General features: G+C 37.8%; 2 protein-coding genes across 2 annotated transcripts; both read right to left on the reverse strand.

The window, feature by feature from the left end:
• Window positions 1-3,286: 3,286 nt before the first annotated feature.
• shmt2 (serine hydroxymethyltransferase 2 (mitochondrial)) lies at window positions 3,287-21,265 on the reverse strand. Its single transcript, XM_017408950.3, has 12 exons — window positions 21,109-21,265; window positions 15,896-16,087; window positions 12,813-12,892; window positions 11,590-11,790; window positions 11,327-11,408; window positions 8,812-8,934; window positions 7,445-7,584; window positions 7,157-7,319; window positions 6,770-6,869; window positions 5,005-5,160; window positions 3,887-3,994; window positions 3,287-3,742 (listed from the first exon to the last, which is right to left on the reverse strand). Exons 1-12 carry the CDS (start codon window positions 21,139-21,141, stop codon window positions 3,615-3,617), a joined length of 1,506 nt encoding a protein of 501 aa, XP_017264439.1. The 5' UTR covers window positions 21,142-21,265; the 3' UTR covers window positions 3,287-3,614.
• Window positions 21,266-23,362: 2,097 nt separating this feature from the next.
• On the reverse strand, window positions 23,363-71,354 carry LOC108231539 (neurexophilin-2). Its single transcript, XM_017408624.3, has 2 exons — window positions 70,780-71,354; window positions 23,363-24,755 (listed from the first exon to the last, which is right to left on the reverse strand). Exons 1-2 carry the CDS (start codon window positions 70,831-70,833, stop codon window positions 23,955-23,957), a joined length of 855 nt encoding a protein of 284 aa, XP_017264113.1. The 5' UTR covers window positions 70,834-71,354; the 3' UTR covers window positions 23,363-23,954.
• Between the last annotated feature and the right edge of the window lie 66,528 nt (window positions 71,355-137,882).

The raw sequence follows: 137,882 nt of genomic DNA on the forward strand, positions 1-137,882 counted from the left end.
GGTCAAACCTGGTAAATCATGTTATGCACAATCTCACATGATGTTAAGAGATCTTATGTAATCTGTTAGAGCTCAGACTGTGTGTCAAGGATGACTCTCAGCTACTACTATATCAATTTTTAGCTCAGCTTTTGGAAAACTGGCTTCGTAATTTTTGTGTTGGCTAAGATGACTTAGCTGTGGTGGCCATCTTTAAAAGGTTGTAGATGTACATCCATTGACTTTCAGACAGTTTTCAGTAAAATCCAAATATTTTGCCAACACGACAAACAAACCTACCCACACAAAATAATAAACTTTTTAGGACAGCATTTCCCCCTTCAAAGTTTAGCCTGAATGTTTCTAATACATTATATTTTTGTTTATCATTTCTTTATTTCCAGCTAAACAAACTTTTTCTTTTGGCTGTTCCCTCTTAAGGGGGTCACCACATCAAGTTATCTTCCTCCTCCATCCAACCTAATTCTGTCTCCTGTATCCTCTGTCCTCACTCCAACTCCCTCCATGTCCTCTCTAACTGCATCCATATATGTCCTCTTTGTCTTTTTCCTGGCAGCAGCATCTCTATAATCCTTCTACCAATATACCCACTGTCCCTCCTCTGCACATGTCCAAACCATCTCAGTCTGGCCGCTCTAACTTTACCTCCCAGTCCTTCAACCTGTGCTGTACCTCTGATGACCTCATTCCTAATCCTGTCCATCTTTGTCCCTCCCAAGGAGAACCTCAACATCTTCAGCTCCGTCTCCTGTCTTTTTGTCTCCAAATCATACAACGGAGCTGGTCTCACCAGTCTTGTAAACCTTGCCGTGACCATTTTGTCACAAATCACTCAAACCTCCTTATGACAAAGGGTGAAAAAAAGAATCCACAATTAAACGTGACGTAAGTGGCTGTGCTCTTTACTGTACGCACCCAAACCAACTCTCTCACAGAAGTCTATTAAACACTGAGCTCAGCTCCAGCTTTAATTTACAAACTCAGGAGAACCAACTGGGATGTGACAGCGCTACAGTATTTAGTAAACAGATGTAAAAACATCCCATAAAAGCAGAAATGCTAGAATGTGCTAGAGCTTTAGAGCAGACAAGACTCATCCATGTAAGGATTGTGAGTGACAGACAAACTGCATTGTAAATTTTACAGGAATGTGTAAAGCAACCAAAAAAAAAAAAAAAATCTTGAAACGTTGTTTCAAAACAATATTCCTCTATTTGACATTTGGTTAACAGAGGTCCAAACTAGCTTTAAAAAACAAAATAAAACAAACAAAAAACTTCATAAAACAGTGCACACATCAGTCAGCCAGCAACCATTATGACCAACACGACAGGTACTTTTCTCATCACACCAGCAACTCTTCCAGACTAAAACAAAGCTCTCAGGTGGAATCAGGTCAGAACTTACATGTAGAAGCTTCAGTCCTCAGCGTCAGGTTGGTGAAGTCTGGATTCCTGAAAGGTGCAGAACCAAAACTGGTCCAATAATCCGTTTACAGCCATGCAGAGGCCCCTTCCCCTGCTCCTCATTTACTATCCTGCATGTTTGAGAGATTTTCCTGCTCCAGCACACCTGATTCAAATGATAAAACTACCTCCTCAGCAGCTCATCAAGTCCTGCTGAAGCCTGCTGATGATTCATTTACCTCAGGTGAAGCAGGAAACGTCTCAAACATGCAGACCAGTGAAAGAAGGGGATTTGTTTTTATATTCGAGAGTGACACTGGCTAACAAAAGAAGGAAAACTGAGGTGTTTTAAACCACATTTATCAACCTGTCTGCAGGTATATTCCTTCTGAAATGCAACATGAGCAGAAAAACCACAACGGAGTCCAGGAGCTCCAACAGGAGGAGCAGCTGATGGAGACTGGAAACCAGCGAGGAAAACCTCCCTCTTCATCAGAATTGGAACAGTTTACTAACAACAGTAAAATTATAAACTAAAGTTGAAGAGTTTTTAACTCAGGCAGAACAAAATCAAACTTGTTGCCTATCCAGCTGTATTTCTCCTGTCCTCATCTGAATTAATGTGTGCTTGTTGTGCTTTTTTCAGGACATATTAGTCCAGAACTTTACCTCCTAACATCAGTTTTATTACAGTCAACAAGTTGTGATAAATTGACTCAAAACAACAAAAATAAACAACACAACAAACCTTTTACTGCATGTCTAAACTTTATTAGGACTACTCTATTAAAATTATTTAAATCCTCTGTAAAACAGTTTAAAACCATCACAGCGTACAACAGTAGATGAGTGAACATCGTGAAAATACTGACTGGTAGATTTTGGCAAAGACTTTAAAAAAAAAAATACAGACATGGAAAATATAAATGGACTGGTTTCAGGGAGTTGCTTTGTGCAAAGTAAAAAAACAAACAAAAAACAAAACCAAAAAAAAACACCTACCATTTAAGACTTATTTCTTACAAACAAATCTTCCTTCCTCACTGATGCAGTGGCGATGACGAGCGTGAAACCAAATAAACTAAAACAACGTTTTAAATAATAAACCAATTTGTAGTTTTAATAATTAAAGACTACAATAAAAAATAAGCTATATCAGTATAAATTGTTTTTTTAAAATGATTTTTAACAAATGATCATGGTACCAAAATCTGATTTGAAATGATAGCAATTCTATAGTTATTTCCTCTAATACAATATATAAAAATTAAGTTTTTATTGTAAACAAGCTGTAAAGAAATTAAGACTTTTATCACAAGGTAACATTTACATTTTTTCATTAGAACTCTGTTGTCATAGCAAAAAACAAAGCAAATACAATCTGACATCTACAACATGCTTTGAGAAACAGCGTCAGAGGAAAATGACCCGAGGTCTGACACAATGTGATAAGATCCAATAATTCTAAATAAAATCCACTGTAAGTGAAATGTGCTTTAAAACATTTTATATGAGCATTATTTGTAGTGTTGTATTAAAGTAGGTAAAATATATTGAGTTCTCATTTTATATAATCTTATCTGTTTCATAAATGGTTTCTATTTTAAACTAGTTTCCCCAAAAAATAAAAAAACAATCTAAGTTCACATGTGGACAAAAACACCTCTGACGAAGCTGTCACTTACAGATCTTACCGGGAAAATAAAGAGGAGTGTGGCTGGTTAGGAATCTTTAGAAAAATTAAGACTGAGTGTGTCATAAAGGTAATATTTTTCACTTAGAAAGTCAGAGACTGAGAAAAAAATGTTGGTCTTTCTTTGATTTGACATGTTTTCTTTTTCTTCATGCTTGCCTTAAATGAATTGTGTGAAGACAGCTGAGAATAATCTTCACACAACACAGATAACAGGGTTCTTCTGCTCTGCAAAATCTGTCATCACTCTTTTTTTTTTTGCTGTTTGTTTATTTACCTCAAACTGAAGGTTATGATTTTACAAGAATAGACTCATGATTGACAGCAAAGAAGTAAAAAAGAAAAATGTGGTTACCTAGATCTGACTGGAAAAGTGAACTTGAGTCGTTCCAATTCTCAGGCACCATCCACATTTTACTACCATGACATTTTTTCCATTTTCACTGTGCATGCGTCTGCCCAGCCAGCTGTCTGCCACCTGGCTGTTACAGAGCCGTGACTCCACACTGGCTGGCCTAATGGCTGGGGAACCCAGGCATGGGAAACGGCCTGGCAAAAGCCTCGACCCGGTGTCGCAGATCAGAGATACGAGCCACTGTCTCCGGGTCCTGGAGAAGGAAGTTCTTAAAGTCCTGGAGCTTTCCTGAAGTTACAAACAACAGAAGACAATGACTCTGCCTCCTTTGTTTTATCACCGATGAGCATTTTCTTCCCTCTCATAAACTAATATAATTCAGCACTATTCACATACTCTGCTTTAACCAGAAAGACAAAACTTTGACCTTACCCGTCTTCTTTTTGACATCCAGAGCAATCTTGAAACCCTCATCCATGAACTCAACAACTTGGACAAACTCCTCTTCCTTGAACTGCCTGGAAGTCAGGGCTGGAGCACCTGAAAGAGGGGAAATGGATGGCATTTTCTTTCAATTCTTGCTTTTTTTTTCCAACCTAAAGGAGCTTTGAAAAAAAAAAAAAAAATCAGCTTTTAGAAGCATTAATGTACACAGACGATGTGTCAAAGCTACACAAAATCTGATGGTTGATCAGAGACGACTGTCAGGAGACTACTGTGAAGAGAAGCTCAAAACGATAAAGTAAAAACAGCAGAGAAGTCGACAGCTAACAGATCACATTATGAAAAGTGCAACTTCTGTACTTCAGAGCAGATACCTGGGTATCTGAGGTCAAAAACGGTCCTTTGACTCTTTTTTTTGCGATGGAGGGGAACCCTAGGTTGGAAAATAACTCATTAGGTAGGGTTAGGGTAAGGTGTGTGTGTGTGTGTTTACAGTGTGTGTTTCTTCCCTTTCTCCAGCTTTGAGGGGATCATTAAATGAATCATTCAATGCATTCCTATGATGGGCACCTATTGTTCTCCACTTCCAAAAGTGTTTAGATTCATATTGGGTTTTTTTTCTTCCGTCAACTTTAACGCAGCCCGAACAGAACAACGTACCCACAGAAATCATATATCAAAACTCAAAAATAGCTGCAAAGAAAACAGCTGAGAGGACAGGATATACGGGAGAGCATCGATCCTGAAATTGTGTTGGATTTTGCCCGAGGCATGTCAAAAATATTTTGACCAAAAAAAAAAAACAAAAAAACAAATGTGTGCCAATTTATCTCCTTTCAGACGAAGCTGGAATGCAGTAGTATAAATACGGGTGGTGCCTACACTTTTTTGTTGTAGATGATTAAGAATCCAAAATATATTTTAATTGATGAACTGCTCAGAGTTGAAGCTAAATATTCACAAAGAGTGAAGTGAAGCAAACATTTGAAAAATAATTGATAGTAAATTAGAATGCAGAAGATTGGTTTTGTTTCTTTATTTATGCCGTTTCTGACCGAGTCCTTCAGTAAGAGTCCAGTTTACCATTTGGTGAAACAGCTCCTTACCCAGCCTGAGGCCCCCCGGGGTCAGGGCGCTCTTGTCCCCAGGACACGTGTTCTTATTGGCAGTGATTGACACGAGCTCCAGCACCCTCTCCGCCCGAGCCCCATCGATGCCTTTAGGCCGCAGGTCCACCAGGACCAGGTGGTTGTCGGTCCCACCTGGAATACACAACATTTTTATGAAAACGTTCAGAAGGGGATTAAATCTTGTCAACGATGCTCCGCATGTTTACATTTTTCATGCACGTATATGATCATAGTTGAATCTGGACATTTTTTTCCATTTAATTTACCATTAAATGAGCAGAAGGTAATTTAGGCTGTGTGGGTCAGTAAAGTGTGAGGGTTAACAGTATCCATCCAAAGCCTTCAGATACCAACCGCTCCCACTTGATAGTAACAGCACGCTGCAAGTCACACCTACTACAAGACTCTGCACATGTTTTGATTAAAGTTAGGCTTCAGCCACACTTGTTGTGACAGATGTTACAATCCTACATGGTCTGTCATTGTCATGCAGTCTGCAGAAAGACTTATCTTACGAAGATGATAAATGGGCAGTTTATACATTTGGATTCCAAGCAGCTTCCAATACTGAGGTTGCCGCTAATCTTTCCAGGGTTTACTTCCTCCAAATAAATCATAAAAGCATACATCAACCTCGTGCGTGTGTGTTGTGGCTGCAGCAGGGAGGACAGAATTGGAAATTTATAAAAGAATGACTAATCACAGCAATCAAAACGTGACATAAAACCCCCAAGTATTTCTCACCAAATCAGATTATACTTGTGGTAGGTTGGTGATCTGAGGTCATTTTTCAAGATCCATAAACATTTTAAAAACTATTGATATAAAAAAAAGACCCATATTTGTAATAAAATCCCAAAATTTAACCATTTAAAATGTTTTATTTACGAATCTGCGCAAAAACACACATTTACCCTCATTTTTTAACACCCCCCCAAAAAAATCCCAACCTATCCTACAAATCATCATACAGATACCTGCTGAGTAGTTAAACAGTCTGTATTTGCAGACCATTTAAATGAACAGAACTCAGAATAAAGATAAAACTAATTCAGCAACCAATAGCCTTTTCCTAATTTGGTAAATAACCGTTTATCTCTCAGGTATTTGATTTAACTTCTTATAACCATGTACTTAGACAAAAACAGGCTATGGACTATTTTCAAACTGGATTTTATTCCAAATTTAGCTACAAAAACATCATTATTCTCCTTAATGATTAACTTGTCAGCCTAAGCAGGATGTTTTTAACAGTTCAAATTTGTATTTGTTTTGACAAGCTTTGAACAAGTTCTACTTTTTTATTTTTATAATCAGTGTCACACAGTCTAAGTCTCCCCCCCCCAGTCCTTTTACTAAAAGAGTATTTAAAAAGGGAGTATGTACACGCTGCAGTGTAAGCACAAACAAGTCTAGATTTTTTAAAGGGTATCAATTTAGGGCTATACATCAAAAAGCAGCTGAGGCCAGCGTATTAAATGCTAAACAAGACTCAAGTATTTGCTCGCAATCACAAAACAACCAGTTTCATCAGATTTTATTTTCTTGACTGACAAGGCAGCTGTACAAGCATTAGTCCATTTGCACATCATGAATTTAAATGCACTTTTGTTCCCCCCCCCCCACTGTGTAATTTGCATTTTGTGACAGGTGGTTTTACATGTGTTTGTTTCTTTGCTGTATAATAGATCAATGTCTTCAGTAGGAGTAAAAAAACAGCTTAACAAACAAGTTAGCTTACCTGATACTAGTGTGTAGCCCTTACTGAGAAGAGCTGCAGCCATGGCCTTGGCGTTCTTAAGTACCTGGGAAATATACTCTCTGAACATGGGTGCTTGTGCCTGGACACACCGAAACAATAGTGAAAGAGTTAGGCTACCTTTTCATTCAAAATGGCAAATAATGAGATATCAATTCAAGAAGTATTCTCTCTCTTAAATGGATTATCTTACAACAGACAGCAATATTATCAAACAAGTGAAAAACATTAAGTTAGTGTTACGATACTCATGTCTTTGTTGTAAGATTGATTTGTATAACAAAACAGGCTGATTAAACTTAATGTCACACAAATCAAGTTCTTTTGTTGTTCGGTCACACTAAAGGAGGGTATTTGTGCTGAACAGACCTGCTTGAGAGCCACAGCTACACCAGCAATGGCATGGTTGTGAGGACCGCCCTGCAGGGAGGGGAAGACTGAAAAGTTGACTTTGTCCTCCAGGTCGTACATGATTTCCTTTCCTTTCTTGTCCACTGAGCGAACACCTTTACGATAAAAGATAAGGCCAGCCCTAGACAGAACAGAACCGATGCACGACAAAGCAATTTCATATTATAAAGGAGAGTTCCACGTGTCATTCTTGGTTGTTTGATTTGTCCCCATCTTTTGCTTCTTCGGCACATCGGCCATCCTTACCTTGCTCCTCTGAGGGACTTGTGCGTGGTGGAAGTGACCAGGTCGGCATGTTCAAAGGGGGAGGGGATGGCTTTAGCTGCCACCAGACCGCTAATATGAGCCATGTCAGCCAGCATGTAGGCATTAATTTCTGTGCACAGCTGATAAAAAAAAGAAAACATGACAGGAAACTGAGTATGAGACTGAAGTGAAAATGCTGTCAGAAACTGCTTTAGTAACATCAAACTAACCCACATGGTGCAACAAGCCTTCATGACTCAGGTAAACTATTTTATTTGGCTTCATATGTTGAAATTTAAGATAAAAGATAAGCTCCTAGCCATTTTACATTTGCATTTCTTTTCTGCATGATTAAGATTTGATAACGGACTCTTCATCTGCCGGCATTACCTATTTTCTCAGAGGGAAGATATTTCACGATGTGTAATTACACTCTCATCTGCAGTCTTAAGAGGCCTGAAATATTATGGCAACATTCAATAAATCCATGCTTTCACTTGGCAGCATTTATTGAAAAAGGCAGAAACAATAAATAGCTTGCTAAAATGTAAATTACTCTCTGGAGACTGATCAGAACTGTAAACAATCTTTTGAGTGCTCCAATTAAAATGCATTATCGAAACAATCCTTTTTTCCTCTTGCATCTAAACCGGATCAGTGTATATGTATTAGAGGGGAAAAAAGGGGCGTAAAGTGGGTAAAGAACAATAACGTGTTTTGCTATGGTCAGAAGACAGCAGAGTAACAAACAGAGGGAGAAAATCGAGGTAGCATGCCAGGAAAAAGCCTGGCTACAGACTGGTTATGGTGGTTAATAAAACACAGCTCTATAATTGTGGGACGCTCCATCTGATGGTACGATCTAAAGTGGAGCTCTGCTACAAAGGGAGACAGTCATGGAGTGAATGAAGTGAATCAGCAGGTTGGTATAACAAAACAGATAAAGGGTCCTCTTGTGCACCATGAAAGAGGGCAGTGAAGTGTGCATTTAGAAGTTCTTACTGTGTGCTAAGAGAGAGTTTAGCAGGCAAAAATACTCCCTCTATGAAAACTGTTTGAGACCAAAACCATTCGTATTTGGAAATTTTATAAAATGTTTAAAAAGTAAAAGATCTGTATTTAAGAAAGGATCTCAACTGTGGCAGAGAAATGAGTGGAAACTATGTCTGGGAGAAAAAACTGACCTACCTTTAAAGGAGGTAGGTGTGCTTGACATTTCAGTGAAAGGGCTGAATTAGTTTAACATTGGAGGACAAAGCCGGTCTGACCTCACTTACACAGAGAGGAGTGAAGGAAACAGGTAGCAAGAAAGCAAGGACAGGGTGAAAACAGGGTGAGGTTGTTTGAATAAAGGGATTTCAATTCACCTTCTTGATGCGGGCATAGTCAATGAGGCGAGCATAGGCGCTGGTGCCAGCGATGATGAGCTTGGGCCGGAACAGCTTGGCTGTCATCTCCATCTGCTCGTAGTCTATGAGTCCCGTTGCAGGCTGCAAAAAAAGAAAAAAAAAAAAAGAGCGAGAGATGGGTTGAGAGGCGAGAGAAAAGGTAATGAAAGAAGAACGAATGAAGAGGAAGTGGAGGTGGAATATGAGAATATATGTAGGAGAGTAAGGGTCAGGGAAAAAAGAAACATGAGAAGATAGAAAGAAGTGAGATATCTAGAGATCAAGAGTGAGCATATCGACACGGAAAAGAGATTTTTCCATTTGAAGCTGGTGCAATTGAAGTACTTTGGCTACTTTAAAAGGGGGAAGAATCTATCTAAGGGAGACATTTACACCTATCATATTGTGGTGGAAGATGGGGCAATTGCAGTAATGCACCCGTACTTATCCTAATTCAGCCTTTTAGGGATCTGCTAAGCTGGTGTGATGAGGCTGAACAGATGAAGCTGGTTTTAAGACTCTCCCTGCTTCTTTCAATGACCTGGGATAGTTTAAAAACATGATAGTTGATCCATAAATTTGAGAATGGACTTCAGAGTCACATGAAATGATGAGTGTGTCTGGTGCCTGGATCTACAGTTTTACCCTTCTAATTTTCCTTTAAGCAGCGACAATAAAAGTCAGCTGGATTTAGCAGAAAAACAAAGTAGGAGACAGACACAATGGAGAAAAGGGGCATCAGAAACATGAAAAAAGGAGGGAAAAGAGAGGAGAGAAAGTTTTATTTAGACAACCTGATAATCTCCCATCTCCAGAGCACATCTATGGATGCCCCCTCACTCCATCAACCTGCTCATTGTGAAGACAGAGCCAGTGATGCTGGCCAGCCTGTCGATTTCCCATTATCTTTCTCACAGAGGGGTCTTGCCTGCCCATACATCAGCAGGTCTGGACATGCAGACCCTCTATGCTATCCATCAACTGTTACCAACACTATCACAGAACCATAAACTCTCAGAATAAAGCGCATTAAATATACCACGGGCTGATCAGAGCTACAGTATGTACATGCATATTGTAAAGATTTCAGCGTGAGTAAACAACCCTCTGAATGTTTTACCTAGTGTTATACTGGGACTGCATTGTTGCATTATGTAGGGTGGTCATACATCAATTTAAACACTCTCTTTCAGTAAGTAGCTGCCAGTAAGAGTCTGATGGGTTTAAATTTTCTTGGGTTAGGAGGAAAGAAGTCCCTATTCACACCGACTTGCATCATTTAAGTGTAATTAAAGAACTAAAATCATTTTTAAAAAATCTAATTTGTTTAATCTTTCAGCAAATACCCAAATACATTCTATTTAAAAAGAAAGATTTAAAGAAACAGTAAGTTATTATTCTAGGCCTTCACATATAATATATAATGTATGAAACCAACTCAAATAATAAATAAGTCGAGGCTGCAAATGTCACCCCAGGGGCTAAACAAGACTCTCTTAGGGCTCCATAACAAGGAGCCAGACAAATACCCTCAGGTCAGCCAAGACTAACTGTGCTTTCATAATATCCTAAATGGATATCTCTGTATAAACAGTTTCCTGTTGTGTAAAGTTATTTTTATAGGATACACTTTGATAAGTCTCATATGATCTGGTTATTTTGTTTATCTGTGGATCTTAATTATTCTAATTTGTTCAGCTCCTTATGGTATATATTCACAACCATATTGCCAAAAACATTTGAATTTAAACACTAACCATCTTCAGCATTTCAGAAGTGTGTGTGTTATTTGAAAAGAACTGAGGACATTGATTTGTGTCCTGTAATGTCAATCTGTTTACTCTTATTTTGTTATTGTCACAGAAATTACACATTTACGTTCAGGTGCTTGTGATTTTGCACCAGTTGGTATTGTATATAGAATATTTACTGCAACAATAATTTTACTGTTGCAGTGTGTAAATTGCACAAAAACAAGAACTGTTTCAGAGCAGGTTAGTTTACATCAAAACAGTAGATTTTAGGGATTTTTTTGGGGCAATTATCCAAGATTGGTGACCCTACAACTAAAATTAAAAGAGGTTTCAGACTGAAAGCTTCAAGATGTATGTGCTGATTCAAAATAGCCTTAAATTGCACCGTCCTGACAGTGTGACAGTGGCTACTGTGTAGCAGAAATATGAGAGAATATGAGTTATGCTTACTTAATGCAAAACTCTTAACTGTGTGATTTAGCCTTAAATTCATTTTTAGTTTAAATAATACAAAAATCTATGTAAAAACAGACAGCAACAAACATCACAGTTAAAGGAAACTACAACTGTGCAAAAACGCAAAGAACGAAATCAGTGAGGTTTTAAAAAAATAACAATCCTATTTTTATGTTTTTATGAGACCGTCACCTGTTTTGTTTTTGCTACAGACTCATTTCATCAACATCAAAGCTGACAATTCATTCTGAATATAATTAGACAAGCTGAATATGTCTGCTTACATTTAACTTGTAGGGCATGGACTCAAAATAGATTGACGTTGCAGAGATCCTCTTCACATCAGACATGTAGCCATGCGTCAAACTGAAGTGACAAAAACAAAATGTACACAGTTGTTTTCCAGCCAACAGCTTTATTTATGATTAAAATAATAATTCTGAGCTTAAGAAATTATGCAGAAATATAATAAAACAGATACAGATCTAATGAACTTAGGCAGGTTGATAAGAGGAAAAGGTAATGAAAAGAAGCAGTGGATACTGACTGTCCTCCATCAGGCAGGTCCAGGCCCATGAGACGTTCGTGAGGGTTGAGCACGGCGGTGTAGGCAGCAAAGTTAGCAGGAGAACCAGAGTACGGCTGGACGTTGACACCCCACTTTTCTGGATCCAGGTCAAAGGCCTCCAGAGCTCGTTTCTGACATAGAAGCTCAATTTGGTCAACCACCTCTGCTCCACCGTAGTACCTGCAGTCAGGGTTGAGAGGGAGAATTTTTAAATACATATATATTAAAAAAAATGAAGATGTACCAATACCGGAAACAACCTGTTGGATTTAACTTTTATTTTAATGCAATTTAAGCACACACATCACAGTTTTCCTGATTTTTTGGGGACCTCAGAATCCAGCGTTTAAAACATCCCTGAGATATCAATAACTCAACCTTATCTATCATTCATCAGGATTCATGACTGACCCCACAGGGTGAATTTTTTTTATTTGGTCCTTTAGCTTCATTTCGTTCATCATTAACTCCTGATGGAAGAAAGCTCTCTATAGATTAGTCAGTACAAAGGATATCTTTTCACATTATCATTTAATATATTTTTATTACATAGAAGATTAAAACCGCTTCATGAAAATGCTTCGGCACTCTCTAGTATTTGCCACAAACGGAGCGAATGATTAAAATAAATAAATAAAATCGACAAATGCTGATCCCAAAGTGCTACAACAGATTTAGGGAAATCAGGTGAAAAATGCTTAAAAAACATTTCAGCAAAATTGCAGATAAAGGAGCAGCACAGCTACAGCACAAACCTTTAAATCAATTAAATGATCCTTTTGTTTCATTACATTAAAGCGTAAAGCAGCAGATGAGTGGGATGTTGGGTGGGGGGATAAAAATTAAAAACACATACAGTGGGAGGGAGATTTATGAGAAGCTTGTATTCCAGGATTCAAAAGGCAACAAACGATTAGCATTCAAAGCATGCCAGCTCTCAGTTTGCTGCTGATAAATGTGAATTATCCAAAAGATACAACAGAAAACAAACAAAAAACATTCAGTTATCACTTTAGCAAGACAGAGGCTGTGGATTATTTACTATATGGTTAAGGTGTGTAATCACAGGCTCTCTAAAAGAGAAAGCATAAATTAGTATGTGTCCCTGCGTGTCTTTATTTTTGCATGTCTGTAGCAAATGTCCTCAAGCACAGAATATCAGCAGTGTTAATAAGGCGAGGTGTGGCTGAATAAACAGTTACCTTTTCCCTGGGTAGCCTTCTGAATATTTGTTGTTCAGACAGGAACCCTGAGCTTCCAGAGCTGCTCGGCTGCAGAAATTCTGGGGCGAGAACACACACAGTCAAACACACACACACACACACACACACACACACACACACACACTCAGATCAATGAAACGAGAGGATAGAAGGGACAAGGACGGCAAATTAAAGTCTGTTAAGTGATAGTGAGAAATCCCCCTCTGGCAAGAGGCAATCATTACAGTATTGAACCTGTGGACATCCATAGACTAACACTCTACACTTCACAGTGCTTATCACCAAGCTGCTGGAGGGTACAAGATAATGTAATAAATGTCTCTGTACATGTTGAGATACAATTTTCAGGACCCTTTTACAATAATTTCTCTCTTTCAGAGAAAAACAAATGTTTGTATGTTTTGCTGAAAACAGGCACAGGTCTGCAACAAGGCCATTAATTTGACCGAACATCCACGGTCAAATGCATTCCTAACTCGTTTTATTCATTTATTTTTCTGACTGGGTGGTGGTGGTGTATCATGAGCGCTTTTGCTAATGCCTCACCAAGGAGCAAAGAGGAGATCAAGGAAGATAACAGCTCCAGTAACAGCTTTCTGTTGCATCTGTCTGTCACGCCGATAACTGTGCATATATTAGCAAAGGAAGAGCACTTGCTTCGCAGCGCTTTGAGGTGTGTGTGTGTTGGGTGGGCATGTGTGTAAAAATGTATGTCTTCTGATTCAAGCAGTGTCTGCCTGTACTCGCAGAGTGAGTTAGGAAAGAAGCAGAATGAAGATATCAGCTTTATCTCACACTAGAGTGGTCAGGCTTTGTGTGGAAAAGAGGCTGATATACTCCACTGAACAACTACTGTGGCAAAGAAGAAACAAGAGGAAGGGGGAAAAAAACAACAGAAAATAAAGCTTTGTCTGGCCTTCTGAATAGTAAAATTCTCCATTTCACGCCGTCTTGCGCGGGAATGAAAACAAACATGCTGCCCAAATACTTTGCTGTAAGTACAACGTTATTCTTGCTTACAGCAAGGCCTGTTTCCTGCAGCATTTTACGACTACAGAAGCCAATTTTGAATAATTTTACTGCACAGTTTGTCAGTGGGTGACAAATGAATGTTTAGTGAGGCCGATATTCATCTGTTCTCGTCAGCTTTTACAATAAATGTTTTATCATTACCATGTTTAATAAAAATATTACTTTTTTTAAACCTTGCAGGATTAAAGAAACAGGATAATTAGTGCTATAAAATACAATTCCCAGATAATTTGGAAATTAATGAGTCACGACTTCTTTGCACTCAATAAATTTTCAATGCAATGCCCTTTTTATTTGTTGTGCTTAATGCACCATACTATATTCAATGCAATAATTCAAGAGAACTCAAGAGAACAAAAATCTCTAACAAAAACGCTTCAGTCATAATAAAACCATGATAGATGGTAACAAGTTAAACAGTCTACAAATTCACCTGTTTAGCCAAAATGTTAATCAGAGATGAAGTATTCTCAGCTACCTGAACTGCCAAAATACAAGTGAAGTGCTGCCAACTCTTACAGAGCAAAGAAGTGTTTACTCTGTATTTCTTTAAACACAATCCAACCTAATCAATGTAAGAGGGTGAGATTTTTACTAAAGTGACTGAATTCAAAAATAAAACAAGTTCAAACTGCAGCCAGAAAGTCGGAAACGTCATATTTCATGCTGAGAAGTTTACGTCACTGAAAATCAAAACGTGCCAGTTTTATTAAGCTGCTCAAGAGGGGAAATAAGATTTTTCTGAGGATATCAGGAAATGATTTAGTTATGTTTTGATTAAGTAAACATTTAGAAAAGAAGCAAGTTTATGTTAGGTTGAACAGGAATCAAGTGGAGGTTTGCAACTTCCAGGGAAAAAAAATGTAATCATCAGTCTTTAAAGATAAAAAAGCAACTATAAAACTATTTTCTTTAACAGCTGAGCATTTTACATTTTCCAAATATACATAAAGGAAAAAAAAAAATCATCTTCTCTAGACCAAGTAGAGGATTTTTACCTGGTTTATCAACAACAAACAATGACCACAACAAGAAATCTCAAAAATGAACAATAAATAAACCAATTAATAAAAGATGTGAAAATAATTTCATAATCTTTGCAAGAATAGTACAACAGACTGTGGAAAAAAGACATTTGTTGTTCTTAAAAGAAGGATAAAAAAACAAGATTACAGCTGCATAAAATAAGGAGTCATCTCATGGATTGTGAAAGATTGAACAAAAGGAAAAATCTGTGATAAATCTTTAATCTGAATTGGACAAAAAGATGTTGCTGGGACTTTTGTTTGTTGCAGGTCCAATAAAACATAAAGATGACTGCCTTCAGATAATGGGCACCTTCACACAGTCACTGAAGAGAAACATTTACATGTCTTGTAAAGGAGCAGGGAGATGACAGTCATTACCTCTGCAGGAGATGAACTGGTAGACAATTTTCTTATTCCTTCAATCCAAAGTTAGTCTGATGTTGTCATTTTTTTTAGAATGAGAAAACAAAATGTTTGCCATCGAACAAAATACACTGAAACTTAGGAAAAAAGGCGTAAACTCAGTGGTATGGCCTGTAAATGGTTTAAACGGTGGCAGAAATGAGAGAGGGCTGGGGTCTGATCAGTCAGCTGTTACTTAAAACAATCAAATATTCACATATGAAAAGCAAGTTTCTTTATTAATCCATGTTTTTTATGTTTTTTTCTATTTTTAGTCTAAACAAATCATAATTTAGCAATTTCCCTTTTACTCTGAGGTAAGTTTTATATCAAATGGTTCAGTTATTACATGTAACAGGTTTATGTCATTTTGTTTGATATACAGAATAAAACAACTGAATAAACGGCCTCTGTGAGTGGCAGTAATATATATATATATTTTGCCAGGGGTTGGATAATCATGCTTGAACATTTCCCTTTTCCTTTTCTCTGTTAACTGTTCTTTGAATCCGTCTCTAACGCAAGTTTTTCATTGCAAATCAACCAAAAACAAACAAACAAAATAAAAAGGAACCGACTTGTTGTTAAAAGTTGAAGTACCTCAGATGCAATTAGCTCCAAACCGCGACACTGTCTGTCCTTCTCCTTCTGCAGCAGAGCCCACATTTCAGGATCATCCTCAGCCAGGCTCTCCCGACCAGTCCAGGGGCGATCTTCATCTGCTGCACGGGTGGCTGCGTGGGACTGCTGGAGACGCACACCGAAACGAACGGGGGCCCGCTGGCACAGTGGCTGGAGGTGGGGGAGGGGGGTACGGGACGAGAAGGAGGAAATTTGGAGTGTATGAGAGAAGAAAGATAACGAAACCAGAAGGGTTAAAGTGAAGTATGTCTGAAACAGGACTGACTGACTGACACAAGCTGCCCAAACACTGGGAGGAAAAATGAACACAAATTAAAAGTTGTCGAGCACTTAAAGGGCTCAGAGCAAGTTACACAGAACATGTAAAGCATACTTGATAACTTCACATTTTTAAAGTGGCAGCCTGATTTGTTCGATAAGGAGTCCTCTGAAGTCCTTTCCTCCACTTTTTCCCCCCTCTTTCACCCTAATATGAAGCCTGGCACAATTAAAAGCTTGTGTGTTTGTGCGATATCAATAATCAGCATGGTTATTCAATTATGCCTCTATCAGCACTTCTGCAAACTGAGGGACTGACTTTTACAGCCTCAGTGTACCAAAAGGAGGCAGAAAGAGAACAGATTCAGCACTTCCTGCTTATCTAATCTGGACTGGGGCTGGCAAGTTCTACTGCTGCCACTGCAACGCCAGATCATATCAGAGAGAAGAGACCAAAATTTAAACAGGCTCTTTAAAAAAAAAAAATTGAGTCCTTTACTGAATGAAACTCCGCTTCTATTTTTCTGGATTTGCTCTACATAGTGCTTCAGCTGTCAAAAAACCTTTTATATAGTTAAAAAAAAAGCTTTTACCCATGGATAAAAGATATAATAATTCTTAATCAAAAGGAAGAAAAAAAGCCCTTTGTTGAAGAACGCTTGGAGGTTAAATAAAATCCTCGACAGGTTGATTGCATTCGGAACACACTGGCTCCTTGATGACATTTAATCAACAATATGATGATGACTCTGTGCTTAGATCGATCGCCCCACATCTAACCTATAGTTATCATCTGTACAGGTGTGCTGGGGTGTGAGGGACAGCCTCCCTTTAATAGCACCATTAAAAAGCAATTAACACAATGCTTGGGACTAGATAAAGACATCCATATTAAAAAGCCATTATGCTCTTCCAAGTCCTATTAAAACTTTTTGGGGAATTACATTTTTTTAAGTAACCTATTTAAACTAAAAAAAAAAAACAAAAACTGAAAACCAAAATTTTTGAACCAAAGAAACAGAAAAGATTTCCTTATTGTTCAGCATTGTAATTGTTGTTTGGCTCATTCTAAAGCCACAGCCTCTTCCGGTGCTTGCTGGTCTGTCTGAGGGGACAGTGATGACACACCAGGGTAAGGACAGCATACTGATGAACAGTTTCTACCCTGGCCCTCTGTCACAGGTGGTAGTAGAGTTTTTGGAAAAGCTGAGAGTCCCCTTTCAAAATTTTGGAAGACATTAGGGCAAAGAAAGACAAGTTGAGCTGCATCTGAGAATGTGTTTCTCACCCAGAAATCACATGGGTCATTAAATCCTGACAGGAACTATCCTTTGGACTCTGCTGGAGCAAACCATGGCCAGGGAAAGAAGCGGCTAAAACCCCAGCACAAGTCAACAATATATCTCCTAACAACTACACAATGGACAAAAGAGCCTCCCTGCTCCTCACCTCCGCGCTTTCCTTCTACCCACCCTGATGTCCCCATCCTGTCACCTGGTTCTGCTAGGCTAACTCAGCCATGTAAAACTCATATGGCATCTTTATTTGGCATCCACATGGAACATCTTCAGCAAACACACAGGTTAGTCCCTGTGATCTGTCTCTCTTCTGTTCTGCTTCATTTATCAGCCCTGATCATTACGGAAGATTAATTAATAAACACAAGATAAAGAGATACAAAAAAAAAAGTGAGAACCACGATGCAAGCACCAAATATGTCACAGAGAGACTATTTTTAGGCAACAGATTACACTGTCGTTTGAAGGTGAACTTCAAGAAAATTCAGCTGTGAGAAAAGGGGCAGAAGAGACCACATTAACCTGGGTGCTGAGCGCCAAACAATGCACTACATCTTTGTGACAATGATGAGATAATTGTTGGCACTTTGCTTTTCTTGTCAAGCATCTGTACACAAAGAAAAAAAAACCCAACAGACAATGAAAATAGAAGAAAAAAAATCATTTCATTAATCCTACTTCTGTATTATTTTTGCCCATTTCTTGAACCAGTTCCCGAGGCGAGTCAATTTTACAGATGACTGCTGTCCTTCAGTGGCTATACCAAACAACAATCAACCCTGTAACACAAGGAAAACAAGCACAATGATTGTAGAGAAACGCTGAAAAAAAAGGTTATAAAAGAAAGCAGAGAAGTGCCAACAGGGCAGCAGCATCCGTCAGCCTGACACGTAGTTGCCCCTTCCTCTGTCACTGACTAATAGCAGGAGTGTCTGTTACAAATTGCCCTGTGATTCACTCTGGATGACACCAGACTGAGAAATCTGGATTGAGTGGAGAGGCACAAAGGGACGGAGGTGCAGTCCAGGGCGACTTTATCAGGATCAAAGGTCTGTCATGGTGACAGAGACTTAAGAGATGCAGGTAATAAAGCCAATCTTCAGGAGGTATAGGTAGTGGAATGAAACATTTATGCTTTAATCGATCCACAATAGTTAGGTCTTTTTTTTTTTTTTTAACCAAAGAAGAAGATGGTTTAGGAGCATTTCACGTTACAGCCTGGTGCCCCAGATGCAACCACTGGGCTGCTGGATAAGGCCTGGCTCCTGACCTTTATTGCACTATTAACATCAAAAAATGATGTTCAGTGCTTTAGCCTGAAGTAATACTATTAAATCAACTTCTAACAACAATTCTGAACAACCTACATCTAAACAATAAACTTTTTTTTTGAGCTCCTCTTTTCCTTTAGTCATCAGGATGCACACAATATTTTGCATTAAGATATCAGCCACATGCATCTAAATCAGGTAGGAACATCTCAGCGCTGAGCAAAATATATTATTGGCATGGCATAAACTACAATTTACTATAATCTATGCCGTACTTTGTAGTATTCATATTGTGCATGCTGATACTGCAATCATAAGTTTTTCTATATATTATGTAGCCTTATGATCTTTAAAACTATCTCCATGACAGCAAAGATTTTTTGAAGCTCAATCCTATACCTAAAAAACTTAAGGTCAACAGCAACACAAACAAAAAATGCCCAGCACAAGAACTGAAAAAGTTTCTCCAGGACACACACAAAAATTGGAATGTACAAACATGCCCTGAGAATAATCTGTCTTGTGAGAATACTGCAGCATACTAAATCAATTAGTACCAATAAAAAAAGCATGTGAACAGTGTTAGGTCTTCAATGGGAGACGTCAAACACACTGAAAAGTTGTAAAAGTAGGTCTGAGTACACGCCACAGAAAAAGATTGACCCAAACTTGTCACAAACTTCCTATTTAAAGGAAGAAAAAAGAATGTGTTCAATTCATAAAATGTCTAAGTAGGTTACTTGATCAGGTCCAAAAATAGCACTGATGCTTCAACTAATGAACTTGCTGTAAACTAAAATCATGAGATACTCATGATTGATTCAAAGAAGCAGTGATAGTCACTTAATTTCCTTAAAACCCAAAGAAATATAATCAATATTTAAACATTTGCAAAATATAATTCAGTGTAGAGACAGACCACTTAAAATAGGCCAACATTGGCCACTTAAAAAAAGAAGAAAAATCACAAACTTAATCAATTAGCTACTACAACCAGCTCATTTAGTCCACGATCTAGTTCTTTAGGCAAGAATGCTCTGCATAATAAATTGACAGCTCAGAAGAAAATTATATATCTACAGTACATCTGCAAACATATTTATACTCCTCAATATTCAGATATACTCTCCACTCCAGAAGACTAATAATAGTTCAGAAACTCGTGACTAAATTAAAACATTACATATTAGTTCCAAAGGTGGACAAAAATAGACTTTTATCTGTTGCACAACTATCTTAAGAAGGAAGTTTGAAAGTTAATATTTGCTACTCACTTTAAACACTATTAGTACAGAACTTAGTTTTAGCTTCATCTCTAAATGTGGTCTTCTTACATTATCTGGATAAAGTCAATCCTTTGTTAAAACCAGTAAGTTTAGTGCTAATTGCATTTTTAAAAGTGAAAAATCAACAAAGACAAAGTGACGTAATGAAACGCTAATCCACAGTTTCCATACGTCATTCAATCATACATGTAAGTTTGAAAAAACAAAAAAAGGAAAATATTTGCATCTGACACAAGGCAGACAGACAAAATAAAAGCTGTCAAACTCAAACATCAGAACAAAAAGTGTATCATACAAAGTGTTTATTCAGGATTTAGTTTTTAAGACTCTTCCTGAGCTTTGGATTGTCTACCCTTCCAAAATAAGAGGAAAAAAAACTGAAATAATAATAAAAACTGTGGTTCAACTTTTATTGTTTTATCTCTTAACAGAAGACAGAAACGTCCCTGACTTATCTTCCCTTAGTCTGCTCCAACTCATAGATAACACACAGACTGGGAGGAAACATAATGCCAACTCCCAAAGTTTGAGTCAGCTTTAATTTTAAGATAAAAGGTTTAAATAAACAACAGTGTCATATACTTTTATTTACCCTAAGTAAAAAACTGTGAGTTTTTCAACGAACACCTTTATATTATGTTATGTGATGTAGCCTAATGGCCTGGTTTTGCCCTCATGGTGATGAAACTGAGCAGTGACTGTTGCATCATATCACTACATGCTCGCAGCTGCAGCGGCTTTTTAACAACACACCGACGTGTCGCTGCCGCTGCTAGCCCACCAACTAGCTAACAGGCGCAAACATTACACAAACACAACCCGAGAGGACCGCAAAGTGCAGCTAGCTGAGTATTTGGTGCCACCAGTAAAGTAGCTGCAAACACTGCCGAAACTATAGGTGGTCAACTTCAATCCTCCCAACTACAAGTTAGTAAGAACCCACGCAGAAAAGCTAGCTAATAGTTCACCTGTGCAGAAACGCGATTTGCTTACACAACCGAAAACGCACCGGAGAAAAAGAATTACACAAAAAAATCTGAACCAGGTGCTACAATTACCCTTGTGAGTTGCTTGAGAGCGAATGACAGCATGTTTTTAGTTGTTAGTCCAGAGGAAGAAGCACCAGCGCCGCTACAGACAGAGCAACACACCGCTGACAGGCTGGACAGGCGGCTTGAAGTTGGAGGATCCAGCCGGCTTCCGTCGTTCCGCCGAAAGGGTCGATGGGAGTTGTAGGCTGTTTGAAATTTCATACACCAGCACTGTGGATAGATCATACTAAACTCTGAGACCCATCCGATGATCTTATTTACCTGATATGACTTTTTAATTTGTGAAGTTTGTGAGGAAGCGGTTTTTCAAAGTTTGGATCCCACTGTAAATCACAAAACACTAAGTTTGGGGTCCTGAGATGATCTTTAGAGATCACATAAAAATGTAAAGACAATCATAAAAGAAACAATAATCAGAAATTGGGAAAAAGTAGAATGAGATTCTACTTGTGTTGTCATTACACCCTTGATCATTTTACTTTTTTAGCAAGGTTTGTTTTGTGTAGTTTGATCAAGGATATTTGGAGTCACATTGTTATTTTGAGGGTTAAAAGCTGAAAAGGTTGGAACCCCTGCTCTAAGGCAGTGATTCACAAACTTTTCAGCTTCTGACCAACAAAATAACAGTGACAGAGGCTTGTGACCCCAAATTAGGCCATCTTAAGTACACAAACCAGAATAAATAAGGACTTATTAACAACACAAATAGTCTTAACAATTATGATGCCATTTTTTAAAATATAATTTTATGGATAATGTGTTTATTCATCAAAACAGCAATGGTGAAAATATGTCATTTATATGTTATTTGAGTTCTGGAGATTATTTGAGGACACTCACTTGGTCTTTCACGACGTATGCAGTTAACCATCGGAACTGTCAGATTTGTAAGCTTATCTTGATTATTTAGACCTGATTATTTAGAATTTTTCCCATACTTGGTTCAAAAAATCAGATAGAGCACTGATATTCAATACCTATTACTGCTTGATATAAATGTTTTTAACTCACTTGTTCATTTTCTTTATAGATGCAGTTTATACAACAGATTTGTTGTGTTCCTTTGTTTATGTAAGCGTTACAGTCCAACTTTTGAAAGTTTTGTTGAGCTGTGCTGTTCTACAGCCTTTCAGATTTTCCAATCATTCATGATTTTAATTTGTTATACTTACTTTGTCTTGTGGTCACAGGTGAGCTGGTGGAGAGGTATAGACTGAATGGTTTCTCAGATCCAACACAGAGACACACAAATTAAGATCCACAAAGTTTACCGTGAACTTAATATGTTGTGTGATGTCATTTTGAAAACCTTTTATTTGATATTTTTCTTTCAAACTGAGGAACATACAGGAGGAAATCAGCAGAATCGTTCTCATAAAAATCCCACTCGACAAGTAGAAGTAGGCCTATTGTTATCTGAAGCATGAATTATATGTGCAGTGATTTGTTTCTGTTTGGAACACTGTCTATAACCAGATGTAGAATATATGAACAATACCAGAAAATATATTTTTTTAAAAGAAAAATAATACCTATTAGATGTATTTTTTTAAAAAGTAAGTACACCTTTAGATCCTGAAGGAATGCATTTTTGCATCATTGTGGACACGTCTGTAAAATCAGCCTTTTAATTTTGTTGAGAGCTTTTACATCCTAAACTCTTAAATTTGCACAGTGTTTGAAGGTTTTTCTTTATATGTACTGGCAGTTTCATCTGCACTCAAACACAAATGTAGGTTCTAATTGAGAATCTGAAACAGGAAACTTGTTTGGTGATTCTTCACTGAAGTTCTGCAGACATTCTGTGGAACAAAGAGGAAAACACTTACCAGCCCTCAGCCCTGAGCCGCTGACATACCAAAATATTCATTTAGCTCCACACTGCTGATTATGATTATTGAACAAGCAAAAACAAAGTGTGGATTAAATTTAAGGTGCAGGTGCAAACCTGACTGACTGAATGTGTGACTATTTATGTAAAAATAAGGTTCTTTTAAAAAAGAGAAACATTATAATTATAATCTTGAGAATATTTCACGGTTGGTTTTTATGTTAAAATTTAATCCATAATGAGCTTTCCAATATATTTTTAGGGAAATTGAATTTGTACAGTATATCTTCACTGAAAGACTGAATTTCTAATCAAGAAAAAATGTGGCTTAAATCATCAGCGTCCTCGCTTTGTTAGATAACATGACTGGTGCACAGCTTGTGCCCTGCAATCCTGCTTTAAGCTACAAATGAACACCAGTGAAAGACAGACAGTTAAAGAGATTTTAATGTGCTTGTTCATACAGTATATTGTATGCATATCCAGCATAGCATTTCTCATACATATAACTCTCTTATATCCATGGTTTGAAATGTAGAGCTGAGAGGATGATTAACAGTCAGTCTACCATAACATTATGTCTGCCACACAGCAATGGCATAGCACAGCTGCCTAACAGGCTCAGTCTGTACTCAGAGGGTATAATAATACCCATTCGGGTTGTTTTTAACTGAATTTTCCAACCGCAGAAAGTAATAACACCGAAAAACATATATCTAAAAACAATAAAGTCTGCTGGGGATGAGTACATTATTTACAGAAAAGAAAACATAAAAACAGAGGTTAACAAATACAAAGTTTGGAAAATATGTCAGAGAAATTCACCAGACCCTAATCATCCGTAACTCTGATTATACATTATTTAGATCCACAATTCACAGCAGTTCAGAGGAAAAATAAAATCGTCCCGCGCCTTTTCACTTGTTATCAATATGAGCATCATTTCCATCGTCATCATTATACTCATTGTTGTGATAGTTAACATTGTCTTTGTCTTTTTGTTCACTTGAGTCTCTTCTACTTATCCGAAATAAGGGCGCTCACTTTGGAAGTTGTAGTCCGGACACACCTTTTGAACAAGCTTGTAATCAATGCTTAAAAAAGAGATGAAGATGCAGATCACCTTGAAGGGTTTGGCACAGAGCCAGGCAGCATGGGACTGAGTGTGCTCTGTGAAGCAGGTCTGAGACGGATCGTACAGGCAGGGTTTTGATTTCTTTGATCTGTCGGTTTTCTCATACTCGACCCTACAGTTAAGGGTCTTTCCCTCTTTGGGGTCGATGGTGGACTGCTGCGTGTCCTGGATCTGGATGTCCTGCTGGGTGTGAGGGTGCAGCTGCTGAAGAACCTCAAACTCCACCACTTTAGACGGTGGCACGATGCTCACCGACACATTCCCCAGGCTGGACGAGTTGTGGCGAAAGTAAACGGTGAACGTTCCGTTGATGTGGTCCACAATCTTCCCTGTCACCAACAAGCTAAACTTCACGGTCTTAACGCTGAAATAGAAGTCTCCCCAACCGAAGATCTTTTTGGTCTTCATGTTTGTTTTTAGGGAGGGCTTGCGCTTGGAGCGGTAGCCAGTCTGATCGAGTAGCAGGGACTGGTTCCGGCCTGAGTCGTATGGATTATAGAAACTATAGGTGGGTGGCTTGGACTTCAAGGGTGTCTGGTCGATGGATGTGGAGAATATGCGGGTTTGATACGGTGGCTTAACAACTCCTCCCGCTGAGCCTCCACCCATGCCATATGGAAGAGTCTTCATCACCGACCCAACAGGGCCCAAATCCGAGAAGTCCACTTGCTTCTCCAACCCTTGGACCTAAAGGAAATAAAGAAAAAAACAAGATAAAAGTTATGAATATTTAATATTTAATACGTTTTGGCACAAGTTATGCTTTCGCACCAACCTAACATATCAGGTGTTTCTATATTAGGCAAAACACTCCACTGTCAATATGTTTTTACAAGTTGACATGATTTCCTGTGGTCTTTGATAGGCTACAGTCAAAATATACCATTTTTACAAAAAAGAGACAAGGTTCGGTGTGTTTGAGATGGTAATGACTTCAAATACCCCAATATACGCTATCAAAAACAAAAAAAGTTTTGTGTTTTATAACATGTCCCTTTTAAATGACAAATCCATCTAAAACTTATTGTTAAAAACACTTTTTTTGCATCATACTCAAAGGTAGATTAAATAAAAGGCACCATTTCAAGCTTTTTTTTCATGCTCAGGTAAAAGCAGAACAACAATGAACACTTGGAGTAAAACAAACAACCTTCAACCAGTGTTTTCTCAGACTTTATCGCTTTTCTTTGAAATAATTCATTTCAGTCTCATTCTATAAAGCCAAACATACATCATGTTAAATAATTCTGTTGTGACCCGTTTTATTTTACACAATTTCCTACATTCTTAAAAGTTACAAAGGTCACTTCTCTGTTCTCTTCTTTCTTTCTTTCACACAACTTTTATGTCCTCAAGCATCCTCGCTGTTAGATGTTGCTACGTTTCATCTCCTGAAATAAAGAAAACAAAACCATCTATTTTTGTTAACACACTTTAATTTTGTTGTCAGAGTTGCTCGAGAGAGGAAAAACAACTCTGTGCATAAGGTAATGGATGTGGGTCTTTGTTCAGACAGCGTTCTGCCTTTAATCCACAGCCTCGGTGGTTATTCACGGGGCTGATTGACTGGAAATTTTGGTCTGCTCTCTTTCATGTCTCATCTATCACATCACTGCCATCCCTACGCTTATATGCACACACACAATCAACAACACAGTATTTGCACAAATGCAAACTTCTAGCTTGAAGCCGTCGTGAAGTGACAGTGAGAATTATTACAACTATTGAGAGGGGTTTCATTCGCTTCCCCAGAGGGCGCATTTGGATGGAGTTTAAAACTATTCTCCTAGTGGAAAAAACAACCTCATACCCCAAGACAAAAGCAACATTTCGGCACTACAGGATTACATCTCTGTATGTACTCATGCAAGGACAGTTTCTGTATTCCATCACTCCTGTGCAAGGCACTGAAAGCCGACAGGTTTGTGCAAGCCTCATTTTCATCAATCATGGAGCCTAATAACACCCACATATTGCTATTCATAGAAGTAAAAGTACAGCAGTCAATACAGCTCCTAATGTATTCAGTCATTCAATTAAACTATCTCTATTTCTGCTCGCCATTCATTAACATGGTTGCAGAGCGGATTTCTAAGTAGATTGATTGGAAGGAAAATAACAGAAAGCTTATTGACCGCTGGAGGAATGAATTGCCAACAAAGAAAGGTTTTGATAAATGACAAGTGACTGGGATAATGTCTACTGCAGATTTTTAACACACCCCTATTCCCTTTTGTGCCATGACAGAAGGCGTATGCCGGGGCCTTGCAATTTTAAGCTGGCGAATTTGTGATGTGAGCTGATTTTGGCATTGACGGGTAGAAATACGTTTTGGTTGATGGCAGAAAAAAAACATGAGAATATATACAGCAACAAACAGTGAGCACAGTGCAAGCAATACGGGGACTTCCTGTGAACGCGCTGTCAGCAGTGCTGTCAGCTATCTCCATGTGTTGCCATCTGTCAGGCTAACACTCTGCTGGTGCAGTCCTAATCATTTCTCAAGTGTACGGCACAGAGCTCAAAGTAGCATAATCATCATAATCCTTAACCATCCTCGGAGGCAACATCAAAACATGAACCTCGATCTAACCTTCAGGGTCAACAGTGTGAAGCTAAAAATGTGGGGTCCGAGGTTGGTCGTAAGTCCGACTAAAGCAGCTGTTCCCAGTCAGCAACTTTAGCAAACATCAATAGATGGGTAAAAGATGAGTGTGCAGGAAGGGCCTCTTCATTTGAGGCAGGAAAATAATAAAATGCCAACAAAAACCAATAAACAGATGGACTTTCCATTAGCATAAATATGAAATTTTTTTTGCTTGACAGTAAATCCATTTAAAGGGTGAGGGTTTGTTAGAAGAAATATCAGATGTTTTTCCTTGACGTGAAATCCATAAGTTATGGACTTTTTGAAACAGCGAATGCTTGCTATAAGGTCATATCAGGCTACTGCATCTGTGAAAGACTGACAGTTTGAGAAATAAAGCTCCATGCTTTTTTGCATCCTGAGATGTTATTCACTTAAGTTACAATAAATGAGAGGTAACTTTGAGAGTGATAGCCAGAGGGGTACCGCCTGAGTGATAAAGAGCCGATTAAGTACTCTTGCAGTGATACACACACACACCCACAAATAAACAGCAGGCACTGTACTAACAGACACACTGAGGCTTACAGCTTACATTTGAGAAATGAATAGCATGCACAAGTTTGGTTAAATCAAAACAAAGTATATTTTTGTTGATGTTTGAGGTTAAAAAAGACATTACAGAAAAGTGCATGCTTCATCATGAAAAAAACAAAACAAAACAAAATTACATACACTTTTTCTCAAAGTGACAAGATATGCTGCAATCTATGTAAGAATGAATGGTGCTGTTTGTTTTGGCATTTTGTTGCATATTATATATTAGAACGTCATGTTTTTGAACAATGAAACATTTTTCACAAATTGTTAAAACACTATAAGGAAAAGAGAAAACCTATAAAAAGCAAAAAAATAAAATGTTTTTGCAACTTTCTTAGGATATTTTCCTTACAGGATGACTGCTGCTAGAAGCACAGTACAGTGTGGATCTTAAACAAACGCACAAAATATAACTAGAGAAATTTAAACCTAGGAGCTCATTGTGTTGAGCTGTGGCACCAGAAGGCTGGTCTGTATGATACATTCTCAAGCTCATACTAAAACTGTGCTGGCATTAAACATATTAAACAGGTATAGAGTTCATATGGTTTGCAAACATCAAATATAATGTAATAGTCAAAGTTCTTAGATGCCGTGGCATGGTGAGACTGGATGTAAATCTTTAAATTGGCATTAAATGCACAATTGTTTTTAGATAGTGCTCCACTCCCCTAAAACCCCACCTGAAAACTCGCTGCTGAAAAAGGCAGCTGAATCAAATTTAAGAGGGTTGTAGTTCTTTGTTTCTGTAGTGTTTTGAGCAAAACACGTCACAGACATTTCACAAAGACCTCTGCAAAGTGTGCCAACTTTTGAAAGAAGTTGACTAAACAAACAATTTTTTTAACGGTTTCAAAACATTTTTTTTATCTTACCTGCAGAGGTTTGTGTGATTTAAACTGTTTTTATTGATTGGTCATTGTGTAGTGACTAACACTCCCCCTTCCTTGGTGAATGTGAGCTGTCAGTCAGCTGTGTATGATGGCTGAAGTAGAGGAAACCCCTTGAAATGTACTCCTCATTGAAAAGACAAATTCAGCTGTTTCTGATAATAAACACCAGATCACCATTTTATGGTTATTAGACTAGTTAATTTTACATTTCCTGGAGCACCAATCATCACTCCTTTTTTAAGAAAAAAAAAGGTAAGAGAGATTCACAACACATATTCTGAGAGTTAACAGATGGCTTAATATCTCAGTTTAAAATGTTGTCCTTAACTATTTGCAGTCAACCCTGTCTGTTATCAAAATATCCAATGAACCACAGGATTGATTTTAATGATACTTTCAAGTAATATTCATTGGATGGACACTCACAGCAGATCAGCTTTTGGATTCAACACAATTTAAAATAGCTGACACAGCAAACTGACCTTAGAAAACTCAAAAATGGCTATTATTCAGTCAGCTTTACAGATGTTGACCTATAATTTGGTGTAGTTGTAGCTGAGAGTCACAACACATACTACAAGTGCTACTCATTACACTAAATGTTTGCTTGAAATGTTAGCAATAACTTTAGGATTAAAACTTGTTTGTCTTTTAACAAAATAACTCAAAATACTAAAAGTTGTCATACAATCAGAATTTCTGACCGCCCTGTGCTCAGTCCCTTCTTACGACTTTCTGCCGAGCTCATCACAGTGCCAACCTTACATGTGTTTATCATAGTATTATTGTGGATATTCTTGTTTGGTTGGATACTGGAGGAAGAAAAAAAAAGAAGCAGAAGGTGAAATAAGTATTGTGGTGGACTTATACATATGTATGATACAGGCAACTCAATAACAGCACAATCATTGAAGGAACAATCAGATTACAGAGCTTGGGAGATAGAACGATACAGTGAAGAAAATGTTATTAGTGAAGAAGAAAGAGAAGGAGAAGAGGGAGTAAGGAGATCTTGTACATTCTCCAGGAAAGGGGAACATGAATCATCTTTTAACTTCATTTGGAGCTTCATATGAGCAAAAAGCATACTTAGTTGCAGCCTAGATGGAGGCCTATAACCTACTTGGAAGTACATGCAAGAATAAAATGTTTGAATTGTTCAATAAGGAGGCTGCAAGTACAGATAAGATAGTTAGTCACAAGTAACAAGACTCACCTTACTGCAAATATAGATGAGTTAAGGGAGGAAAGAGATACTAACTAATTAAATAAGGTCAAATGAGCTCCACAATTGACTGCTGAAACCTGATATATCACGTCATCACAATTAAGATGTCTTTTCATCATTAGGAATGCTTTGGATCAATTGTTACACCACTCTCGCTTTCTTCCATGCTCTCTCTATCAGCTATCTGCTCCTCTGTCTGCAGTTTGCTCACTCTTACATTCATCTATAACTTCCACACCTCTCTGATGGCAAAAACATTCAGAGGAAATGAACAAGGTTCACCGGCTCCCCCAGCCCACATCCGACTCCCGCCCTCTTTGAGGACTGATGTGAAGATGAGAGCTGCTCATCTCCGAGGCTTGTTCCTTTGTTTAATTGGAGTTTTATTGGTGGCAATCAATTCATTTCTATCTGTGCTCCAGGGCGCATTGATCTACTGTCACACAGAGGAGTCAAATGTACTGCTCCACTCCCACCACACTACAAACCACAGGCTCTCATCTCACTGACTGTTTTCTGTTTCAAAAGTTTTACTACAATTTACAGCAGCCTGAAGACACCAACTGGGTACAAGATGTGCAACCAAATACACTTTCATTATAGCATGAAGTTAAGTTTAATGATTCTTCACCAATTCTCAAAAAGGTAAATAACATAAATTATATATATAAAACTGTGCAGGTGTAATTAAAGTATTCCAAAATAAAGACAATTGTTTTATTGCTATGAACCCTGAGATGATACTGCACGTGTCTGTGTGTGCTCATTTGTCTGTCTGTTAGCAAAATATCTCTAGAACCACTGGACAGATTTTCATGAAAGAAATCAATGGATGAATATCTACAAGTAGTGAACCTTTGGATCCAATCCAATTCAAGATGGTTGCCACAGCTCAACCAGTTTGACAGATATTGAGCTACAATTTGGTGTGGTAGGAGCTGAGACTGGTACCCATTTTATACACTGAGAGCTAACTGATTGCACAAACTCTGTTCCTTAAACCTAACTGAGTCAGCTCTGTTAGCAAAATTCCTCATGAAGCACAGGGCGAATTTTAATGAAACTTTCCAGAATAAATAACTGGATGTCCATCTTAAAGCTATTAATCTTTAGAGTCAATCCAATTTAAGAAGCCCACCATAGCTAATAGATCTTAACCAGTACAGAAATTGCTACAACTCAGTGAAATTTACAGATATTGGGCTAAAATTTGATGTAATACAAGAGTTGTCCTCAACATATACTTTCAGGTCTAACAGATTTTGCAGGATCTTGCAATATTGTATGAAATTGCACATAACATTGTTTACAAGATTTGACCGATATGACTAAAACTTCATTTCTTCCTAAGTAGATCTTAGTTAATCTGGTATAAAAAGGTAGAAGGCAATATGATTCCTTTAAGGAATGCTAGACCTTTAATCTTAAATGATCTTGGTTCAAATTGAATGAAATAAAATGCCTTTAAAATGTATTTCTAAGGAATTTAAATGATTATAGTTTTTTTTTTATATTTCTATTTTAAAGTTTTCACAGGAAGCAACATGTTTAAACAGCTCACTGGATAACAGGAAGGAAAGCTGGCAAAAAAACAATTTGCCAACATGAATCATAAATTAATCAGCTGATTTATATCACTTTACCATAAGTGACAATTAAAAATGTGTTCTATTAAATTAACAGTGTGAATGCCTGTTTTTAAAGAATGTGATAAACTTACATGTTCAGTTGCAACTAATCTTTGCAAGAAATAAAAATACTATAATAGTTTAACAGGGATGTATAGTGGAGCAGGTAGTACTGTTGTCTTGTAGCAAGAAGATCCCAGGAGACTTTTCTGCGAGGACTTTGCATGATTTTTTTTATTTGTTTTTCCCCCCACTGATACTAAAATTTCCTCCCATATTACCAAAAACATGCGAGTTCATTGCTGTTTGTCCCTGTTTGGTCCTGCGATGGACTAGTGACCTGTCCAGGGTGTACCCGCCTTTGCTTGTTGACTGCTGGAGATAAGCACCAGCTCCCGCAGCCCTGAACAGGATCTACCACCTACAGAAAATGTATGAAGGGATGGGAAGCAGTTCTTATCAATAGGTGTGCCAACTGCAGTTATAATCTTTTGTCATCCATCTGCAATACTTGAAACCCAGATTTGAACCTGAGGTTAGGCCCCAAATAAAAAAAGCAAAGTCTGAAAGCCAAAATGTCTAAGCAGCAGGGATATCCAAGGGTGTTGTAGTGACCAGAAACAGGCAGCAAGGTTAGAGTAAAAAATGTAATTACATGTATGTAGTGAAAGCTTGAAAGTCAGAACGGCAGAAAGACTATAGGTGTTATGTTAAGTTAAAACAGGTGTGAACTAAAAGCACAAGAACAAACCCACTTTCAGACTAAAATGGGAGGTGTATGTAAAAACAAAACGACAGAGTTTTTCAAATTTTTTACTCAGTGCCTCAGCATCTCTTCTTCTTCTTTTATGAATCTTCTCACATTCTAGTTTCATCATTACTGGATGAGTTAGTAATTGGAAGATGCCATATAGCCAAATTGATAACTGATTTCCATCTCCATTGTGCTGATTAACTGCTCTGTGTGAAGTCGTATTCACAAGCTCCTCAGCTCCAGGTTGCAGCCACAGCAGCCGGCTCATCACAGCGGCACTCGTACTCCTCTTTTCAGACACGTCTGTATTTCCACAGCAGTCCTGCCATGTTCATAACAGACAAAGTTTGAAATCCCTGTAAAAATACTCCTGCACATGCACTGCGGTGCTACAGGTTATATTGGTACCTACTGAAATTGCCTAAGGCACCTTCACTGATCCGTTTTATTGGAAGAATTTGGGCTTTTGACTGCTCCAAATAGCTTCTGGATTTCTGAGGTCTTCACTTTGCTTATTGAAGCGAGACCTGAAACGTCCCACAGGGGCTGGTTTTTATCAAGTCAAATTTGCTCAGATTAATGTAATGTACATGAGACGGTTTCTCATATTTAAGGCCATTCTGATGACTTGTGAGGCTGTCTGGTGGGAGGCTGGTTAAATGACCTTAAGACCTGAACTACATTTTCATGGCAGTACGCAGTAACACCCTTTGACACCACAGTGATGTATAGTTACATTCTTTACGAAAATTCATTGAGAAAAATTGATATTTTCAGAAATTTATCAAAGATAAAAGATTTGATTGAAATAAATCATTAATGCGAAGTTGTAGTTTATTCAGTCATGTTACATAGTTTACAAAAAGTCCAAGATTATTCAAACTATGTGGCAAAGTTGCCCCATATACGATAGTAAAAGAGTGTATACTGGCCTTGGCATGCATTTTGTGCATCTGCCATAAGAAAACTGAACCATATGAATTATTTTTCTTGCTTTCTAGTACTTTATGAGATCAGCACATTAAGGCACAGAATTTAAAGTTTAGGAGCAATCCAGCAGAAATAGTTTGATTGTGCACCCTTTTTATTCAGCAGCTTGTTATTAGCCTTAGGACAGACGTCTATGTTTCCATTTCCGTAATCCTGCTTGCCTAAAGTACTAACATATCATTTTCAAACATGTTTGCTTGATTTTATAACCCAGTGTTATGCTTGCTTCTTGCAGATCTTGCAGGAAAGGCCATTTTCACTTGACAGTTCTGCATCTTCTGTCTAGACAAACGTCTCAATCATTAAGAACTACATGAGTGATTTTAGTCCTTTACAGCCAGAGTTGCATGAGATCTATTTGCTTAAAAATTGAAGAAGGAAAATCTGATTTTCAGATGTGACAAAGACTTGTTTTTGGCAGCACATAGAAAAGCACAAGAAATGGGCTAATTGTTTCTTGATTATGACAAAGAATTTGAGTTGGAGACTTACAAAAATAAAAAAAATATTTAAAAAAAATCTGAAATGCTTTCTGTTGAACGTCGAAAAAAAAAGCTTCAAGTAAATCTCCTAAAATCTCATCAACTGTTCCACCTATTATTTTAGTTATTGCCTGTCATCAAAGATAAAAAAAAGTGTTTTTTGTGTTTGTTTGTCAGTTTAGCAAATATGTCATTTAATGAAACTCTGCAAAAGTGTTCATTGGATGTACATCTACAACTGATTACCTTTTGAAGTCAAACATATTCAAGTTGGCTGCCACAGCTAAGGTATTTTACCAAACAAACAAACAAAAGAAAAGTCAAACTCAGGCAGTTTTACAGATATTGAGCTAATATTTGGTGTGGTGGTAACTGAGACACACCTCAAACACATACTCTAAGTGCTACACATTGTGCAAGATTTTTGCTTAAAACTTTGACATTAAATGTTGGCGTCAACACTGTTTGTTAGTAAAATAGTCCATAAGCCACTGGATGACTTTTAATAAAACTTGCAGAAAGTAATTATTTGAGTAGATCTACAACTCATTAACTAAATTGCTTTAGGCAACACCAAAATGGCTATAGCTCTCTAATATAAATAGTAAAAAATGTATAAATTCCCAAAACTTTGATTTGTCTTGGATATTTGCCACATCCAAACTTTGATGCAAAGTATTTTTACTCAATCTGATCTCACAGCAGGACAGTGAGTTCATTCTGTCTGAACAATAATCATGTATTACATTAAAAAAGAAAACTTTGTTAACTTTTAACACTTTATAATCTCTCCAAAAAAGGAAAAACCGGGAGTACTGACAATGGTTTTTAATTACAAAAGGCACAATAAAGCCAGGAGGAAAAAAGATAAACCAGACTAGTGGGGGAAATGGAGTAAAAGAAAGCAAGCGAGAAAGAAAGAAGATGATGAGAGAGGGGGGCAAGGAGAAAAAAGAGGCAGTAAAAGCGATTTCGCAGTCCAGTGGTGTCTCTGGATTATCATGAAAATGAAAGCTACTGAGTCAGGGAGTATCAGGGAGCAAGGAAATGGAGCTGAGGCAGATAACACAGCAAGGGAGAAAAAGAGAACGAATATAAGAAAGAGTCTATGGAAAAAAGGGAGGTATGTAAGACAATATCAGGCGAAAGTGCAAAGAAAGAGAAAAAAGGTAAAAAGACAATATATATACGACACAGAGTGAGATTATGAGTGCAATAAGACAAAAATGAGACTCACTTCAGCCCAAAGAGAATAATCAGGGGTTTCTTGAGAAGTAATATCTCTAATATTGTTTCAAGAAGACCAGTGCAGTTCTGAAATAATTTAAGTTTGGATGAAGCCCCTTTTTCAAATTTAAGCCTAAATTTAATAAGCATTTTTTGTGAGCGCAAAAGAAAGTTTCACGTTTTTAAACAAGAAAGAGCGAAAAAAGCAAAAACAGAAGAACGATGCAATACTTTAATCTGGCATCTGATGTCAACAAAGAATAGATATGAAAATATTGCGCGTTGAAATAAGTGTAATATGCTGACATTATTAGAAAATTAAGTTGGGATGGAGAGCGAGAGATTTACAAATCCTCAGCACATTGTTTGAAAACGGCAAGAAAACTCAAATGTGTTTGGACATTTTTTTCATTTGTGTTTCTCCTTTGGTTCCACAAATCAACTGTTTCAGTCTCTGCAGAGGTTTTCTCTTTATTTAGTGGCAAAGGGAGCTAGCAGCAGGTCACAGTGGAAGGTGTTTAAAGCAAGTTCTCTCCTTCACAGTGCATCACATCCTTCTGTTCCGTTGGCTTTACAGTCAGAAGCAAGTCTAAAATTACTAAAACCCAACTCAGGGCTGAATTTCAGCACACAGGAATTATAGCTGCAAAATAAGAAGAACTGGTAATAAAAGACTCATCTGGGCACAGCTCAGTGCACCTGCATTACTCAGGACAGTATATGTAAAACATGCTGTTATTGTGGTTTAGCTGTTTTGATCTTTCTCCTTCTTGCATGATTTAGATTTATGGATATTTGCTCTTTTTCATGTCTGTTTTTTGTAAGTTGGTTTTACTTTCTGCTCCCCTCCTGCCCGGTCTCAGCTCCAAAATAGCACACCTTCCCTTTGTTAACCTTCAGCACCAACACTATGTTTAGTTCAGGTTTTCAGCTGTTCTTTGTCATATCATTGTTTCTTCCTGGTTTTGTCGTTGTCAGTTTAATTTTTCATGTACTGCTCTCTGCTTTATCTTTTTGATTTACTGCTGTAGCAGCACCTTTGTGTTCAGTTTATTTATTAAAGTCATTCTGTTTCACATTGGCCCTCATCATACTGTAAGCCTGGATTTGAGGCTTTCACTCTTGCAATTTATGATACATAATAGTTCGGTGTAGATTCCTGCACACTGATTAATTTTTTTTTTAAAACATCTGAGATAATTTGGGAGCATTTTAAATATTTTTTAGATTTAAAGGCCTAGCATTCCTTGAATAAATGCATATCACCTACTGTCTTATATGCCAGATTTTTAAGCTAAAATCATCGTATAAAGAAAAGGGACAGAGTTCTAGCTGTCAAACCTTATAAATCGTACTATTGTCAGCCTCATGCAAGGTCTGGCACAATGTGTCAGCCCTCAAGGTATTTGTTCAGAATGACTCTCAGCTGCTACCACACCAATTTTTATCTCAGTGTCTGCAAAGCTGGCTCAGTTACAGGCATTTAAGTGTTTGGTAAGGGTGATTAGCTTTGGCAGAAACATTAAATTAAGGTGACTCCAAAAGTTAATCAGTTGTAGATGAACATCCAATGATTATTTCCTGAAGGGTTCATTAAATTCCATCCAGTGGCTTTTGAGATATTTTGCTAACAGACAAACAGAGCTGACTTCAATAGCTAATGGCAAAGTTTTATGAATAGATATCACACGATCAGTTTGCATTTGGGTTGTGTATTGGGAATGACCACACACCAAATTGTAGCTCAGTTACTGTAAAACTGACTTGTCTAGTTGTTTATTAGATGTTTTGGCAATATACAACACCTCCAAACACAAACACACACATACAGCAAGGCAAAAACACTATTGCCCTTCTGCCTATGGCCACAGCTGATAGTAAAGGTAGAAGAAAGAAGCAATAAATGTAGAAAAAGAGGGAAAAGGAAAATGCAGCAAATGGCCCAAACCATGAATGAGCTGCTAAATGACCCCACAGATTGTAGTTTTTAACTAAATACCTAAACTACCAAGCTGCTGTAGGTGAGATTGGCTGAAAAATTTGCAATTATTGTCCAAATTGGAAAATAAAGGTTCTAACCTTATCAAAACCACCACGGGTTAATCCAACATATGTGTCTGCAGCAGAAATCGAGTGGTAAAAGAGAGGTCGGAAAAGGTCAGATTGATGTGGGCAAAAAAGAAAATAAAATCTAAGCTATGTATCTGACCAATCTATCTGTTCAAACTGTATATTTGCAATAAGACAAACAAATAACTGAGGTTGGTTAATCCAAACAAGAGAAGCAGATCCAGCTTGAGTTATATTTGCAGTCAGTTTCCAGGACATATCTGCAGTTTTATGTTTATCTGATGAGTCAATGACTTATCATTAGTCAAGTATTATTTTAAAAGTCAAATCAGCAGCACAAATAAAATGCAGCTTAAACATTTTGAAACAAACACACTTATTAATTAAATATTTTTTCATGTAAAAATGATTTTTTTAAAATATATTATATTACTATTATACTATTTTATGTATTATTCTATAATCATGTATATGAGTAAAACTATCAAAGCTGTCATCTGAATATGGGGCAAAAGCCATTTTATAATCTCAGATTCATGCTGTTAAATTTTACTCCAAAAGGTGCTTCTGTTTTTGCATTGTAACCTAAACTGTTCCCATCTGTCGCCCTTTGCTGTAACCTTCCTGGCATATGTTGTGACTTAAATATTTAAAAAGAAACAGGAATGACTGAATAAATAAATAAATGAGTAAACAAACTTCATCATAAAACAAAATAAACAGTTCCCCCCCCCCCATCTTCTGCACTAACTCAACAACATACGGCTCATGTTAACGCCTTCTTCTGTGAAAGGCTGAGAAATAATGAAAATGTTTAAGATCTTTTCCCAGTAGACTGCATTTCACCAGTGCCAAATAAACACACAATGTTAACGCCATATTGGACCTCAACAATTTATGTGGTAGTTTTGCTGCTAAGGCCAAATCACTGAAAAAAAATTCTATTTTTTACTCAGTATTTCTGCTCAAATCTCTGTTGTGATCATTGTTTCTTGTTTTCGAAGCTTTTGGCCTTTTTGAGTTTGGACTCCTGACCTGTAGCACCTTTTGTTTCAATTATGTTGAATAAATATTAAAGGATTTTTATTTATTTATATTTATTTATTCATTCATTCATTTTTGGTTCTTCACCTAGCAGGCTAGTACCCACAGGTCTGTGTTTGGATGCTAAACTAAATAAACTGCAATAATAATAATACATGAAAATGAGGATGACTTTCTTTTATTAAGGCTTTTGCATCTTTTAAAAATGTATCTGTGGTTATGTGACTATTTTAGCAAAAACACTAAAATGTATAGAATACAATACAATTTCAATTGTATTGTATTTAATAAACTGATAAAAGATAATTCATTGTACTAAATAAATTTATTTGTAAATAACTAATGTAAAAATTAAACTGCATGATATATAAAGCTCTCCTCAACTAAAATCTTGCAACTAACACTAAGCAAACACCAAAAAGTTGTTCCTTGTGCTGCAGACATCTTCATTTCTTCACTCAGTTTGCTGAAAAGTAGCCCAAACAAAATGTTAAAACTAACCTTTAAGCTTTATCTACAAAGCCTTTAGTGGGTTTTCCTCTTAGGAGCCAGACTTTGGAGGCCATAGATCAACTGTTTGCAGTAATCCTCCCTTCATCCTTGTTCTGATCACATCAGATCAGCATGCGGGCGTGTTTTTGTCTGCTTTGCTGGGTGGGCAGACTTCCCACATGTCTCCAGTGATGCCACAGAAGCACCTGATCAATCACTAAGGAAGGTCTTTTGGGATACATATGAAATGAAGGGAGGGACTGTGGAGGAAGCGTGTCCTGTTTGCATGCAGAATGGCAGGCAATGCATCAAAAGATGACAGCTTGCCCATTCTTCCTTAAATAAGAATGGTGAGACTCTCGCTGGCTGTGCCTTAACTTTAATCATTCATCTAAATAACTGTTGCAGAAGTCTGCTACAGAAAGGAGGCCTGTGGTGGGGGTGGGCTGCTGAGCCCGGGCATCCAGAATATGAGATCTGACACCGTGCTCCTGGATTTCTCAATTGTGAATGTGTAAACATATATTTGACTCAGATTGCAAAAGCACAGAAGTACTTGTCCTCATCCAACACTCCTCCCTTTTCTCTCACTTGTTCCTCGTCTCGCAGATTTATGTATTGAAGGAGTTGAAAATGCATCGAAGTTAAACTAAGCAGTAAAAGGATTGGAGGACGGCTCTGTCTGCAGCTGACATGTTGAGCAGCTAAGTGACAGTGATTGATGCCCTCTGTGTTTCACAACTTATCAAGCGCATATACGCGCTCGCTCTGCAAACAGATAAACAGCAGCAACATTTGAGATAAATAAAGAATCAAATAAACATGCAGGACTGGCACAGAAAAAAAAAAAATCCCGATCTGCATAATGAATAGGAGGAGACGGAGACGGGCGGGAGAGATTCCCAGCGGGTGAAACTGAGCCTGGGAGACGTCAGCTGGGGAGGGATGCAGGGACACAGGCTTGTGACGACTCAGACAAGTCACCCAGGCGGCAAAATAAAGCCCAGCTTCCTCAGATTTGTTTCCAGCGCTCATCAGTAGGAGAGCTGGGTGACGGATGGACTGGCACTGGGCGCAACGCGACTGTGTCAAAGTTACTCACTATAATAAAGACCTGTTCTTTTTCATTCACTTCCATTTTTTTCCCTAACCACCTGCAGTTCTGCTGCCGACAACTACTTTCATTTCATCTCAACATGCATTCACTTGGGTCTTGTCCTGTTTGCTTTTTCTTTGATTTTTTAAATCTTTGTTTTTGAAAAGATTTTTTTTTTCTCACATTTGTTCTACATTTTGTGCATTTAATTCTGCTCTTCTTCTTTCTTTCTTATGAAGTCTAAATGGATCCAGGGTGCCTCTGCCATAAAGTGTTTTAGGAGATTATGTTGTTGGTTGGTTTGTCTATTTATTAGCAACATTCGTTAAAAAGAATGCCTTAAAATTTGGTTTTGATTTGGCATTAAATTAATACAGATTCTAGTATCCTAAATAAGGTTGTGCATCTTTGGTCTGTAGATTCGATTCATTAAAGAGACATGGTCACCAAAAACTGATATGATGCAGGACAATTTTTTGCCTTTAATTGCGATGCAACCCAATTCAATATGAGTTTCGATTCACCATATTGAGTTTCAATACAATATACTACAACAAAGCAAAGGAATGGTCCAGTGTCAGTTGTTGAGACTAATTATTGATTGCCTAAAAAACAAACAAAGAAAAAAAAAACCACTTTGACCAACCATGACTCACAATTAATAAATAATATAGAAAAAAATGCGTCTCTGTGCAAAATGAATAAACCTGCCAGCAGCAGACGTGTTTAGTAATTTTTTCAGGAACTCAGAAGTGAGCAGCAAAATGTATTATCTGCATTATAAAGAATAAAACATAAGTTAATCTTTTTTTTCCTGGAGTGTTTGTTGATTCGTATTGCTTTGAGAACATTTTTAGTATTTGTTTCTGTTACTGCTGCAGTTCTGCTTTCTGACCTGTGGGTGTCGCAAAACAGAAAACAAGACAGCTAAACAGCAGGAAGGGGAGCCGGAAGAAGAGCCGTCCACTCTAAGAGTTGAAGAGAGGAAATTTGTTTTTCACACAAACATAACTGTACTTTAGGTTTTTTGTCTGTTTTTTTTATAGTGAACGTCTGTGTGTAAAAACAAACCTGCTGCTGACTTTTAGTTATTAAACAGATCAGATCTTATTGGCACAAAAAGCAAATAAATCAATACATCTAGATTTAATTTCAAAACTGCCTCAGTTCAAGGCTGTTCTACCAATGAGGTTGCATCGTGTACGTGTACATCCGGGAATCAGTACAAATTGGTTATTCTTCACATCCTTAGTCTTACAGCGAACAGCTTCTCTAACGCCTAACATGCCAACCTTGAAAATGTAACCAGCAGCGTTGCAGAGCATAACCACAGTGATTGGTCCCCTTTGTGTTTTTACTGGGCATACTTCCTTACTTAAAGGCAGTAAAGGCCCCTGTGGAACATAATTGTAAAGTGTAACAAGCTGTGGGTATATTAAGTTTGTTCATAATGCTCACACAATCTCTGCCAAGTCAATGTGTTCACTTTATTCAATGGTCCTTAATGGTTTTTCCCTCTTTTTTGTTTTGCAATTCAGCAAAGGTTGTGAGCTTCTTATATTGTCATAGCAAAGTTTTATCCGGAAGTTTGTTAGAGATATGTGGCCCAAAAATAATTTAAATATTGTACAATGTGTCATGCTCTAAGTATGTGTTGGGGGTGATGCTCAGCTAATACCACACCAAATTTTAGTTCAATATCTGTAAGATTCGCTGTCTTGTAGCCATTTATGTGTTTTCCCAGGTCATCTGAAATTGGGTTGGCTTCAATAATTAATCAGTTTTAAGTACACACAGTGATTATGCATCTGTCCTTTTTCTTGACCTGCTTTTTTCATGAAGGGTCTCTGGGAAGGTGTTGCCTATCTCCAGCAGTCATTGTGTTAAAGGTGGGGTACACCCTGGACAAGTACTAAATTATTTCTTGGTAATTTCAATAAAATCCGCTCAGTAGTTCATGAAGTAAATTGGAAACGGACCGACAGAGTTTACTAAAATATATATTTTTAAAAGATCTTGCCTAATCAATTAGTGCTCAGGAAATGTGTTGGTGGTGAGTCTCAACTGCTACCACTCCAAATTTTAGCTCAGTATCTGTAAAACTGGTTATTGCTATTTTTGTGTTTGATAAGGTTACTTAGCTGTGGCGGCAGTCTTGATGGAGATTGACACAAAAAGTTAATTAGTTGTAGCTATACAATACATCCAATGTGTTATTTTTGAGAGTTTCATTCAAATCTGTTGTTATTTATATATATATATATATATATATATATATCAGTCTTGATGAAGTCATGCTGTCTTGGAGTGCTCATGATCCATTTTTCTTTTCAGTGTCATTGTTTTCCCATCTTCTCTTTTTCTTGCTTCCTTGACATAAATTTTGCTCCACACACTGCCCTCATCTCTGATCCCTTCTTTCCTAATTTCCTCAGTGTCTTCTGTCATCCATACATTCCTCCATCACCTTTGTGTTCATCCATTTTTCTTCCTTCCTTTCTCTTTTGTTGTGTTAGTTTTACTTTCTCCGTCCTTAACTAGAATTAGATTTGGTTCCTGTTGCCTTTTTCTTTCCCCCGTCCTTAATTCCTTCAGTCTTTGATCTTTCCACTTCCCCACTTCCCTCCAATCTTCCTTCCAGTATTTCCTTCTCTCTTGCATTTTTCTATTTTAGTATTTATGATACGTAGCACTTGGGTTTCAGAGACAGTCATAGCACAGAAATGGCTCTAATTAAAGTCAGCAACGACCTCAAGATCAACAACAACTGCACAGAGCTTCGATTTTAGTTAGACTCAGTGCTGCCTTCAGTTCTGTTGATGATAAGATTCTAACTTAAAGGTTTCATAAGTGTGTTGTTAAAACCACCAGTGTTCCTTTAGCCAGTTTTAAACATTTAGGATGGGATTTCACAATAGGTATGAAATATTCTGATAACTGAAAAAAAATCCTCTCTAAGGCTCAACAACAAATTAGGAGTTTTTGCAATGTATGATTAAAAGTAGAACATGTTTGTTTTTACTTTACCAAAATACTTCAATAACTAACCTTAACCAAGTGTTTGTAGTGCATGAACCAGAAGTATTAAGAACAAGAAAACGGTAAGAAATGACATTTCAAAGGGAAATTACTATAACAGATCAGTGGAGAGGACAAAATCTGACTTTTATAAATCATACCAAGACCTTCCACTTGTTGTTTTACAACCCACGGTCAGTGGGTTATCGAACTCAACTTGGGAACCATTTTATTTGTTCATTCTCAAACAGTATTATTGTTTCTAATGAGTGGATGTTTGCAAGCCCACATGATTAGGAAGAGATTCAATTTATTAAACATCAAATAACAATTGTTTTTGGGTGTGTTTCACTTTAATTTAAAGGTTTTAATGTCAATACAGTACTACTAGTTTTACTAAATGCCATTAGTCTGTGTAAGTCTAAGCCATAATGGTTTGAAAATATTTATTTTGGCTGATTAATTAATTAATAATTAACTAATTAATGGTTCAACTGTGACAGATCTTCCTCATAATTTCAGATGGCAGGTCTGTAGTTTTTTTAATGCTTCAGATTTTAGGTATTACATTAAAGATAAGAGCAGTTCTACTCTGTGTGACTATAAACCGTGAAATTAACATGAACATACCAAATATTGTAACTTGTATGCCTTAAAAACAAAAATGTCAACAGGGCCACAAAAGTAGCTCCACCCCAGGGGTCCACACCCTCTACAACCTGGCCCTGACCAACAGTTGTGACTCAGCACACAAAAGAGAGGTGGAGCAATTGATAACTTGGAGCACAACATATAATCTGGCTCTCAACACACTAAAAGCAAGGAGGTGGTAACAGACTTTGGAAAGGCTGCTCAACAGCACTACCTTCTACTGAACATCAGTAACTCAGAGGGGGCATGGGTTCACAGCACCAGGTTCCTGAGGAGCCATCTGACCATCCAGAGGCAGCACACAGCTGTCATTAAAAAGTAAAACACTGCCTTGAACTTCCTTCATTGACTGAAGAAGATGATTCTCCTGTTTGAGCTGTGACAATGTTCTAAAGAGGCACCTCTGAGAGCATTCTCACAAACTGTGCCTCATCTTGGTTTGGAACCAGCATTGGAGGAAAAAAATGGTATCATCTGGAGGGCATCTATTCAGAGTACTGTGTGCACAGAACAGGCCACATTTTCTAAGACATTATACACTCCTCTCATGGTATGTTCGGTATCATGAAGGCAAGGAGGACTCCATTTTTCAACAGCTTGAACTAAAAAATGTGTAGATTAAATAAAATGTTTTATGTCTTTAGACAAACTAAGTTGAATGTATTTCAATCTTTTGCATTTTTTAAAAATTTTCCCATTTTTTTAGGTATTTTATAAATATTTATTGCTACTTTTTGTGTGCATTAAATAGTGAATTTAATTTTGTCTTTATGTGATAAATAAAAATGACAAACACTAAATGAACTGAATGAATAAAAGAAACATCTTTCCTCTATTATTTCCTCATTCCTTCATTCTTTCCCACTTTTTTTTTTTTTTAGCTCTTTTATTCCTCAGTTTTCTTTCATGTGACTGCCAGGGCCAACAGCTTTCCTGCCTCTGCTCCCTGATCTGGGAATCAATTGACTTTTAGGATGTAATAGGATAAAAAGATGAAAAGACTATGTGTTTCCATGTCTGGTACTTCCCCGCTGTGAAGGATGCTCTGTGTGTGTGTGTGTGTGTGTGTGTGTGTGTGTGCGTTGGGGGGGGAGGGCTGAGTGGGGGCAAATCTCAAGCCCACGAGGGGGGAAACATGCCTCTCCAGTGTGGGGCCTACAGTTTTTACCACGACCACTGATGGAGTTAATTGGAGAGGAAACAGTGGGAGGCGCCAGAGAATGAAACCCCTAAGAGATGCTGGCAGCTGGATACTGCAACGTTCCCCTGTTCACTTCAAGGTTATGCACACACAGAACTACACATCTGCTGCTGAGGTGGAGGCTACATCGCCTGTATATTATAAGAACAAGATTAGCTCCAGAGTGACTCTAATCTGCACAGATAATTTAATTTTAAAATCCAAAATTACTCATGATAGAAAGCATAAAATAAGACATGATGCAGTAACAATATTTATTTAAGCGTACAACACATGTAAGCGTTTTCTTTTTTTTTTTTTTTTCCTCGACTGCCTTTCAAATGCCTTTGCCAGCATATAAATCACCTGACTTCAAGGACGCACCATCGAGACCCCATACTGGGATCCTTCATATCTACCATCTGGATGCAGAAAAGCAGAGTGCTGACCAGCGGCCCTGCTCTCATTCTGTTCCTCAGAATGAACTGTGACATGTGGGGAAGGTGTCGAGCATATACAGTGGATACAAATCTAATCAATCCAACAACTGGTTGGTTTGACTGGACTCCACGTAGAGGCGTGTAATGACATTTAAACAGTGGAAAAAAGTTCAAGATAGACAAGAATGAACAGATAGGAGCTGTGAGCATCTTTGCTCATCCAGAACAGTTTATCCACATGCCCCCCACCCCTTCTCTTTCTCTCCTCTTCGTTCAGCCTCCTCCAGAGATCGTAGTCTTCCATCATTCGACTTGGTTTCACACTCCAAGGCTCAATACAGAGAAGAGAAACACTGTATTGTCTTTTCACAGACAGTTCTGTCCACTGCAGTTATTTGTGTCATGCTTTCTAATAGTGGAAGTAAGCCTATATCTCTTTGGGCTGCTTGGCTACCGTCTTTCCATCAGGCCAGAAATATTGCAGCCATGCCGCTCTCTCTCTCACAGCAGACAGAACAATCTGGTTCACGTCAGGTCACCTCACCTGCTGGGCGGTGTGCAGCTGCTCATTATTTGGTCACTGTTGAAATGTAAACAAAAACGTGACCACAGATGCAAACACAAATTTATTATTCACTCAGGGGAATGCAAATATGCCTGGTATGGACAGAAATATGCAAATGTATTACAAAAAGCCTAAACTAAAAGTCAAACCATCCGGCTCTAATTTTTATATTATTATTATTATTATTATTATTATTATTATTATTATTATTATTGATGTAAAAATCCTCTTCAATCACAACATAAGTAAACTTCATTGAGTTAAATCATGACAAAATCTTTAAATTACAAGACTAATTGTTTTTTTTTATTTTTTATTTCATTGGGGTTTTTTATTTGTTTGTTTGTTTGTTTTAAAAAAAAACATTGTATTCCCTTTGTATACCCTTTATAAAGGATTTAACAATATTTTATTAATTCTTAACATTGCAAAAACTTTATAAGCATATTAGGCATAATTATCATAATTATCATTTATAAAACAGTCATAAAATTTATTCAAGTTATTTATTCAGGTTAATGTAATTTTTTGTTGTTAGTTACTCTGCATATATATGTCTGTGTGTGTGAGAACGGCGCGTACAGGTGAACGTTGGCTCAGTGTTTGAAAAGAAACCATTCAGTATTGATTTGTTTACAGATTACCTGCATTCCTACCTATTTATTAGCAATTAATTTGAATAAGCTTTTTGTAAAAGATTTCTAGATGGTGGTGGGAGTATCAGGATTTGCTCACGTCCCCTTTTCCTTTTTACACAACAAGCGTTACACAACAAGCATTACACAAAACAAACATCAAACAAATTTTTAGTTACAACAAAAAATGGTTCTTTTGAATTTCAGACATGCTGACAGAGTACTACAGCAACCCAAAGCACAGATATTTTTCCAACAGATTTGCACGTGAGTGAATGAATGAATGCATAAATGAATGAAGGGGTACTTTATTCACCCCCTGAGGGGAAATTATTCACATTTTTTTTGTTATTCAATGTCAGCACTAAACCTTCAGTGTCTCCCACTCTATGTTTTGGAAATTTACTTTATTTCTCATCAAATTCATAAAAAATGTGCTTTCTGAATGTATTTGTGAGGATTGCAACATTTAATGACTACTCTCTTTTTTTCTTGCTCCTGGGTGAGTTTCACTTGATTTCCATTGCAATGAATTGGAAAGTAACCTTGATGTACATTTTAATTTAAATGTTGCAGCATCGTGTGAACAAACTAAATGAGCCAAATATTCTTATCTTGTCCTCCACCTCCACAGAAAACCTTCACAAGTTGTTTTTTTTTTTTTTATCTGTTGGAAAGAAACTGAAGTGCAAAATTTGTGCGGAGAAAAATGTGTCATCGCCATCTCTGAGAGCTACATTTGTATTACCGACCAGTTCCCATTCGCACAGATTGTGTTGATTCAACAACGATAAAAGGTTCTGGACAGAGCAAGACATGTGACTAATAGTCTGGCAGGATCTGTGGTTCAATTACAGAGAGGACCAGCTCGCCTCTGTCCCTGGGCTAGACGTTTCGCAGGAATAACTAACACACACACACACAGAGAAAAACACCCCTAAGCTTACAAACACACAGCCTTTAATAAATGTGATGTCACCGACCAAAGGATAGCAACACTGATACATTTTTCTGGTTTCTTCCTTAAAGATATGTCCAAAAGAAACACATTGGAAAATTGGATATTGGCACTATCTAAATGAATGTTTTCAGGCCCTGAGGAGGCAAAATGCTCACTGCATGGTATGGGTCTTTAAAAATCAGGGGACAGCTGATGAAAAGCTTGGTTGAAGAGGTTTATCCACAATGAGTGGGGAAACACAGGAAATGAACAATGACCTATGCAGGCAATTTCAGCTCTCTCACAGGATTGAGAGGGACGTAAATTTATTCTTTTACTCAGCTGGGAAGTGGTAAGTTTAAACCCAAGGACTCTTAATATTCTTTATCTTTAACAAACAAACTTAATTAACTAAAAGATGTCAGTGTTCTGCGTTCAGTTTTAAATAATATCTGCTCAACAGGCAAAACAGCACAGAATTGTTGTTCGGCCTTGAGATTCACAGCAGTAAAAATGATGGATACTACCAAACTTCTTTTTTTGTCACTCCCTCCTGGTCAAATCTGTCCAATGATACCAAAACTGAAGTAACTGAAATGCACACACACAAACACCCGCGTGGTGTAAACAGAAGACAGGTCTAAAGATCTGGCATCTTTCCAGAGCAGATGGGTGGGTGGAGTAGTGGAGTAGAGTGGGCCTGATGTGTGGATAGGAAAAGGGGGGTGAAGGAGAGCGTCAATCTGTCATTTCTAACAAGCCAGGAGACTTAGAGCTCGGGCAGGTCAAAGACACACACACTCACACACACACACGCCCGTCGTTCTTATGCAGGCGTCACATTTCAACTGTGGCATTCCTGCTAATTAGAACACAAATTAATGATCCAAGCAAGTGAGACAGGCTGACTCTCCCTTCTTCCAGTCAACATTTAGCCTTCCCCACAGTTCCATCCTCCACCACGTTGGCTCTCGCTTTAGATTTTACACAGCTTCGTATTGTCTCTCTTTGCGCTTTTTCACTTCTTCAAGACAGGCAAGAGAAACACTCCACTAACAGTGTGCAAACAAAACCTGTTTCTAAGCTATCAATAGCATTACTAATAAAAAAGAAGCTGGCATCATCTGCATATTCATGCTCTGACACTGTCAGATTCAAGACAATTAAATGGCAGTGTCACATTTCTTGTTAACCTGTGAAATGTAAGGTTTATTTATCAGTTTAATTATTTGTACTGCAGAGAAATGTGTTCAGGGGATCCAGAACTTACTGAAAATACATTCATAAAACTACATTAAACTAAAAATAACATTAAATTTCAAACCAAATTTTGTCCAGACCTAACTGACTGAGCTGGTAGAAATAAGGAGGTACAGATCAGATCTTTTGAAGTGGGTTTCTGTGTGAGCAGTATCTAACCTGCAGCAGATAGCTCTCTCTGAACAACCTCCGTTTCCAAAATCAAAGACTAGTTTGGACTGAACAGTTTAGTGAGCACTTAATCTGAGTGGGGCTAGTTCCAACAGAAATTATTGTCCTAAAACAATTCAAGTTTTAAACATTTCATGTGAAAGCTACAATACAAACTTTTACACCAGTCATTTTTGTTTTGGACAGTTAATTATATGGTGATCTATGGTTATTTATACCAAACACTGTGTCATCTGCTGTTCATTCTTGCAAACCAGAACGTGTCAAGTGAGACTTGGCAGAGAGGTAATCTGATACAAGAGTAACACAAACAAATAAACAAACAAAAAAAAAACTGGAGAGGTTTAAGCAAATGCAATTTTATTGATTTTTATTTATTTTACAAATTATTTTTTTTAAGCTTTTAAATTTGGAATTCTATGCCCAATTTTATTCAAAGAGATATTTTTAATTGCATCATTAATCTCTGATTAAATCCATCTGAGGTCTCAAAGCAAACTGCATACAAGCTTGTGGGGTCAAGATTACGTTATTGTTCTTCAGGCCAGCTGAAGCAAATTGTAACTAAGTGTTAACATGTAGAATAGTAAAATCCATGTCTCCTTAACCAGGACTCAACCCTCAGCATGTTTTTGGTGTGAGTTATTGGTTCGTCTATCAACAAAGTGGCTCAAAAGCTGGCCTTCGGATTTGCACAACACTTACTTGAATGATCTGTGAGTTTCCCTGCAGTTTTGCACCAGTGGTAGTGAAAAATAATCAATGCATGAATTGAAGAACCGTAACAAATCACGTGAACAACTCGCAGGACAAGTGCTGCTGGTTTCTTCAGAAGCTGCACTGCTGGATGAATTACTTGTTCTCTGATTGTATCTTTTTGTATTCCTTCAGGTGGAACAGTGATAAATTCTGTGGCAAAGTCACAGAAAACAACACGGGCAACAACCTCAATGCGGCATTGCTTTTACGTGTCCAGGACACCTTGTCCGTGATACATCAGTAGAGGGCTGACCTTGACTGCTTGGTATTAAGGTGAGAACAAATTATTAGTCCCATTTCCTCACTGTGAGGCTTAGAATAGGAACACAAAGACAATCTCCCACTCATCATCTCCATATATTTTAGTTTTTTGGAGTTGTTTCATTTTTATTCATCACTTCTGCTAAGGGTTTGCTTGAGAGACCCAGACTATTAATAACTGTAGCAAATTGTGATCAAGTGGAATGAGATGCAGGCAAGAGAACAAACACTTCTCACTTAAGTATAATTAAAGTATTAACATTATTTCTGCGACTAAATCAAATTGGATTCATGTATTTTCTTTAATTCTTAAACAAAAAAAAACAACATTTTTCTTGCTTTCTCAGGCTGCTTTTTCTAGACAGATGTATTTTTTATTTGTTATGTTTTACATCCTCCATGCACCTACTCTTGCTGTTAGATTGTATTTACATGCCAGGTCTTGTTAGACAAAATCTTCCAGGGATAGATTTTAAGGGAGTGAAACACGACTGTTATGATTTATTCAAATACATAAATGCACTCTCCTCGTTCGGTTAAAACGCTGAAAAATAACACCTTACATGACAAGGGGGAAAAAAACATGTTTTTGTTTTTTTTTTAGTTTTTTTTTTTTTTGCAACAAATACAAATCACCTGCCATTAACAGCCCACACCTCCCATCTCTGCTTCCTTTAGTCCCAGTTGGTTCACCGGCTCACAATCAATACCTTTCACAGCTAAGCCGATCTGCAATAATAAAAGCATTACAGACAGGAAAGAAAAAAAAAACATTAAATCTTATTAAATATGGGAGATGGTCTCCTCTCTTCCATGTCTTCCTGTCTGTTGTTGCCAAGGTGATGAGGAAACAGCTCCATTTGGACAGATCATAGCCGCTGGCGTGATCCCTAAATGTTCAGGGGTGATCAACAGGCTCAGGATCGGGGCACGCATTGTGGGTTACAGGTAGAAAACAGAGCTTAGCATTCTGCTCAGCTCTCCTACCAACCATGTATATTTCACAGGATTGTCTTTTTAAATTCAGTCTGCGGCTCACTGGAGTGCTCATCTTTTTTTCATTTTGTGGCATTTTTTAAATTTTAGCTGATTTTTTTTTCTCTCTTTCCTCCCTCCCCTCCTTTTCCTTCCCTCGAACCTTCCTGACAAACCCCTCTGCCGAATGAATCAGTAATGATATCATGTGTTTTGCACTCTGAAGCTTTTAGCAAAGCAAACACTAATGTCTGGCAATTGGATATGCTGTTACTGAGCCAACCCTGGAAAGAAGGAGAGACTTACATCGTACAGTAGATATTCATATGTGTTCATCACAGGCTTTGTTAATAAGATTGTAGTTGGTTTAAATTAAAAGTTCAAGCCAATCAAGGAGGATGTTTTGTAACATGCATTTTTTAAAGAAAAGGTCTCATTTGGTTTTTAGAAGCAGATTTTGTTTAATTAGATGGATTATTTTCTGATAAAAAAAATACAACAAGTGTTTCAAATCAAAATCAAATGGGAAAATGTTTCATTTAAAAATTGGTGAGTAAATATAAAAACAGCTACAGTGTAACCATATTTCTTAATGATTAATGCAAGAAATATTGTATGTAAGTGAGACTGACACTGATTTAATTAATTTAACTAACATAAAAGCAATTTACCTGCTTATGATATTGTATTTATTTTATTAGTTTAGCATAGGTTTTCAAAAATCTAACTTAAAATTGCAAATGTTGAATAAAAGCAGTTGAATGAAAAGTTGATTTTGAGTGTAGTGAAACAAAGAGAAGCAAAATCATAAAATATGTAAGTATCTCAGAAAAAGTACTTCAGTAAAATGAGAAGGTGATGACAACACTTCTCTTCTCCTAAAACTGACTCAACATATTCCAGATTTTATTTTATATTTCAGTCATCTTGTTTTTTTTTTGTTTTGTTTTGTCCCCCCCAAAGTGTCAGCCAGGAATAATATTATACAGTTCTCATCTTTCCTCCATTCCAGCCTTTAAGCAATTGCAATTTTCAGATCATCTCATCAAGTTTAGTTTGTTGGCAACAGAGCAATTAACACATAAACAAACCAATCTAACACACTGTGTTAGATTTGCCAATATCTGAGTCAATACAGCCAGCAGCCCACACTTTTATTTATTTACACATTTGTTCCTGGTTTTGTTGAAGCTGCTCACATTGTTGGTGGAACATTCAGAGTCAGGAGAAATCGGAAAGTAAACTGAACACGAGACCAAAGTGTAAGAACAACTTCAGTCCAAGTCAGTTTACCATAAAGTGAAGTACATTTAAAATGATGGGAGAACGTGTTTAAGTTGTTGCACCGATCATCAAAAAATAGAGATTTGACAATGGGGATAAATAATCTTTAAAAAGAAGTGAAATTCTGATTCCTGACTGCTTTTTGAAAAAGTTACAGAAGACGTTTTCTGAGCATTTAACAAACACTAACATTTATGAGACAATGATCAACATTTTTATTGTTATTGTTGGTTCTGCCTATCCTACTATGTTAATGACACAGTCAAAGGGCGTATGGTCCATCAACCAAACATCAAACAGAAAAAAGGATTACAAGGATCATCATGTTATTCATAAATGTACAAAGCTATGAACTTGTGTAGATTAAAAAAACGAACTGCCACGGATCATTTTCTCCATAACTATACATGCATCAGTGAGACTTCACAGAAAGCAGTGAATTAATTTGAGGTATCTTTATCATCCCCTGGGCAGCAATTTAATACACAAGTTTATATCTGCATGAGGGTGTTGTGGTTAGCACTATGAGCTCATAGCAAGAACGTCTCTGGTTTGTTGCCTGAGGCCTTTCTGTGTGGGGTTCGCATGTTCTCCCCAACCGGTGCAAGTTTTCTCCAAGTACTATAGTGTCATCCTACAGTCTAAGAACATATGTTAGGTTAATTATCGTCTGCCACTAAAGGCAAAGTGTTAATAATATTTTTGCCTGTGTCTTTGTGTTGCTTTGTCTGTCGTGCAAGCAAAATGTCTCATAGACCACGGGACAAATTAGAATGAAACTTTTAGAAATTAATCATTGAACATGTGTAAAATGGGTTAGGGTTTATTGTGGCGGTGGTTTCTGGTCAGGGCTGCACTGAATCATGAAACACGAAGAGGAGGGTTTTCAAATGATCTCTAGAAATTAAATTAAATTTGCAAAATAACTGCTAATGGCATATTTCCACCATAGCAGAAAAACAGTAGCCATGAACTGATATATATCAGCACACTGGTTGTCTGCTGTCGTTTAATTGATTATTAGCAATGTTTTTAGACTTAAACCAGCAATAGTTGCGGCCACAAGTCTTTATCGTTGTTATTGTGGGTTAGAAGAGGAGAAGTTTGGGAACAACTGATCCACGGTGTACCTCATCTCTAGCACAATAACAGCTGTAATGTTTGACGGAATAAATGTTTTTGTAACACAGACACATTTTCAGCTAATATCATGTTTCTACAAAGTGATATTTAACACTTCAGTGTCCTTTGCTCTTATCCAACACAGAATTTATAACACTAAAGTTGTTAATTTCGCATTTTATTTATCTGTTTAACTTCAACGTTGCACACAGTCAAAAACAGCTGGAGCTTAAAGTGATACCTCTTTATCCAACATTCCTGACACCCAGTCCGATCTATTAAAAAAAGTATAATATCATTGGACGTGTGAATGGAAAGGTGACAGTGGGGTCTGATATCTCCATGAGGAACAAGAATGAAACCATTATCTAAACCATTTGGCAACTCAATCTAATCTGTGCTATATTAGATGTGGTAAATGAAAATGGGAGGGTGGGTTGATATCTCAACAGAGGACATTTGTTATCACAGATAGAAAATCAATTCTTGCCAAAATAGAAATCATTGTGTGCATAAAGAACCAGAGGTGTTTTGGTGCAGCAGCATGGTTTACAACACACATTGTTAAGGAACACACATTAAATTGTAAATCCTTTTGTAACGTAAGCTCTTTACAAAAATAATAGCTGAACATAGCTGTATTTATGATAATAAAAGTGTTAGAACAAAATCAAATGAGATGGGTGATGTGTGTGTTGGGGGGGCTGTTCATAGGAAGGACTGGCCTTGTGGATTAAAATTTACAGAACATTTATCAGCAACATTCATTTGTAAATCTCATTTGTAAATCTCATTTTAATCTCGATTTAGTGGATGTGGCAATCTCTGCATAAAGCACATCCGGTTAACAGAAATTGCTTTGCCTGATGAGATTCTGTTGGATGTGATAAACCTTGAGGCACACAATTATGGTGGAGCAAAATTTGTGGACTCGTCATTTTTGATATTACTTTAAGGTTAAGCCCTCAAGTCGATCACAAGAATGATGTTCAGTCGAGGCATAAATTCTGAACACATGTCGCTCCGGAAGTCAGGGTTTACTCGTTCAAGGTCTCACACGAGCATGTTCAATACCCGACTCCTACATACACGTGTACACAAACTGTAGTATGTTTTTGAGCCATTCTTTTTCTTCTTCTTTTTTTTTTTTTTCACAAGGTAACAGAGTAGTCAATCTCTCACGAATATCTTTTTAATCTCTTTTTTTCTGTCCTTGTCTGTACATGTGTTTGATTTATGCAGCTCAGCAAGCCACAGGGACAGAAAGCTGGCCTCTCAATACTCTGCTGCTTGATGTAGCAAGACACAAGTTCACCCTGGCCTCCTTATCTAGACTGCACAAAAATATCCTACCACACACAGTGACAGAGAAAAATATCAAGGAAATGAATACCTAGAAAACAGAAAAAGGTGGACTAGTGCAGGAGAGTAGAGAAGGCATTCACACATATGTTCAAAAATATTTTTAAAAACTAGAAGTATTTTCCTTCATGAGATACTGGAGACAAACAAAGTGGACAAACATTTACTGTATCGGGGGTTCTCAACCTTGGGGTTCTGACTCCCCTAAGGTGGGGGTACTAGAGAGCTCAGGGGAGACGCGAGACTTGACTGTCAAAAAGTTTTGCAAATAAAATAACACACTAAAATGAATATTAGAAGTCTAAACAAACAATTAATATAATCAAACACTGTTATTACACAGATGTATTTTGCAAGTGGTTGTATGGTTATGGAACTGGAATAATTAAAAACACAATAAAATACATTTGTTTGCCACTTGAACTCATGCATATTTGACTAAAAGGCCTTTTCTTTGCTGACATCCCTTTTTTCAAAGATCTCAACACACACGGCATCCTGAGTTTATCTGGAAACTAGGGTACAGAGTTAGGAAAATGTCAACAAAGCTACAAGTCATCCATCCAACCGACCATTTTCTTTCTCCGCTTTTCTGTTCAGGGTTGTGGGAGTGGTGCTCATCTCCAGCAGTCATTGTGTAAAAAGGCGGGGGACACCCTGGACAGATCATAAGTCCATCACAGAGCCACATAGGGACAAAGAAGACAAACAACCATTCACTTTCTAACTCACACCTAGTGACAATTTACAGTTACCAATTAATGCAATATGCATATTTTCATTCAGTGAGAAGAAACCAGACCCAAACATGCGCATTGAGAACATACAAGCTCCACGTAGAAAGGCCTCAGGCGGGAGGCGATCCTGTAACCTTCTTGCTGTGAGGCGACAGCTCTACCCACTGCTCGCCATGCTGCAGATTGAAATGACCCAAAGGTATTAATTGTCAAGCGGTCCTCTGGTCCATGTGGCTCAAGAGCTGGTATCCTTTTATCAATGCTAAAAAGAAGCTTCATTGCTTTATTAGTTCAATGACAGGAAGAAGTTTCTTGTTGTCCCAGCTTGATATTAATTGGACTAAATAGAAAAAAATGAATTGCATGTAATTGAATTTTAATCGGACCCGTTTGCTGTTTTGTACAGTGACTTGAGATCATTTTGTGAGTTGTTGTTGTACAAATAAACTGAACTGTACTTTCACAGCAAAGCTGGATTATTTTCAGATAGTCATACTAACCGGGATTTCTTTAAACAAAAATATGAGGATAAGAGAGCAGATCTGAGCAGTGTGTGGCAAAAAACATTTGTTACTTTTATGTCTTGCTTTTTTGCCAACATTGATACTGAAGTAATATTGTGTATTGTTTATACCTTCATGATATATCCTTCATTACACAACACGGTGAGGTTACATTAGATTAAATATTTATGCCACTGTTTCCAGAGACTTTTCCTGAACAGTTGTAGTTTCAGTGCTGCAGACCCACCTCGTGACTTTTTGCATCGGAACTGTCTTTTCCTAAATCCTTACAAATTTCTCCTACAATCTTTTTTTTAACCTGACAATGTTTAGTTCAAGGAAAAGAGCCAGGGCAAAGATGATAGGAGGTCATTTTTGTGACAATTTGATCATAGCCCTGTCACCTGACACCCCTGCCCTGAGGATATGCAGGAAAAGGTGTTCTTTCAGTGAGAGACATTGCATATGACAGTGCTGCACAGTTAGATTACTGTGTGTTCTGAAAGTTTCTAGATTTTCCTTCAGATTTCCAGATTTATGTTAGCTGTTGAGTAAGCAGGTGTTGATAATATGATGGAAACAGGTTTTTGTACTTTATAAACTTTAAGCAAATCACGTTTAATCACCAAATAGCACTGAATGGAGATGGGATTTGGGGATTGATTATATAAAAAAAGAATGCTTTTGTCTAATTAGCTATGTGGCTTTTACACACTTCTGTTGTTCACCAACTTCAGGTCTGTCACACGTTTCTATGTTTGTGGGGAGGATTATTGGCTCATTTTCAAAAGAGATTTTCTTGTTTTGTTCATAGATAATCCTTTTCACTCTGCAATTTACCAAGTAGGGAATTACATGTTTTATTCTTACTTTTCTATTAAGTGATAAGCCGGTTGTTGTTCATTATGATATTATACTGTGTGCAGATTATTTTAGTAACTTTCCTGTGAAATGCCTGATGGAGGTCAACTAGTCAGTAAATAAAAAAAGCCTCTTGGGCTCACAAATTTTGCTCAGTGTTAGAATATGATACATATTAATTGTTTCATTGTGTAAATATAAACTCTTGCATGTAAAAAATATGTATTTATGAATATAGATAAATCATTATCATCACTATCTAAATTGATCAAATATACCATCCAAAAACCAAAATGTAATAAAACTAATTTCTACTTTAAAAAGCAACGAAAGCTTAGATTTAGATTTCTTAAGCTGACATTTCTTCTTTTGTCCTCTACTTATCTTCTTCTCCCATTTTTTAAGCACACATGGCAAAATATACTGTCATGGTCTTGAACAAAGACTGGACAGACAACAAGTGAAAAAGTCCAAAGAAAGCCTTTAAAACACCTTCAGAGATCCTATCGAACTATCGATATAGACGACTTTAAAAATGACAAGAACATCTGGCTGCTTGGAAGCTTAGAAATAAAAAAATAGGGATGCTTTGAAACTTTTGTGCTTCTCAGCAGTGTTCAATCAGCTTTCTTGCTTTTGAATTAAAAAGACAGAAAGAATACTTTGAAAAGCAATCTCTTGGTTTATCATTCAGCGGTTGCCCTCCTTGTAGAAGCTGCATCACATTGTTCACACCTCCTTCAGCTGAACATATTGAAGCTCAGCCTGAGTGGTGTTCCCTCACTGGTGGCACATATGCAGCTGATTTTACATTTCTCTCCTTATCTATCACCTCCCATCCCTCATTCTCTGTCTGACTGGTCCTTTAGGTGCCACATTATGTCACTGTCACTGACTGGTCCAGTCGCGACATGCAGGTTGAGGGCTGCTTGCAGAGTTTGCTGAGGGGAGGGTGACATCTGCTGAGCAGTTGTTTGACCAGGAAACTCAGGGAAAATGTTTTGTTCTTTTCTCGAAACTTACGAGTGGATGTGGTGCAGATGTGACCCCACTGACAAGTAAACTAAAGGTGTTGTGTTGTTGTTTGTCGTTAGTGATCTCTTGTAGTTTTGATTTAAATAAATAATTTTTTTTAAAAAGACAAGTTTTGTAGGTTACAAATAAATTTTATCAAACATCACCAAGGAGTGTCAGGGCCAAGCTTTGACATGTCAAATTTATTTACTTTCATTTCTGCAGTGACACCTAGAACCTCTTGGTTCTTTTATTTCTCAAAATGTTAATAAATATTCCCACTTTTTTTAGAATTGAGAAGTTTTGATTTCAACTTTCCTAATAAATCATTGTAGGTTAAATGTGAAAAAAAAAGAGAGAAAAGAAATAAAATAAAAAAAACTTCAAATAGATGGCAAATGCTAAATAAAATAATTTACAATTATTTAAATAAATTTCTAACATAAACAAAATTGAGGGTTGACAATAATATGTAAAGACAAGCTCCTCGGGCTAAATACAAGACTTCCCCTGGGCTCCATTAAACACAAACATGAAGCAGTAATTTTGAGCTCTAACACATCTGCAGCATACTCCTGCTCCACTCATAAAAAACTTGTGATTTTATAGCTTATTACTGTTTGGCTTATTGACACTTGCTTTGGTAGCATCAGGTCCAATCATTTGAACCTTAGCGACTTCTGGTGCATTTTTTTTTTTTTTCAAGATTCAGCTAAAGCAGTTGTTTTAGAAGTAGGGGTTCAGAAACTCACTGTGGGTTGCAAAACAAGATCCCCAGAAATCACATGATTTGTAAAAATGATTGTTAATGCTTAATTGTTTCAAAAAATAGAAACAGTAGTTAAAAATGGATAAAAATGTATTAATTTGGGTACGTCTTTTCCAGGTTTCTTGGGTTTTTTGAGGTGGAGTGGTAAGGGGTTAATAGTTGATATTCTTTCTTAAATGTCTTATGTCTTCAAACAGCAAACGACAAGTTCATAAGTTTCCGTGACTTTTTTTTTGGGTCCAACGCTGAAAAGTTCGAGAATGACTTGGTCATGGTACTGCTATCAGTATTGAAAGTGGCGGGGCAGTGGTTAGAGCTGAAGGTTGCAGGTCTGACTCCTGCCTGGGAATTCTCCCCGTTCAATTGTGGGTTTTCTCCAGGTACTCTGGTTTCCTTTCACAGACCAAAAACACGCACGTTAGCTTAATTGGTAACTCTAAGTGTCACTAATTGTGAGTGAAAGTGTGAATGTTTGTCTGTCTCGTTTGTCTCCACGTGTCCCTGCGATGGACTTGTGACCTGTCCAGGGTGTCCCCCGTCTCTCGCACAGTGACCGCTAGATATCACCAGCTCCCCTGCAACCCTGCACAGAAAAGTGGGTGAAGAAAATGGATGGGTGGACAATATTCTATTTTACAATATCCTTTACTAACCTTAGACAATAAAAAGTAAGGAGGTAAGCTCTAAACCCATCTTTATTAGCAGGAAAAACACTGAAAGGATGTTCAGCAGTTGAAAAACAAGGTGTTATATGACACCACAGGGCCACCGCCAGAGAGGAGAAGGTGTGGAAATTAACAACAGGATTTGGAGGATTAGAAGATGAATGAAAGATATTTAAGAATAATGTGATTTTGCACAGTTGAGTGTGACCTGTACAGTCAGGAGTGCTGTGATCCTGAAAAGCTTGACTTAAAACTCACGTTAAGCTATCCATAAAGAATAAAAAGTTAATAAGAGCGTATTTAAGATGTCAGATGATTTTCTGATAATATCCTCTGTCCACACAGCCTAAAGTTTTCTTTGCTGTGGACTTCTCTCCTTGCACAGCCCTGACCTAGTCCCCCTTCCCAGCAGCCTCCTTTGGGCCAACTTGGACCAAGTTAAAGGAGGAAAAGTCTACCCTCGCCTCCTCCACACACTCACACGCCATGTCTTCCCCTTTGCCATCATTCTACCCACCCCCCCTGTTTCGTCTTTGCTTGAGCTAATTAACTAAAAACCAAGCAGAGATTTTATATAATTCAGCAGTAAGAAGTGCCACGTCGTGATTCAGAAACACCCAGAGAGAAACATGGTAACAGAAGCCAGAAGCCACCGGGAGAGGAACTGGAAAAAATAAAAATTTTGTCTCCACTGTGCAAACTTTAAGAACATAAAGAGCTAAGAACTGAAAGTATAAAATTCTCGCTAGACTTTGCTTTTCTCCTGGAACTACATTTTAATCAGAGGCACTGGCAAAGTAGAGCTGGGCATAACCAGTATCGGGGTACAAAAGCTTGCAGGATGAGAAATGGGGCGATGGACTGAAAGATAGAAGCTCAATTGTGAAGGTTTTGACAAGCAGGTGGCAGGTGGGAGAGGTGTAAGATGAAAGCCAAAGAGAAAGACCGAGGGGAAAAGACTGAGAGATGTGCAAGGGATCTGTGACCGTATGGTTCTGCTGAGTGCACGGATCTTTGCTGAAATCTCCACTCCACTCTCCATTAGGCCTGTATTCAGGAAACAATATATAAAGAAAGTTTTGACTTGGGAAGACCCATCTACAGTAAACAACTTAAAAAAGACAGCATGTGCAGGCATATTGTCTTGCTTTTATCTTAATAATGCATCCAATGTAACCCTCAAAATCCTGCTCGAACTAAACAGAAATGCAAACAAGAGTCTTATATTACGTCTTCTTAAAAACACAACAACATCAAATCCCTGAGATTTTGTGTTCAGTGGATTTATGCGGAATCTTTTATTTATTAGGATAGTGTGTTTCCTTGCTTCAGTGCATATTAAGGCTTACCAAAGAGGTCACCAATCTAGCTGGGTTACAATTTCTTTTTTTTCCTTTCATTCTGCCTCAGTTTTTCCAATAAATTCAATGCTCATCTGAATTAATGCATTACAAGCCATCCTTGAGATATTAAAAACTGATAAAAAAAAAATGTAATCCCTCCTCGACACTCCCATGCAGGGTAGGGTCCTCACACGGAGCTGACCCTGAGCATTCTCTGCCATCTGCACCATGAGTTATATATTAGGTGTCGCTTGGATTACACTTTAATATTTCATTACATGTACAAAATCCTGTTCTATATCTCCCCAAGGTGTGTCACTATTAATCATGAAATGTTGTCTAAACCCAAGGCCTAATCCTTCTTAACTACAATAGGTGAGCAATACATAAACGTGTTCATGTGTAGAAAAAGAATTTATGACTATGTTAATGAACACTAACTATTTTATAACTTTTCTTATTTGCAAGAGAGCTGCTGAATTGAATGCTATAGGATGAGAAAAGTATTGGTCTTTGGTGACGGTGTATTTTCATATAAAACCACCACACATTTTCAGACTCAAATAACACAAACATTCATCCTTTTATAGGATTTCTGACAATTTAGGACAACGTGTGAGCTGGTGTTCAGTCCAAACGCATGTTTCTCACATCAGCAAACACACCAACACTCAAATCAAACAGCAAAAGTATGAAGCACAATATTTGCTTCCTCTTGGGGGAAACTGAGAATTCAGCAACACATAGACCATGGTATGCCACAAAACTGGTGCCCCCCCTCTGAGAGCTGAGCTACTCATCATGCATGTATGAAACAAACACAGTGCCCGTGATCGAGAGCCAAGTGTCCCCTCTGATGTGATCTATTTCCAAAGCTTGACTGTGCTCCTTGCAGCCAGGAAAAAGAGAGGGGAGAGACAGATTAACACCCTGCTCACATCATAAAGATGACTGGGGACCTCTCAAAGTGGAGCAACACGAGTAGACCAATCCAAAGTAGGGCTGACCACTTTACCCACAACCTCCCCCTGCTGCTTTATTTTATTAAATAATGCAAAAGAGGACAATGACAACAAAACTCTGGTAAAGAATTGGGCAAAACAACAGCAGAATGCATTACCAAGAATAAACAAACAAAAAAAAAACATTCCTTTCAATAAAAACTAAAGAAAATTTTATAGAACACGAGATAGGTGATGCTAATGCTAGTATGCTAGCAAACAGAAGCCAATTTTATTGGCACTGATTTTCTTATAGTATTTATACTTGTTATAAATATTTTTACTGTGTTATCAAAATGTCAGCCAATTGTGTTGTCAATTTAGCTAAAATCCCAACTTTTTGTATTTGAATTGAGTCAAAGCTTCCTAGTCTAAAGTCATGCACTATAATTGTAAAAGACACTAAAGCAGTGACTTGCATATAACTTAATATCATCATCTGAAATGAGAAACAGAAAGAGTTGGCTGCTTTTGAAACTATCACAATGTATGGCTACGTTTGGTGCGCAAAAATCACAGCAAAGGCAATATTAACAGGACCCGTTCTAGAAAGGTTTGGTTGATTGTGTCTTATTGTTTTTATCAATCAATCAATCAATCAATCAATCAAATTTTATTTGTATAGCACATTTCAGCAGCAAGGCATTTCAAGGTGCTTTACATAATTAAAAAACAAAATAAAAACAGCATGTGACAATGAATAAACAGTAAGAAAGAGACAAACATCAAAAACCCGCACTCTAACCCTAATTTAGCCATAAGCAACTCTAAACAGGTGGGTTTTAAGTTGAGATTTAAAGGCACCCAGTGTTTCAGCTGTTTTACAGTTTTCTGGAAGTTTGTTCCAAATTTGTGGTGCATAGAAACTGAAAGCTGCTTCTCCTCGTTTGGTTCTGGTTCTGGGGATGCAGAGCAGTCCAGAAGCAGCATTATAAATGATGTAAGAAAAAAAAAACATAGTAATGTTTTTTGTTGGTTTCCTTGACTACACAGTTCATGGGGCCACAGTAAGAGCCTCGCCCCACCTCTAAAAAATAAAACCAGTAAAAAAATTAAAACAGAAATAAATATATAATTAAACTTGTTTCAGCAGCTTTTCAGCAGCTGAACTTGCTTATTTGGTATGTTTAGCATTTATGGAATGACAGCATGTTAAGACTTTGGTTGTAAATCTAAATACAAAATTAACTAAATAAATTACAGTTTAAAGATCACTGTGGGAAATAATATTTGATGATAATGATTTGTTAAAGATAAACAAAACAGAAATATAATCTTGCTTGAAAGGACATAAATAAACACATATTTAATCATTCAGTCATTCAGTAATCATTCAAGAGTTGACGCATTGCACTAGAACAACAAATGCCAGCCTGGTGACAGTAAATGAAGGTCAAGGAATGGAAATCTTTAGTATGCATCCAATAAGGACCACAAATGTCTCTATAAAATATCATGGAAATCCATCTAATAGCTGCTAATATGTGCTGATCTGTCATATTATGATCTGCTGCCCATATTGCGTAGATCTTCCTTTTTGAAGTGAAATTCAACCGAGGCCAAGCTACTTTTTCTAGCCTCAGAGTGATTCATATAAGGTAAAAGGTGTCATGGGGATTTGAAGTCAACTCATTGCTCTTACTTTTTGAGCTGGCAAGGAGGAAGTCACAAAGCTGAGGTGGAGAACTGTCACTCACTGTTTTTTTATGCTGGCTTTATTTGTATAAGCACACTTTGTCAAAGGTACGTATATTTTCCAACAGTTTGTTGCATTGTAACAGGATGCACAGGAAGTTACCTCTCAGTTATCATAATTGTATTGCTGATTATGATCTTACAAACTACAGATTTTTAATCAGGAACTCTACAATAATTAACTGAAGTAACACTACTGACTAGACTTTTAATGTAACTGTTATTATTACTCAGTAAGAAAGTGTTTTGCTAAATAAAGGAAGCGAGTTGATTTTAAACAATGATTGAAGTCAGCATTAATAAAAGAAGATGAAGAATGGTGAAGGCTCCCCTGCCCTCTCTTCAGGACTGTTTCAGTGATTGATGTTTGTCCTCCTGTTAGACTGTACAGAGCCATGACATCCACATCTGTAGGGTTATTCAGCCTGATAACTCCTAATCTCTCGTCCCTGACTCAACACCTAATTGTTAAAAAAGTAAGTTTCTTGTCTCAGGCATCTTGGTCGTGACTTCAGAAAACAATAAGGAAGCTACTCGAAGGATGTATTTCTGTTTTTTAATCTCAGCCATTAGTTTCTGTGTCTGTCTGGGAACGATTCGTGTCATTATAGATAGCGTACACAGTCTATACATCCACGAGTGTATCACATATTATCACAAACACATCAGAAATAACTGATTTCTGCTCTAGTGTTGCAGACTCCCCAGACCTTCTCTATTTCAACCCCCACCAACTCGTCTCAGGGAGCAATTTTCCTCAGTGATTATCTAAGACCTGGTGATTCATACATAGTACAACTGTAGTGATGGCAGCCCATTCATTGAGGAAGGCAGGGACGCATTAAAATGCTGTGTGAGTGCGAGTTCTGCAGTGAGGGTCGAGTTCGGTTCAAGAAAGATCAGGTGTGGTTATCATGACCTGGACCTCCATATGTGGTTTGCCCTTATCGTCCTTTTCTTTGGTTAGGAAGTGAGGACAGCAGAAGAAAGAACGGAAGAAGCAGAATGTATATCAGTACATGGTGTCCAGGGGGGAAAGAAGGAAAAACAGTAAAGCTAAGAAAAAGGGCACAAGGAACTTAAATAATAATCTTGTTGTTTTTTTTTCTACAACAAATTGAACCTCACCAAAAATCTTTATCATGAGCAATTGTGCTGCTCTGTGTTCTGCTTCACATTTTCTCTAAAGCTCATAAAGCTTCACAAAACGTGTCAGGAATATACATGCATTAAAGCTTGAAATGGGAAATGACTTTTTGAGTAACACCTGCCTTGTTGTGCTCAGCTTAACTTTATTTGAAAAAATTAAAAATGATTTAATCACTTGGATCATAGGAAATTTCAGTTGTGGGTCAGATAAACAGTAAAATTGTTTTAGGAGTGAATTTAGATGGGGATGCTGCTTCACGGCGGTTATAATCATCCGGTGTGCTTCTGTCTTTTGTACTGTCACTTGAATTTTCAGGTTTTCTTCCTGATTGATTCTAAACAATGTTCTTCAGAAGTGAGGCATGAGCAGCGTAAGGTGTTTTCTATACTTCAAAGAACACAGGTCTGCTCGAAAGCAAGATGACTGTCTTTGCAATTTAACCCTTTAAAAGACGCTCCGTATTTCACAGCGCCAATAAAAGATGAACAAACCTCTTCAAAGTTGTCTGACTCTCTCCGGGAGTCCCAGTTTCTCTGTGTTGCTTTGTCCAAATGACACCATCATTAAACATTTTACCCCAACATCTCTGTTTTCCTCACTTTATTAAACAGCCTTTGTTTGTAGAAGCTACTTGGTGTCCTGTTTCGTATGCAATTTTTATTTGTCTTGCTGCCTAACAAACACATACACAGATTATATAATGTGGTAAAACAGGTATTACACCCTAACGGAGAAACAGACAGTAAATAAAGTTAAAATTTTCTGATGCAGCAGTTTGTTAATGTTTAATTTTGAGTTTTTCACCTGCTGACTAGCCCCCTCTGTGGTCCTGAAGAGCATGAAGCAGATACAGTAAATGGGTGGATAGCTGTTGGATGCTGCCTTCTGATTTTATTTACTTTTTCTATGGATATTTCTTTATATGTGTTAAAACATCAGACACAGCTCCAGTGTATAACATTGGCAAATCCAAAATGCAGCACAGGCAGACTTGTTTTGACGGGTCAGTAGGCCTGGATCTTAGTTTAAAAATGCTTAGTGACCCGACCCTAAAATTATCTTCAAACACAGCTGCCCCGTTTTCTCTGAGTCTTTCTGTTCTGCTCAAAGAAGTGTGATATGCGCCTGCATTTAAACCTGACACACATCTGCTTCCGACTGGCTGGAGAGAAGCTGGCTGGAGAGAAGTAAATGAGGTAACAAGTCTGACACATTTATCTCTCCTTTTTCTCTTCCTTGTCCTCACAAAAAGCTCACCTACTTGTTACTGTCACATTTATGTGAAATCTGTTCTTTGTAAAAGCACCATTACACACAAGCTCTGGGAATAAACAACTGGAACTCAACACTGCAATGTTTCTTCTTTTTTCTCTGAGCAAAAATTGCAGGCTATGTACAGTGAGGGTGAACAGAAACAAAATGATGGGGGTGAATAAGCTCAGAATAAGACAAAGTAAATCTAATGCATCCTACACATGTCTGACGTCATTGTTTTTATGCACTGGAAGTGACAGAAAATGTAGAACTGTGCTTAATTAGGAAAGAGAATTGTGGGGTTACACAGCGTGAATGCAGATCCCCTTTTTGTTAAGATGACATCTCATAAAACAATAAGAAAATAAGACTTAAAAAGTGTCGCTGTTAGGTAAAGCCAACTACTGTAGCTCATTAACTGTGGCAGCTATACCAGAGTTAAAATAACAAGTGGCATTTACTGTAAGCTAAATTTAAAATGCATGGAAATGTTGCACCTCTCACTACCTAAAATTTATTTTGAAACCTTTTTCACAAGATACATGCCGAAGCATTATGTGATAAATAAACCAATTATTAATTGATTGATTAATAATCACTAGATGTACATCTATAACTAATTAACTTCTGGAGTCAGCTCAATTCAAGATGGCTGCCACAGATAATCAGACTTAGTCAACATAAAACTGGCAGTAACTCTCTCTATATAAAGAGCTAATTTTAGTGTGGTAGTAGCTGAGAGTCATCTGCAACATATTATAACACATCTGCATTCCTTACATTTGTATTCCTTCAATGAATGCCAGGCCTTTATATGTTGCTGTTGTTGCTTTTAAAGGTAAGCATCACTGCTGTGGTCTTTTCCACAGTGACACTCCTCCCACCCAAGGAATCCAATGAAAGGTTTAATGGGTCTAAAAATGAAGTGAATCATATGCTGTGGCCTTCACGGTCCCCAGATCTCAACTAAGAGAGATTTTGGATCGATGTTTTCAACAACACCAACATCTTAACAACAAATGGTCCATCCTTGTAGAATCATTACAGCAGCATGTTGGAGCAACACCTTACTATGGTTTTCCTTTGTCACATGTGTGAAACTGCGATGTTTTATCCCTCACTGGACTAATGTCTATACTCCTTTGACATATTTCATTTACATTAAAAATTGTTTTGCATGTGGATGATACAAAGCCTGATATTCTCTACACCAAGCTAGTTATGGTTTATTTCACAATAGTTTATCACAAGGAGGGAAGAAAACAAATCAAATAAATAAATAAAATCCTTTAGTTTAACCAAACTGTGGCGGAATTCATTAAAATACTGAGTCCATGCCAGTTTTTTTTTTTTTTTTTTTAGGTTAGAGAAGTATTTGATCTGTGGGACCAATTTCAGAGACAACAGATATGGCAGTAATGTGATTGCTTCTGTCATCATGATTCAACAGATTACACATCTAATCAGGGAAGAGAGAATATAATTTCCACAGATTACAGAGCAGTGGAGCCTGGTGCTGGTTGAAAAGAGGCTGTTTTACAGTTCAGATGATTCACAGACGGACAGATGGAAGGACAAAAAGACAGAGAGTGGGAGGAAAAAAAGAACCAACCACCTGGTTTAATCTATGATAGGAAAATAAAAACATCTGATCTGACTGTATGCTGATAACTCAGATTTTTTTCCTATACAATGGGGCAAAAGATGCATAAAATGTGTGCATAAAAACACTCGGTTGTGTTTCTAATGCACATTTCACCATACAGACTACTGGAATGCAAGGCTATGCAGAATATATGAGACATGATTGCAAAGGAAGTGGGGCTATATACAATGAAATTAAAGAGAGTCAGTTGCAGTATTATCCCTGGGGTATACAGCTAGTTGTTTTATGGGGGGAGATAAGAGGATTTCGTCAGTTTGAGATGCTGGCTAATGCTATTGTTTCTCCTGGGAGCATAAAAGAGCAAAGAAGCTTTTCACACATCTTTTCTTCTTCTGTAGTGCTGTTACTGTAGATATGATTTCAAAAGCACAAGGTGAAAAAATTAGAATACTGCATTATCTGCAGGAACTGTTTTATTACTTTCTTCGTGAAATAAAAAATATGAGAAACCGTGAATCCATTTTGAAAGACATTTGGAAAATAAACTGTCAGTTTTACATTTTAAATGCGTCTCAATCTTGGCCTGCCTTTGATTCGTGCCTTTTCTTGCAAACACCCACTTATGCACTTACACATGCACATAAAAATGCTTCTAAGATTTTCCTAAATGATCTCTAAGAGGTGGTTTAGTTGAAAGATGTGAACAAATTAGTTTAAAGGGCTGCCTGACGCTGCCTTCTCTCTATTTCATTTTTTCACCTGCTTTCACTTTTACACTTTTTACCTCTACCTGCTCCTCAAGCTAATGGTGCTCCCAAGGATGCAACTTGTCGTATTATCTTTTTTTCTTTTTTGCAAAAACAATCAATTGTTTGCCCTTTATTGTCCTTCGAAAAATAGTCACAATTTTACCCAAAACGTTAGAAAAGCTTTGCTGATACAATCTATTACAGAGTCAATCCCAACACTTGAACCTAAGTTGCTCTTTCACTAAGATGAGGCACAGCATTTGCATCTTTAAAAGAAGCTTATGTGTTTTTACTTGTCACATAACAACATATTCACTCCAATATGTGAACACCTGACAGCACCACAAACAAAACTCAGCAGGTATTTTTTGCATACATTTTAAGGCTTATTGTCTCTTAATTTTTCTCAGATCATTGAAAATCCCACATGTCATGATAAATGATCTCTTATTGATCTTTTTATTAGCAATATGCCACACAGATATTCAGCAACAAGTCTCTTCTCTAATGACTTAAGCAATCACAAAAATCTCCCGTTTTTAACATCTTCCAGTCAGGAGACTTATGAAGCACTTTAGTGATCAGGCCTTCGTTCACGATCTATTTTATTTTAACTGGAGTTGTATTTTATTGATGGCTGATGTTAATCTTGCCTGGACCTACTTTTATAATAATTTTAATCATTTTATTGATAAACGTGCTCCTTTTCGCCAGAGAAGAGTAAAGGGTCAAGTTAGTCCTTGGTTTACCACTGACTTAGCAAACTTCTTACACGAAAGACACAAGCTTTGTGCATTTGTAAGAAAATCTGTCTCTGAGACTGATTGGTTGGATTTTTGACATTTGCAAAGTCAGTGTACAGCAATTATTAGAAAAGCTAAACGAGACTTTTACTTATCTCAAACAACAAATTGCCTTGATGACCCAAACAGATTTTGGCGCGCTGTTAAACATTTTTCAGGAAATTTTCATTCACCCGAACCACCCCATCACTTAACTGTCAACTCCAGGACATTGTCCAACAAGTCAGAGATGCTCAACTGTCTCAACAGAGACTTTGTTGCCTCTGGATCCTTGTTTTTTAATATGGCCTCTCAGGATCAGCCTTCTGTTACACTAACAATCATTCCTACACCAGCCACACTTTCTCATTCTCTAACATATCTACCAGTGAAGTTTGTAAGGCGCTGAAGGGACTTGATCCTAAAAAAATTCACAGGCCCTGATAACCTTTCTCCTCACTGTCTTCTCCTGGCAGCTGACATCATAGCAGAACCAGTGTCACACATTTTTAATCTTTCACTACAAACTAATGTCAACCCAGATGTGTGGAAGACAACTTTTGTTCTTCCCCTTGATCCAGTTGTTCTAAAAATGTATCATCCCTTTCTATAGCTAAGGTCCTGGAAAGATTAGGTAATGACTAACTAAAAGATTACTTGATTTGATCAAACATTTTATCTTGTCATCAGTCTGGTTTTAGGAAACAACACAGCACTGTAACAGCCTACTAAAGTGTTAAATGATATTGTGGAAGCCCTGGGGGCCAAAGCTTACTGTGCTGCCCTTTTCATTGACTTGTCTGAGGCTTTTGATGCTGCAGATGACTCCATCCTCTGTCAGAAGTTTTTAGAGATCGCTCTTTCACAGCAAACAGTCAAATGGTTTTCAAACTATTTGTCTGGTCGTCAACAATGTGTACAACACAGCGGTCTGTCTTCAGATTATTTAAAAATCACGAAAGGTGTCCCACAAGGCTCTATTCTGCGTCCAATACTGTTTTCAGTTTATGTTCGTCAAAATGGTACTGATGGCAGTATGCATTTTCATTCTGATGACACAGTGTCTGTGACATTGATTCTTAAGTGTCTGCAGTCTGTGTTTATAAATATGATGGAATTGTTAAGGCTCTCCTTCAAGTGTCACATTGACCACATTTAAAAGAAAACTAAAGATAAAACTAAGATTTTGTTTTAAGAAATAATTAATGCTTCCCTTTTGTGGCTCATAAACATCTCGTGTCTGCAACCTTCCTAACATTGCTGGACTATGGTGATGTTGTTTAGATGAATGCCCCGGCCCTGGGTGTCGCTCATCATGGAGCCTTATGATTTATAACAAAATGTAAACCTCTCACACACCTCTGTACCCTATACTATTTGGTAAACTGGCAATCATTATCTACCTTCTACACTGATATACCTTTATTTACAAATCCATCCTCTTATCTATAATCTAAGATGTCTCCAAGACAGTACCAGTCACAACCTGCGCCCTCAGGATTTTATTCCTTTCAGTGTCCCCTCACTTTGCACAGAACTTGGAAAAAAGGCCTTCTCCTATTCTATTCCATCTTCCTAAAATGCACTTCAGCACGAATTCAGATTGTCCAGTTTGATCTCTTTTATACATATTTTAAACACATTTAAATGAAAACAGAAAAACCACAATCTCAAACCTGTTCCCTTTTAAATGTCAACATAACCTTTTATGATTGTTGTGCTGTTATTTTTATGTAACTGATGTTCTGTGTTACAGGTCTCCCTTGTAAATGAGATTACCTGTCTAAATAAAAGTAAAAAAATAAAAACTTTTAATTATTTTTAAGAGAATGATTTCTGTGTGTTCCTTCAAGCAAATTGTTGGTGCCAAAGGATCTGCACCCATCAGTGCTCTTAGCTAGTTAGTGTTTGACACGTCGCTTTGTCACTTGAATCAAGTGACATTACTCTGTTACTAAGACTTGTTTTAAACACCAGGGCAGCTGTTAAAGCCTGTTTTAAAAATATCAGATTAAAAAGTCAGTGAAATTTTATTTTTACCTCAACACAGCAGGTGGATTATAAAAACTAAGTGGTGGTGATCAAATTGATAGAGATGTGAAGAAGCATAAAACAAAGAGGGAATTTATGAAGTTAGAGGTGAGAATGCAGAAGAAGTGGAGATTTCTAGTGACATATTTGCTTTTATTTCGCAGAGGCAAAGGGACACTGATCACACACAGTGGATGTGTGTTTCTGCTAGGAGAGTCAGCTTTTTACTATTCTCTTCTCAGCTTTATTCTGCCATGTTTGGGTCCGGATAGCACGAGTGCATAGTAGGCTTAACTATCAAGGTAAGATCTTGAGGGGGAAAAAAAAGAAACTTTAACATACCGCCAAAAGACGCACACATGAACGCACACACGCGCACCAGCAGCTTCAGCAGTCACAGGCGCGCAAACTGTTTACCATGAAAACGATGGCGAGATAATAAAACAAGCCACGGGCGAGATCAACTTCTGAAGAAAAAATTAGAGGAAGTTGCTGGAAGGGCAAATAGATAAATGGATAAGGAGAGCTGCTTAACTGGGAGTGAAAAGGAAGCGCTCAGGCAGCACAAATCTGCGCTTTGGAAGGGGGGGGACGCTCTTTTTCTCTTTTATCCCGCTAGACTAAAAAGGAAAAAAGCCACAACACCACGCCTATAGTGGTTTATTTTGTGTCTTAAAAGCTGTTGTTGATATAAATCAACTTTAAATCAAGTTTAAAGGGGCTCTGTAAAAATAAATGTATTCATGCTGATTGTATGAAATATTTAAAGCCAATAACTGCAAGGCAATTGATTTCTAAATATACCGTTTTGGGGGGTTTTATTTATGAGAAACTCACCTTGTGCAGGATCCACTGGCAGAAGAGGACTATGGTCCAGCCGAGAACCTGCATGTCACCTTCCTGAGAGCGGACCACCCCGAAAATCTACGCGTCTCCTCGGCTGAACATAAAAAAGACACGCCGCGGGGTCCAAGCAATCCTAAGTCGACGAGCTCAAAGTGTCAGAGAAGCAGGAAACAAAGTTTTCTTCTCTTTCTTTCTTTTGTTTTTAAATCTGCTTTTGTCACAGCGTCTCTGCGAGGAAACTTTAACGCGCGGAGGTGTCAGTTTCTCTGCTCCGCCTCATGCGGCGCGTCCGCGGGGCTTTCCTCCGCTGGGCATGGCGCTGGAGCGTCTGCAGGAAGTTACTTTGCGCGCAGCCGGAGCAGGTCGGGCTCACGGGTTGGAGATTTGAAGATTATAGGAGCGCTTCTTGTTGACTGCTTGATTTTGAGAGCTGTGATGTGTCGCACCTCCGCTCTTTCTTTCTGCCTCTCCTGCCCTCCCTCTCTGCTCTCTCAGCTGCTCTCCCCTTACTGGAAACCACATTAACCACAACTGCATGTAGATGATGAAGTCCAGCTTGTGATCTGAGGGAGAGGTGATTATTCACTCCCCTCCACGTGTAATCAAACAGAATGTGAGTGATGGAGATCTTTGACATTGTTGCTTTAAAGCATTTATTCCTGAATGTGCCAATATGATAGACAGGACGAAACACTTTGACTATACTGTCCTTGCCTAGAAATGTTATCACAGTTTTTAATAATAATCACCATTTTCTCTAATTTAATGACCGCCTCTTGAGTTTGAAGGCTACATCTGATTGACTATTGCAGTTTGCAGTTTATTAAATTGAAGAAAAATCTAAATGTGTGATAAAGTTTTGGTGTTGGATTTACCAATGACTTTTGGTGTTACTGCAAGAAAATGAGCTCTTTTCAAGACAAAACTAACGAGACAATCAGGAAGGCATAACAGAGTTTACAGAGACCTTAAACCAGGGGTCTCCAATCCTGGTCCTCAAGGGCCACTATCCTGCATGTTTTCCTTGTTTCCCTGCTCCAACACACCTGAATCAGTGGTTAAATCACCTCTTCATGTTCTGCAGAAGCCTGTTAATCACCCATTGATTCAAATCAGGTGTGCTGGAACAGAGAAACAAGTAAAACCTGCAGGATAGTGGCCCTCCAGGACCAGGATTGAAAACCACATGTAACACAAACATTTCCTTCTAGATTTTGATGCAAATAAGAAACTTTGTGCAGAAAGCTAATGATAAACGAAACAGAAAAAAGCCAAACTTTTTAGATAAATTAGGATTATTGTCTGGTCTGAGCGAACCAAAATATTTTATTTTATTTGCAACAACATTTAAAAAACCCACATTGGTTTAATTTAATAGATAGTAATAGATAATAATTTTAACATGGTGGTGCACTAAAATAAGTGCTTTAATGTCCAAAACTCTAAAAATATTTCTGGCACTGTATGTTGTTGCAGGACACTGTTCGCCTTTGGGATGAATCAAACTTTTAGAAAGAACTGTTTTAGAGGAGATGAATGGTTACTAAAACTTTTTACAGCACAATATATTATCCTGCAGATAGAAAACAACTAACCTGTTACAGTAAAAAGTTCTGCTTTACAAACAGTGAGGGCAAATTCTTGAAGGTGGGGCAGATCCCAGAAAAACAAAACCTGTAATAGCTGCCAAAAGGTTCTGAAGAAAGTATTAGTGAAGATGTCAAATAATCTCACACAGTTATTATTATAAAACATTTATATTATTTTTTTGCTTTTCAGTACCCTTTGAGATTTTATTAAAAAGAATACAATAAGACACATTTGGCTCATTGACATCAATTCTGAGATTATTCAGAATCCCAAACTGTAAATTAGAGGGTCCCAAAAAGTCTGAGAAAAACCTATTTGTCTCTGTATTTTAATTCATTTGTTAGATAAAAACTCAAAAAATGAACTGGTAAAGAAATCACTTGACTGTGTGTGATGGAGGACGTCGCTGCAAAAACCGTAAATTCCCATAAAAACAGTTTTTAAATATTTATGTTGCCTGGATATATTGGGGCAGTGTCCCTCATGGCGAGTCCCAGCTGCTGACTGTTGGATCACACCTCCTTTAAAAGTCACCAAAGTGGGGCGAACAGTATCTTCTTGCCTATCCTGCATGTTTGTTTGAAAATCAGTGACCTTCTATGAAACATTTTACAATGCTGCCAGTGACTTAGTGTTTATAGGTTTGACTGCTCGTGTATGTCCCCAACTGTGAAATGTCTCTTTAAACATCCATCTGTCTCATTGTTTTCCTGTCTGCTCCTCTGTCTCTGGTGTTTCCAGCGACGACATCAAAATATTTAAGTTCCCAACTTCTCTTGCTTCTTGTGTCTCTCCTGACTAAACCTTCAGCACTGTGGCTTCAGTCTGTAGAAAACAGGCTCTTTGCGATGATTCAGTGGCTCTCATCAGAGTGTGAACAGCCCAGCACTGCCTCCCTGCGAGCCAAAGAGTCACTGCACACCAACAAAAGCACAGAGAGGACTCAAGCACAGAGCTCTTTCACTAGGGAGGGACGGAGTGAGACAGATTAAGATGGATCAGGATGGTTTCAACAGGACACGCCAGCACATTTCTGGATGTCCAAGAAGAAACTGTTGAGCTGTTATTTCCAATGATGGATATGTCAGAGTCAAATTCATAACAATCTTGTTTAAGCTAAATAAATTGTAAATAAACTGGCAAGAAAATTCAGCATCTCACAACAGACCCTACATCTTCTCTACAGGAAGCGACACCTGAAAATTAAAATGTGCTGATGCGCAGTGAAATATCACATTTACATTCCTCAAATAATGGGAGTGTTAGTACTCAGGAGAGTAAAGCAGAAAATAAACCTTCTACAGGGTTGACATTTATACATTTTTTATTGGTAATGCCGTGTATACTACAAACTATATGCATTCCATAAAAAAAAAAGTTTTCACATTGTTTATATTGTTGATATCAGAAAATATTTATTGTCATCAGTTTTTTAACACTATTCTAATGTGACTGCATTGAAAGTTTGGTTGATGGGAAAATGAATGCCTAAAATTTGTCAAAACATAGCATTATATAGCATTACCACAAACATACAAATGACTGAGGATGTAAACTTCAACGTCATGTTCAAAATACATGAACTCAGACTCAGGCTGTGAAGGCACTCAGGTGTTTGGGAAACTAACAACATTTTGGCAGAATGTGCTACACTGGGAAAAAAAATCCATACATCTAACAATGTTAAGCAGGACTAAAACAAAAATTCTCATGTGAGAGACACACAAGAATAAAGATGAGGATCGGACAAAAGAAACCTAGATGATAATAAACAAACTGAGATAATAGCTAATAAGATACAGGTGTGGTAGTTAGAAAATATAAGCAGGTGTGTGGACAGAGCTGAAAACAAGATTGGTGAACGCAGGGTTTTCTGAGTCACAAAGCTTGGATGTGTCACCATGGCAACTTGTGCTGGGAATCTAGCAGGTGATTGTGATTGGTTATCTGATGCCAAGTCTGCCCATTTTACAGAAACACAGACACCCAGAGGCGGCCAATCTGGGTCGGCTTACTGAGTTTCTAACTTGAGTCAAGGTTCTGCTACAGTTCAGTGTTTATCAGTGAGCTGGATATATTAAACCTGCTTTTAGAGCAGGTTCATGGTGAAGCCTAGGAAAACACAATAATAAATAAATAAAAAAAACAAGTTAACAACAATATATAAGCAAATCATTTAATAAAACCTATAATTTTAAAAGAAAAACAACTCAAAACTCAAAAACAGTTTTTCAGTTTGACCAATCCAGCATCCAGAGTGAACATTTTTTATTCTAAAGCAAACCTACACACAACACATTTGTTTTGTTTTTAACCACACAATGCACTCGGCTAATTAAATATATAATAAGTCTGATTATCTGGTCACCAGAATCAAATTCTGGCATTTCATTTTTATTCAAAACATTGCTAAGATTAACATCAGAGCTTCTCAAGCAAAAGGCCTCAGTTTTAACTTATCAAATATGATTTTTTTAAAGAACTTCTGGAGATGAAAAAAACTGTAATCTAATGTGTTTTTTCCCTATACCTAACAAAGTTGTTTTTAAGTATTTTTTTTGCTTCTATATATTCAGATCAGTCACTTCATTGTGTCCATATTACACATCAGATTAAGTTTGTCTTTTGGCTCGAGTAAACCTTGCAGCTGCTGTAAATCAGTGTGTTACATCCATTTCTTCATCTTTAGCAGAGCATGAAACTCCGTCTATCAAACACAGCAGGTCTCAAAGAATGTGACTCTTTCCCATTTCTGTCACTGTCACCTCCATTCAATCTACTGTCTGTGATTTATACGGCGACAACACGCTCCGTCCTACTCTTTCTCCTAATTTTCCCCCCCACTCCTGGAGAGAGGTTGCTGGTGTGAGTGCAATTTCTGATCCACATTGGAAGTGGCAGGTGAATTTCGCCCAGCTGCTCCCCGTCTCTGTTCCACTTAGCAGCTACACTCCTATTCCGAGTCGCTCAGTCGCTGCATGGTTATAGTAAATGAATGAACATGCTCTGAGCAGGAGCCGAGTGCATCTACTTTCACAAATATCATCCTCATATCATTATTCCTCCTTTGCCTCCCAAAATGCCAGGAGAAAGTTTCATCATTTCCAAAACTGCACGCCTAAAGGCTGTTCGCATTTATCATCTTGGTGTTTGCAAACAAATGAACAGGTATGTGCCATTAAAGACAATAAATTACACTGAAGACTAAGCGTGTACACATTTTAGTATTAATGCTCCATGATGGACTGAGCTAAAATCATGTGGAGGAAGAAGACAAAGTGCTGAAGAAGGATAAGTGAAGAGAACAATCAAGTGAATTTGATGGAGGAGGAAAAAGCTGCAAAAACGGGATTAGAAGTAAAGGGAGGAGAAACGGAAGTATCTCCAAAAGAAGAGAAGGTGGTAAAAGATGGAGGCATGGTGGAGATGAACCAAGAGGGTGGAGGAGGAGCTCTGTGGGGTTAAATGAAATAAAGAGGAGCTGATGAAAAAAAAAAAAAAACTCAAGTCATATTTCATTTCTTTATATTTTGCGTTCAAGGAGCCTGACTTTGCTATAATTTTTTGAAGTTATTCTGCTGTCATGAATTTTGAGATGTGATGAAAGGTAGTTTGCATGAGACAAAGTATGTTGTTTTTATCCCTAAAAGTTAAACCACAGAGGATCGGACTGCCAAGCATTCGGAGTAGTCAGTCAAGTTGCTTTTATTATTGCACCAAACCATGCTATCTCTGCAGCTGGATGAGGTGGGATTTTTGCAGAAGTCTAGTCTCTAAAAGTTTGGTATAATCTTTGATGAAGCTTTGTCCCTCAAGCATCACTTAAAAATGTTAATAAGAAACTACTTTTTTCATCTGAGGAGCATCTCAAAACACAGATCAGTGGTGTCAACGAGTGAACTTGAGATGGTAATTCATGCTTTTACCTCTACACGATTGGACTCTTGTAATGGTCTGTTCATGTGTCCCAGTAAGAAAGGGCTAGCTCACCTTTAGGTACTCCAGAGTTTTTCTGCAAGACTTCTGACTCACTGAAACAGAAAAAACACGTTTAACCCCTGTTCTACAACCACCACACTGACTACCAGTCAGTTTTAGTATTACTTTAAAATTTTGCTCTAAACTTTCAGAGACAGGCTTCTTCTTATATTGCTGATTTGATTCAGCCATATGTCTCCTCTCCCAATGTGACGTCATTTAATCAGAGCCTGTTCCATAAAGTCGCTTCAGGACTCGAGGAGACCGATATTTTCAAGCTTTAGCACCCAGACTGGGGAACACATTGACTTAATTTTTATGGAGTCTGGACTCTGTGGAAACTTTTAAAAAGCAGCTTAAGACATTTTTTATCCTATAGGTGTTTAGTTAGACTTGGGCTTCTATGACTGTTTTGTATTTTGCTTTTATATAATGTAGGTTGCTGTTCATTTTACTGGCTTGTTTCTGTGTGAAGCATTTTGTCTTCTTTGTGAAAAGTACCATATAAAAAAAACTTTTACTTGCTTACTGTATTTACTGCTAATTGCCGTACTACAAAACAACTGACTGTAAATGAGACAAATGTAACAATTTTTGAATGAAATGTTTCTTTTAATTTAGTTTGATGAATAGAAGTGGGGCCTTGGGTTGCTGCATGTGCTAGTCTAAGCTAAAGGTAGGTTTTATAAGCGTTCACCTACAGTAGTAACATGCACAAAACATTAGTGGGTGTAGTTTGTGTCTAACTTTAAATTTGCTCTGTAGTACAAAGTTGGTTACAGATTTTAAAAAGACAGAGAGGAGTGGCTGTTATGGTCTCATTTTACACTTTACAACCCACTGCAATACAAAGAGCTAAAGAGACATGGATGGAAGAGTGCATTCATCCTGCAATCAGGTTTTGTTTCATTCAAACAAAGCATCTCACTGACACTTTTTTAGGATATTAGGTAACTGTGTCAATTTGTGGGCAAATGCTTGGTTCCTACAAGAATAATCCTGAGTAATTCTAAGTATCTTTCAGTGTAAAAAAAAAAAGTAAACTGTAAAAACCATGCAAGCCTGACACTTTTTAATAGCTGGAAGGTTAAACTCCAAAAATAGGAGGCTGTGGAGTCATTACAAACATGACAGCAGGAAAAAAAAATCATCAGGATGAATGACAGGATAAATTCCTCACCACTGTATGACTGGCTTGAGTAAAGACACAATTACACTGCTCAGTCACGCATACACACACACACTCCCACTCACACACACGTGCTGCCACACATGGTGAAGCGCAAATCCTGAGGTGTCTAACTCAGAGGTTAAGGAACACAATGACAAGAGGTCACCCAGCAGTAATGGAGCCTTTTGTGTGTGGAAATAGTCATTTCCCTGTGTAGTCTCGGGATATCACAGCTGAGATATGAAACCCTGTCATTTTGTTTTCCTTTCTGTCAATGATAGAAAGAAGAACGCGTGGGAAGGAGCGAGGGTGAGAAAGGCACAGAGGAAGAGCATGAGCAGTGAGCCTGTTGCGGGTGTTATGACTGCGCCATTGTCATTCAAATGTTTTGTTGCAGGATGGGAATTTGAGTGGAGAATGGGAGATGAACACTAATGGGAATCAAATGGAGGAGTGGAATAATTGGATTTGATTACGTCTGTCAGAACTGGACAGGATTTAAAATGTGGCTGAAATCATTTTGACAGTGTTACAATGTGCACAACTCCTCCAGCTGTAGGAGAACTTTTGAAATGAGGATTGTCTTGAGAGATTTTTAGCCCCACGAGCATCATTTTTATCAAAGTCTGTCTGTTGGTGGGTCCACAGACGATGGCATTGTAGCCACTGTTAGACTCACCGTTGTGTCTACACCAGACTCATCATAAAATTGTAAAATTTGAATTGCTAAGATGGGGGTCATTCATTGTCAATATTTATCGCTCACTGTTGTAGGCAAAGCAGTAAATAGCAAAATATCTCATGAACCAGTGGACAGATTTGAATGAAACACTCAGAAAGTAATCGCTGGACGGACATCTACAACTGGTTAACTTTTGGAGTCAGTCACATTTAAGACCACCAAAGCTTAGCCAATTTAGAAAACACAAAAATGGCTATAATTCAGCCAATTTTTACAGATACTGAGCTAAATATTAGTGTGGCATTAGCTGAGAATCATACCCAACACACTCCCAGTGCTACTTATTGGCCATCATCTTTGCTTAAAACTTTGCCATAAATTGTTAGACTCAACACTGCTTGTCTGCTGGCAAAAGATCTCATAAACCACCGGACAAATTTTACTAAAATACTTGGAAAATAGTCACTACCAGCACATCCGCAAGTAAACCCAATTCAAGATAGCTGATACAGCTAACTGACATTGTCCCACAAAAATTGCTCTAACTGTAAATTTTAAAGATATTGAGCAAAATTTTGTGTAGTAGTAGCAGATAGTCATGCCCATGATGTTCTTGGAGCGTGTCGTGTATGGTTAGTGGTCGTCTTCGAGGTGCTGATGCTTCAGGAATACAGACTCTGCTGACACGGCTTCAGTTGAACAGCAAAGGATTTTATTCAGCACTGTCGCTCATGTCACAACCAAATCGTGGGGAATTTGCGGCCCAATCTTAGAAGAATCTCTTGAGCTCAGAACACAACATCTTATATCTACCTCTGGCCACACCTGCTAGGTTATTTCCATCATTTTAAGCCAGGGTTTTCCATACGTTCTTTTGCTAAAAAAGGCCTTCATGACTTTTGTCTCCCAAAACTATGATGAAATTCCACATGTTCTTGTCAGTCCCAGGAGAAACATCCTTTTTGGGAAGCTTTGCTGCAGGCCTCAGACTTTCAGACACCACAAGCACTAACACAGATCTTACAATATTGCATGAGATTGTGCATAAGGTCATTTACAAGGTTAGACCAAAAAGGCTACAACATTTTCTTCTCAGCATAAGATGAGATTAGTTTAAAACTCTAGTATAAAAGGCAGCGGGTGATAAGTATCCCTTTAAGGAATGCTAGGCTATTATTTATACTCTCCTTTTAGAAGGAGCTTTTAGAGAATTCAACTTGAAAATATAGAATAACTGGAGAACAACTCATCAGTACTTAAAAAAGTATATCATATTGAAAACAATGGTAAAAAAAACATTTTTGCTAAAGGAGGTGGTTGGGGTACTGAGGAAGTCTGTGGGGCTGCAATGAAACAGTTGATGTCAATCAAAGATGAGCGCAGGGCTTTGATGCGTACAACACAGAACAGCATTTCCAAATAAACAAATCAATTTTCATAAACTCAGGAGGTGATATTATTTGGCCTCTGTGTTCACATGAACCACAATATATTTTCAGCTCATTGTTTATCTAGCAGCACCGTGGCACAAAGACTCATTTCTATGAGAGAGAGCGTTCCTATCCTCAGTGCTCCCATCAACACAAAAACAAACACATGACCACACAAATGCATAAAATACACACACACACACACACACACAAAAAGGCACAGGCACACAACTAAGCAGAGACACAGTCTGACGGAGTAAGTTTCATTGCCGATGTTGAAGTGTTGCCGCATTTGTAACAGTTGGAAATAAAAGCTCCTTTAAGCAACAATGGTTATAAATTACCAAAAATAATCCAGCAGCCAGGAAGCATAGAAGGCCTGTCAGCGCTCTGCAGCTCTCCATCTGTCACACACACAGGAACACACACATACTGCAACAGCAGCAACAGCAGCATGCTTTTATTCCCATCTCCTCTGCCACAAACCACCACCACCCTCGTCCTCACCTTATTAGGATTCATATCCCCAAAAGGTGACTTCTTAGTTGGGCACAGTGTCAACTCCCTCCCACCCCTCACCATCCTGCCCCACAAGCTGCCTGGAGGTATAAGCACAGTGACAGGTAGCACTTCACTCTCCTGGGAAGAGATGTGTGTGTGTGTGGGTGTGTGTTAGCGGGTAGAGGTTTCAGGGTGATGTGGGTGACGAAGAGTAGGATTATCAAGTCAAAGATGCCCCCTGTAGATAAGAGGTCTCCGGGGATGAGTCCCTGTCAGGGAGCTCTGAGAACTGAAGCCTCTCTTTTCCCTCCTGCTTGTCCTCTTCCTACTTATATTGCTTTTAGTCTGCCTGTTTTTTTTTTCTCCCTCTTTCCAGGTTTATCTACCTCTCACCTCCTACAGTTTGCCATCCTTTTTATCCTCTGATACTCATTCCCACTCGTCCTCTCCTGTAGCACTCCTAACTTTGAGCACTCCCTCCACTCTCCAACAAATTAATCCAGCCACTTGACTCCTGATTCACCAAATACGGCAAACACACAACTACCCAGAGGAGCCACGGGGGAGGTTGTTGGGTTTCAATTGCACTTATCTGTTTCTTCCCGTAGACAGTATTATTTATTAAGAGGTTGAAAGTTGCCTTTTTTGTTTTCCACAAGAGCTTATCTGCCATTGTATTTGCTCTCTCCTGTCCACTAACAAAATGTGAAACAGTTAATCATAAAAAACTCAGATACTTCCAGAAGCAGAACATTTTGTCCACCATACAGTGTCTGATAAATACCAAAGAAAAACACTTAAAGCCAAAACTAACAGAAAATGGATTGTGCAAGTTGAGAATTTCTTTATGTATTTTAAATTTGCTTAGCTATCACAGTCTTGATTGATCACATTAAATGCATGATGTTCATGAAATGTTCATCTTAGTGACATGTCTATAATAATCCCTCTCCTTTTCTGTTGGTGGTACTGTACATAGGTTGGTCTACTAACTGTATTCCTTTGGTTATAAATGGTGAAATGTTCCTTTTGTTTTTAAGATGACAAACACCGGCTTTCTTTTCATTTTTTGTAAGCTGTCTGCTTCTCCTTGCCTGCAGATTTAGTGAGTTTTTTGAGTTGTACAGGAGACTTGGGGAGGATAACGGAGAGACAAAAGAGAAAAAAAAGCCATAGTTAATAAAAAAAAGTTTAATATAAAGTTTAATTCTTACATTTAAGAGAATTAATGTTCTTTTCATAAGAAGTCCTCGTACCAAGCTTTTGACAGCCCAGTTAATTAAAAATTGAAACATTAATTACACATTTTATAACTTTTTTAGTCTTTCTTTGCAAGACTTTACACTAATCAGGTCGGAAATTATCACAAAAACCATTTCCAAAAAAAAAAAATATCTCTTAAGGCTTTGAACTCAAACAGTCCACAGTCAGAGTTTGTCCAGTCAGAAGTACAATCGAGAGCATTGCTTTCCTTCTCATTAGTGGTCAGCCAACAAAGACCACGTCAAGAGCGAGGCATGTAACTGTACTCCAGGTCAGAAAAGAATGCAGGGTATCTTATTAATATTAATTTTATGAGTGGAGTATCAGGACAACACAGCAGTGGTTGCCTGGCAGGGATGCAAGGACAAACAGAGTGCTTTTTAAATGAACAGTTCTGCCCCTCTGCAGCTTGTTAAAGATCATGTTGCCAAATCAGGAGGCTTTTGAAAAATCAGCTTTTTTAGGATGAGACAAGAATAGATTTTTTTTCTTTTTTTATAATAATCAAAACCATTACATTTAGATAAAAAGAACCATGGGGGAGGCTGTGGCTTAGAGGTCGTCGACCATTTGGAGAGTTGATGGATTGATCCCGGCTTCCACTGCCACATGCTGAAGTGCCCTTGGGCAAGACATTGAACCTCAGGTTTCTCCTAATCTGGAAAATGTTATATAAATGCAGTCCATCCCATTATTACTGCACCAGAACTTAATTTCATCAGAAAAACATGGTGGTGGCAGAATTATGATGGCATGGACTTGTTTTGCTACATTTATCCAGAAAATATATCATCACTGATGAAACAGTGAGTACTAAATCATAACAAAAATTCCTAAAAGAAAACCCCAGGTCATCTGTTTATGAACTTAACAAAACTAGATTTTAAGGCAAGACAACAACACCGAAGATGGTTTTCCCAAATAATTATTAAGGAAGAATAAATTCAGTGTTTTAAAATGGTTTTAAGCTAAAGTCCTGACCTTGATCTGATGAAGTTCTATGGAGGACCTGAAGCAAACAGCTTGTGTCAGGAAACAACACTGTGTCTGAGCAGGAGCTGTGAGATGGACGAGCTAAAATTTCTGCATGCTGTCAAAAACTGTTGTTGCTGTTGTTGGTACACAGCACAGCTGTATTAGATAATGAAAGCAAAGGTTCCCATACATACAGTACACACACAATCTAAGTTGGATTTGTTTTGGATTTTCCAAAATAAAGGTGGAATCAAAAAACGTACATAGGAGAACTGTCTTCTGTAGCAGTTTAATACAATGCTAGTCTAAGTCTAAGGAAGTTGCAGTGGACGTCAAATGAAAACAAGGTGTATAAAACCACATGGGGGCTTGTTAATAGTGCATGCTCGAACCCTAAGAGCCAATCAGCTTTACTGGAAAAAAATGGTTCATTTGTTTCTATTTTGGGGGTTTCTTATGAGGAGGGTGCCATGGTCTACTGATGACATCTCAATTTAATCTTTTTAGCAGTCGCATTAGTTCGGTCAATGAGTTTGTGAACATTTTACTGACAATTACCTAACTCCAGTCCATCATTTTTATTTGATTCAATGCAGTTTTTCATTACAGATGCAGGTTTAATGTGTCAGTTTGGCAGGTGTAAATAGACAGTATCTGAACAAAGATGTGGGGACTTCTATTAAATCATTGATGGTTAAACCTTAAGTCTCATTATGACCCTTGAGAGCACAGATCTGTGAACACTGAATATAAATCTGAATATAAATCTACAGCTATAGGGGCTTCTTTCCATTGCAAACACTTTAGGCAGGCAAACTGCTGAATGGTGAATCCAGAAAAGAAGAATGGAAAGTTGAGAGACTTGAGCTAAGGTTTTGGTTGGAGGTACCCATCAAGTGAGGTGTTTAATGAGGCAGTTCAAGCACACAGCCAAGGCTAATACCTTCACACCAGGCTGATTAGTGTGAACTTCCCCTACAGGCAATGTGCTGCCAGCTAGAACAAGTCTGGGTGCCACCCTGGTCCTCATTATTACTCCTCAGAGAAAAAGAAGAGACTTTTATTTTATTTTAGTTCCCCACAATCTAAATGTATTACTTATCTGCATCACCTTTTCTTATCTATTCTTAACAGAGGCAGGAATTTTGATTAAATTCCAAATGCTTACTTTGACAATATATACTGTGGAAAAATGACACAAGAGAATGATATAAAACAGGAAAACTACTCAGAATTATTTGTTTTTCATTAGAAGATTGAAAAAAGCATGAAGTTGCTATTCTTTGAAGTGTTAAATGTGTAAGGAGATGTCAAAACATCAGCTAAAAGTTAAAATCTGTGGTACATACAATATTTTGCATTGCAGTTCAATGCTGCTCTTTTCTGCTCAAGGTTTAGATTTTTTGAAATGCAAAAGTAGTATCAATATGAACAACTAAGACAAGCACAGTCTCAGAGCAAACATTAGTTATGATGCTTCTTTATGGTGCCTCAATGACGCTCCTGTAAAACTGAAATCAGATGCATCGAAATGATGTCAAAAAATGGTAAAATATCATTTAACATAAAAGAAATGTATGCATTAATTTGGATGTTACCTTAAAACTAAAATCATACAAGCTGAGTGCAGTAATAGTTTGGTATTTAAACATTTCAATGAAAATGCATGTTTTTCTAATATGACCGACAAGTGGCATCTTTATCAAACCTAAACACCCTCTCAGCTGCACCTCTCCTCCAATATTGGTGCATGCAAAACAATAAATAAAAACAAAACAGTGTCAGAGAAGCACAGGCCCAGATGGCATAAAAATAACTTGCATACAGTCTGTGTTTGCTCTGATAATGGCTTTATGTCTGCAGAAACACAGATTAAGTGTCAAAATTCAATTGCACTAATTTTAACCACAATCACTGCTGACCAAAGTGTATAAATATTATGTATCATCACTGTTAATGGGATAATGGGAAATAAGAACAAACTGGTATTTAAGCTGATAGTGCATTCCACAATAGCAGAAACAAACTTCAGAGATCTGTTTAATAACTATTGTTAAAAAAAAGCACCTCCAGTTGCCCGATATTTTGTAATTTTGTAGACAAGAGGAGAAACACTTTTGCACACTTTTGCACACTAATGTGTGTTTCTAATGTAAAATACAGTTAATAATTGTTCAGTGTTTCCTCTTCAAATTTTACAACAAAGGCTTTGAGCCCTTTGACACACACAATTATATGTGTTTGGAAGCTTAAAGTGGAAACAAAACCTCTGAATGGGATTTTTTTCCCCAACACGAACTGTGGATGATGTCCAAAGCAAAAAAAAAAAAAATCCTAGGAAATTTTTAAAATAATGTCATTGTTTTTTATTTATCTCTAATAAGACAAAAAAGATAAAATCCAGTTTTTGTTCTGCTGTTGACTGCTGATGGCAGCTGTCTGCTCCCACCACAGCCACATCAGTGCTCCTGTTATTGTCAGAGCTTCACGTTGCACGGACCATAAATTTATCATGTTTTACCGGAGAAGGAAACAAACTCAAAATGCTAACCATGGAAAATACTGCATTCCACCAAGCGAGCAATTGCACACAGACTTCACCAACAAAGATTCAGTCTTTGCTCAGAGCTTCATTGTCATGCTCTGTTCAAAGAGGGGTGCAAAGATTATGTTCTGTTCCTCATTTAGAGATGTGGATGGATCAGGACAGGGCAGGTTAGCAAGGATGGGCTGCGGCTCATAATGAGCTCCTTTGTGTTTTCTCATCATTGATAGAAAGCATTCCTCGTACATCCAGGGAGCTTATTAAGAGACATTTCTATTAAAACAATCATCTAACAGCAATCTACCCCATTTTCTATATGTCTCTACATTTAAAAAATATTAAAAGCCTTTTGCTGCTCCCTGCCTTGGTCATCTCACATCAGCCTCTTTCTTACCAGAGTCAAATGGAGGTAGAAGTGCCTTCCCTGAAGAACAGATGCACAACATAACATATTTAAGAGTGATCGAATGACAGGAAGTAGGCAAAAATTAGGAGTCGGCTACAATGCAGCAAAATGTACACGCAATACCTCTGAAAAGTGATGGGAGACGGAAAAAGGAAAAAGATGGCATATGCAACGATGATGCACTTGAAACTAAAGTTGAGAATTAATGTTTGGAAAACTTTTTCACCCCCAAACAACTATTTTTACATCAGAACAAATTGTGCAAATATAGTATATAAGTAATGTAAGTAGATCACATTAAAAATAATCCTTATGAAGCATCTGCACTTATTTACTGTTACACAGTCTGAAATGCAGGTGAAGAATTTAGATTAGCTTTAGAATTTTTGGCTGGTATAATAGATGAAGACAAAGTTAAAATATAGGCATTAAGTATCTTTAAAATATCATTACCGACGCACATGCACTAACACAATCAAAACTATTGAGCTCTCTGTGATTATTTTAAGTATTTTAAGTCAGAAACTTTGATCTGTAGAAAAACAAAGTATGGCAGTTGGAAAAAAAAAGTTGATAGTTTCTCTTTTTATTAAGCAAAAGAAAAAAAAAACTTTTTGTACTTTTGCCTTTTGTTGTTCAGGGGTAGGCTGGCTAACAAAGCTGTGTCATCACTTCAGTGGGATGTGTGAGGATCTATTGCAGAAAGGGAGAAAAAAAGAAGAAGGACCATTAACAAGTTTTGTTAAAAGTGTTAATGCAGATCAGCTTCTCTGTTTGACTTTAAAAGAGCATCCAAACACAATTAATCTGAAAGTGTGGGGATAAAATAAGGCAAATAACAAAGTTTCTTCTCTGTCTGATACAAATAAAAAACAATCTTCTTACACTGTCAAGCAAGTTTTACCTCTGAGTACATATGATGAGACATTTAAACATGTTCTTCAAAGTAAGAATTACGCACCCCTTTTTTGAGCAACTTTTTGCTCTCATCATTTCTTTTAACATCCATCTGTTTTGTTGACATAAAAAAACTCATATTTTTTTTAACTCATACTAAGCTTGGGAATAAATTTCTACACATAATCACAGCAGTACTTGTCCAAACAGCCACTCCCTACCCATAGGATAAATTTAACAAACGAGGATCGCTGCAAGGGTTGCCTATTTTTTTTTTTATTTGTAGACAAACGGCTATAATGAGCTGTGTTTTGGTGCTTGGCTGTGGGTTTCGGTGGAGTGGCCTGACAGATTGTAACGCAGCCGACAGTGGAGAGTTGTAGCTAGAGAGAAGACACAATCCACTCACACCCTCAGGCATTTCTATTATCACACACTTTCTGGATCATATAACTCGGAGCTGCATGTATTTGTGTGTATGAAGTTTACCTCTGATTGCTTATATGTGTACAGCTTTTTTTCTGCTTTGCTTTTTCTCTAAAAAATTTTTTTGTTTGTTTGTTTTGCTTTGTTTTTTAGTGTTTATATCTGAACATGTTTCATATTAATTACAGCAGAGCCTCAGGTCCTGAGCTCTGAATGGAATGGGGCAAACAAAAGCACAAGAGGAAGAGGATCTGCTCCTTCTTTGTGTGACCCTACACACTCAAATGCTACAGCTGGTTCTCATTTTACTCTGCAAACCTAAAGTTATAGGAGCAAAAGAGGAGAAACATACAGACTGGCATTTTGAATTCAAAATATTTCCGCTATATTACTTGAGGAAGCAGTTAGATGCAGAAAAATGTACGGGAAGAAGCTATAAACAAGAAAACAATAATATGAATGCTAACTCAGCATTCGCACTATAAAAATGAACAGCTTTGATTTTTGAAGAAGATATTATCATTTGCATTGGGCTCCACCAGTGCACCTGCCTCATACCATCATATATACTGTTTATTTTTTACATACATGCAGCTTGATGCCCTGAACAGTTGTCTGTGCCACTGTTTTCCCTCCCCCACTGCAGTCAAACCCCATATATTCTCCGTGTGTTTTGACTGACACCCCGTGTCAGCGCCTGTGCCCTGGGTCAGTCTACGCCTTCTCTCTCTAACCCACCACACAGCGTTGTGACTGTCTGCAGCCTCACAAAGCAATGAAGTAATGAGTCCCATGGCAGTCCAGTGGAATAGGCTCTGAATAGGTAATGACGGAGTCTGAAGGTGCTGGAAACACCAGCGGTGTCTGATCGGGGGTTATAATGTAGTCTTGGAACATTCCTTTCTCTGCCTGTCAGTGAGAGTTGTTCTGGCACCATACATGCTATCTAAAATTTATTGTTCAGTGCTGACTGCCCGTGTTGGATTTGTGCTCCCTATACACTCCACATCAAATCTTATTCCTACCCCTGTTCCTGATTAATGGTCCATACATACAGTATGTGTATGCTAGCCCTGATGCTGAGATCATAATACTCAGCAACACTGTGCTTTATATTCAGTGTTGGTGGAGTGCAAACAACACATGACTCACTAGCTGGATTTAGGAACCTCAGTTGCAGATTTGGAACTACATTCAAATAATTTGGGTTAATGTGCTACTCTCTGCACCTCATTCTGTTTCTTTGTGTGTGCAAAAGTTGCATGACAATATTTGTCTTTCTGTACACCTGTCTGTGTGTTTATGTTTTCTTTTGCATGTATTTATGCTCAGAGAGCTACAGCTTAGTAGTGCCTGAGGCATAATTAAAGCCCAAGAGTCAAAGCAGGAGAAAAGTCCTGGAAGGTGAATGAAAAAGCGTAGACACTGATAAACAGGATTGGACAGTCATTTCTGTATTTTACATCTTCTAAAGGGAAGTGGGGGGTGTACCATCATATCATCTGCACTAGACAGAAAGATAGGCTTTATATTCCAATTTATGGCTTATATCATCATCAGCTACCGTCTCATTTTACTGCCCTTGAGTCACCCTTGTCATCCAACTGGTAATGAAAGTTTGGAGAATTGCATTTATTACTGTACAAATGTGATGGGTATGATTAGCTTCTCAGTATCACTGCAGTAAAATCTGGGTTTGCTCTTTTCCTTCAGGTGAAAGGAATCCAAAGTAATCCAAAGTAATCCAAAGTTGGTGTTACATTCGGATAACTTTTCTCCATTCAGTCTATCAACATTTACTGCACCTATTGATTATGTGAAAAAGAGCACTTCATTATAACATGAAAACTGAAATGTCACAGCGCTGATGAATTCACAGGGGTGAGACAAAAGGAAAAACACAATTAGAGAAGATGTATTTGTACTTAAATCATGAATTTTCTTTGAAGTCAAGCAGTTTTTTTCTGCTTCTTCAGTCTGTCAGCTCAAACACAACTTATTTCTTTTGAAGATTATGTAAAAGTTGATTATCATTAGATTATTATATACATATATCAGTATGGTCACTTCTGGGCAATCAGATCAATATTCTGAGTTGTTTTTTGTGTCACTCAGTAAAAGTCTTGACAGTGATAATGTCAATCAAGAGCAACAGCAGTGCTGAGTGGAATCAGCGTAATAAGAGGTAGATTACTGTGGAAGACAGCTCTTGAGATAAACCATCTGATTGCACGTCTGTAGGGGATTTATCAGCTGATTATTGTAAAGTTGCACCACTAGCTATTTTTTTAAAAATAATATTGTCACCATGGCAACTTATGCAGAAAGATTTGTGATGACCAACAAAAAAAAAACAAAAACATCACCATTACTCATTTTTAGAAGCTACTGTTACAACAGGACAAGGGCTGGCAGTCATGTTAACAACTGAAAAACTCCAGTGTGCAGATCCCCAAGGTAACAGGAGCATAAACAACTTAAAATGATGTGAAACAATGCATTGTTGCCTTTAACCTTAAATATCTACTTCACGTATCATGGGTTGTGAAGGGAGGACACAAATGCAGGTATGCAGAAGCACATCAAGCAGATTCCAGTGAAGCAAAGGGAATTCTGTTCCTTTTTTGGGATCCAAATCATTTGACTTGGCTCATCAAAAAAATGTCTTTTTCAGGTCCCAAACAGTTTCTCCTTGCAGTGAAGGGTCTTTTGAGATCCAAAAGGGATTGTTATTGCTGATGAGCTGAGCTAAATAATCCAGATCCCAGAAAAGAGCCAGAAATCCCATCACAAATTCCAAAGACTCTATTAGTAAAACTGAAACTATATGGCCTATACGGATAAATAAATAAATCCAGGTACACAACAAGAAAGAACAAATCATCTGGCAAAGATTAACCAGGGCTACATAAATTAGGAGGTGTGCTTTTGGAGTGTGGCTGGGAATGAGGAATGAAAAACAATTAGTGATAATAAAAATAATTGGAGATAATTAAAGACAAGACTAAAGTTACTGAGGATATCTAGCAGCAATGGCAATAACTAGAAGATTAAATGGATAAATTCACGAATAAAGTTCATTCAAACCAAAATAAAAACAACAACAGCAGAATAACCAAACCTAAGACAAACTGGATGCTTTCCTTTTAAGTCACCTGGGTATAAATGATGACAAGCATAGAAGAGAGGAGCCTCCTCTCAAAATGAAAAGCAAAGTATTTGCCAGTGGGAGGAGGTGTCACCTTAAATCAGGGAGGACCAATCAGAGCAATATATGTTTAAGGCGTCATTTAACAGCTAATAACATCAATGTGCAAAATACCAGAAATCACCTGTTTATTACAGAGCTTGTAATTGATCAATTTCAGCTAATTCACTGACTTTATTCATCACATTTGGATCTTGTTTTGTTTAAATCAGTCATGTGGTTTAGCCGGTTTAACCATTGGATCTGAGTGCTGCAACTGGGGTGCAGCCAGTGAAAACAAAACATGAACACAAAAGGCCATAAAACTCAGAAAACATACACTATTTATAACACTGAAGACTGAAACTGAGCTGTATTTAAACTCACATTATCTAATTGTTATTCCTGGATGTTAGTTTGCCGTCACACCTCGAACCTCAGGAGGATCCTCAAAGCTCGATTTGAAAAGGGTGTCCTATATATTGTTTCAGAAACACTCACTTGGGTCATATCTGACACGAAGGCTATGAAATACTAGTTTGTAAATAACACCATGTTCTTAAGGTCAGATAAAAAAAACTACCACACACACACTGAAAACTCCCACTTTTAAAAGTAGTTTTTAGAGTTTTGATCCCAAAGACAGATGCAGAACCTTGCAACTTTCTTTTCGAAACATCTGCACAGTTATAAAAGTATGAATAATCTGACATTTATATATCTCTGCATCATGTCTTTAATCAAGGTCTCAGGCGTTTTTTTAATTGAATCATGTTTCTCGCACAGTAACATGCTGTTCTTTAATGCTCATCATGTGTACGAACACCTGCTGTAGCTGGCAATGCTGGGCGGTGATGGTGGGTAGATGAATCAAGCAGGTAATCATCAACCTGAAATAATCAGCCCTGTGCCTCCTTCTAAAGTCACTACCTCTCTTTTATCTTTCCGTCAGAATTAAACACATCATTACTCTGATGCATCCTGCGTACTTCTCTCTGCGGAGGTCACAAGCGTCTCATGAAGGAGGCTTGAATCAGGTCACCAACAACACAGAGCGGTGAGAGAGACCTGAATGCCTCGGTGAGGCTTTTCAGCTTACGTCAGCATAATCAACAAAAAGTATGGCAGGGAGAGTAAAGACGAAGAGGAGAAAAATAGCAAGGGAATGCATAAAAAGACTTACTCAGAACCTGTCAGCCATAAATCATGAAACTTCTTCCCAAATTGAACGACTGCAGAATAGCTTTAGGAGGGTTACCTTTTCCTCTCAATCTTTTAAAAGTCTGTGTGTGAGAGAGGACAGGTGTGCATTTCTATGTGTGTCTGAGAGCATAAAGATGAATACACACATGCAAGTCCAGATTCTTTTTTATTGTCTGTGGTGGGGGCTGGAAATGCCAGCTGGTCTGGTAATGAATACAACGTGCAGGGACCCATTCCACCACTGATCACGTATAACAGATGCAGGAAGCTCACTAACTGAACATTTTGCCGGATTTTACCGTAAGCAGCTGTACATAGTTTATTCAGCATGGTTATAAACTCATGCATACACAGGGAGGATCATTATCTGCTGTTGCCACTCCTCTGAAGCTATTTTGATTTTTCTTTTTCATACTTAACCACACACACACACACCGGCCACACAAGCACCTCAGTGGGAACTTGAGTATGTCGACATTTTTCATTGTCAGGAATTGGTATGCTCTGCTGATTTCAGCAGGATTGGGATTTAAACATCATACCTGCATGGTATTGTTAGTCAGAAAGCCTCTTTACCTGCTTAATAAAGCCATCCTTAAAAATGTAATCATTCTTTTTTTCTGGGTAACCGACGCTCGGCTGTAGTGGAGGACAGTGAAGCTGGAATCCCTACAGGGTTTTTCACTGAGTGGGGATGCAGCACATTGACCCCATTACATTAGCAGATAAGACTTGGGTCAAACCAAGCAACAACCACCACAACTGAATGCACAAGTCAGTAGAAACATCCATTAAGATACTTCTTTATCAAGGCTTGATACCAGAACTCAGAAATGTGGGGTGTTTCATATTGCATATCTCTGCTGCTGTTGATTGTCAGATAAAGTAATACACATTTTTTATGTATTAATATACATAAAATTCACATATGAATGCAGGCATTAAATAATTAAAGCTTTCAGCTACCACTGATTAGCAAAAACTTAAATGTAATTTAAAACAGCATGACGTATGTCAACTTTAAGGTTTAAGCTGTGACTGCTGGTTGAGCTAGAAAATTATACTGTGGAAGCACTGAATTAGATAAAAACCTCTTTAAATGTCAAAAAAGAGTTATGACTGCGAGTAGTGAAAACTAAGTTTAATAATAAACTGTAAAGATGGCTAAGTGAAACAGAAGAAGTTTCAGCCAATAATGTACAAAAACACACAGTAACTTGGAATGACAAACACAGCTGCTATTTGACTTTTCTAGGAGGTCAAAGTTGCTATAATAGTTGTTCAAAGGCCTAGTTTTCTATTGTTAAGGGTCTTCTCTGTCCCCAGCCCTAATATCATGGTGGTTTGGATTTAAAGCTTTGACTTTAATGATATAGTGTGTGAAACTGTTGTATCTTTCGTTACAGTTCTGACCAAAGCATTGGTGCCACCAATGACTTATTTCAATTAGCCAACTGTATACAAATGCATAATAGTGGATGGAAACATGTACGTGTGTAATATTAAACACTTTAAAAAGAAATCAGTGATTTTTTCTTTTCTTGGTGGTCCACTTCTGATTTGCAAAGCCAGTGTGTTCCCTGATCAACCTGTTTGTTTATCTCCAGTTAAAAGCACAGAAGCCGGTGCTCTGTGAGTTATTCTCTGCAAAGTTTTACTACTTGAAGTTTTCTTCTTCACCATGAGGAAAAAAAAAAGGAAAACTCTGAACAATAACTTACACATGCCCTTTCCTGGGCTATTGTCTGAAGAGAGTTTTGTTTAGTAACCTTTACCCAGTGATATATGAGCTTAGAGGAGTGGCTGTAGGCCTGTGCATCCATAATGTCAGAGAGAAGTCACTGACATCACAGAGGGGGTGCAAGGAAGCCATAAACAGGACTGTTATCTTTCTAATTGGCTTTAAATAATTAAAAACTCCACTTCCAACTTATCTGGCTTCTCTGCTCGGAAAAGTTTCCCTTCTTTCTGTTTCACATATTATTTTACATTTACTTTCTCAGATGTTTTTAGTGCTGGCTGGAAAAAAAAAGGTAAAGCTGACTTAAAGCCATTTTTGTGTTGGCTAGTGTCAATTAGCTGTAGAAGCCAAGGCCAAAAATGAATGTTTTCTGAAAGTTTCATTAAAATCCATTTAATGATTCATGAGATATTTCACTAATGCTGAAGATAAACAGACACACACAAGCGGGAAAAAAATATTATCGCCTTCACCTTTGGCATTGGGTGATAATTATACAGTGAACAGACATTTGAAGTCATACAAAAATTGTGCAACAAAATCTGTCCTTGTGGAGGTTAAACAGGTCAGTTTCTGCTTAGATAAACTAATACATGAGGTCAATAGTTTGTGATGATTTGGAATTAAATCATGTTGCCAACTTAAATTATGTACCAGTTAGGAGAAACATCCCTGTGAAATGCTAAAAACTGAATACCTTGGCTGTCATAAAGATGTACCGGTTGACTTGTGTGTTTGGTTTATTTGTTTTAACTTAACACCGCACCATTCTTCATGTTAACTTCTTGTCATGAGACTTCCCACAGAGTACAAACTATTTAATGTTTGTTTTGTCATAAAGATACATTCACAGATACCATCACAAAAAAAAAAAAAAAAGCTCACCTACCAGGCAAGCATGCAGCCACGGCTATAATAGAAGCTTATCATTCTGAGGCAATTTCACACCATTCTGCCCCTAATTGAACAGTCTGTTTGTAACACTTCTATTTTCCCCTCTCCGCCCTCTCGGCGCGCCCGTGGGACAGGCCTGAGAAATGACACTCTTTGCGTCTCATTGAGCATCCTCGAGCTCAAACAAAGCTCACGGAGCTGCGCACAAGAGCCATGCACAGCCGCTTTGACTCATTGCTTCTCTTCTGTCTGTTTACAGAGGATCTCAGCTGAGAAAGGCAGCGACAAGAAGAGGGAAGGTTTAGATAGACCCGGTGTTGATGCATGGGAAACTTGGTGTTCAAAAAAAAAAAAGACTTGTGTGACCAATTTCTGTATTATGATGTCTCACTACAGACAGATGCTTGAAAAAGTGTAAAAGCAAAAACAGCCCCACCCAATCCTTTTTTCCTAATTAATATCCAACTAATTAGGAGACGGGTGAAGGTTCATCAGCATGAAAGGAGAAAGGCGGGAAGTCACAAAAATGCCTAATTGGTCAACTGATTGGCCAGCACTAATTGAAGGCAAGAGAATGCTGTGAAAAAGTGGGGGAAAGCAGAGCACACAAAGGCACAAAGAGAATCAGAGGTTCTGCTGCTGACGGGTTGGGAACGACACATCTGTATAATGTGAGATGTTGTTCCAATTAAAGGCACAGAGTCTTTCTGTTTACCTCTCCCTCTCTCCGTGTCTTTCTGCTTGTTAATTACAGCTGGAGTTTTTGACCATCTGCTTCTGAAAACAAAGTGCCTGCAATGTTCTTTAAAAAAATGCAAAAAAGATTGTGGAAGACACACTTCTTGTGGCTTTGGAGAGGAAAAGGACAGAAAATGACAAAAATGTGTGCAACAAAAAGAAAGAAAAATCTATCTTACTCCCACTGAAAAAAGGTGCTGCTACTGAGAGGTGATGGTTATGATTATACTGATGACACACTCCAAGTTTTTACTCACAACAAAAGAAACATACATTTCTGTATGTTTCTCTCAGTCACAGTTTTTGTTTTCTTATATGCAAAACAGTAAAAATAAAAATGCATTCTGGTTAGCAATTTTCAATAAAAAAGGTTGGATTAGGTTGCACAGAAACGTCATTTGTATTTATTTTTTTAGCAACAACACTACATCTAACCTTATGCAAATAATAAATATAGCAACTTTCATAAAAAATGCCTTATAATATCACTGAACAAAGAAATCTACTCATCTAAAATTCTGATTTTAAGATTTCTCAAATAAATTCTAATTCCACAAACACTCATAAAACCCTAGCAAAAAAACAGCAATTCTAGGAGTTTATTTTTAAGTCCTTTAGCAGTACCCCATCATTAATCATCACCACCATCTGTTGATGGCGTGAAGATGATGCCAGTTATACAGAAGTCACTGATGTCACAAAAAGGTGATGAAGACAAAAATTAGACTTTAAGATTTGCTCAGCTAGACTGCAACCCACAAGCAGAGGCAAAAGTATGTTCTTTTAATATTTGGCACTTGTTTTCTTTAAATTTTATTGTTTTTCTTTAATGTTCACAGGCGACATGAAGACATCCTGCCAACCTTCTCCAGTCCTTCTCAACGTATCACAAAAGACCATTCAGCTGGTTGTTTCCGACAATAATCCAGGCAGTTTCCTCTCCCCTGTCCTCTCTCATGTGCAGCCACCCAAATTTTGACCTCAACCATCTCTTTCTATCCCCTCCTTCCGTCTCTTCTCTCTTTCCGTTTAGCATCCTCCTCCCCTCGTTCCAGCAGCTGTCTGGTGTATGATGAAGTGCACACATTGAGAGACACTGGTTCCCATCTTCATTTTCCTTTATCTCGCGCTCTTATAGAGTGTCAGTGTTATTAATGCAGGCCCAGGGTCCATAAAAGGGAGAAAGAAAATGGCGCTGAAAACGAAAGAAGTGGAGGAACTAAAGAGAGAGAAAGAGAGATGCCACATGGACTTCCAGCATCAGTAAATACACAAGAAGGAGCAGGAGAGAAGGACGAGGTGTGTCATGGTGTGATTTATTTCATAGGTTTCATTTAGCGGCAAACAAAAGGTCAGAGAACTTTAAGAGGGGTCCTGGCAAATGATAAATGCAAAGAGTCATAAGTATTCTTAGTTACAATTAACCTTTTCCTTCTCCAAAGGTTTTTTCTTCTTTTCCTGTCCTTTCAGTCCTGCAGTTTTCACTGAGCTGTCAGCAGCTGCTGCTAACGGCTGTAATTTTGCAGTTTTTGATCTCTTTTTCTCCTTTCAGATTTTTTATTTTTCCTCCATTTGCTTTATCGTTATGCTGCAACTCAAACTTTGTGGGCAGACTTTTTCACTTGCTAATTAAAAGCAAATCAGAATGTGTGCACTTGTTTTTGAAAGAACACAACACCACTTTCACAACTCCTGGAAACTGGGTTGTGAAGTTCAACTGGTTCATGTGGCACATTCTTACACTATTACTCTGTGTTCTTGGTGTGTTTCCATTCAAATGTGAGATTTTCTAATTTTTTCCAGAAATATATTCATCTCAGTTCTGTTGCACAGAGAATAACTTCGTGTTTCTATAGTCGTGTGTTCTTGGAGCAACACTGACATGAAAATATTAAAATTGTGCATTTTAATTTGATATTTTGTATCCTAACTTAATGAGCTAATTTCTTTCCTGTTCACATGAATAGAAACACATTTATTAGCACAAATTGTAAGTGTCTCATTAAAAAACACATTATTCACACATTATTATACTCTAAATATAACTTTGGTAAATGGCTCAACACTTATTTGTTTTTAAGGCAAATGCACATACCCTTTACCAGAACTTTACTTAAATTTAAACTTTAAAAAATAATAATTGTCATTTGAGCAATATTATTTTAAAACAGTGGCGTACAGCCCTGGTCCTCCTGACCACTATCCTGCATGTTTTAGATGTTTCCCTGCTCTTCAGGAGGTCTTCAAGTTCTGCAGCAGCCTGTTAATCCCTTCAGTCAGACAAATCAAGTGAATCAAAGCAGAGAAACCTCTAAAACATGCAGGATAGTGGCCCTCAGGACTAGGATATAAGCTTGCTGATTCTTGGTTTTTACTTGATTTTGTCTTTGATTGAACTCGAACTAAACCAAAAATTATTACCAAGACCTTCAGCTGTTTTCCCACATTATCTCTGCCTTTCCAGATGTCAGGTAACAAGTTAATGGTCCTGAACAGATCAACTGTAAAAGTTAAATGCTTAAAAGAAAGAAAAAAAAGCAGTAGCTGAGTGGAAAACCACAGGGCTGGTAAAGGCTGGGAGGTGTGTGCTGCCATTCAGGTGTCACACTATCACATGCAAGAACAGTCGTGACGGAACATCACAACTGTTTTATGTACATGTAGAATAAAATAAATAAATAAGAAAACATTTTATTTTAGTAAGTTTGGGCTTTTCTTTCTTTTATGCTAACAGGACATATGGTGAGGGCAGCACAGTTTATGGATCGTTATGACAGCGAGAAGCAATTGAGTGTTTCTGCCAAAGCTGTGAAAGTGGTGATGATGGAACCAGATAATGTGTCCATGAATTTAAAGTAGACCAAATGTTCAAATAATAATGAATATGTTGTTTTTTCCTCCAGAGATTAGAGATTTTTACATCTTAATAAAAATCACACTGATTATTGTGTCTCTGTGTACATATTTTACTATTTATGCAATATCTCTTGTAGCTGTGAAAGATTCTGAATAGACATTGGGAATCATGTAGAAAATACTCCGTGACCATAACAATTTGTGGGAATTCTCTGCTCTGAACAAATGAATTTGTTAGATTTTTTGGGGGTGAGGCATTTTCCAGTGACAGAATTTATTAAGTTTAAACTCAAAAGCTACTTCTCATAATATGTAAGCCTTAGTTAGCATTTTTGACATTAAAGTTAATATCAGTATAATCTCATAAATGTCATCAAATAAATGTGCTACTTAAATGTTTTGTATGCATTTCGTACAGTTTTCTGAGTCATTCCTGGTACTTTTTTTCCCACCTTATTTGATAACGTGTGAGCTAATCAGTAATGTCTACACTCACTGATTTGGAGCAAAAGTGATGTTGTAAGTGCTATATAAAACCTGTCAAAGCTACATTACCCTTGACACCATTTACTGCTATTGTGAATAATTAATGGTGCTAATTGGAACTGCATTTCAGACGTATTGATCAGTTTCTGAATAACATTATAAATTGTTGATGCAAATTACCAGACAGCTGTGGTATAAATCAAAGAGTATGAAACAAAGCTATCTATCATGAAAATATAAATAAAAAAGTCAAACTCAAAAATGAATGTATGCATTTAAGAATGATCTAAGATGACATGTTCAAATTGTATACTGGATAAAAGTTCGGTGCATTCTACACTTCCAGTCTATCATACAAAAACTAAAACCCCCAAAATTTAAATTTCAACTTCAAATTAGTAAGGAGCATTTGGGGGTTGTTTTTGAGTTTTGAAACTAACAAAAACACAACAAACCCTTCAGCCAAAACTGGAACTGTATAATATATGAAAAGCTGACCATAAAAAACAGTCCCATGTATGTGTTCAGTGGTACAGGTTTCCAGATGATCTACAGCCAGCCAATCCTTAAACTGAGTCTGTTGGTCTCCAAGCTGCAGAAAGTGTGCAGCTTTATTTTGTTATTGATGATCTCAGGTGTCCTGCTGTGAGGCTCTTCTCTGCAAGCATCTGCTGAGGTAACCGCTAACTGGACGCTTAGATGAACATTTGTGCAAAGCAGCCTCTAAAGCAATGTGCTGAAATCATAACACCACCTGTTCTCTCCAGATCCTAAAGACACAGGGCATCACACTCTCCTCCACATATAACTCACCTCTGTGACTCACTGAACACTTGATTTCCTTCAGTTCACTCTGTGATATTTTGTCTCACGTGTGATTTTTATGTGTGTGAATTTGAGTGAGGCATGTTTTTCTTTTGAACAATGACCAAATAAATAATAATGCTGGCAGGAAGTGGAAGAATACACCTCTAATTGTTAAATACAAGTTTCCAGTCATGTGGTTTCTGTTTTGATTGTAAATTATACTGTACTTACCATTCAGCAAACTGAACAATCAAAACCTCATACCCTGTTTCTAATTCTTACCCTGATCAGCACCAAGTTGTGAACCTGCTTGACAGTAATGTAAAGCAGAAAAAACTTAAGAAACATACACATAGTACACCACTGAAAGAAAGATCTTAAAGAAAAAACTAGATGTACCTGTTCTTTATATATATATATATATATATATATATATATATATATATATATATATATATATAAATGGTATATTAAAATGGTTTGTAGAGTCCAGGTTTGAGGTGAACATCTTAGGTTATACAGAAAAACAAGAAGCTGAACCACAATTTGTACGTGAAAAATAAGCAGCTAAAGGAGGAAAAGTTAAACTGTTTTAAACTGATCAGCAGTGAACCATGACTTAAACATTTTAAAAAGAATATAAAAAGAAATCCCAACTAACTGTGCCTGCTATCAGTCTGCTCTCATCACTAATTCCTCACACTGTATGTCAATTTTAAACCTAACAGGAAGAAACAGCACGTATGTACAGCTATATGTGCTAACAAAACACATTTGATTAACCTTTAGTGTGAGTTATTCAGAAATAAAACACCTGTACGTACTGTAACTAAAGAAGTTAGTGCTGATGAGCTAAGTTTTTGAGAACTTAGGGCTCAGCAGCTCTGTTTCAGAGGTGAGCCCATTTCAGGCAAATTACCATACTTTCAGGAAATAAAATTGTTGTTTTTGTTGTCATACTATACCGAACAAGATGATAAGCAAAACTGCAACACACAACAGATACTGTCAGGTAATACAGCAACCCTGCCCCCAAAGACATGTTGTAGTGAGTGATTTTTTCAGCATTAAAGATGGTTTTATATCATATGAGGAGCGGAATATTTAATCCCTTTGTGCTTTCAAATAGTGATATGTCAAAGTTACCAGTTAACTTAGGTTAATAGAAAAGGACATTTTTCACCTTAGATCAGGGGTCTCAAACTTGTGACATGTACAATATACATTTCACTATAGTTTCAGTGTGTAAGCTGTACCTCACAGAAATTAAAAGTATGTCAGCTTAAGTGTTGTAAAAATAGTTTTCTTTAATTTTAAAAACTGAGTGTTATAAAAATGAGAATTTGTGGACTGTCCTGTGTAAAAAGAATACGTGCTGGCGGTAGCTGCACTGCAGCAGCTCTGCAACAGAAAAGTCAGCATTGTGAAGACAAACACACAGCTGTAACATCAGCAGTTCAGCAGTGTACACGCCACACAGCGGGTATGAAGCAAGCTTAGCGTGTTGCACGAGAGGCTAAACTGGCTCGAGAAGACCATGCGGTGATCAGACCTTTTTAGGAAGGAGAGTTGAAGGCACATCTTCTGAGTCAGTCTGTTTGAATAACAGATCATTTATTTGCCTTAAAGCCACTTCACCTGGGTTTTCTGCTGAAGTTCCAGGAAAAAGAAACAGAAGAAAATGTTTTTTACCTGTGCAGGAGGTACCGGTTGACTTTTAGGATAAAACTCGGTTTTAACTTAAAAACAAAATTTACAGATCTGAGTGTGGAATCCCCCACTCTGTAAGTGATAACACTGTGTAGCTACACCTGGGATTAACTAATTGGTTGTTTCTATTTATTTCCAGGACTTCCTTGAAAAAGAGGTTCTTAATCTCAATGTGACTTTCCTGGTTAAAAATAAATACATTTAAAAAATTGTTCCTATTGCCAAAGAGAAGCATTCAGTCTGTGTTATTCCAGTTTAAAAGGTGTGTATCATTAGTATTATAGTTTAATCTTTTACAATTTGTTTTGTCAGATAAAGCAGCATTATTTTCTTCACCACTGACTGTAAACTTCACCAGAATGGCTTTATACAGTTGTTGTTTAAAACTAACTAGTGTAAAATCTTCTTTGCATATCTGATCCTATTTGTGTCAGCGACGACTCATCACCAAAAGGGCAACAGATGGGAGTGTGTCCATCCGCCTTCCTGTAAATGCACCATTGGTGTGAGTGTGGTATGTGTGTGTGTGTGTTTGAAGCAATGCAATGAATAGCTAGGTGACCTTTCAGGTGGTGTAGAGGTGGCATCACTGTGACAGTGTGACAGAGCGAGGCCTCAGCCTTCCTGTAATGGATGATCACTCTCAAGGTGAACACCTCACTTTTTTTTTTCTCCCTCCCCTTTCATCCCACTGTGTCCTCTTTTCCACTGAGACTTGCAGTGTGTGGCTAGTCTCCTTTGGTTGTTTTTGACCTAGTATGAGGGATGTTTTTCTGTTTCCTGTTATTCAGCGCCAGGTTTTGTCTTCTTACACTGCTTGGTTGAGCTGCTGTACAGCTATGCATCATATAAAATGACAAAAACAAATCTTACCCAGAAAACCTGCACACCATATTTGAAGATGTGCTTAAAGTTTGCACTAAATGACCTAATTATTAAATTAAAAAAAAGACCATTAAAGGTTTCAGTAATACATCTTCTTACATTCACTCAAGGCTTTCATGTTATCGGAATCTTTATAGGGTTCCAGCTATTTAGAGGTCACTTTTCTTTCTAATAGCTTTGTATGATGATAATGTTTAAAAGTTACACATTAATCCTTTAGAAGGTGGAAGTAAAGATGGGTGTTTTACAGCGAGTGTACAATCTGTTCGTGTTATTGATCTAAGCAGAAGGGACACGCATGGTAGGCCAGAGCAACACGATATTGATGGTTGGCCGAGCAGCCGGCCCACATCTCTGAGAAATGTAACCTGTTATTTGTCCTTAAGACTCTGCATGCTGCAGGAGACAGGGACTCTCCGAGATAAGAGACGCCACCTTCGACAGTGGGTCATTTTCACAAAGATTTACAATGATTAAAAGTACAGCCTAACACCTCATGCTAATGTTAGTAAATTTAATGTTAATAGATGTCGGTATAGATTTGCAGTCATCCAGAAAATGACAATCCTAAGTGCCTTAAAAGAACTGAACAAGAATTAGTGCAGCTATCTTCTATTTAGGCATTTAAGACTTGCATATTTATTTATTTTATCATTTAACGATATGAAACATTTAAAATGATAAACTTTATGTAAAAAATATTTCAACTGACTAATTTTGGAAACATGTGGGTGAGTGTGTGTTTTTTTTTTCCTGTGCTTTAACACAGAATGATATAACTCACTCACTTGTTTAATCCTGTTCAGGGTCACAGGGGGGCCGAAGCTTATCCCAGCAGTCAACGGGCGAGAAGCAGGTAACACCAATAACCCCTGGCTGAGGAATGAAGAAAGAACAGGATTGAATATGAGCAGGGCTATCGGTGGGGGGCATCCAATGGGTGGAGAGGGATCGAGCTGCAGACCATGAGGAGAATCTTCAGTGGAAACATGTAATGTCCATTCATCATCACAGGAACCCACCTCTAACAAAGGTATGGTATTATAGGCTGATATTGTGATTATAATTATAGATAAAATCTACCTTTTAGTTAAACTTATGCTGTTCATTTGGAAAATTATCTGCACAGGAAGTTCATTCTTCATACAAAAGAATGACTAAAGTGTTTCATCTAAGTAGTTTTTGAAGTTTGGAAAATATCTGCAATGATCGGACCTTCTTTTGTTTAGTCATACCGATGGCTGTAGAAACAAACTTGCTCACAGATTCTGTCCTGCTGATTTGTCATTTGTAATCTGCCACTCTGTTAGCTTGCAACAAGTTACATAAACTGTGATGTGCACGACAAGCCAAAACACCACAACACCTCAACTCTTCTCCTCACCACCACCCAAACTGAAGTGCTGTGACATCAGTTTTGTCGAGCACTGCCGATAACTCTGAGCACAAACCATGTTTAAGACAAATCTGGACATGAAGAATAATTAATTCAAAAGCGTGTCAGGCTACAGATTTTTTTATGCGCCCGTATGCTCATGAGGCCCCAGTGCCTGACCTGACCTGAGTCATCCATCTACTTCCTTCACCAGCTTGATCTTAGTCAGGATCTCCAGCAGTCAGAGGATGAGAGGTGGGGTAAACCCTAGACAGGTCATCAGTCCAACAGGACTGACAGAGACACAAAAGTCAGACAACTATCCACACACTCACTCATACCTATCGTCAATTTAGAATAACCATTTACCTCACATTGAAGGTTTTGGTAGGGATGAATTAACCTTGAGACATATCCACAACAAGAAGATGCAAACTCCTAAGACCTTATAGCTGTGAGGTGACAGTACAGCATCCCCACCCCAACATAAAAACTTCATGTCACTTTAGCTCCACAGCTTTAACAAATCACTTAAACATAATTGAATAAGCAGCGGCTTTGTCTTAATTGTCCAATATATTACTGTAAATGTCTCATAAGATTAACATTTACACAACTGATATGAGGAATTAGTTACACATATGTGCTCTGAAGTCATTGAGCTAATTGTCAGATCATTAAATGTTAATGACACGATTAGGGCGCCGCTCTAGCTGGTTCAGCTCACCACACAAACTCTTGCCCCGAACTGGGAAACCGCAGAGCGATTCAAAGAAGATTGCATTTGTGACAAACACTATTCCCGACTCATCCATCATGCTTGCCAAACTTACACATTCATTATAAAGTTTGCCGATGGATGCAGCCCGTTCTGCTCGACCATTCATTTTTTTAGACCCTCTCCTGCTTTCTCTCCTTCCAACCCCCCTCTCTAATTCCATCTTTTTTCCCCCTGCTTTGCGTTCTGTTTGTGCTTTGTGAGTTTCTTTTCGTTTCTTCTCTCCAACTGCAGACTGAAAGATGCTGAGCAGGAGTGTAACGAAGGAGGCAGTGCATTAATTAAATACAGCAATTTGCTTTCCTCTCCTTTTTGTTGTGGGGACAGGGCTGCTAAGATTGATGAGGCTCTGTCTGATACACAAGAAACCCACTACATCTACATCTTGGGCTGATTGTGATGGAACACCTATTAAACAGCCAGTATGTATTAGGATGTCAACTTTTATATTAAAAACTCTGTTGGTCTGTTTATTCATATTTACTTTAATTTATTAATCTTTTTTTTTTCATTGGATGCAAGCATTTTTTTACTTCTGTCAAGCAACATTTAATCTGGTTCTGGATATTCCTGGAGGTAATAGTTAAAAAGAGAAAAATAAAAAGAAAGATGAGTGAAAATTAGATGGACAAAAGAAAGAAGAAAACAGTAAAAAGTGCAGTTTTGACAAATAAAAAATTATGACAATCCCTCTTCTAAAATGTAACCCTGCTCCTGTGTCTATGTGATGCTGCTGTCTTGTGTATGTGCGTTATTAAACACTTTCAGTGCATCTCTGCATGATGTAATTTTGCAAACTCATGAACTGTAACTACAGCTATCACCTTTTAGCTGTACGTCATCACCACCCAGTCATACTGCAGCTTCTGTCCATGTTTGTCAGTTTTACAAAGTAGAGTTTTAGGTTAAATAAAGAATATATATTTATGTTGCTGTTATTTTGTATAAAAAGTTTACTTTTAATGACTATTATTGTGTTACACTGACATTTGCTGATGTTCAAGGGGATCCCACACATTTTGCTTCCAACACATAAAAAACAAGTGGCAGAGACTCGAACAATCTGGTTAAATTATAGAAAAATATCAACATAACAACAACAACATAAACAATCTAACCAACCAAAATACTATTTTCATCCATTCACTACTTCTGCTTTTGTTGTTTTACATTCACAGCAAAACTAAGCTTTCAGTAATCATTTCCAAATTTAAATTGAGCTCCTAAAATATTTTTAGTCCTCCCACTTGGAGTTTATGCTGCTTTCCATGTACTTCAGAAATCAGAATTCTGATTTGTGAATAACATCACAAGGTAACAGTAATTTAGTTGCAAGTTGGAAACCCAAACAAACCCTCCTGCAACCTAAAACTCATTTGCAGTAAGCCAAATAAATCTTTTTTTATTTTATTTTTTTTACAAAGAAAATAAAAAATTATTAACTAATGTTATATAATCCGTTTAGGTAATAAAAATATGCACTTTAGACTCAAGTAGCAAACTGAGAAAATAACAATAGCACTGTTTTTTATTGTTTGCTTGGATCCTGCTGCCTGTAGACTACAGTGATTTGCTGAAATGTTCATTTTTAAAAGGAAATAGTTACTGATGTAAAAATGAACAAAACAAAACAAAAAAATCTGTAATTGTTCGGCAAAACTCAGCCATTATTAATAATGCTGCTTACTGGCCTGGCTTTGATATTTCAACAGTCATTTGTATATTTTCTATTTCTACAGAGATCTTTTATTTCACACTGAAGGTCAATATTTCTGTTTTTTTAGATTTATATAATTTACAGCAGTGTAGTCTTTAGAAACTACTGAAGACTGAGTTAAAAATAGCAATCTATTAATTTGAGTCCCTTGTTTTAGACACCTATTTTAAGAAAATGCATACATAATATTATATAATATTCTGCTGCCAACAGCATAAGCTAAATCATTTCAAATATATTTGGTCTCCCACCCTTCCAAATAATCATGTTTCACAGCTATAAAGGTGCTAATTTATTACAGAACTTTAATAAGACAATTTTGATCATTTTTTAGTGTTAATTTATTAACTTATTTTTAAATATTTATGATTAAAATGTTGATCTACAATGGGGTTTTCACCTTGAACCCGAAATCCACCTTTCTGACGAAGGAAAAAAAAAAGCAAAACAACTTGATTCAACAACTTTAGCTGTCAGTGAATGTCATGATGTTTGTCATGCCTTTAAAATAAGACAATCTTGATGTTTTGTTTTATTGTATTAATGTTTCTGAAGTTTGTTCCAAAAGACCTGTTTGTTAATAATCCATTCATGTTTGAAACTCTACTCCACAGTTTTATAAAGTCACATACTTTAGCTGTACCTGAACACCACAGTTGTTTTTCAGCAGCACCATGCCTTGTTCCTTCACTTGTTCTGCTTCTTTTGTGTTAATTTCTAACCTCTGGCCTTCCTTTGGTGCCACAGCGTCTCGCCTCCTCACTCTAATTGATAGAAACAGAGTTAGTTACGATGTCACCTGAACACATCTGCAGCGCTCAGGCAAGGCAGCAGCCCACGCCGTGCCACACATGGACTTACTGACGGCTAAATTGGTGTTGCAGAGAGGTCAGGAGTGCCTGCAGGCCCCAGGGAACGTTTGACCCTTCCTGTCACACAAAAGCTTGCACAAACTCTCCACATTTTGGCCGGTAAAGCCAGAGCTCCACAATCCATTTACACTCACGGCAGCTCAATTAACACATACAGAAAGTTGTACTGGTACTACAAGCTTTCAAGTATGCACATAATGCGCTGTGATTGGTAATTGCTTCCATAGTCCTGACCCAGCTGTCATGATCAATGGCTGGGCAGTGGTGATTAGACGAGACAAGCACCGAAAGCCATTGATTAGAGATGTCCATTCCATAGGATATAGATTTATGAGCCCCTCCGCTGCACAATGAGTCAACCCAATGGGATTTCTTGTGTAAAGGTTACAAAAGGGTAGAGAATCTCTTCCTAAAGGATTTTTATTTCTAACAGGATAGAAGTGACCTTTTCAAGAAACTTAGTCAGAATAGTGAGGGATTCAGCGCATCGCAGAGAATGCATCATTAAGATACGACAGTGTGGATTCACTTGTTTTGACCACAAGAACTGCCACAAACATCCTGCTGTCTTTGAAAAAGAAAAAAAAAAAATGTAATTATCTAATCCCTTCAGAAGACTCAACCAATGTTTCTGCTCTTTAAAATATGTTTTAAAAGTTATACCGCAATAATGAAGCATTAAAAGATGGTGTTGAATAAATAAAGGCATCTCTGTGTGAGTGTTTCTCTAATAAATGCACAGCGTATAAGTTTGGTGTTAAACTCTTGAATTTGCTGTTCTTGGAAGAGACAACTTTTAAGCTGAGCGAGACCCCAAGTAATGCATTTCAAATAATGTAAACTGAATTAACCAAAATCAATACTCAGCAGCTGTTATTGCTGCATTGAGCAAATCAATAGACTGTAATACAGTAGAACTGCTTCAGTTGTGTTTAGATGATACTGTAGCTGGAGGTTCATATGAGTGTGTTTATATGTGCGCGTACAACGTGTACAGCAGGTTCTGAAAAGAATCATTTCATCAACTGCTGGAAGACAAATGTATAATAAAAATGCATGGATGTGCCTAAAATATAATATGTTTAAACTTAATGCATTGTAGAGCTTATCTAAGGTATTCAACAAGTAGACGTATTTATAAAAAATGTTCCAAAGTAACATATGGGGCTGGGGTTTGAATCTTAATTATAATTTGACTAAATATAAAACAATTTACATTTTCTGTTTCTACATAGGATGTTTTGCTTTTTCAGATTTAAACATTTAAAGATGTCAACTATCTATTTTCACCAACAAATAAAAAGTGCCTTCAGCAAGCCTCATGTGGATTTGCAAAAGAATAAATAAGTGAAAGGGGGGAGGTTTCAGAAAACAGGAGCTGGAAGAGTTTTAGGTTCATTCTAAGAGACAAGTAGGAAAAGGAGCTTCTCACTGATCCTACGGCTGTGCATCCCAACATTATTTCTGTGGATGAAAACTGGCCGTTGGCCTGGCCTGCTGTGCCAGTGTAAACAAAAAAGCAAGCCTGAGCATCTCCCCCCTGCAGTTCCTGGTGATCAGCAAAAGTGTATCTCCAGAAAGTTGCTGTCAGGCAGAATGGATTGTACTTAATTTCCAATAAGGTGCTTAAGAGCGATCCCTAATCATGCCTTTAATTAGAATCTCTTGGTCATTAAGGGGAGATAATTCAGTGAAAAATACCACTGCTCTCTGTGGGAGCAGCAGAGCAGCAGTCGGACAGACGGTCTGCTCTGAACCCGAGCTGGTTCCTCTCATCTGTAAAAACAGAAGTCCAGCTACGCGGATTAAAAATTAGGTTCAAGGCCTTTGTCTTTAATATGACATTTAGTCCAAAATTGCCTAATTGTCTAGTTTTATTGCTCAACAAGGAGTCTTTCACAGGTTTTACTTTGATTCTGGCTTTAACCTTCAGAAAATAGCAAAGCTCAAACTACAGAGAAACAGTAAACCAGCATATAACCACCACAGCAAAAAGCCAAATCTTTGGCATGTTGTTCTCACACTTAAAAACTAACAAACACAGTGTTAAGCAAGCAAAGAAACCAGTTTTCCACCGAGGGTTGAGTGTCAGTCCAAAAGATACCTGGTTATACTTTGTGTTTTTATTAGTAATTTTGTCTAATATCATTTTTGTGTCATTTCTCTTTTATATCTGATGAATTACATGTGTTTTGTCTTGTTGTGTGTTCTGAGATTAAATCTGTGCTTTGTGTTTGTGTGTGAGTGTGTATACCAGTGTTTGGTTAATAATCTCTTGACCGTTTCATTACAGTAATCAGGACTGGGATCAGCGACGGTGGCAGGATGACTTAGAGCTCAGGTCCTTGCCTCATTAACTCTCTGTGACCAGCGAGCGACACCCTCACGACAAATTGGAATTGCCTCAGAACCCTGATTCTTCTCTTTTTCGGGTTCCTCTGTAGCGACTCCAGTAAACGTTAGGATTATATCCTTTCCTCTCTTATCTCCTGTCTGACAATCAAACCAGACAACGTGTCCCAAACCCTTCGTTCCCTGTCATTTGCTTCTTTGGTCAGGAAGCCTTTTGTATGGTTTGATGTAGGATGTGTAACATATCTCAATAAAACTGTACCATTGCAACTGATTTATCAGTAATTAAAAAAAATAGACCACGTTTCACACAGCTAAGATTAGCATTAGTGCCTTTAAAAGATTAAAAACAGAGAAAACAAACAACATTTCATTTGTCTTAAGATACTTTGCATCTGTCAGGATATCTGGCCCCTGTTGGATTGCATACTGAAGCCATCAGGCTCAGAGTCATGCTGGCACTTTGAGGCTTGACCCATGTTTAGTTCAAAGGTTCAACAAAAATTCAAAGGTACACAAGGAAAAAAAAGACAAGTTAAGTGCACCTCATATGATCAGTTAGTGTATATTTATTCTTTCTGTTTATGAATTATGTTCTCTCTCCTGGCGCGTTCTTTGTGCACAACCTCACATGGTTTTAAATTCAAACATTTTTAAAAATCCAGACAGACTGCCCAAGGCTTAAATAACAACCTGCTGTCATTTCCATGCCCTCTGAGTACCTTTCTTAATCAGCCCCCTGCATGTGCAGTCATACAATTTAATTAGCTTCTCACCAATGTTATCATTAAAATTAATCACAGACATCCTACCAGACACTGATCACACCCCAGTGCTCATTTTATTTTTGTTTGACTAAAGCGGTAGCTTCAGAGTCGATGAATGCTTATTTAGGATTTTAAACTAAATAGTTGGATGTTATTTAATACAAAGACGCATCACTAAGCGACATTATGTTAAGCTGCCCCTTATGTAAGGGTGCACAAAAAGTGGAAATCTTTTATGAGTTATCATCAAAGCTTCTTTCCTGGAAGTGTTCGACGTCCTCAGAGCAGGGAGCCTCTTAACCACGACAGTTCAATGTTAAGATCCTGGCTCCGGGTCCCTCTGTTGGAGCTAAATAACCTCCATATTTCCCCGCGTGGCTGACACTAATGGGAACCACGCTGCGTCTCACAACTCACCGCGCTGCCTGCCTGCACTCACCGATGCTCATTCCCTTGATTGGGGTGGTGACTGAGGTCATCTTTTCTCTACTGACCACAAGTTGCAGAGAAAAACTTCAATTACCTGCTGGGTGAATGCAATTAGTACCCAACAACCATATCACTTAGACAAGCTTTGAGTGCTGCCTGGAGGGAAGGGGCCTTGTTTGACTCTGTGCGAAACAATGAGGTCTTCTTAAGGAGGGAGATAAGAAAAGAAGCGGGCAGGAGTAATGTTATGATGCAGCCTCCGAGTTATCAACAAAGAAAGGTGAAATATGTACTTTCAACTTGATATGGGATCTTATCTCGCACGATTCATGGTCCACTATCAGACCTCTCTGATAATATGAGCAAAAGATGAACAGTACACACATATGAAATGTTCACACTGCCACCAGATATGCCAAAAATAAGTGTTTTTCCTGTCATACAACCATAACAGACTGATAAAGAGATTAAACTGTTCCTGTTTAAGATAATACTTCTTGTTGCAGTCATTCACTTGTGGAAAAATTATACATTTATTGTAACATAGCCAGATGCCAGAAAACCTTACACAGAAGTTATTTCAATGAGTGCAACAAAATGCTGCTTTGACTAAAATATATAAAAAGTTCATTTAAAAGTTCTAATTGTATCAGTATCTGGAAATATAAAAATATATTGCGTCTTGGTTTTAGCGAGATACATATGCATCTAATTAATTTGTTCTGTGATGATTTTCTTGTTTCTCATTATCTCTTTCTGTATCCAACTGCAGTTCACAGTGGTGATTATGAATTTTACTATTTAATGAAAAAAAAAAGAAAGAAAACTCTGCTTTAACTGATGAAAATCTCGGTACACTCAGTGTGTATAGAGTCTCCTCTCCTTGTGGTTTGACCTTCCACCTGATCTCAATCAGCACCAGATGTAATTAATGAGGTGATTAATTGCTGAATTGATCCGCTGATCAATCAAATGGTCCAAAAGGGAAGAAATTGGAATCCTCTGTAATTAAGGAGATTATTAGGAATTTACTTGGGTCAAACATGTGAGGATACATTTGTATTAATAAAAACATGACTAACCCTAACCCATGCAAATTAATGTTTTTTGTTTAACATGGCTCCACAATATACTTTAATACACATTAGGTAAGCATTTGGACAAACAAGTTGTTTGTCATTTTTAAAACAGCTTTCAGAAACATTCAATAAGGTTTTCTGAAACAAAATGTGTCTGTAAAATGGTTAGGTTACAGGACTGGACTTAAAAGAAGTAAAGAAAGCAGCTAACGACCTTCAGAAAGTCTTGGCAAATTAAATTCAAGATGGCAGCAGCTGCTGCTCCCGAGCCCAGTGGAGATATTTTTAATATTCCCAACTGATTTTGAATTTGGGTATTCACCACTTATTTATTTTTTACTTTGGTGTCATACACACATCCTTTTTTTCCACATTTTACAGTTATTTTTAGCCCTGTCTATGTATTATTATTATTATTATTATTATTATTATTATTATTATTATTATTATTATTATTATTATTATTATTATTATTATAAAACACAATGAAATTTAAAACATACCTCTGACATTTAAAAAAAGACATGCACAAAATAAATTAAAGACCAAGCATTCCTTGAAGGAAAGCATATCGCATATATCTCTCATTTTTTAATGCCAAAGTTTTAAACTTAAAATCATCTTATGATGAACAAAAATACGTTTTGTGCATTGTCATGTGATGATGAGAGCTCTCATGTGAGCTGTTAGGACTTGAAGAACGTGTGAATGACTCAGCTACTAACACCAAATTTAAGCTCACTGTCTGTAACACTGACTGGGTCATCTTTGTTTGCAAGCGTCCAATAGCTGTGGTGGCCATCTTGAATCTAGTTGACGCAAACAGTTAATGAGATGTCGATGTACATCAGTGAACGATAAGAAGAGGCAGCACTCTTTCAGTAACATGGACGTGTTTATAACTCTGTGCACACTGACATGTACACAAACTACATAATTAAATGAATAATTCAAGTTGCAAGGTTTACTAAAGCAAAAACAGAAGTGCTTCTTAAAAAAATACTTTTAAAATACCACAATGACAATTCAATTATTTGAGCTATTATGAAATATGAAGTGTGTGAAAGTGAAGACGTGATCCGAGCATGAGAGGAGAGAACAAAAGGGGAGAAGTGCTGCAGCTGACAGGGAGGTTTGGAGCAGGAGAAGGTGACCCTGAGAGCCAGGCAGGGCTGTTCATTTAGGCAGGTAAGGAGCAGAGCAGTGACAGCCAGCACCTGAGCAGCCCTGAACCCCTGGAGAGAAGCACTGTGGCAGATGGAATCCAAGAATTTAGATTAAACAATGCTATGCTGCACAAAGTCACTGTGTTGATCCTGTTTTCTTATTAGAGGTGATGTTAGAGTCTAAAAATATGAAGGAACCGCACATGAAAAAATTAATTAGGTGAAAAGTGCACCTAATTCATTATTTCCTCATTCAGTGTTATTGATGATGTAAAATTGTGCTCAAGTACTAGAAGTTTAAATAACCTCTAATTTGTTCAAACTTACATTAAGTTGATTGTTCCCTATTATATAATTAAAATGCAGGGTTTTTTACACTATAATTGACACAAAAACAAGAGAACATATAAATATGAAAATATTCAATAGTTATTCAGAAAATTTGTCAGCCAATATCAGCTTTCAGAAACTAGGCCTGACATCATGAATGCCTTCAATCTAAAGTAGGGGTTGAACGACTACATATTTTTAAGGTCGACTACATCATGATAATAGTCGAGTCGATGTCGACTAGTCGCGGTGACGTCATAGTGACGTAAGCGCAAAAACTCTTCACAACTACTTGGAGGCTTTATTAGCTATTTTCACGGCAAATATTGACCCCTAGCTAGGTTCGAAAAACTGTAGCAAATCTCTAAATCCTTCTCCGTGGACAGCAGCTAGTGGTCTCATGTCTTTGACAATGAAATTCACAAGCAAATTTGTGATTTGCTGCCGCCGGTGTCCTGTCACAGCTGGGCGTTTCATGAATGAAGTTACTGACAACTGACTGGATCGAGCCGGTTGTTCAGGAGCTAGCATTAGCGGATGCCTTTTCAAATGACTGTGCATCGCGGTCGTACTTTTGTTGTACTTCAGCACAGCTTTGCAGATTTTGCATGTTACGGTAGTTAAACCAGAAGAGTCATCTTTAGTGAAATATTTCCACACTGTTGACGAATTTCTACCTGTTTGACAAGATGCAGGCTTGTCCTCGATCTGTTTTGAAGACGCCATTTTGTAGCCAGTGTTCTGTCAGATCTGCTGTCAGACTGTCATACACTTCTGACAGCTGATCTGATGACACTTCTAAGCACGAAGTGTCATTCTTAGCACGAACTCACGGCTATATATATGTCAGACAAGTATACACTGTCATTACCAACTACAGGCTTTTATTTAATCAGCAGCTGTCATTACCACAGATCTTTATTTAATCAGCAACATAACATCATAATGTATTAGTTAGATCGTCGTGACAAAGACACTCGCGAGCCGGCTAAGTGACATCCTTAGCGGGAAGGGGGCGAGTTTTAGACGGCTCGTATTTTGTAGTTGACTGCAGCTGCAACTCCATCTCCTTTTAAAAACACTGTAAAACCACAAATATGCATCCATCTACATATCATTTAAACTAATGTATTAACTTATTTTTCTTGTGTCTTGTGACGTATACTGTGCTGTCAGATCAGCACAGGCTGTCACCACCGGCAATCACATGACTGCGACTAGTCGACATGAAATGTAAAAACTCGCGAGACGTCCTAGAGTCGACTAGTCGACTAGTCGACTAATTGGTTCAACCCCTAATCTAAAGTAGAACAAGTTGCCCATTCTTTATTTTTTTCACCAGTAAAGTTATAGAAGGTTTTACGGAACGACCACATGTGGAATCCAATCTGATCTTCAAAAACTGGTGGAGCATAAAAAGAAGATTGAGCTCAGGGTGAAGACAGGGACGACAAAATTCATCTTGACTGGGTGCTTGATTTGAAAATTTTCCACCTTAGCCTCGTTCTTCATTTTGAGGACACATTGGCTGCTGAGAGTGTTATGACTGTGGTTATGGTAGTGAAGCTCTTTCCATTGGAGCTGTTCGGCCAGCGGCCCGATGTATTATATCTTCTGATTACCACCCACTACACACCACTGATAAGATCCCAGCTGGAGCAGGACAGGGACTCCACGTGCCAACACTCAATCTGAATGCCATTTCCAAATCAGTACAAGCCCGGGTTTACTTTGGAGCGTGTTTCTGTAGCCACTCTTATACCAGCACACATGAATGCATCTGTGAAGACCAGTGTCAACACTTCACATCTGGGAGGTGAAGAAATTCAAGGGAAGAGAGAAAAACATCCAAAAATACTTGTAAACCCTTTGTCGTATAAAATTAATTAGTTTGTCAACTCAGGATCAGAAATGTTTTTATTTCTAGGCATGCTAGGAATCTTGATTTTTGAACACTCTAGTTACACATACACACACATCACAGAACAAATTGAGAACAACAGGATGTAACAAATGGAAAGCTTGGAGATAATGTCCAAGAGTGCAAATAAAACATACCGGTCAGCTGCATTGTAGGCAGTATGTGGCAAATGTCCAGTTGGGTTTTGTTTGAACTGACCTGGTAAACAAATAAATGGGCAGCATTATTGGTTAGCACTGTTGCCTCACAGCAACAAGGTCATGGGTTCAAGCCCTGAGTTGAACCCGGTCTGTGTGGAGTTTGCATGTTCTCCTCATGTTTGCATGGGTTTAATTCCGGGTGTTCCGGTTTCTTCCCACAGGCTAAAAACTTGTATGTTAGGCTGCCTTCAGGCCTCTCCTTTGAAAAAGAGATCTGTGATCTCAGTGGGACTTGTCTGCTTAAATAAATAAATATGCAGAAATGTAAAATATGTCTTACTGCCTGTGTTGTAGTTTCAGATTTGTGTAACTTCAGCTGCGTTAATGAGTCCATGCTAAATCTTACAATAGTTAAGACAATTGTTCATAACCAACTCATTTTTAAAAATCTGAACTCTCAGTTTTAGGTTTTTCATTGCCGTTGACTTCCAGCTGTCTGGTGCTACGTCTATAATTACTCTTTATCAAAGTCATTGGTATGCAATTGTCCAACTAAATGAATTGTAATGCATTTTGAAAAATATTGAAACAAACACAGAAACAGAGCTGTGATGACGTCACTAGTGTGTATGTTAGAAAAAAACCAGATGGTCTTCTTATAATCTGATTGTTTGCGGTTGTTGCATTTGTTGCATCTTGCCAGGCTGTGGAGATCATTTTGCTTTATTATCACCATCCCTGTGCTGTTTTTTTTTTTTTATGACAGTGCCATTTCTCACCAGGAAACTCGCTTCTAACTAATTCATTTTCCATGGACAGAATTTATCTTCCATTTTTGTGCACAAACAGAAACACAATCAGATATATTTTTAACTGAAAATAAAGAGAAAAGCTTTTCTTGCAGAGGAATGTCTTGTGTTTTTTTATGGCTGATTCTTGATCACCTTTGCACTTCTAAGTGTAAATGATCTGAATTTATAATGTGACACAGTGAATGCATTAATTATCTTGGCGACTTGTCTAATTCCGCGTTATCCAAGACTTTCCTTCTCACTAACGTTACCCCCCACCTCCCTCCCTACACAAAGGAATAAATACTGTAGCCTCAGAAAAATTCAACAGATGGATGTTCATCTTTCTGCTCCCTCTGCTGTTGATGACACTTGTCTTTCTGTCACTCGGCGATATTCTGCCTTTTTCCCCCAGGGGAGTGTGTACAGCATGTGATGGCTGATGGTGTACACACAGTTGCAGAGAAGCACACACACCTACACAATCATGCATGTATACATTTGTGCACATTTATGCATTTTAAGATGGATTTTTAAACTCTACAGCTTCTAGCCGTCGGCTCACCTTTTCCTCTTCTCTGTCATCTCTCACCTTCTCTTTCAGGCCCTTCTCCTTTTTCTATCTTCATCTCCTCCAGAGGGTTCCTCCTGATTTATCATTTGCTGTCAACGCATGTCTCCTGAGGCCCGTCGGGCCCTGGAGCCCCTTCTTTAACTTCACTTCAGCTGGTAAATGGGTAAACATCCCATCTTCTAAACAGGTGAATCCTGATTGTGTTTGCAATTAATTTTTTTAGCAGGTAAGAGGTGTTTTCTAGTGCAGTTTTATGTATCATTTACACATTTCTAGATTTTTTTTTTTTATTAGTTTGTTTTGACTGTGCTGTTTCAACTATATGAAGGCTTTGATTGTTCTGAAAGATGCCCACAAATAAAATTCTTTTTTTTTCTGCAAATTGCTGAAAAAGTATTCTAAGTCGAATGAGTGCCAGCTCAATGTTGTCACAGGTAAATGAGTGAAATAAAGTCACAAAAGACTCACCATTCTCTGACACGGTTTCTAAAAATGCCATGACCGAGTCCTGCCCTCCTTCCCTCTGCTGGTCAGAGCCTATAAATCGAGTCTATTTAGTCTAGCTGGGTCTGAATTTTGTCATTAGCCATTCAGCACTGAGAAGTCTGCACCTCCTCATAGTACCAAGTAGCTTCTAAGAACCGAACTGAAAGTGGGTAGAACCACTCTATGAAACGACTCTGAACCCGACTCAGCCAAGGCCATGGGAAAAGGCCATTATTCTCTCTTTTTTTGGACTGTAAATTAGTAAATTAATGGACACAATTCACAGTTATGATTTATTGCATGAACACGCTTGTTTAGCTGGACTGTTTGACAGCATTATATAAATAAACAAATAAATAGGGATCCAGAGAGCATCTGTATATGTGTGAAAAGCCTGCGACAACTAATGATCTGTGGCTTTTACATGATATGTTTTATCTACCAAGAATAAATCAATTCAAAGGGGCAAGGTGATGCTGAAAAACAAGGTGTTGGACTTGATGTACAAAATAAAATTAAAAAAATACAAGTACCTGCTAATGCTGTTTGTTGGTAGCCCTAACATATATTTATCTATATTATGTTTTATTAACTTGACCACAGTGGGTACCTGTAATCTGTGCTCGTCTTTGGGTTTTTAGGAGGAGAGGGAAAGAGAGAAGAGATGAGCAGTGATTTATTAAGTGTTGGTCAGCCGAACAGTATATATTGTGACCCGGTTGAGCAAGGTTATAAAAGGGGAAGGTCACAGCTGAAAAATACTGACATAGCACACCAAGACTTAACTGATGTGTAAAAAACAGAAGATGAGATACTCATTTATCAGTTTTATAGTTTTTTATCTTACTTTTACATCATACAAACATTACAGGAATATTTTTGAGTAAATGTTAATATTTCATAACCAAAGACATTTTGGAAGTGCAGCTATGTGTGAATTGTGATGTAATTAGTGTTAATGTTGTTTTTGGCCTTTATGAGTTTTTGTCACTTGTCACAGATTTATATAAATTCACTTGAAACCTTTAACTGTAATGTTAGAAAGAGAGAGAGAGAGAGAGAAAAGACACCAGTGGTGCCAATATGAACAGTCAGTGTAAACTAATGTGAAGGCATTTTATTCTGTGGGTACAGCAGGTTAATGCATTTATTATAGATGTGACGTTTCTGACTTCTGTCTTCCTGCAGATCAGATTTAATCTGATTTGTTCTGAATTAACTCTTTAACACCGGTGTTAAGGACATAATCATCTCTCTCAAGGTTAGTTAAACTGTGAGGACTGCATAAACACAGCTTGACCAACGGTTTGGTTTGATCAGGTTTGGGGTATAATACAAACAGAGGCAGAAAATCCACTAAATGAAGTAACAGGAAGGCAGCCAGCCAGGATTTTCACTCAAAGAGCTGCCAACATTTTCCTTCCAACCACAAACCAATGCCAATACAGACGGAGCTGTCTCTGTTCCTCGCTACAGAGAGAAAAAACTGCTTTGACTTGGTTTTTTTGTGTAAATAATAGATTTTGTTTTCTAACCCTCCGTTTCATGTTTTACACCATGCTTGGACATTTAACGTCATTATGTCATTTCACATTTTGGGGGAGCAGATTTCCATGGCTTTAATCATGTAGCAAAGTTAGTTTGGGTGTAATGTTTGTGACTTTTTGGGACTCGTCCCTACAAGGTTACCTTATTTCTAACTTGTTTTCTGCCCATCAGAGTGTCTTCATTTACACAACTTTAGCTTATAAAAGAAGTTTTTCTGCTACTGAGAGCCAAGACACCTGTTATGTTGAAATCATAGAACTTACACATTAAAATAATATAAGCAAAATTAAACTCCAGGTGCAGTTCTTCACCTTAACGCAGCTGATATCAAGGCGAGGCTTTGTGTTACTGTTACCTTTTGGGTTAATGTTACGTCCAAATAAAGAATCAGACGGTAAGAAAATTATACTTCCACCTGCCTTAGACATAATCATAATTTCTCCTTGTTGGGAATTGGTTTCTGGATCAAATATACGACTAAATTTGCCCAATGAGGGACTGCCTTTACAGAGAGGGGTTTGTTGAGTCATTGACAAACTTCATCAACTGCAGGCGAAAAATGTGTGCAAGACCAAGTCAGAACACTGATAGATCCCAATTTACACAAAGAACAAAAAGCTGTAAACATGTCAAGATGGTTTTGTATGGTAAACTATTTTTTAGGAGCACAGATGAGAATGTTTTGCACTGTATCACCATCACCTGTGTTATTAACAAAGTACCAGATGTGTGACAGCTAATTAATCTGCAGCCATGTGTTCGTACAGATGGAAGTAAAGACAGAAGTTTCAGCAAGTTCTTTCCTTTTAGAACTTCTAGTTGGTTTTATTTATTAAAGTTATAGTAATGCAAAACATACTGGGGGTCATTTTGTCTGTGGTGGCTGGTTGTGGTATTTCAGATAAGAACTGTTCTTGTCATAAACACTGGAAAACTAAACCTTTCAATCCCAATCATAACAATAAAAAAAGCTAAAACAGATATCTTTTTAAAAAATGAAAAGAAGAAAACAGATCAAAGTTTCTCTGTGCATTGTGAGAAAACTGTTGTGTTAATGAATTCCCACGCCTTTTTACACACCAGCTATTAAACTTCAGTTTGTCATTGATGCCTCTGTTTTTAAAACTCATGTGACAAAGCGTTAGGAACTCAAAAAATGTTTTTACACTTTTCACTTCAAACCGATGTAGTTTTATAGGCATTTGCAATTTCTTTAAGAACTCAGTTAAGTAATTAAATTCTTAAAGTTCTTGTATGTTGGATTGAAGCTTAGAGGCAGAACTATATCACCTAGATATGTTTTAACTAATAAAGCAGAAATATGACATTTAGTGTTTACCAATAAATCTATGTAAAAAGCAACGTTTAAATCCAGGTCTAATCCTCTCTTCACTTCTGTCATTCTAGCATAAACTACACTTCAAAATACTAACAGAACATTGCAAAGTTTCCTGAGTTCTACTTAGTTGGAAACTGATTATTTTGATGCGTCCAGGTAATGTCAGGCTGCAAAACCTACATAAACTTCTTTAATCTCAGCAAGTATTTTTAATAAACCATCAACATTTAAAGAACAATTCTGTGAATACTGAACCAGTTTTCATACAACCCCTTCATCAGGTTTAATGTTACATTTAATCAAAACCAGTTTTAGGAGATCTAATGTATTCCAACGAGTATTTTCTGTTCACTGGCACCATTCTGTCAGCCAGCAATACAGCAATATAATCCTGACAACAACAACTCTAAGACAGAATACAGTCAGCGCCCATCAGTCTCTGTCGTTCTTAGTCTTTTTTGTTTTTTTCAAAAGCATGTACCCCACTGTCACCACTTCAAATATTCAGACAGCCTTCCACCTAAGAAGCCAGCACATACAGTTGCACTTATTTCACTAAAGGTCTTGTAAAAACTGGAATAAAGAACTGAAACTCTGTCTACATATTTTGCTACAAAAGCAAAACTTGAAAAATGATGACATTGTGTTTGCAGAAATATAACCGGACCAGTAATCATTACTGCTTCCCAGTGGTTTGAATGACAGGGAGTTTGTTTTTTTTTTTATGTTTCTGAAAGACACCACAAAAGTTTTCCTGAATTTCTCCCAAGAGAGAAAAAAAGTGCTTACATTTTATCGATTTTTCTTCTTTATTCCTCTTTGCCATTCTGCAGACTCGTCACTTCTGCCTGCCCATCTGGATGTCCTGCATTTTCTACCTGCAGATAACAGTTATCAGCACAATTATTTGTAGCGATGCAGTGATCAATACAGCTAATATAAAATGGTTTAGGATCAGACAGCCTGATCCCTAAAACACATCAACATAAGTGGGTCTGAGTCCAAAAGTCACCAGGATGAGTATTAAAGGAGATGGGAGTGAAAGACAAGGAAATCTATTCTGAGTGTGCAGCTGGTGGCGTTATCACAGCCATCGTCACCTATCAATACACAACACAAACACACACACACTTCAATATGAAGACAAAAATTACAAAGAAAAAGGAAAAAATGAGAAAGTAATATGGTGCTGCCTTAAGCAAAAAGGAACCTTTGTACACTTCTTTTTTTTTTTTTTTACATGTCCAGACATCAGAGTGTGTCCTGCTGACAGAGGAGGTGAAAATGAGAGGAGAAGAGGAGAGATGAAAGAATGACAGTCATGTGTTACAGATGTTTATTGTTGTGTTCGATCAGTGACACACAGTTTTATACACAGAACACACTCATTTTGATCCACCTTGTGACATTTTTACACATTCTACATGTATAAATATGAAAATAGTGCTTCTTGAAATTGACGCCACATCGGCGTTGTTTCAAATCACAAAAATGTTGCATCAGGTCATGCTCATATTAAACCAAACTTCTCCACACATTCAAGAAAAAAAAAACTACTGTTTTCCTGTGAAAGAACAATGTTTCTCACTGAGTACCTAGATTACTTAAAAACCCTTTTATGTTGCTTTTCAGATGAAGCAGACACTTAACAGGACTCCAGCAGTTAGGGGTTTTAAAGTTAATGATCACAAGGTAAAAATAACAACTACAGGACAGACTGTTGGTAGAATTTGCTGTGGTAACATGCTTTCCTCCAAATTCTCTAGTTTGCAGGAAAAATTCCAGCTGTTTTAGCTGTAAAAATATGAAAGAAACATTTAGCTGGAATCCAGGTACTTTTGAATTATCTTGGCAGCTAGTTTTGTTACCTTGAGTCTGCCTCTGCTCTGTGTTTTCTCAATGTTAAGGAGTGAAGGACTCAGATTCAGAGCAGCTGGGAGGCAAAGGGTTAGGTCCAAGCTAAGGATGTTTATCGTTCCTTTGGTGAAGGATGAGCAAAAACAGAAGCAGACTGAAACTCCAGGAGACTGGCATGATTCAGCAGAAATAACCAGCTAACAAGAACAAAGGAAAGCAGGCAGATTACACACTGAGGGAAACTAACAAAGAGCAAACAACAGCTGAGTGGCAATTAGCAAATATAAACCAGGTGTGGCAGGAAAAAAAAGTGACCAAAGCTATGGGATCTACCAAAATAAAACAGGAAGTGAAGCCAATAGAACAGGCTCCCGGCCCTGATGTTTTTAGGTGTGATTTAAAAACGTACTTTTACTCCCTTGCCTTCAAACCAGATTGAGAAGATTGTAATCTTATTGTGCTTTTATTTATTTATCTATTCATTTTAAGTGTTTTTAGTTCTTTTTAACTTCTGTAGCTTTATGTATTCTCTATGCTGGGCTTGTTTGTTTTATCATGCAGCACTTTGGTTGGCCTTGTTGCTGTTGTTGAGTGCTTTACAAATAAAATGGTATGGTATGGAACCAAACAAAGAAACCGGATCAGCCACTGAATCCACAGAACAAAAGAAACCAAGACTGAACTATTTAAGAAAAGAAAATGATTACACAAAACCAAATAAGCCCATAACTTTGTGAGAAGGCCCTAACTCTGGTATCAGTACCAGAAGATTGTTTAATTTTCAGTGCATTGATCTGGATCTACAAACTGAAGACTCTAAACTGAAAACAGACCATCTTGTTTTTGTTTGTTTGTTTGTTTTCTGAGATCCGCAACCCTTCAGCATAAGAGACCTGATCTACTTCACATCTGTTCTGCAAATCATCCACATTTGTTTCACATTCGGTATAACCACAAGCTCAGTCGGATAAACTAAACTATTACAGATCTCTTTTGATAGAGATGTTCTGATAGAGTAATTGACATTTTTTAGCTTTTCTTGTTCGTAATTTGTCGTTTAATAAAAGTCAATATAAAAGCATGTTTCCAGGAGAAATTCAACATGAGAGGAAAATGAAGTGGAGAAAATGGCATTTGGCTGTGTGGGTTTAAACAAAACATGATCTACTTTTTTTTTTTTTTTTACTCTCATCTGTTTGAGCTTGTTTCCACTTTCAAGCAGCCCCTCAAACAAAACCAAATGGAGTGACTGGTACTTGGCAAATGTTCTAACTGAGGGTGTAAAGAGGGAGAGGGGGTGTGCTGAGAGGGTTGAAGGGAGAGGGAGAAAGAAAAAGACGGAAATAGAGTTGTTTGTGAGTTTATTTTGAGCTCCATTACCCCTATTACAGATGAGTATCTGCTCTCCACCCTTCTCTAAATGTTGAGGATGCAGGTGGCCCACTGAGGAAAGCACCTATCAATCTCTCTGTGGCCATCTACCTATCTGTCTGCCCATTTATTCATCAGCTCATCTAATGACAATCCACCCAGTCCGTTCCACTCTTCTTCTGCCTCTCCTCCATCTTTCAGATAATCAGTCCATCAGCAGATCCATCTGTGCACCCATCCAGCAATTCATCTACCCCTCCATTTATCTCGCCGTCATTCATCCATTTGTCTATCATCCATCCATCCATCCATCCATCCTCACAGGGGCTCGAGTCCGTATGTTTCAAGCGGCGCCTTCAAATCTGCACCTCAGTTGTTTGGAGTGTCTCATGCAAACACAACAGGGTGTGATTTTTAGACTTCCAAACAGATAAACGCAATACGGACAAGCTTTTCAATCAATATTTGGAAGAATCTGCACTGTGACTCAATAGTCCTGTGAAAATACAAAAAGAGAAAGCAAGAAAAAAAAAAAAATTAAAGGCTTGTAGTAAATAATGAGCAGGCATTTGAAGAAGTGGGTGATGGAGTTGATTAACAGGAGGGATAGATCCTGTAATTAATATGGATTGGTGTTCAACAGTATTTTGCCTTTTACAGAAGGACAGTGATTTAGTGAAACCGATTAGATTCAGAGCTTTTGAGATCCAAAACTCCAAAATATTCCTTAAGACTTTGAGAAATATCTTAAATTATAATTCTAATAATGTGCAATTTTGAGAGGAATGGCATCTAATTATTTATTAACAGTTGTGTCGACTGATATAAAACTATGTTTTTGTTACCTTTTCAACATAATTCTTTTTCGATTATTTACACCAGAGACTGGATGTAGGATGACCTCATGAGACTCATGAGGATTTAAAGACAAAGAGGCAACAAAACAATAATATCTTTCCCTGTTCTTTAAGCCACTGAAGATGCAAATAGCATCAACTTCAGGTAAAAAAAAAATACAGAGTATCCTAATTTTAAAGTTTAGAAAAAACAACAACAAATCATTTAATCGTTTTAGATTTGTTCTTTCTTCTTTTTATGGAAAAAGGTTTCCAATTCACTGAGAGGCAAAATCCAGCAGATAATGTTGAGAAGAGACAAATGCAGAGGGAAGAGCTTAGCTGCACGTGTCATTCTCTGACACCCCTCCAGGCCAACCATTAGCAAGCAAGAGGCAATCACCATTTCATCAACGTTCACCACACGGCCTCGCCCCCTCTCCTTTTTTATTTATGTCCTCTTTCTTTCCACTTGTTTTTCTCCAACTCTCATTTTTATTCCGATTTCATCACTGTTCTTGTTCTCGGAGCTCCTCTCTCCTCCCTTTTGGTCAACCATGGTGGCTTATACATCCTCTCATCAGCCGCTGTATGAACTGATAAATGCTGATTTGAGTGAAGAAGACAAACCTGCTGTGAGAGGGTTTATGTGCCTACCTCAGGTACATGTGTGTGTGTGTGTGTGTGTGATGTATACACAGCCACATTGATGGCAGTAGTAGTTGCAGAAGAGCGTGGGGCCCAGCAGCAGTGCTGCTGTGGGATAATTCACGGCATGTCCCTCATTTGTCTCATTATAGGTCTCACATAAACGTCTTACAGATCTCTGTCCTCTCACACAAACACACACATGTCCACCTGTCACTTCTCTCCTTCTCTGAGAGGCTTCAGTCACCAGCTTATCGGCCTAAACCAGCTATGACAGTACTGGCCCTGCTTGTACACGCCTTGTCTGGGGGGGAGGGGGGAGGGGACTCCGGGCACAGCACATTATGAAACAATTACTCGTCTAATTGACAGTTAATTAATCTAAAGTCAATTTGACCTTGCCAGACTTACCTTGTGATTGAAAGCTGAGGAAGGGACGACACTGAGACAAAGGTTCAATGGTGGGGATGGAGGGAGGAGAGGAAGAAGAGGCAGGAAAGGATGNGGGGGGTGATGGACCATATCTCTACACCAGCAGGAATCACCTGCTTTATCTCCTTGTCAGAGTGAAGATATATAGACCTCCTGAGTGTGGGATATGTGGCTGTGTTGTGGCCTGCTGGATGCTCAACATTACACCTTATCAGACAATTAACAGCTTTTTCTGCTGAGTTGATCGCTTCGGTGTTAATTATGCCTCTCATCTGAAATCTCTGCCGAGAAATCTTGGCCACAGTTTGCGTTTGTTTGTGCGTGCGTGTCTTGTATGTTCAATTTCACACAAAAAAAAAATTCTTATTACCTTCTTTTGCTGTCAAATGTTATTGAATAAAACATATAAATCTGATGCAATAAAGCTTTTATGCAATAAAAAAAACTCATGTAAGCTGATTAAAATGAGCACATTGGGAGTTTTTTTTAATCAAATATAATCAGATTATTTTTTATCATCTGTAATGGAATGAAATCAAAAATGCAAAAACTTTCACATTGATGAGTCTTGTGATGTTTCTCTCCGAGGCATTTATTAATCTATATTGTTGAGTTGTTGTTGATGGTGCTGCAGAACTCAACATGAGGAGGAGGAAAATAAGAACCAGTTCTTCATCATTTTAACCCACCTGTAGAGAAGATTGTTGAAACTACTGAACTCATCTCAATTACAAATTATAAATCAGTAATTTATATCAATTCAAACTACAGTAATTGGGTATAATAGTGCAGTGAATAAAATGGCATTACTTGACTTTGAAATAAAGCAGGTTTAAAGTTATTCTCACTTCACCAACTCATATCAATCTAGAAACCAGTTAACTATAATCCATTGCATTCCTATAAATAACAGTCATCTGAGATTTCAGCGTCACCTGTAGATATTCCTATGATAGATATCCGGGTCAAAAGTTCTTGTGTTGTGCACTGACTGCTGTCTGATTGCAGCTGTGTTTTTGTAGGCTCAAATAAAATTGTCCCTTTTAGAAAAGGTGACAATTTAGAAATGCCATTTCTGCCAACTCATTCCTAAAGCCTGTTTAAGTGTCGGAAACCAAAACCATCTCAGCCAAAGTTGACAAAGTTTTCAGTCATTCTTTTCTTTTTTTCGCCTATGAATTATGTATGTGTTCATATCTGAGTGCGTACAGAAAAAAAATGTTCAAGGTAAATCTGACGTTCAGAATGAAAAAGTATTACTGTTTTATAACGCAGGCTGCAACATATTGTTAGAAGTGACAACTTTCATGCTTCAGTCTGACACTTCTTAATATAATTTGAAATATTGTTGACTTTTTAGACGCTTTGCCACCTTTTCTTATAGGACGATTCATCCACCTTCAATTATTTTGCGTTTCAGTTTGTGTTTCATTCAAACAAAAGTCACTATTCTTTCAAACTGTGATGCTGCAGCACTGCAAAAAAGTAAACTGAAGCTTCCTAAAGGAGTAGTTCAGATCTTTTGGAGAGACAGTATGCAGAAAGGCCATGAACAGTTAATATCTTACCTGTTGTAGAGTTTGAACAGCCTCAGTTTGGAAAAACAGACTTTAAATATGACTAGAATGAGAAGGGGCCAGGTCTGGGGTCTTAAAGAAATCATAGCAGTTTCATGCAGACACGATTTTACAGAGCATCCCACTGCCCCCCATCAGTTATGCATTACACAGCCACAGGCGGCCCCAGAAGTGCTAAAGCTAGCTGCTGATGCAGCTTGTGCTTGCAAATAGCTATACAATTCTGTGTAAATAACCATGTAATGCAAAACTGACAGTGATGTAAAGCATAATAAGATAGTGCTCACATGAACAGCTGAGAAGATTTTAAGACATGAGTTGTCTTAAGATGACAGCAACCTATATTAGATCGACTGCACTCAGACTAGCTGTTAACTTATCCATCCTGTCAAAAGAAAATTTTATTTCTTTTAAGTGTGTATGTTCAAAGATCTATGTTTATAACCTTTCTATTATAAATGAAAACGATATTATAATATAATGATATTATAATACTGAATCTAAAAGACTATTTGATATTTGTAATTTCTTATATCATATCATTATGTTATCAGAAGGACGCTACATACATGTGGATTTATACGTGTCATGGACATTTTTATAGGTAAGTTCCATTTAAATCACTGAGTCTCTCTGTTATGTCACCATCTGGGTGTGTGAGTGTGCCACGCTTTGTCCACAGGTGCTGAAAGCTGATTGGCTGACGGGTTCAGATCTGCTCAGATCACGAGCTGCAGAGCTCCTCTACACTCCCTGGCTTGTGTATGATCATCAGACTCTCGCCCTCTGTTGAACTTGTGTCCTGCCATAGCATCTTTAATAAATTACCACAAAAGACAATTCTCTTGTTTAATATTTGAAGTTCACCAGTATTTCAGAAAATCCATAGAAACATTTGAACTATCCCTTTGTGACAAACTATTCGCAGGAATATAAAAGTAATACAAGACTTGAATTATACAATGTTTCTTTGTTAAATTTTCAGAAATTTATGTCACGGTATTTACAATATTGCATCAAATTGCACCAACTTGTGTGTTTCTTTACCTTGATGTTAATCTGGTAGTGCATTCTGTGAGCATATTGAGTAATATTCCAACCACGAAGGTTTGTGTTGTAGAGCCAATCTCAACATAAAAGTCCACCTTTTTCATTTAAGTCCTTTTCTTAATAAATGCCTACACTTTTTCTCTATCAAAATCTGTTCAGCTCTGGGTAAATTTGTCTCCACTTTGTGTTGCTTTGACAAGACAGAGCTCCAACTTCATGGCCGACTGAATTTGTGTGATTAAAGAGATGACAAGCAAAACCATCTGCTTGTCACATCCATCTGTCATCAGCCAGCATTCGCCATCAGCCGCACATCACTCAAAAACAACAGCAAGTCATAGAGAAGTGGGGGGGGGGGGACATACACCACAATGCCTCAAAGGGAGAGTAAAGGAAGCTGGATAGACGGGAAAGTCCAAGGCTGAAAGTCGGAGAAGGTGGGAAAATGGATGAAAAGACAGAAAGCAGGAGTGATGGAAGAAACACTGTGAGACATTAGGATTTTCTTCCATTTTGGTCCATCTCTGATGCTGCCCTGAATGATGTTCCCACAGACGACTGACAAAAATGTTCAGTCAGCTCCCATGAACCAGAGACTGCATGACGAAGAGCCACTTCCTCCGTTTGTTCTCCTTCAGTCTTCCCTTCTCTTATTTGTTCAATCCTTGATTCTTTGAATGAATGCCACAATTATTCCCCCCAAAATGTATTCTTATAGCATTTTGGGAAACATCTTGTTTAACAATAGTAAAGAGAGGGGATACGAGTGTCTACCTTTGTTATTTTGTAGGTTGATAGTTGAAAAAAATTAGAAACCGTTGCTTTAAAGCAGCAGTCTGCAAACCGACATGTGATGCACGGTGACTGTAGTTATATCTTTTTATACAGAGTATGTATGTTTCTAATGAGTTAGCAGTTCAAATGTGTTAATTAATGGTAGCTTAGTGAAAAAAGGTTCACATTATCTAAAGAATGCAAAGAAATGCTGTTGCCAAAATTTATTATTTTAATAACCTTTGGTAACATCAGTGATTCGTAATTTATTGTGCTTTTATCTGCTTTATTCATAAACTCTTATCAGTATAGAGAAATAGCAAGAAGATATAGGATATTTTTATGGCTCCAGTTTTATCTTTTTTTTTTTCTGAAGTCCCTCTCCCCAGACAAAAACAGATGCACCACATCTGTTTGTTCTGATTGTTTTCTTATTAGAAGTAACATTTTTACAGTGACAACTTATCAAACAAGTCCACCTTTGTTGTTTGCTCAGAGTGAGACAGCTGCTGAGTCAAAAAAAGAAACATTAATATATACAGTTTAAAATTCTAAATCTTTCCAAACAACTTTTCTGGTTTTTCTCCCTGGCAAACTTAAAGATTGTCAGCTTTCTTCACTGAGAAGTCACAAGGGCAGGCGTTTCGTCAAGTTGATATTAGTGTGACCTCTGCAGGATCACAAAGCAAACTACTGTGGTCTGAACTGACTTCGTACTGTGAGCTGAAACACTTGCAGACTCTAAGATTTGAATTTAAAAGCATCATTGTGGGTCAACGTTTTACCGTATCTGAACGTAGGTTTGAACTTCGACTGAAAAAGCACAGTTTCCATGTTCGGTAAACCTGATATTCTAAAAATGAAAAAGGCCACGCATCTTTTCATGCTGAGTTAAGACAATAAATTTTAAGAAAGTAAAAAAGTTTCAAAAGTTTTTGAAATTTTAGAAAACAAGATATCTGCATCTGGATGTGCTCCATGTTTTTGTTACTTTCTACTATTTTTTTTCTGTCTTGCAGTCAATTTTCTCCCTCTTTGCTCCCTTTTTCTCTCACCTTTCACCTCTGCAGCGTCCCCACATCATCAGATAAAAACACAGTCAGCACAGGGGCCTTTGGGGCTTTGTGGGAAAACCAGCCCTCATCTTTCATCTTCCTCTTCCAGGCCCTGATCTCCCTCTTTCCCGTCTTTTACTCCCCCTCATCCTCTGTCTCCTCTTCACATCATCCACTTTTTCTCCTTCTCCCCCAGCAACTTTCTCTCAGTCTTTTTCTCTCTCTCCCTCCCAACTATCTCGAGGATTATCGATTCTACGTAGGCTGTGATTGAGTCTCACTGGGTGTTATGCGGGCCCCGAGGTGTCCTCTGAATGGAGAGCATCATGAGTTATGGACTAACTATAGTCACTCTAGCACAACACCTGAAACTCAGACAGAAGCGGGATCATCCGTCTCTCACACACGGACAGAAAATGTGTGATCGCTGGCGAATAAAAGTGGATGAGATCGGAGCACTGAGGAGGATGCAGTGGGAATGTCAGTGTGCTTCAAATACAGGCGGACTGCAGACAGAGCAGCAAGTAGAAAGGAGGAGGGATCTCTGTGGTAACGAGAACTGGTGTATTCCTGGAGAGGCTATAGAAGGAGCATTTCTGTCCCAAACAGCATCCTGAAAAGATGTCATTAAATCAGTTGTTGCCAGGATACAAACACACCACATTTCATTCATGGCAAAAGATTTCAATCAGTTTTACCACCTCAGCTCAAGCTGGGAGTGCAAAGCTTTCAACATACTTTAAAATTGTCATTCTTTCTCAGAGCACTTAAAAAGAAATAGAGGTTACACAGTAATAATGCATTTAAGGTGTTATTTTGGCCCTTTTTTCTTCAAGCTTATCTAAGGATGTGAAGTTCAAAGTTCCTCCCACGCTATCTGTTGAGGAAAGGTTGGTCCAGAACTTACATCCTCTGAATTTGCAGCCACGTCTTTGTGATGTGCACAGAATGAGGTTTATTGGAGCCATCTTAAACATGTTGAGAGCGCTGTAGGTGCAGAGATTTTGTACTTAAAAGGCCCAGTCATTTAAGCAGGTGTGATGACAAGCACCATATTTGTTTTTAACCACTAGGTAGGTTAGGTATGGCCCTATAATGGAATGAATGTTTTTTTTTTAACCTTTGAGGTAAAATGAACAAATTGGCACATCCAAAGTAAGTTGACTGGACTTCATATAAATATTTCTATACTCACAATAGACATGATCTACATCTAACAAGTGACTTCATGGCCAAACTGAAGGTGTGTCACCAGGGGGTTTTACACTTTCTTCCTGAAAAACACAAGGACAATATTGGAAAACTTGTCACAAAGGCAGCACATGTTGTTCCTAAATCTCCATGGACATTCCTGTCTCCTCCTCCTGACCTTTCTGTGTGGAGTTTGCATGTGGGTTTCCTCCCACAGACCAGAAACATATATGTTAAGTTAACTAGTAACTCGGTGTCAGTGAGAGTGTTAATGGTTGTTTTTCTTGTTTGACTCTACGTGTCCCTGTGATGGACCTGCGACCTGTCCAGAGCGTACCCCGCCTCTCGCACTGTGACTGCTGGAGACAGGCCCCAGCGAGAGCGCCCTGCAGTCCTGAAAGGAAAAAGCAGGTAAAGAAAATGGATGGATTGAGGAAAAAATTAGAGACCTAGCATTTCTTGAAGGAATGCATATCACTCATTATCTTTCATGCCAGAGGTTTAAACAAAGATAATTTTATCTAAAACAAAAAATCAGTTTTAGCCTTTTTGGTCTTAGCAATCTTGAAAATAACATTATGTGTGACTATTCACATTCTAGCTTAATATTTGTAAAATTGACTGTGATTATAATGTTTTTTTTGCTGTTTCTTTCTAAGGTTTTCTAGGGTTAAATAGCTGTGGCAGCCATCTTAAATGGGGTTGACTCCGAATAAAGTTTAGCTGTAGATACACATCCAGTGATTATCCAGAGATTCATTATTTTAGTTGATATTTTGCTAACAGACAGACAAGGTGGACTCCAACTGTTAATGCTAAAGTTTTATCAAAGATCTTGTTTTATGTAATATGTTAGGGATGATTCTCATCTACTACCAAACCAAGTTTTAGTCATATATAGCCATATATATCCATAAGCTAAGCCATAACTGAGCTAATGCCATTTTTTGTTAGTTAAGTTTGAGTAGCTGTGGTGGCCATCTTAAATCAGGTGGAGTCCAAATGTTAATTAGTTATAGATGTGCATCCAGTGATTACTTTCTGGGTGTTTCAATAAAATCTGTCCAACTGTTCATGAGATATTTTGCTGACACAACAGACATTATTACTTCCTCTAAAGGAGTGATAGATTGTATCAGGTTGCATTGGTACGGATGAGATGCACATAATGATGTAAAAACAGGGATTTCTGTGATGATATGAACAAGCCGTGCTTCCTCCTGTGAATTTAAGAGCACTCACCTGAAATAAAAAGACTGACTTGCGAGTCCAGGTCGACCTGGAGACACGAGTTGAGAACTTCCAGGGATGACGCCTGAATTCCTGATGAGACATCTGAGACCCTACAACAAAGGTCTGCATAATTGTTTAGACGGCATTTCCTTCACCTTTTTTTCTGAATAAAATAGTTTGCTGTTGTTTCTAAATGTAAGTTTGCTTGTATCCACATATTAACACCCCTCCACAGACACACACACACACACCACCTCCACTCTCCTCCCATCAACGTACCTGCCCCAAAAGCAAGGCGCTCATTGCGATTCGTGAATGCTATTAGGATTGGCCCCAGAGTCGGCCTCTGTTTAGCAAATAAATAATGGTAATGATGATGATCCCTCATCTTGTCACTGGGGCTCTCCCCAGGGGCCCTGCAGTACAGGTGGAGGGAGCCTCTCCTGGCCTAATTGGTTCCAACCCTGCAGCCTTCTCTCCGGCCTCTTCTCCTTCCCCCGCCACCCCTTCTCCCCCCGCTCCATCCCTCTCTCTCTCTCTGGGCCTCAGGACTCAATCTGTAAACTTGTCTTGTCACTTTATGTGTGTGTGGGTGTCACCACCATTTTCAATTTATTATTGCACCAGGATAAAATCACGTGTATAAACCAGCACTTATGTATTTATGTGGCCTGCCCTCTTCTGATGGATGGGCCGAAGAGAAAACAGCCACAGGCACATTTCAATGCACCGTGTTATTGTAACAGGCTGCAACTCCCTTCCCGCTGTCTTCTTCTTTGGTGCAGCTTCATGCTAACACCTTGAGTTAATGGATCCTGCCTGATAGGAAATGGTTCCTATCTCTGCCCGGTCCATAATTCTGACCTCTGAGGACCTTTGCCCTGTGCTGAGCCTATATCTCCAACCATCACCCACCTCATTACAATTATAGTTGAAAAAAAAATTAGTTTTATAATTCCCATGATGGAAAATTCATTTTTGAATGTATGAGAAATGGAGATTACTAATCACATAAATCAGATCAGATAATTGAATTTTGGCGCCTCGGTGAAAAATGGAAGGAAATAAAAAGTGTGTTGTAATGCGGCATTTATTAATTTATTAAAAGAATCGTGTTAGGGTTTCAAATCTAATGCTTCAGAGGTCCTGCCAGGCGTTATGAGATTTGATAAACGTTGATGCTTAACTTGCACATGTATTTGTCACAAAAACCACAGACAGACAGAAAGCTTTGGTGTTTAAAAAAAAAAAAGAAAAATAAAAAAAAACTTTCTAAAAATACATCTGAAGGGCTTAAAATGTTGCTCTGACATCTGCTGGAAAAAAATAAAATAAAATCAGCATTAGCACGGGGTCCCACTGAAGAGACTTTGTGAAACATTTTTTCCCCAAATCAATACAATCTCTGCTACAGTAGGCAAAGAGGATCTCTAATATAGTTTTATGTTATTATTTTTCCTCACACATTACTACATTTCTCGGCGGCTGGCAGAGGGAAGATGGATTTTCTCTTCGACTGGATGCTAAATGTGATTCTGAATGCGGCGGTTCAATGAGATGATGCAGAGCCTGCACTCTTAAAGAGGGATGTGTCACTTTCTGTACGACCATGGCTGCAGTTTGACACCAGACAAAGTTATAGCACTTTTTTAACCCTGTGCATCTTTTTTTTTTAATATGAATAGCAAATAAAACACTTCACAATGATACTTAAGACCTCAGCATCCTAAATGAAGAAATTTCATTAAATATTAAACTGTTAATGTTATCTGTCAATAAAATACAGGATACTGATTTGGGCAGAAAATCATTTCCATATTTGTTCCAAATGTTTAGAAACTGAACTCCTTCCAGCTGTTCTGCAATCTTATTTCAAACTGAACAAAAAAAGAAAACAGATTAATAAACATATTTTTCCTCTAACAAGGGAGGTGTTTGAGCAGAGCAGCTTAACAAGCTTTTTTTAATAACCAACACTGACTCAAAGCAGTGCGTTTAATTGGATGAGAGTTGATTTTTTTTGCTTTCTGTTCAATGCAACAGGGACCTCTGTTGGGTAAAAATGTCATTACATTATTATGATCTCAGTTAGTTATCAAATTTTCTCTGTACATGTTAAATATGTTTTAGCTTAAGATGTAAAAAATTTGATTTTTTTATTTTTTATTTGCTTTCTTACTTAATCAAATGCTGGTTGGTTTAAAAGGAACAGATTTCAAATATATCTGAAAACTTTCCTAATAAAAAGTCTATTTGAACACCTCATAATGACATTAAAAAGTATAATATCCTTTATATTTTTCTAGAAAGATCAGTTTCAGTTCAGTTATATAATAGATACATTTAATAAATAAATATGAAATGTTTTCTTATTTCTCTCTACAACAAAACCCACATATAAGTCAGATGATGTGAAAAGTGATAAACAGCCTCCTGTTGTTCAGAGACTTTCGGTCTGTTTCTGAACTCATTCATGAACTCTCAGCTTAAACCTTTCCTGCTGAGCTGTTAACATTTAGTCTTCAGGATTTTTTTCCTCTGGAACGAAGGGAGCTGTTGCTGCCTCAGAGAGCCACAGACTACAGCTGAAAACACAAAAAGAGCCTGAAAGTCAGAGATGCACACGAGTATTTATTTAAAGATTAGAAATGAGACCATGCTTTTACTGTTATTTTTATTTTTTTTGTGCTGCAGCTTCAGTGTAAGTTTGACTCGATGTTGCGCCCGAACAAAAATAAAAAAAATCCCTTGCTCTGAACAGATTCATTGCCAACGCTTCATGCTGACGCCCCCTCAGTGCCCTCGGCCTCTCACCAGTGCACTCACTCAGAAATTTACACACACACACAAATCAACAAACATTTTAGCAACCCTCCTTCAAGCTGCCCATCCTCAGAGAGGCAGGGTTAGGAGGGGTGGGGGTACGGAGAGGACGACGCAGCTGCTGTGTGTCCTTCCACGCAGCAAGAAGCAGACACCGTTTCCCAGGAGGAAGTGACCCGTGTCTGAAGGGGTGCTCTCTGGTCCAATCAGACGACTGCTGATGCCTGGCGGTGTTACCTGCGCGGCCCCGTGTTGCTGCTTTACTTCTGACAGGTGTGGACCTGATGACTTATCTGAATCAGAGCTCAGCAGTGGCACAGGGAGGTAATAAATCCACATCAACACACAGCAAAAGATCACAAACAATTAAAGAAAGGCCTTCTTTACTAGATGTGGGTCTTAAAAGAAGACAAAATAAACGGTTGGAGTCCTCAGGCCTGAAGTCATGTCTGGAATATTTCCTCTAATATCCGAACATCAGCATCCCTGATCCCTGTGGGATCCCCTCACACAGCTAACCCCCCCACAGTGTCACCTCACTCATTAACCTGCACTCAGAGCATCTACACAAATAACTCTCCATCCTTCTGAACTTCTGGAAATGCTTCTGTCTCACGAATCAGAGGAAAGAAATTCATTCTTACTTGAACTAATAATGTGCCACAGAGGACGTGACAAATTCTGCACCTTTCCTTTTTTTTCTGCTTCTCTCCTTCCTTAAAATAAGTCAGTTTTTGATCAGACATTAATAAATAATCTATGCAGCCCCCCGTAACAGAGGGAAATCAAATTGAATAAACAGTGTTCACATCAACATCTTTCCTAGTATTTAACTCATATCTAAAGTTAATAAAAATATATAAAAGCAACTTGTGATTTATCTGTTGATCAGTGAGGAAATAACAGAAGTTTTGTTTGGAAACTAATTAAAGGTTTGTTCGAGCTTTGACCCACATGAAGCCCTTCATCTCAGGACTCTTTCTCCCTAAAATCCATGACCTAATTTCTGAAGTATAATTTTTCAGTGCATTTAGCCTCTCCCCAGGGAGTCAGTTTGGAAATCACTCAGTGTACTGAGAATCTTTACAGTCCTCGTCTGATTCTGTGTTAGTCCGAGCTTTTCTTTGTTTCCCACAAAGCAGCATGTGACCCCAGATCTTCTCCCCAGCTTTAACTTGAATTGTGTATTTTAAGTTACAGAAATGAACCCTGTTCTCCTCCCAAGTTTTCCTTGAGGCAACAAAGCCCTGAACTCCTTACACCAACAATAAAGCAAACAGCAAAACTGCCAAGGTAGAGACGGTGAACAGGGACCTAAAAATGCTGACAAAACCAGAAAACCATGGAGGAGTCTAAATATATGGAGGTGGTGATTAGTGAGGGCCAAGAAGTGTGCTGATTATTAATGGAAGCCAGGTGGTATGTGAGGTCTGCTGGAGAGGCTTGTGAAAATGAAGGTACAATAATAAAAACCTTGAATGTGATAAAATACCTGAAACATAAAAAATGCTTTAAAAGAAAACCAAACATTGTGCTTAAGAAAAGATAAAGAATAAAGACAAACATTGATTTGTGTTATTTAACTGGCTCAGTTCAAACACATACACACACACACACAATCACTGCTGTCTGACAGGAGATACTGTTTAAAACATCTCCAGTTTTGGTAAAAGGCAGGAGCCTGTTTGGGTTTCTTCACTTACTTGTCATCGTCACGAGATGTCCTCAGTTACCTTTGTCTCCTGATGCTCTTGTCTCCACGTTTGCTGACACAAACACACACATTTCTCCCCCATCTTATTTAGACTTTTTTGATTTCATGTGCTCATCGTTGGATCCTCTTAGTGTGTTGCAGCCATGTTCGTGTTGCTACATCACATTTAGTAACGTTACGTCTTGTTCACTCTTTGCTGAAAGGCAGAAGGTGGACATGAATGTTTTTGCCTTTGTGATTGCGGTAGCTTGTTGTGTCAGCAAAATATTTCATGAACCACTGGATGGATTTTAATGAAACCCTTGCAAAGTAATCTCTGGAAGTCCGGCAATCAACTACAGCAAAGAGAAAGTGGATATAACTCAGTTTTACAGATATTGAGCTCAAATTTGATGTGGTAGTAGCTTCTGAGTGGGAACAGATCAAACAATGCTGCTTGAGATCGTGCACTTGTTTTTAAGATTTGACTAAAACAGCTACAACTATCATTTCTCTGCGTAAGATGATCTGAGTTTAAAACTAAAAGCATGAAAAGCATTTCTAAATAAAAACATTTGTCTTGTTACTTGCCTGCTGAGTCCTGGACTTGGCTCCTCTTTCACTCTGGATTATAACATTCAAGTTTGCTGCATGTTCATCACATTTATTTATTAATAAACAATACTTATAAGTTGCCAATTTGCAAGTCACAGCACTTAGGTGTTTGTCCGTTTAGCACACAAAACAGTACTTCTGGCTCCAAAAATCTGATCAAAAATGGCAAATATTACGGACCCCAATATTGACCAAATTGTGATGAATTGATCTTTCAGCCACCTGTCTGTCTGAGTTGCGAAACTGCCCTTGAACATTGAAATCTGTTGAAATATAGGCTAAAGTCTACTGCAGATTACTGAAGCCAAACTTAGAATCAACTCATTTCTTATAACCAACAAAATATGACGCATCACTAACAAAAGGCACATGTATAGTACTGTACAAGTTTTAATCATCTCTCATTTCTTCAAAAGAATAGGACTTTATTTAAAGTTGTCATATTTCCCACGACTTTGCTACATGTCCCTCCATACACAACATATTTATTCTGTGCTCTGCCCTGTGCCATTGTAATGAGTTAATCTCCGGATTTTGTTTTCACTTTTCCCAGTGCACATAATTTTTTAGCTATATTTATAAGTTTTGTTTGATCAGAATATGTAACTTATTTGTCTCAGTCTTGTCACAAGCTGAGATACATGAGAAATGTGTCCCTTGACCTCCATATAAAACTTAAATTGCCAAAAACAAGCATTTTATTTATAAATGTCAAATAAAGTAATGTCTATTTTGCATTTTTACTTGTTTTTAACAGGGAATACAATCTGTTTTACACTAAAATTGGCTGAAACTCCTTTTTGCCAGGTTAGTAACATCAGTGGATGAGCTGGCAAAATCAGATGAAAATGAGAAAAACTAAATATATAAATGAAGGAATGTGGCATTTCTTTAAAACAAAGAGCTGACACATTTATTCTTACAAAAAGCAGTATGTTTGATATGTTGAGAATATTGTGAGATTTTGATCAGATCCGCCATCTTTGGTACAAACACATCATTGGAAAAAGAAGAAAAGGTTTGGAACCAGTCTCAAACACACCCGCCTGGCAGAAAATTCTTCTAAAAGGGTAAACCATCGGAATCCAAAATGGACTAAATCACAAAAAAGACCAAGCATTTTTGAAAGAGGCCGTTTTCTGAATGTTAGATACATGTTTCAGTTCATTATGTGACTCATTAAGCTGACTCAAAATGACCGTTTGAAACACAAAAAGCTGTTCCTCATCCCTGACGAGGCCCATCTGTTCCCGTGAAAACTGAAAACCAAGCTGGGTTCAGACTCTGAGAACTCAAACAAACCACATGACACCAAAACGTATTTTTGATAGATTTTTCTCGACTTTTATATTTTTAAAAACAAACAAAAATAACAGATTAAATAAAATTTACAGTAGACATATGCAATCATTGTGCACTTTAACTACTTCTTCTTATACGTTCTGCACAGCTGTCAACGAAAAAAACGCAAACACAACGGGGACGTCTGGGTGGAGCTGGGGGGAGGGGGGATGTGGGACAGTTGTGGGAGAGAGGAGAGGGCTGAAGAAGTGAGGTGGGGGCAGCAAGGAGGAAACAAATGTAGGGAGGAGGAGGAGGAGTTAAGAAGGAAGGAGTAAAGGATAAAAGGAAGGCCTAAACTTTGTCACTCTGGAACGAAAGAAAAATCACTGAATATATAGATCTCTTTTATTCCTTACATCACTTATATAAATATATTGAACCCTCAAAAAAAAAAAAAAAGAAAAAGAAAAACTTTCTGAGAGGAAAACAAAAATAAAAACAGCGCAATACAGAAACCCACAACAGCAGTAAGGCAAACAGAAAGCAGGAGAGGAGAGAGCAGTGACACTGGGTGAGAGGAACAGATAAGCAGAGGGAGAGATAGGAGGAAGGATGGGGGG

The sequence above is a fragment of the Kryptolebias marmoratus genome, linkage group LG4 (genome assembly GCF_001649575.2).
Source record: "Kryptolebias marmoratus isolate JLee-2015 linkage group LG4, ASM164957v2, whole genome shotgun sequence".
NCBI classification, from domain to species: Eukaryota; Metazoa; Chordata; class Actinopteri; order Cyprinodontiformes; family Rivulidae; genus Kryptolebias; species Kryptolebias marmoratus.

Excerpts from the sequence above, each read along its gene's own strand:
- LOC108231539 (XM_017408624.3), bottom strand. The coding sequence starts at position 70,833 with ATGCAGGTTCTCGGCTGGACCATAGTCCTCTTCTGCCAGTGGATCCTG. Across the intron at positions 24,756-70,779 it reads GCCAGTGGATCCTGCACAAG|GTCCAAGGGTTGGAGAAGCA; the intron begins GTGAGTTTCTCA and ends TATTTCCTTTAG.
- shmt2 (XM_017408950.3), bottom strand. The coding sequence starts at position 21,141 with ATGCTGTCATTCGCTCTCAAGCAACTCACAAGG. Across the intron at positions 16,088-21,108 it reads CTCTCAAGCAACTCACAAGG|CCACTGTGCCAGCGGGCCCC; the intron begins GTAATTGTAGCA and ends CCCCACCTCCAG. Across the intron at positions 6,870-7,156 it reads TAGCTGTGGCTCTCAAGCAG|GCACAAGCACCCATGTTCAG; the intron begins GTCTGTTCAGCA and ends CGGTGTGTCCAG.